This window comes from Amblyomma maculatum, chromosome 5, assembly GCF_055883805.1.
Source record: "Amblyomma maculatum isolate TAMU_Amacu chromosome 5, ASM5588380v1, whole genome shotgun sequence".
NCBI lineage: Eukaryota > Metazoa > Arthropoda > Arachnida > Ixodida > Ixodidae > Amblyomma > Amblyomma maculatum.
This window is the reverse complement of record NC_139348.1, coordinates 83,827,284-83,971,462: the sequence shown is the minus strand read 5'-3', so window position 1 is coordinate 83,971,462 and position 144,179 is coordinate 83,827,284. Positions and strand designations below refer to the sequence as shown.

General features: G+C 44.9%; 1 protein-coding gene and 1 pseudogene across 2 annotated transcripts; both read right to left on the bottom strand.

The window, feature by feature from the left end:
* Positions 1–64,471: 64,471 nt before the first annotated feature.
* LOC146188613 (uncharacterized) lies at positions 64,472–65,992 on the bottom strand (annotated as a pseudogene).
* An 11,856-nt stretch (positions 65,993–77,848) lies between these two features.
* Positions 77,849–114,966, bottom strand: LOC146188612 (uncharacterized). 2 transcript variants are annotated; one of them, XM_084603150.1, is made up of 5 exons: positions 114,859–114,966; positions 103,749–103,817; positions 99,908–99,943; positions 98,997–99,062; positions 77,849–77,974 (listed from the first exon to the last, which is right to left on the bottom strand). In XM_084603150.1, the coding sequence occupies exons 1-5, from the start codon at positions 114,952–114,954 to the stop codon at positions 77,876–77,878; spliced, it is 366 nt and encodes a 121-aa protein (XP_084459276.1). In that variant the 5' UTR covers positions 114,955–114,966; the 3' UTR covers positions 77,849–77,875. The 2 variants fall into 2 exon arrangements, with proteins under 2 accessions (XP_084459276.1, XP_084459277.1); XM_084603151.1 differs by lacking the exon at positions 114,859–114,966 and adding an exon at positions 104,423–104,598.
* Positions 114,967–144,179: the final 29,213 nt, after the last annotated feature.

Below are 144,179 nucleotides of genomic sequence, written 5' to 3'. Positions count from 1 at the left end.
CACAATTGCTTCAGATTCTTTCTCCCCCATATTCACAAACCATTATTTCTTGCGCACTTCTTCAGAATCACCAACATGGAGCTCCGTGCTTGTACATTGTATAACCAGCATGGGTAGCAATTGATCACAATTTTAAATCACTCTTTTGCAGGAGGATGTCGCTTCTGCTTTTGGGGACTGTTACATTGGTCACATAGCAATATTACAACAGCAATTCAGCAATTTTAGGCTCACTGACCCCTATACACTGCTTTGTCCTGCACGCGACCAAATAAACGTTTTCTGAGTTCCATGAGCGGAGCGCAATCACTGTGTAAAATTGTTTTCAACAAACAACCACTCGTTTTTGTTCTAAGCCCCTTTTAGCTGTGCGCAACCTGTTATGTCAGTAAGTGTATTGGGGGCCAGCCTTTCAAGCTGAAAAATATCTTAATTAGACGCTTTCTCTTCGGACTTCATAAATTAGAATAAAGAGGCATTTAAAAATAACGGTTTGTTCTTTGCCATAAGTGATCCCTTTGTATGATATTGGGAAAAGTAGCTTAGAAAAGTCTGGGAAAAGTCTGAACGTTCAAAGTGCAGAACAATCTTGACCATTTAACATCAAACCATGCTCTCAAGACTGCACAAGTATATTTCGTAAGCAGCTGCACTGAACATACTCTGGTGGCTTACAAGAGTGAATGTTCTAACTTTCCTAAATGTAGCTAAAAGTTTTTTAAAATTTGCGTTTTAATTTCACAAAGTAGTTTAGGCGGCTAAGAAAATAAAAAGGTCTGCTTCTTTCAAAAGAGGTAGTAAGCAAGCCCAAATATCTCGAGGAATGGGTGTTAGAATGCCGTCAATCGGTGTTAGAAAACACCTATTGTTGAACATCTAATAGTTGCGTTGTTCACAACTTATGCGTATAAATATTATTTTCACCACAGTACAATAGCAGATTCATATAAAATTGAGGGCATTGGGTTAACACCGCAATTCTGGCTGTCTCTATTGCATTTCAGGATGCATTACAGGATACATGCATCAATACCAGTCATAGCTCAGCGAGACGTGAACTTCGAACCCACAAAAAACTTACCCGTAAAGTTCGAAGAATGTACGGCAAACAAACACTGACATACCAAGTTCGCACTGTTCTTAACAGGCCCAATCTTAATGCTGACTTCTCCGTTAGCAGCATCACATTCAAACGTAACATTAAAGAATACCTAATGGCAAACAATATTGAATTTTCGCCAATGTAACAGCTCAAGATTTCTTTATGTTGATCTTAACAGTTTGGTTGAATTTTCTTGGTTGGAGCAAATGAATCAATCGCCTATGTTAGCAGCCTATGACGGGATGGCCAATTATGATCCTATTGTATATGCCTGTAACACGGTTTATTTTGGTTTTGTTGTGTACTTTTTTACTACTGTGGTTTCACTTCTGTTACAATCCTTTTGTGGCATCTGAGTTTAATATTTGCGTTAGGTGGTATATGCCTAGATTGATAATGTATTATTTCACTGGTCTGTCAAACTTTGCTTGGGTGCCAAGGTCTAGACAGGTTTTTCAACCTTTTGCCTCGGCTGCCCCTTTCTGTAGAAATATAAGAAATAAAAAAACTACACAAACTTTAGTTCATAGAATATTCCTTTACGCTATTTCGCTCTGAATTTTATTAATGAGATATTTAGTAATTCATGTATTGTCTGTGATTACGTTTGCACTTCGCGCTATTAATGGCTTTATTGTGTCTTAACTGAGTCAATGCCAAAGGTATATAACACTGATTGGCAGTATATTTCTAGCGAATGACACATATTTAAGACCTGTACCTAGTATATAGCTACCTGTTGCTTCGTAAAAAGACTGCCAATTGATTACTCTAAGACTGAACCTTATGTGAACGTTTTCTAGACAGAAGTGTTCTGGTTTGTAAAACATCGCAGTGCCATCCCAGTCAGTTTCCACGAAGTTTGGAGGATAGAAAAAGTAGGGAAGCGAGATGTATAAGAAGAATATTGAAATTAGAATATATTTCAATCAGAACTGGGAGTCCATAAAGTAGATTTGCTGTACTTACTCGATTGTCAAAGTCTCATATTTTATTCAGTATAACGAAAGAGATGACACACCACGTTAAGCTCTAAGCAGGTTAGTGGTGAAGAGTGCGCCAAGTTTTGCATATGTGCACAAGGGGTTTCGTTCTCGTTTTCCTGGACCTAATTATCCACACAAGCACCGCCTGACATCTTGTCAGGTCCGAAATGGTCAGCCGAACATGAATACATGTCTACGGGAGCTTTTTGTTCATGTATGCTAAATTCATAAAACAGGAATGTTTTGCAGTGTATATTGGGTTGCAGAGGCACGTATAATAAAGCGCTCATGCTCAAGCTCTGCGAACCTGCCTGGGATATCCGTAATGTGCCTCTACGGCTGCTACCATTTTGATTGCTCAGATGCATCCCATATGTACCTACCTAACAGTCGACGCCCTGAGGGCACATTTCTAACACATCCCCCGGATTCCCTGTCATTATTTGGCCAGTCGTCCTATTAATGGGCCGCGTACATCGTTTACAGAGACCGTTACATCGCGCCATTCTGCCGTCCCAGTTTTGCACCCGCATCTAAACCGTCCTCTCCACTATGGAACCTGCGTCAACCATACGTGCTTCTTTCAATACCCGACATCAGAAACAAAGTCGAGCTATCGCCCACAGAACTAAAACAAATCACTCTTGAATACATCCATGAGTACCATGCAAATCGTATGCACGTCTACACCGACGGGTCAGTTAATGCCTTGAGTTCTTCAGGCTCCATGGTCATACCCGCAATTACTACAGAAATCAAAGTTCGGACAAGTCACCGTACTTCTTCAACAGCCGCAGAACTAACCTATCTACGTGTCGCGATTAGGCATATCGGTCAGCAAAGCCCTCAACGATGGTCTATATTCAAAGATTCAAAAGCAGCTCTTCAAGCCTTAAAAGAAGCTTTTCGCCATGCAATCGATGAGCAACTCGTCGCGGGAATACGACAACTTCATCACTATGCCATAAATGGAGGACATGACATGATCTACCAATGGCTTACAGGACACAGCGGCATAGCGGGCAATCTCCGGGCGGACGAGGTCGCAGGAAGAGCCCACCAAGACAGCGACTGTATGTTGATTCCCTTTTCCAGGGCAGACACAGCGGACAGGCTTCACGAGCTCTCCTTGTGGAATTCTAACCAGTTTTCTAACTGCCGCTTAAAATCCCTGGACCCTGACGTGAACCTCCGGCTTCCACCTGGCCTAACCAGATGTGAAGAAACTTTGCTGTGCCGCCTGGTGGGTTGGTGTAGCATTTACAAACTCTTATTCTTTTGTGATAGGTATGGCAAATAGCCCTGCATGTACAAACTGCGGGTGCGACGAGACTATAGGCCACATTCTTTTTGAGTGCCCCATATACAGCAAAAAAAGACAGTGTCTATGCCATGTGCTGGAGCGTCTAGATGAACGCCCACTGACTGAAATTAAGATCCTAGGTCCCCGGCCACGGCGATCATATGCGGTGAAGGCCTCCCAAGCACTGCTCCGATTTATGAAAAGCGCAGGGCTGATCGAAAGGCTACGATTTTTTATGTTACGTGATATGACTGCAACGTGACGTGATGTGACTTTACTGACTTCACCCATCCCTCTCTCAACCACAACTTTCATACCCACCTACCCCTCTCCCCCAGTGCAGGGTAGCAAACCAGTTCCATTATCGGTTAACCTCCCTGCCTTTCCTCCTAATCTTCCTTCTCCTGCTCCTTGCTGATACACGGTTGCCTTAAAGCAGTTATTAAGTTTCTATCGTGTCTAGTAACGTTCACTTTCTTGATGTTGTAAATAAATATTTAGCGGGACATACACTCTTTGACCTGTCAAAATCAGGACCCTTCTACTTACCAATAGGTCGAGCATTGCGTTCTGAGCGACATCTGGAGCCTTTGCCACTGTGTACGCGCCATTGCTCTGTTGCAGAAGATAACGAACCATCCAGAAGTAGGAAGTATTAGGTTCTGTCTTTGAACAAGCTTTCACAGTTCATTTTAACTGGGCACGTAATGCATACCGACTAGCACATCTACATTCTGCGCTCTAAACTCTCTCATGTCGGCCTGGGGCTTCGATGACCTTTTAAATTTGTGTGACATGAACAAACATATAGCAGTAATGGCTTACGCAAATATGTCCCTCTCATAACGTTTGCGCACCAGTGAGTAATAATTGAGTGCTTCGAAGAAAACCGAGAAATAATACAACTGGATAAAAGCGTGCCACTGCAATATAACAAGCACATGAGATTTTGAACCAGTTTTTGGAAGTTTGAAAGTTCGGCAAACTACTGAGATGTCCTTCCTAATTCGAACCTTAGACCCTGTGCTACTTTTGTCTAGGACCTTTTACAAAGTGACAAAACCTCCACTTGCTTTGGAAATAGCCTGATGCGTCTGTGAAGAGTTTTTATTTGTGCTTTTAAAATTGAGACTTCCTAGTCGGTAAAATAAACACACAGGAAACGTTTGGTACACAGCGGTCGCTTTATCACTTTGAGTTGACACTCTTCAAGCCTGTAAAGGCATTTCAAACTATATCCCTGTATTACTAGAGCTCTGCCTTGAAGGTTCAATCCCCTGAGAGTTCAGATACAATAGCGAGCAAAGGCTGTTTCCTACCTACTTCAAATTCACTTTCATAACAATGCATTTCTTATTTTAAGCTTTTGATAGTGTGCTTAAACAAGTAAAGCAGCATGCTAAAGTGTCATCTATATATAGCTGATCAGCAGGGGTTATATACACCATTATCTTACCTTATTTCTAGCAGCACTGTCGAGGCAGTCCAGAAGCTGAAAAATTTTGCAAACATTTTTTGGCATTAGCTTTCGATCATTACAAATTTTTGATGCATTAGTTTAAAATGCCACTAAGTATGCTCGCCATTATATACCTTCCATGTCATCCGCAATCACTCGTTTATATGTGAGCACTGCTGGATGGAAAGGACAGGGACGTCCATTTTGAACATAGAATGCGACATTCTTGATTTTTCTGATACGTCAATAGGATGTTACCAAAAAACTATCACCTGCCAGACGCAGACTCGATAATTATTGCTCACATTGCCAACACCGAAGCCCACAAAGCCAATGCTTTAATTCTTGAAGAAGAGGGTCAATACGCAATCTCTTTCAACGAGTGTGCTAACATTTTACAAAAAGCCACTGTAGTGCCTATTTTATTAGCTGAAAAAGAACGGCTGCCATATGGGTTAGCAATAAATCGCCCGTATAGTGTGCCGCGTCAAAAAGAAACCTGGATCTTGAGCAGGTTTACATGACTTAGCGTATGTTATTAAAAGTGACGCTTTCAGGTCCTCATGTAGTGCACGTACTACACGGTAGATTTTGTATATCTCTGGCTTCTATAATAGGCCTGCAGATAAGTCTACGTAGATATCGCGTTGTTGCAAACAATATATTTTTTGGCACATTTTACCCTGCTAAATTATTTGAGCGAAGATTTTCTTTAAAATAACATGAAAATTAACCTAATATAGTTTTCTAATATTAATAAATTTCGAATATCAACATTGTACACACTGAAAAAGCAGCTCTTTTTAACATTTCAAGTGTTCGTCCTCACGTTCTCAACGGCTACCAGCCACTCAACTGCGCATTCATTTTTTCATCTGTCATTTTTCGCCAATTCCATTTTTCACCACTTCATGCTTAGGAACAAAGGAAATTCCGCTTCCGAAACATTCGCAGCTTCTGAGGCCGTTTTACACCATCAAGGCACAGAGTATGTAAACCGTAGGGCATGGACTAATTAGAAAATGTTGAATGTTCTCATCATAATCTACCAGTAGTACTGACATTGCTTAAGGTGGCTTCTCATATTTCACTAAATCCCTCTCCCGCTGCACTATTGTTCTGAGCGAAGCTTACATGTTTTATTTATTTTTGTTTCATTAGGTTCGCCCACATAAACAGTCCTCAAAAAGAGTAAAGGGGCATTACACAGAAAAAATAAAAAATTACAGTGCCTCAACTTGGTTTAACCTTACGTAGAGCAATAGGTCGTCGCGTAATAGCACAGGTTTTCGACAGTGGCACTGTGAGTTTCACAATACGACTTCGTCGGCTCCATGTCGATGACTAGCGAGAAGCTCTGCACTGTCTTTTTACAACGGAATCAATCGATCTCTGGACGTCACGCATCACGCGGACATCATTGTACGTGTTATTTATCTGTACGAAACCACTTAATCTCAATATTAAGAGAGAAGATGAAAAATAAAATCTGCTAAGCGTAGGCGCTGAATGATTCAAATCATACGAAAGATAACAGATAAAAAATTTCATCAAACAGCACCAGGACTTCACAGGTGCTTGTAACAAACTAGTCCGCGCATAAATGTTACTCAAAAACGAGGGTCAAGCGTCATAATATGCTGACAATGATTCTGCTTGTGGTTCCTCTCTTAAGTGTTAGGTTCGCTTTGGCGGAAGGTGAAAAATTTGTGTGTATATGAAAATAGGTGTTCGCGTTAAGTTGGGCTACGCACTGCAGAACGCGCTCTGCACAGTCTCTATAGCTATTGTTAAAATCCATCGAAAAAAATCATTTACATATTTTTAAATTGCCTTTCCAAGGCACGTGTTCGTGTGGCAGAACCAAGGAGGATAAATTCTATATAACCTCCTTTGGCAGAACAAGCAGTCTCCCGGATGCGTTTGCCTGCCTGTGCGTCTTGGAGCAGATTTTCACTATTTCACCCGCTCTCGCCGGGGTGGCACAGTGGTCAAGGCGCTCGACTAATGTGCCCAAAGATGCGGGATCAAATACCGGCTAGATGGCCGCTTTTCGATGCAGGCGAAATGCAAGGCGCCCATGTAGTATGCGTTGTCAGTGCACGTTAAGGAAACCCATGTGGTCAAATATCCAGGGTCCACCACTACGGCGTATTTCATACATTGAATCTCTTTGGGACATTAAGCCTCTTAAACAAAACCATCATTTATCTCCACCATTGATGGCTAAACAATGGCCGGCCAGGCTGTCAGCTATGAGATTTCTTACATATTTATTTGTCATTACAATTCGCTTAAACGTGCGATAAAGCACTGATGCAGAAGAAATATTACTTGACCTGTCCTGAGTCTAGATAGCCCGTACATTGCTGCCTTTAGGCTTTATAGAAACCTGCCTAGATCGGTACTGAAATCTGGTGGATCAAAGACCAGCGTTCCTGATAGCAAATGTCAGCTACTTCAGCTTCGTTGTCTTCGCGGAGGAGGCACTCCATGTGTTCGCTATCCCCCTAAGTGAAGATATGCCCTTCAGACTGCTTCCAAGAATGATATATTGGAAGATTTGGATATCGTTTCACGCATTCACTCTGGATAGTTTCATGTCCTTAGTGATGGTTATCATTCTCTGGAATTACGGGCTCAACAAGAATAATGAAGGGGCAGGTATGATGAAGGACGCACTGGTGGTTCTGGTATTTACTCAGAAGTTACTTCAAATAGCTTGAGCAGAAGCGGGCATCCCAAGCCACACCAACGAGTCGAGACGATAAGCAGGCGGCTAGGATGTATGAACTGTCGGTTGTTTTACCGTGGGGCTGGTCATCGGGAGAGGATGTATGAAGTACAATCCTACAGAATTGTTCTGCCTGGCAAGCTGCCTGGGAAATGGTCACAAATTCAAATAGTATATCAATTTAGTGATGTTGTGTTCTGTTCATTATACCGCGATGTCCATGTTCATACAGAAAGAAATCAGCTAAAATACAGCAGTTGCTTAGCTGTCAGCTGGCAGAGTTGTAAACGTAGGTAATAAGTAATAACACATGATTCCTGTTAGCGTGGTTAAAAATACATACATGGGCATATTATAGGCAGGGGCCTAGTTAAAGCGCGAAACTATTCCACTTCTCTGCGGACGGCGTGAAGAGGAAGTATGATAAAGAATATAACAATATTATTCCCTGAAATGAAGATAGGGCAAGCTGTATTTAAACGGCCTGTCACCTATTGCTTAAATATTCCTCAAGCCAATTAACCACTGTGCTATTAATGTTATTGTGCCTCATTTTAAGTAATAATCGTTTATGTGCTACGCGATAAAATGCTTTTTCGAAATCAATAATAATGGCATCTATCTGTTCTAAATTGTGTACACTGTAGTGCATGTGTATGGTTAGCTCAAAGAGCTGGGTTTTTCACGCGCACTTTAATTGAAACTGGCAGTCGTAGTATGTGTAAACCGGTACTTGACGACAGTGCGCTTTGCGTTGCACAAAGTTACAGTTCCTTATCTCGGGTATTTGAAAGGAAAAGGGTGCTGCGTTTGCCTACGACCGCACCTGTACACGAATGCAAAGACTAAAACAACATCAAAACTTGGTTCGGTGAAAGCAACGCCGCCTTTTTCTCCTGTGTATAGTGTGCCTGGGAGTAGTCTTGAGATTGCATCATTACTTGAAATGTTTACCTTATCCCCAAATAAAGATCAGTAGTTATCGAGAAATTTAGAGAGCCTGATAGTATTTATTTACTAAACCTAGAAAACGCGTACGAGCTGTAGGTATTCCCACGATCTTCTCCGATATGAAATAATTATTATCCTACCTTCCTTAGCAGATATCATTTCGGCGATATAAAACGATGATCCTTGATGTGCCGCTCAAATGAGCGCATAGTGGTGCGCAAGACAAGAATGAAGAAAACAAGTCGCGACTGCGGCCAACCACAAGCATTTTGCATGCGTCATTTGGGAGTGTCTCAATATTGAACGTCCCAGCAAGTCCCCATGATGTCATAAAGGAGGTTTGCGCAGAGGGCTATGTCATTTTCAGTGGTTTCGAATGGTCTCCGGCAGCATGTTTTAAACATTATTTAACACCGTATGTTGTAACTGAAGCTTCTAAATTTAAATGAAATACAATGACAAAGGTTGGGGATTCCTTGCTTTATAACATTCCCCCAACTAACCTTTCAGTAGCATTCAATGAACAACGGGTCATATTTTGGTTAATGAACTTCCTGGGTAATAAGTTTTCACATTTAAAGAGAGGTCACAAGAAATGAAAAATAGCATACTGCTTCTGTGATACGCCGCCATAATGTGATGCTTGCAATGGCGCTTTGAAGAAAAGAAACGGGCACGCCGATAGTGCACAGGAGAAGGGGGCCCTTTAATGCGATAGATAGCAAAATTATTCAAATACAAAAGCAGTGTCTGTTTTGAATTCCTCCACTTTTTTGCGTTACAACGTGTTTTTCTTCTTTTTCTTTTGTCATTGTCATCACTGTATAAAATCTCTGTCTTAGTTAGCGATCTTCGGTCTTCGTGCTTGATTTGTGCCGGAGTAAAGTGTTAACGCACATTGATTATATTAACAGAGCCCTCAATTCGCCGACTTCAAATGTATTGCGTACCGCTACAACAATAGAACAGGTATGAAATCACGTGGTAGTGTTCACAAATTTCCTGAATTCGTTATACGCATGAAATAACGACCAAGTATCACGCAGTACATTAACAGAAGAAACCGGAATAGCTGTTCCTTGGAAAGATGTGCAGCTGAATAAAGCTATACTCAACCCTTACCTAAGTATTCAAAGTTAATTATAATTCATCAGAGGTAATTGTCTCTTAGCGAAATATATATAGTACAGTCGGAAATTCTACCCCAAATCGAATAATGAATCAATAATTTCCCACCCTGGAATTCTGTGTTTAATATGTAAATTAGGTTTCGCGAGTGTCCTCAATATTTGATATTGGATGTATTTTGAACCAAGAATTGTTTCAGTGCTGCACCACGCGGATTAATCAAGGTCCACCTTCAAAAACGGGTGGAATAAACCAAGGTATTCTTAATAGTTGTGGCTTCGAGTGGTATGGTCTCGCGCCAAACTAGACGATATCACTCAAGGCCATAACTATTTCACGTTTATTCCCGCCAAAGCCAGACCATATAGCCCATAGTAACATGTCGACAGTAGCGACCTATGCGGTCCTAGGAATGCTCTTGTTAAGCATGCAATGAATCGCAATGAACGACTGGTCGCTTAGTGTAAGAAACTGGATTTCAAGGGAAGGAAAGCGTAGCAGGGGGCAGCTGAAGTTAGGCGGACGGATGAGGTTAAGAAGGTTGCAGGGGTCAAACGGATGCAGCTAGCACAGAACTGGGTTAATTGGAGAAATATGGGAGAGGCGTTCACCCTGCAGTGGTTATAGTCAGGCTGATGATAATGATGAATCGAAAGCCCGCAATCTCGACGAGCTTCTTCCGCCATGGACAGCATCTCGGCATTTTATCCAGGCTGTAGTGCAACCGGGAAGCGCACATGAGGTATAATGGTCTCCATCCGGTCGTTTCATCAGTAGCGCTATCGAAAGTGTAGGTGGCGCTGTGGTGTAGAACAGTACGGTCTCCATTTGCCATGATCAGAGTACGAATTCATGGAAAGCATATTGATCAGTGCCCTCCTTTGCTTTGCGTCCTGGGTCATTTGGTTGATGCAAATGGTGTACAGCCCGACCCTGACAAGGTTCGAGCCGTGCGCGAGTTCCCCACCCCACGTAGCTCAAGTGACGTGCGAAGCTTCCTTGGCCTTTGCTCCTACTTCCGCCGCTTCATTCGGAACTTCGCAGACATCGCTCGTCCGCGTACCTCTCTTCTGAAGAAAAACGTACCTTTCACATGGGGTTCTGACCAAGCATATGCCTTCACGACGCTTATTTCCGCCCTCACTACACCACCTGTTTTGGCGCACTTCGATCCTTCTGCACCTACCGAACTGCGCACCGACGCTAGCGGCAATGGTATTGGTGCTATCCTTGCCCAATCCCAGCATGGGTCCTCCCGCGTCATTGCTTATGCCAGCCGCCTGCTTTCGTCCTCTGAGCGCAATTATTCAATTATAGAGCGGGAATGCCTTGCACTTGTTTGGGCGCTGACCAAATTTCGCCCTTATTTGTTTGGGCGGTCCTTCTGTGTAGTCACAGACATCATGCTTTGTGTTGGCTGTCCTCACTTAAGGACCCCACTGGCCGTTTAGGTCGCTGGGCCTTGCGAATACAAGAGTACGAGTTTACTGTGGTATACAAGTCCGGCCACTTACACCAAGACGCTGACTGCTTGTCCCGCCATCCCGTAGATCCTCCCGATTTGTCCGACCATACTGCTGACGACTACATTTTGTCCATCTCGGACTTTATAAATATCGCCTCAGAACAGCGTCGGGATCCTGCCCTGCAACCAATTATAGACCAGCTGCGCAACAACCCCGACTCTTCCGCCAGCATGTTTGTGCTCCATAACGAGACATTATACAGACGCAACATGCGTCCAGATGGCGCGGACCTTTTACTGGTTGTTCCGGCTCATCTGCGCTCTACTGTCCTCGCCCAACTTCACGACGCCCCTACAGCAGGACACTTGGGAGTATCACGTACGTACGACCGTGTGCGACGACGATTTTTCTGGCCTGGTCTTTACCGCTCTGTCTGTCGCTACGTCGCCGCTTGTGAGCTATGTCAGCGCCGTAAGACACCATCGCTTCAACCTAGTGGGCCCCTGCAACCAATCTCAGTGCCGACTGAACCGTTTTCTCGTATGGGCCTCGATCTTCTTGGGCCTTTTCCGACGTCGACGTCTGGAAACAAATGGATTGCTGTGGCGACTGATTATACTACCCGATATGCTATAACCAGGGCAATCCCCACCAGCTGCGCCACCGACGTTGCTAACTTTCTTTTGGATGACGTAATCTTGATTCATGGCGCTCCGCGTCAACTGCTCACAGATCGTGGCCGCTGTTTCCTTTCTAAAGTTGTTCATGACCTTCTCCGCTCATACGCTACTCGTCACCAATTCACCACGGCCTACCATCCGCAAACGAACGGTCTTACTGAGCGCCTTAATCGCACACTGACCGACATGCTATCTATGTATGTGCCCGATTACCATCGTGACTGGGACATCTCCTTACCTTTCAGCACGTTCGCCTATAACTCCTCACGCCATGATACCGCCGGATACTCTCCCTTTTGTCTACTTTTCGGCCGCAACCCTTTACTCCCCTTCGACACCTTGCTGCCTCTTGACAACTCTTCCTGTAGTTACGCTTCGGACGCCATCGCCTGCGCTGATGCCGCCCGCCACATTGCTCGAGACCGGCTTGGCGCGTCTCAGTGCTCACAAAAGCGTCGTTATGACCTACATCACCGAGACGTCCACTACCCTCCTGGTTCGCTCGTGCTTCTTTGGCTCCCGGCCCGTCGTGTGGGGATGTGCGAAAAACTTCTGCCTCGTTACGTAGGTCCTTACTGCGTCCTGCGACAAGTCACCGATGTGACTTATGAGATCGCCCCTCTACAGCCCAAGTATCCTTCCACAACCTCTCGTCCAGAAATTGTGCACGTCGCCCGTCTGAAACCGTACAATTCAAGTTCTCCTGTGTAGGCAGCACCGGGACGGTGCTTCTCCCGCGCGGGGAATACTGTTACGGTGCGCAATATCTAGATGACGACGACGCACTGGTGTGGTGTTGTGAAGACGACGCTCAAGCTAAGCTGGGTTTGTGCTGGTGGTGTGAGCTTCTGAGAGTTATCTGGCTTTTACCGCTGTGTAAGTGTTTCCCTTAACATTATATATATATATATATATATATATATATATATATATATATATATATATATATATATATATTTATATATATATATATATATATATATATATATATATATATATATATATATATATATATATATATATATATATATATATATATATATATCTATATATAATCATCAGCCTTACTATAGCCACTGCAGGGCGAAGGCCTCTCCTATATTTCTCCAATTAACCCGGTTCTGTGCTAGCTGCATCCACTTGACCCCTGCGAACTGCTTAACCGCTTCCGCCAACTTAACGTTCTGCCGCCCCCTACTACGCTTTCCTTCCCTTGGAATCCAGCGACCATCAGTTATCCTCTCTTCGCACTACATGTCTTGCCCATGCCCATTTCTTCTTCTCAATTTCCACTAGAATGCCAGTAACTTGAGTTATTTGTTTGACCAACTCCGCACGCTTCCTATATATATATATGTATATATATATATATATATATATATATATATATATATATATATATATATATATATGTATTGTACTCCGCCGCCGTCAATGCTGCTCTGTAAGAGGAAGCCAGGACCTCTCAAGCTGTTTATACAGCTTTTTCCCTGGCTGTCCTCGCAACACCAGTTGCGGAAATAAACCTTCAACCTTCAACCTTCAACCTATATATATAGAGAGAGAGAGAGAGAGAGAGAGAGCACAGCGGTGATGACAGTATCCATAATAGTCTGCTTACCACCAATGTAGAGTTCGCTTGTATGCTTGACATGCACTTCTCACCAGTGGCGCAGATGTAGCGGAGGTACTGCGTGAAACATCATCGGAAAAAGTTTTCTTCTTGACAGCATTGTGCTTTAATAGGTTACTGTAGAGATTTGGAACAAGATCTTAACTGCATATCTGTTAAACACGAGCCATTCATGAGCAAGATGACCTTATTTCTGAAAGGAGGCAACATGGTGGTTTTTATAACTGGTGCAGAGACAACGAATGAGTGGGAGACGGATATCCCCAGATTAAAACACAGGTATTTGTAAAAAAACACACTACTGTTCGACATCTCTCCTTAGTATTCCTTAGAGGGGACAGTACGCGTATAAGTGTTGATAATTTTTTTTTTGAATTTGTTCGGTGTCAAAATTTGGAGTTCCAGTTGAGCGAAAGCTTTTAGAAGCAGTATAGATTTTGAAAACACAGTATCGCCTAAACTGAGATTTAGTTAGGCACCAATTTCAATCCAGTTCGAAAGAAGTTACGTAACATAATGCCCGCAGAGCGAACTATTACTGAGGCCCATTTAAATCTGGAAGTAATTTGACAAGAGTAAAATTAGGTTAGCATTTTTCTCAAATTTGGATGAAGTGAAATTTAGGAGATATAGTGGAGTAGAGATCTTAATATAGCCAACCTAAAGTTCTAACTCACCATCAGTTCTCCATAGTTAAATTTGATGGACCGATCTTGCTGAATAATTAGGAAACCATGTGTCAGGCCTCATGGCGGCCAAAAATTTCTGGTAACCCACATTAATTTTGATGTAACCACTGAGTTTGTGATATTCGGATTGGGGTGGATGAAAATTTAGGTCAAATACGGACGAGCACAAATTTCCAAGTTCAAGGGGAAGTAAATTTTGAATGTGACTCACCTAAATTCTGAAGCCACATTAGAATTTACAGTGAAGAGGTTACGACATAGCATAATTTCGTACAAATTCAGACGAAGGTATATATATTGCCTGTTCTGTACAGTCGAGTTCTGAATTTGCGAACCTATATTTTTTACCACAGAGTTGGGACTATTCGTATATGTAGGACAGCGATTTTCGTCACATATCTAAGAACTAAAATTTATGTCATTTAGGGGTGTCTAATATATTGATTGGCGAACCTAAAATAGGAAGGCACCTCTTAGTCGCCAGATTAGTCTAGACCCAAATGTTTGGCTAATTCTAAAGAATTCTAAGCCTAAGGGTCAGAAGGGGACATCATTCGCGAGGGGCCCACCTAAATCTTGATGTCAGCGCTGGTTTTCACTACAGTGAAATTAGGTTGGAAACTAATTGTGCTCAAACGCGAAATAAGTGATATTTCTGGGGGCCAGATGACTACATTTTCAGGACTGGATGACTGAACTCTGAAATTGCCATAGTGATATTAGGTATGACAGCAATTTTGGGCAGACTAGTATGACGCCAAGTTTTGATATTGCAAAGAAGGTGGCCCACATAAGTTCCAGAAACACACTGACTGAGCGGCGAATAGTAAGATTTTATTGAGCACAGGTTTATATCTCGTTCAAATTATGTCAAATGCTGATATTATATGCAGATCTAAATTTTATTCTGGTCTACCTGTATTTCGAAGGTATATGCTGGAGACCAGTTTTATTCAAATTCGGACGAACGATATTTCAAAGCACCCAGTGAGCCAAATTCTGAAAGTCGCCCATCAAAATTTCAGTTACCACAAATTTCCTGTTGTCAGATTTGTTGGACACCGATTTTCGTGGACTTTCTGCGAAGTTAAATTTCAAGCATCAAGGACGCAAGAATTGACAATAGACGGATTAGGTTCGGCACGAAGTCTGGTCAAATTGGAAATAATTCCAATTTCAGCACTCAGGAAGAGTTCAATTTCCTCGAAATCCAAGTATTTTTATTCACCGCTAAATTTGATATAGTATTTAGAATGAACACCACTTCTGAACAAATGAGGACGTAATTTTCGACGGTCCATGGAGTCAATTTTCGCATATTTCCCACAATACTAAGGTGACAATGAGTTGAGGATACTGAGATTAGCTTGTAGAAATTTTGGTGCAATTCTCAACAAGCTAATTTTGAGGTTGCAGGGGCAACATTTTCCGGAAAGCTTACCAAAAAATTGGGTCACTTCTCAGTTAATGATCTGGAACTAGGTTACACACCAGTTTTGGTTTTTTCTATCTTTGAGAAATTTCTAATGATTATTAGTAGCCAACAATGACCTATCAAAATTAATAATCACGCAACAAGTGCGCCCAGTCCTCCCAAATCGCACACACGTAATTTAGCGGAAGTCATAGGGAATTACTTAAAATGCAAGACCTCTTATAATTTTAGGCGTGCGTTTGCTGCAGAGTGATACGTGCAAGCGAGCGTTGCTTTGCCTCTGTGTTCTGTATGATACTTGACTGCACTGCCATTTGTTGCGAATATGGAGCCAAGTTCTTTATACATGATTTACAGAAACTGTGAAAAACGCATATGATAGACCGACATTGCGAATCACTTATTCTTTCTGCAAAACACCAGGTTTGTGGGATGATTGTTCACTTAAGTGAGTCGTATGCATTGCCCGAATAATTGATATGCTCTGCATACCATTTTATCTAGATAATTGTTGACCTTGTGCGTCCTATCGCGCATTGTTTTGAGTTGAAACGTTTTCTAAATATTTGTAGGTAATTTTTGCATATACGAGAATGTTGTAGTTGAATAAATATTATTGTTATAGAACGCTTAGCGTGGCCTACTCGGCAGCATATCTGGCTCGCTATGAAACAGTCATGCGTTCGATTGCTTGCCGATAATTGAAAATGTGTTTTCTGTTATAGACCGAAACATTTTCGGTATTACTGTATTCCCTTGAAATATGCAGCTAGTCATTACTTCGCTTCACTTACTATTTCGACCTTCGTGTATGTTTTGTTGAAACACGTTGTGATGATTGAAATATACGTACGATATCGTGAAGCGGAGAGCTTTAGCTGGCCAATCTGAATTTTTTTGACATTATAGCTGATGCCGACAGGCGATCGCTTTTTTTTTGCTTACTTGCACCCTCTAAACTTGCGGTGTAGATTATGTGACGAAGCGTTAGATATATTTAGACAACAATCTCAAAAGAAGGAGAAAGCCAAATCGTTTATTAGAAAGTTAGATTTAGTTACTTGAACAATATAGAGCTGAATGGGTCGCCACCGAGAATATATAATGCAGCTTTGGTGCGCGAAAAATCAGAAAATCAGGCATATTGAGCACGCAGTTCGTAGGTGGTCGCTGAGAAGGCCGAGCGCTAATTCTTCGATCATTTGTGTTACCTAAGGAAATTGTATCAGAAAGTTAAATAGCTGGCGATTGGGGTGGCTCATTTTAGGTGGGATGGTGGAATAAGTATCAACAACCCAATGCTTATCGATGACAAGGGATGCACACTGCTGCTACGCCAGGCGTGCAGGTAGATACTGCTTGTATAAAGTAGGGCTTTATATAGCGGGTGTAACCTAAGCAACAACTCGGTACCCTTAAACTTGGAGCTTAAGAGTACGCATAGTTCGTAAAATGTTGTTTCCGCCAAACAATACCTAAGTTTTGTGTTTTGGAGAAAGCACCATTGCCCCGCCGGGGTGGTGCAGTGGTAAGACGCCCGACTACTGTGCCGGAGTTCCCGGGTTCGAACCCGACCGTGGCGGCTGCGTTTCGATGGAGGCGAAACGAAGAGGCGTCGTGTGCTGTGCGATGTCAGCGCACGTTAATGATCCCCAGGTGGTCGAAATTACTCCGTAGCCTTCCACTACGGCTCCCTTTTCTCTCTTTTCACTTTCACTCCCACCTTCCTCCCTTCCCTTACGGCGCGGTTCGGGTGTCCACAGAGCAAGTGTGACAGTTACTGCGCCTTTCCCTTCCTGTGAACCAATTTAACTTAATTTAAAGCACCATTTTAGACATTACCAAATTATAATTTTCGCAGTTATGTATTGAAACATTTGTTGTTATGAGAACAATGTCTTCTTCCCTTCCTTTCGGGCCAAAATAACTGTGCAACCTAGTAAATAAAAAACTATCATCTGTGCGAAAGAAACGTATAATTTCTACAGTGAGTATGTGTGAAACTATACAGTTCACACCATCTCATTGGTCGAAACGAGAGAACCACGTGTTGCCATTACGGAACCGGAAGAGGTGCCTACGTCATGCGGCGTTTCCACCAATCAGACGATTTGAGGTTACGTGAGATATCGACACACCGATAACGACGCAAACTCAGAATATGGGCCTAGGTATTTCGAGTGGCAGTATAAAGCATTCAAGCACTCATTTTAATCTTTCTTTACGTAGATATTGAGAAATGATAGGAAATATAGTTTTAGCACAGATTGCCGGCGTAGCATAAACGCAAAGGCCGCGAAGCAAAGTACACGAGCAGCCTCTGCCTCTACTATCACACTTTGACGTCCACGTCGGGGATAGCAGGCAGCACCCATAAAATGGGCTTTTATGAACTTATGTTTTTATATTACCACCTTTTCAGGAACATGCTGTTTCTATTATATATTTATTATAGAGACTAGATAAGAACAAAACTACCTTTCTTACCATTCTGAACTTTTTAGGGTCCAAATTCTTCGCCATGGTAAATATTTCTTTATGGCAGTCCCTCATAACTGCACCAAATAATGCCTTAGCCCTCATTAGTCTCGAACCTTGAGCTGGAAAAGGAAAGCGTGCAGAAAGCCACTACACCATCAAATAACAGCACCTATCTTTTATATTTACACGCGTGCTACATTGCGTCCTCAACCACAGGTTTACGGGCATAGAAAGCCACTGTCAGCTGTGTTAACGGCATTTGCCTTTCAGATTTAAACACAGGGTACCTTTCCCTCTGAACAAAACGTTTTACAGGCATGCATATCCCAGGCATACATCAACCTACATATCTAACGCAAGATAATAATTCCTGCTGCTGCTCCCATTTAATTTTATTCCAATTAGGTAAGTCTACCAAGTAAACAAGCCGTCATGACAGCGTTTTCTTGCATAGCAGGAATTTGGTTGTCTTTGGGTAGTAGCGCGCCAAATGGAACAGGCTACGCATGACGCCATAGTAGAGTTTTCTGGAAATCCGAGCAGCTGGGATTATTTGACATGCGCTGATATTTCATATTAGCGGCCGGCTTAGTTTTCTCCTGCACCGAAACGCGGTTATTGCGGCTTGTATAAACCCCGCATCCTTGGGATCTTCAGACGAGTGTTTTAACGACTGCGCCACGGTTGTGGTACTTAGAAGTTTCGAGAAGTAGTAAAGAGAGAATGACATTCACCCACAGAAAAGAAAACTTGAGGTTATGGATGATATTATCTCGTGTTTGTGACCAGATGCCGAAACCATGAAAAAAAGAGACTGGCTTGGACTGAATGAACTCGAGCTGATTTGCAACCGCAATAGATCAAAGTTATTCGGCGCCGGTGATAACAGCAAGCGTGCCACTCGGTCGTCAATCTCAGAAAGACCGTTGCACTCATCAACTCTTAACTTAAAGGCGAAGAAGAAACTTCTAGATAAAGTTGGAGACAATGACTTGCTTAATTTGAAACATTATATGAACACTCAAGTGGTAGGCATCTTCTAGACACATCTCAACGCATCGCGCGTGACACAAAAAATCATCTCGCGATTATGAGCATGAACAACGAATACAGAAATAATCCGTGCGCTAGAATCGTTATGATAGGGCAGCATGCTGGCGGTTGTCGAAAAAGAACATGTAAACTATTTAAGAGTTCGTGATATGAGTGTCCGTTTGAAATGTCATCGGCTCAACGCCAATAAAACACCGAAAGGTAAACAAAAACATCTAGTACCTTTAGCGCGCGTAATAGAGTTTCAGTCACACAACATGGGCGATGTCTGGGCGCAACCAGTGCCGGTGAATAAGGTCGCTCCGTCGGAGAGGACTTCATAATGAAGTTGTTCGAAGCGCCGAATGACTTTGTATGGGCTGAGGTACCGCCGCATGAGTTTTGAAGCAAAAAGCTTCACTACGAGGGCCGGAGCCAAGCTGCGCATGAGCAGGAGCACAGACTTGCCAGTTCTGCGCATGCGCAAAACCGAGTGACGTCACAGCCAAGGCCAGCTGCGCAGCATTATCTGCAGCCACCATCAGAAGCCGCAACTCCGAAACAGCTGAAGATGTTGCGATAGCGCTCGCTTGCGTAGGAACGAAAGCAAAATTCATATTTAGTGACAACAAAACAGCCATCTACATTTACGCAAAGGGTAGGACCGGAGCTGAGGCGATGAGAATCCGGGCCGGAAAACAGCTGCATAGAAAAGTCAGCTAATATGGTCTTAATATGGACGCGCTTCTGTACTGGTAACGAGGCGGCATACGAGCTAGCTGGAGCTCTCTACTTCCGGGTAACCGTGGAGCCGCCCGATTGCCAGAACATGAACGCACGTCTATTACAGTAAACAGAAATAGTCGAAAATTACAGACAAAGTAAAAAGCTGGTGCCACCACCGGATAAGCGTCTGAACAAAAAAGAGGCGACCGCATGGCGGCGTCTACCGGCAGGAATTACATCCACCCCGTCTGGGCCTATCACGTCCAGAAAGATGAGAGACAGGACGATAAATGTAAGCAATGTTATAGCGACGGACCCTATGCCACGTAATTTGGGAATGCGCTAGCTCCACAGGGCCTGAGCCAAATATACTTAGTAGAGACGCCTGGTAAACCCTTCTGCGGAGCGAGAACCCAACTCTTCAGAAGCAAGCCATCCGCCTGGAGGAAGAGGCAGAAAGGAACCGAGACATCTTTGCCTGTCTCTAATCGCAGAGGTCCCGGCCTCTAGGCCTGCGTGCCGGGGCGGGGAGTATGGCACCTCCATTCCGGTCGAAATAAACGTTGCTCACAGACACAGCTGCGCAGCCTCTTTGTTAAGCACTGCCGGCGTTGCCTAACAACGCTTAAGAGGTGTGCGACTCCTCCTCGTTCAAAAAAAAAAAAAACGTCTCCATCTGGGAATCAGACATCCACCATTTCAATCCCCAGCCGAGTGCTTCACCGCTGTGCCCCTCCCCAGGGTTCTTTTTCAGCATGGTATTTATTACATGCCTTTAAATTCAGCATAGAGCTTTATACATGATTTACAAAGTAATCAGCCTGTAGGCGAAAAGTCCAATAGAAACATACAACACAACACCACACAACTAGAATACGACTTAACACAACTAAACTAAAACGGTGGCAAGGAAAGACAACACATCAAAATGGCAACCAGTCCGGTTTATAGTGCCTGTCGTTGTGTCTCCAAGCTGGTGCACCATCTGGCCGAAATGAGTAACGGGGGAGACGAGAGGCTCAGCATTCCGATCCAATATACGCATTTTCCACAGGCTGTGCAGTCCAAGGAGGAAAATCATGTCAAAGGGTTCGTGGCCATGTTCGGTGGCCATCAAGTGACGTGCACTGTGGAGTTTAAGATAAAGTATTTCTTCAATGCTCTCTGCAGAACGTCCCAAAGTAATATTGCATCTTTGCAGGCAATAAAACAGTGTTCGATGGTTTCAGGTGCGTCACATAACCGGCAATTAACAGAAGAAACGAAAATGTTTTTTTTTTTCTGAAGCCACACTTTAACAGGCAAAACCTCGGCAAGAAGTTTAAAGAAAAACGTTTTTGTACAAGGCGAGATCGGCATTTTGCGCACCCTTTTTAACACATCATGCCCCTACAAATAGAATAGAGTGGACGATATAAGGGAGGTGGAAAAACCATAGATATCAATTCTTGGTACAAATTTTTCCGTGAAACAGAGAATAAGTACTCATAAGAGAGGCGAACTGCCAGAAAACGCACTTATTCTCAAACTTCTTTCATAAAATCAAATAAATGGCCGATCGGTAAATTTGGAAGAGACCACTAAGTTTGGAAGAAGGCTCACAAGGTTAGTTTGCAGGGATGCTCTGGTCATTGGATGGGAGCTATCACGGAAAAAGAAGAAACGAGCAAGTAACTATCTGACATAGACATGTGTCAAACCTAGTCTGCCAGCAGAAACAGGCCTGAATAAGTAATCACGCCGCATAGACTCAAACCTGGACGACCATATGAACGTCGTAAGCGTTCTGTGAACTTTTTGGATGTAATTCCTTGTGTAATAAAGTACCTGTAAAACATAATAAATTTTTGTAGCCAGAAACATGTTACAGGCCTGTGCACGGCAAAAAATTGATAGGCGGTGGGGAGCAAAAGTCTGAGCATAGCTTTGGAGCACCGTGACCTGCTATTTCCAGGAACGCCCACTAAAGGTGAATGCATGAAGTGTAACTCCAAGGTATTTAGATGGAACACGAGACTCTTTAATTCCAGCATAATGTGTCAGCATTGCTCCCCGTGAAACGAACCACAGACCCGAACTTTTAGACATATTCATTTGAGCGCCAGATACAATGCCAAGCTGTTCAATGGTGGTTATAATTTTGTCAATTCTGTGTTTGTTAGTGCAGAAAAACGCCAAATCATCGGCGTACGCAAGCACTTTGACTTCATTACTGAAGGCGACATAATCACGGATATTATGGTTTTAGAGTACACTCAAGCAAAGTGGCTCTAGGTAGGGGGCAAAGAGTAGCGCTGACACAGGACAGCCTTGCTTCACGGATGATGGAATTGGCACAGGCTCTGAGAGGTGACCATTACCAATGAGGCGAGTGGAACAGTTGTCGTAACAAAGCGCACCTATTTAAGTACAGTTGAAGTACAGTTGAAGCCAATCCCCATAGCCACTGACCCGTTTTCGCGTGTAGGTGTTGACCTCCTTGGGCCCTTTCCAGTTTCCGCATCAGGGAACAAATGGGTCGTCGTCGCCCCCGATTATGCTACGCGGTATGCTATTACCAGAGCCATCCCGACCAGCTGCGCCACAGACGTCGCTGACTTCCTCTTAGAAAACGTGATTCTACATCATGGTGTCCCTCGTGAACTACTAACTGACCGTGGCCGCTGCTTTCTGTCGCGAGTGGTTGACGAAATTCTCCGTTCGTGCTCCGTCCGTCACAAATTCATCATAGCCTATCACCCCCAGACCAACGGCCTCACGGAATGCCTAAACCGTACCCTCACAGACAGGCTGTCCATGCATGTGTCTGACGACCACCGGGATTGGGACGTTCATCTAGCCTTTGTGACATTCGCCTACAATTCATCGGTCCATTCTACCGCTGGATACTCCCCATTTTATCTGTTATTTGGCCGACACCCGTTACTGCCCTTCGACACCTCACAACCTGCGGCAGACGCCACCAGTACTTACGCCAGTGATGGCGTAGCCCGCGCTCATGATGCCCGCCGCCAGGCCAGGCTCTCATGCCAGCCTCTCTGTATCCTAAGACTCTCAAAGGTTCCGTTACGACAATCGCCACCGCGATGTCGACTACTCTCGTGGGTAACTCGTCTTTCTGTGGCTCCCGTGCCGTCGCGTGGGCTTGTGTGAAAAACTTTTGACCCGTTACACAGGCCCTTACCGAGTTTTGCGCCCTATGACAGATGTCACATACGAAGTTGTATCTGTGCCTCCGAAATCCTCGTCCAGAGCGCCATCCTCTGAAATAGTGCATGTGTTCCGCTTAAAGCCCTATTATGCACGTTCTGTTTCACAAACGTAGAACGTACCGGGACTGTGCTTTTCTCGAGGGGGGTAGTGTTACTGAGCGGTATTCGCTGGACGTGCCGACGAAAAAGAAGTGCGACAGACCCCCAGAAGAAGACGCAGACGAGTGCTGTGCTGTGCGAGTGCTGTGCTGTGATCATTCTCAGGGTTGTGGACAACGGCCTTACTGTGAATATTTCCCGTAACAATATGCTCACTTTATATCCAGGAACAACGCCGCGGGTAAGCGCTTTAAAATTTTTTGGCGTTGTACAGATTATACAAGGTCCACCACGTTGTCAATTGAAGAGCGTCCAAGTCAAAATCCTGACATTATATCCGGATATATGCAGTAGTGCTCCAGGTACCACTCAATGAGTGTAAGCAGCATTCTCTCCAGTACTTTACCAACGCAACTAGCCAGTGAAATTGGACGGTATGATGTCAAGTCCAGAGGCGATTTGCCAGGTTTCAGGAGCGGAAATAAACGACTGCACTTCCACTCGTCTGGAACTGTTCCCTCGCTCCATGATTTGTTGTAATATTTCCAAGCGCAGTGTATATTACACCGTCGGGACCCGGCGATGATGACCCTCTTCAAGAAGCCAGCGCAGCATCAAGTTCTTCCACGGAGAAGGGAAGAAGGTCCATTCGTGAATCCCGTGAAGCTGGATCATCGTTGATATGTAGCGTTGCCATTGGAGTCGATTGGCCTGCTACCCTAGCGCGGAAACCTTCTGCTACCTCGACCTCACTACGTCTCTGATAGAGTGCGACAGATTTGAATGGGTAGAGCTGTTAGGGGATGTTCGAAAATCACGAACGACATTCCAGATGTGTGATAAAGGCTTGCGGGGATCAAGCGTTTCACAGAATGACCGCCAACGTTTTTCCTGCAGGGCTTGAACTCGGCGCTGAATTTTATTTTGCAGGCGCCTCGCATCTCTGAGGTCGAGGCGCGACTTCGTGCGCCGGTATCTACGCTCTGCCATCCGTCGCAATGCTCGCAGCCGCTGTAATTCCGTATCAAACTCTGTGTAGGTAGGCATTGGGGCGAAGAAAGACGTCGCGTTTATCATGGCCTCATTAATTTTCTCTTCAATACTGACAGAGAGGCCTGCTGTGCAAGCATCTTCCATAAGTTCTTGAAATATTGACCAATCGATGTGGCGTATTTGTGGGATAGACTTGGACGTGGAAAGGCCAATAATGATCACATATGTAGGAATGTGGTCACTTCCGTGTGTTTCTAGATGTGCGAACCCTTGGACGTTGTTGGTAAGGCATCAAGACACGAAAGCTAAATCAAGACAGCGGCTATAAGTTGCCCCTCGAATAAAGGTCGGTGTACCGTCATTAAGACATTGCAGGTCATGATCAGAGGCGAAGGACACAAGTTTTCTTCAATTGAGGTTCATTCGAACACTTCCCCACATCATGTGGTGAGTGTTAAAGTCTCCAATAATGATCCAAGGGCCATGTATAATCGCCATCAAGTCGCTCAATCGTGTGGCGTCAAAACGACTTGATGGCGACATATACGCACCCACAAGTGTAAACGTGAGATTGCGCTTCTTCACTGTCAGGCAAACATACTGGTTGTCGTTGCTGGGAGTAACCGAATATAAATGATTACCTTGCTGTTTCCTTGGTGCGTTGGAGATGCAAATGCCTCGCAGCCTGATAGTCGTAAGATCTTTGGTACATTCGGCTCACAAATAAAAAGGATGGGGATGCGATTTGCATGAACATATTGTCGAATATCTGCAATTCGGAATTGAAGCCCACGGGAATTCCATTGAAAAATAGAGGCGTCCTTGAGTTTTTTTCCAAATGATAATGCTGGGGGAGCCATTGTGTCTACTGCTGTAGAGCCGCTAGAACTGGTGTTAGCGCATCCGGAACCTGTAGCGCATTCTGTGCTGCTGATGTGAGCAGACTACATAACACAGCACGGATTGCATTCATCATGGACGTGAGAATGGCAATTACCTGTAGGTCTTGGCCATGTTCCCCATCATGACTTTTCTCTAGCTCGGCAGTAGATGCAGGAGATTCGGTTCGCGGCAAGTTTCCTGGTGCAGCGGACGTGGAAGGTTTTAGTAACGGTGGCCAGTTAACGTCTGAGGCAGCACCTCCAGATTCACCGCTTGTAGATGTCCCTTGATTTAAAACTGCAGGCCTAGGAGTAGGACAAGATGCGGGAGTGCTCGGGGCCTTGCTGAGGCCTTGGATGATCTTCGGCGACGCGAAAGACGCCGTCGCACCTTAGCAGCGGGCTCTCTGTGTGTAGATTGATCACGCAACATTTGCTTCAGCCCAGCCCGTTCTGTCTTTAAGCGGGGGCAGTCCTTTGAGGAGGAGTCATGAGGGTCGTGGCAGTTGGCGCACTTCAGAACAATCGCGCGGCAAATGTCGCCGCTATGCGACTCGGAGCATCGAGGACACACGATGGAATTTTTGCATTCTAGAGGCACACGCGAGCGGCAGGAATCTTCAAAATAAATCTGGGTGGATATTTCGCGACATCAAAGTCGTTAAAGCTGCATCCCGTTTAAACGAGGATGAACAAATGAATAAAGACTCAATGGTTGTTCTCTAATCACAATGGTAAGGCCGCATGTCGGCGGTTGTCAACAAGAATAATAACTATTTGAGTGGTTCACGGTACAATTATGGTACATGAGACGAAGCATGCCAAGTGATCGTTTGTCTTGAGATAATTAAAAGTGTGCAAAATAATTTCGCACACTTTTCGCATACTTCAGTGCAACGTGCGCAGGATTCAGCAATAAAAGCTAAACACATGCACTGAACTTTCTTCATTTACACCAATATCTTAAAGTTGCTGCGACAGCAATCGTATCAGCGCGAAACGATAACGGTTGCTTCCTATCGCGGTCTGTCAGTAGTGCAATCAGTTTGCGAAGAAAGTTGAGTAATTATGTGTGCGATGCGGATTTAAGCTTGTGGTGTTGTTTTCGATTTTTCTGATAAGTGCAAACATAATGCCATTTCGCAGGCTGCCTTGTTGCCTTCTTGTCAGCTATCAAGATTCCGAACACTTTTCTCCCTTTTCGTTATTTTGTATATATATATGTATATATATATATATATATATATATATATATATATATATATATATATATATATATATATATATATATATATATATATATATATATATATATATATATATATATATATATATATATATGCTACGCTTCTCTACTGCTTGCAAGGTATCGCGTGTGGCTTCTTCACAATGGCTGGTCGACTGAACTGATGTGGTCTGAATGGCAGCAGAAGGCATGTATTTTGCTTTTCAAGTGACAATATGGGTCTAGATGTTTTGCGGTTTGTTTCATGCGTGACACAGTCGCTGTCAATAGCAGCAGATCTCCTCAAAATCGTAATCATTCGAATCATAAGCAGCAAACACTAATGAAGCACTCCTAACCTATAATAATGAGAATCGCTTGAAGGGGAAGTCCCTCCCGACTGGCAACAATCTGAGATCATAACTGTCTGCAAGACCGGCAAACCTCCCGCAGTCTGCGTCCTGCGTGCAATGTAGCAAACTGTATTTGGGCATGCTGTAGAAGAAAATTTGCCCATTGCAAAGGTAAGTTCAGGGCAATGACTTTTCCTCCCCAATATTTGGATCTCGCTGTGGGTTTTCGGCGCAAGATGCATTTCTTTGCATTATAAAAGAAGCCCCGGTTTTATAATTCACAGTCAGTGCGAGCGTCTCCTGCTACCGTTTATTTAAAGGGGGCAATGGACTACCGCGAACGACTGTCAAATATTGTGAAAGCCATGCTAACAAACAAGGTAGCGACGATTTGCCATTGCGGACACAAGAACTGATTTCTTACGAATAACTATTTATGTGCGCCACATGGAGCTATAATTTCCGCTTTGCTCTTCAATATTATATAAAAGGGTCTGACCCGAGACCTGTCATAACACCTACAAATAACTTGCATCACGCAGAATACATCACCATTTGAAAAACCAAAAGGTCCCGTGCCCGACGGTGAATGCCCTATAAGAGGCGATCAACAGGCCAGCTGAGCGGTTCTACCAATCAAATACAAAAGACGTATTCTATCAATCCGATTCGTAGTGGTTTATCTACATTTAATAAGCCAAGCATTACAACCGGACAAGACTGAGTCTTGGGAATGTTCATCCATTCAAACAGTGAAGTGGATCAAGGCACCGAAACTAACAAATCTACCACTCCTATTGAGTGCATCCTAGTTAGGGCAGCCGGCCACGAAGCGGGCATGAGTGGGAAAGATGCTGCTTGCCTATTGAAAGTACTAGCAGCGTGTAACAATTCGGTCACGCATACATACCATAAGCTAAACATTGCATAACTGAGTCCGACAGGCATGCATAACACAACTCAACTTCTCAGTTAAGCCATATCCACCTAGATGTGCTCCTAGATGTGCTCCTAGATGTGCTCCTACCCCAATCATTGGGACAGCTTTTCGACCGAACGAGTTGCATGAGCTATCTCTTAAAAGGCTAACCAATACAAATTCTATGGCGTATGCCATGCGATCGCTGACTTTCGAGGCGCACACCGGATCCAATCGTGTATTATAGCTGTAGAGAGTCTGCTTCAGGCAGCACACGTCGTCAGGAATTATCAAGTGCGGTATCCGGAAAAGAAAAGTCCAGCATGCCGACGTTTCTGAAGCCACGCCGCTGACGGTGCAGCGCCAAAGCTCTGCACGTGCAAGGAAGGGAGTGAGAATACGGTAATGCAAGAGAAACATGACGCCGGCACAGTTCCAATTATTGAAAGTTTCTATTGTTCTGCTGTTGATCTCGCGTCCCTTTAGGAACAGCAGCGCATATGCGCGGTGCTTGGAGTAGCCTATGCCGTGTTCAGCAGCAACGCTGAATCTTTCACGCGTCTCCTGTGCAGATTCTGCAGTACTCTCCTAATTTATTTTTCAAAAACGCATTCAACCAACTGTCTTTACACGCATAAAGCAATCTATATATAGGAAATTGCTCACAACACTTTTCTTGAACATCGCAGTGGACTGCAAAGGCCTTGTATACCTCCTAGTGGCTGCGCCCGTCGCCTTTTACCAGCATCTAAAAATCACCTTCCGAACCCAATTGAACTCTTTCCTCATCGCCGGGTGCTTCCTTTGTCCCCTATCTGTACCTTTACCTCGGAAATGGGTTCATAAAGCACGTGCAGCAGCGGCGTCTCTCTCCCGCATTTCTACGTTTCTTAAGTGCTTGATTCACAGCGTTTTCTGCAAACAGCAGTTACGGCGCCATCTCGAGCTTGTCTAGACTGTTCCGCATGGTGTAATTTCTTAATCTTCCTCGCCGGTGACTAGGTACTGGTGCGTCGCCACACATGGCGATGCGGAATGCAGCTCTGAGCGCAAGCAGCGACATATATGAGGGTCACACCAAACTCCACACCAACCGGGGTCGAGGTTTCCCGGTCCCGCGTATCGACGGAGACGCAAGGCAACAAGGCGTCCATGGTTTGTGCTATACCAGCTCATGTTAAAGATCCCCAGGTCAATGACATTTTTCAGATGATTTTACTCTGTCACCTTCTTTATTCTTTCCTCTTTCACTTCCATATTCTTTATTCTTCTTACAGTGCTCTACAGGTGCCCACGGAGAGGTTTATTAGATGCTCATTCACAATAAATCCATTTACAACTATTTTACAAATTGAGAATGCGTAATGTATGTCATTTTAGGTTAGGATATTTTTTGTTCATATTTGCGGTGTCTTTTTATGCAACATTGAGCTATAGATATAAGGCCTTCATCTCAAATGTTCCGGGAATAAAAAGGTTGCGCTAATTGAGACATCGCGTCTAGATAAGTTTAAGCATAAATATTCAGCCCCGACGAGGCAACTGAGCGGAAAGAATGAAACAAACTTCTCGGGCTCCAACTCGACCTCCGATGGCACGGTTTTGATGGAGGCGAAACGACAAAAGTCTGTTTCCTCTGCGGTTTCGTGTCAGTGCACATTAAAGGTCATCAGGTGATCGAAAGTATTCCGTAACAATCCTCTACGGCACATCTCCCTCTGTTTCTTTTTAATGCTAAGCATTAAGTGGCGATATTACAGGAATTTACGCCAGAATTATATGGGATCGCTTGCGTCGAAGTGAGAGAAAAAAGTAAAACGCGAGCGGTTATTTTCCATAGAGGATGAAGCTAATGTTACCAGAGAAAACTATTACTGCATCAGGAGTGATTAGTTAAATAATTAGAAAAACTTATTTTAATCGGGCATTGAAATAGCCAACCAGACTAACGGCTTTATTTAAAGTGATTACGCGGTACCTCACTTTCGTTCAAGTAAACTGTCAGTAATCAATGAATGAATGAATAAAGCCTTTATTTGATTCAAGGGATAGTTCCCGGCCGCTGTTTGGGTAGTTAGGGAGTTAGGAGGGATTGGAGTGTAGCTTCTGGATTCTTCACGATTCTCCAAGCTCTTTGTCGTTGTTTTGCATGCTGTCAATCTGCGAGCTGTAATTCGACCTCTCTCACCTACTCGAAGCATGCCGCTCCCACTGCCATATGTAGCAATAACATGTTATATTGGGAAGCTTGATAATATCGGAATGCGAGGATGGGCATGGCGTCATGTAGAATACGCGTAATTTAGTTTTTTCCTCGTAAAAATGATGCGCATTGCCAAATAGGATGTTTTATGTCTGCAATACACTGTCCTGATAAAGGATGCATATGTTATGTTTGAGAAACCAGTTTTCAAGTGCGTGTGGTATTTAGGCTGCGTTTGTTATTACTTTGTTCAGAAATATCTTTTGTGGCCGACTGAGCCCTTTTGTATTGTGAAACACCTACTTTGGTGTTGCTTCATATAACCTAAGCCTGCTCTCGTATTTTATTTTCGTGCGTACATAGAGCATCATCGCTCTGCCAGGAGCGTTCAGTAAGCATTGTTTGGCAATGTTTGAGGCTATCGGTATCGGCCTAGAGTTGGTGAGGAACTCAGAAGAATGACGCAGTTATGTCGACGCGTGGATATGATATTATGTTCCGGGTCTGCAGCGAAGAAGTAGAAATTGTTACGACCGTGCATCATCCGCACTTGCGCGCTCTATTGTTCGCCTGTGGGCATGGATAAGTGTTGTGGATATGTGGTGATGGTCCAATGGCTCTAAGTGAGCCTGTTTCCAGGAATCCTGTTTTGTAAGCCTGTTTTGCTTTGTGGACACCCTGCAAATGCCAAATTGACCCTGTCAAGAGAACGTCTGGAAAAACACAAAGAAACGTCCCCCTGCGGGAAATGCAGGAAGTGCTTTCTTTCTTTTGTTCACCCTTCCAGTCGAGAAGCCCTATCGTCCAGTGAGGAATGCCTCCTATCCAAAGGAGACGACAGAGTGACATGTCCGCCGACGTGCAGGACAAGAAAGGAGCATGACGCATACAGCCATTAAGTGATTTCCCAGGAATGCAGGAAAGATATGCAATTGTCGAAAACGGACAATGCTGGGAGCGTATGCGGCGCCCACGTGCACTTGGGTTTCTGAGAAGTAAATCCACTTGCCGGAACCAGCTGCCTATCGATTCTTGGCTGAAGAATAGAAATGTACCTCCTCGCCGTTCCCAAGCTTTTCCCGCCAACAAGTGACCAGGCTCAACGAAACAATGCCGGGCCAGTCAGTGCTTCAGACCATCAGTGCAGTGATGTGTTCGATTGGATGCCGATATCTGAGGGGCGTGCCCTGGATTTGGTTGGTCAGCATCTTCAGAGAGGGGCTGGACATAGGGGGTTTTAAGGACGCTGCAGAGCACGAAATGGCGCTCTGAGCCCTGGGTAAACGGCCCATCCAGTCGCTTCTCGCTATGAACTCTTAACGCTTGCCATTTTGCTGATGTACCCTTCTTTTTCATGTAAATATTGTAAATAAGTTTCTCAAAGTGCCATTAAACCTGCTTGTACATATTTCACCAACTTCGAAGATTCAATCCTTCATGAACCCGAGTCTCTGCACGCTACCAAGTGAAGGCCGGGTCGACTTAGCCCCAGCGTCACGACAACTGGTGGCAGCGGTGGGATCTGGATCTACAAGCTACAACATCTGGTGATTCGAGGTGGATCAGAATCTACAAGCCACAACATCTGGTGATCGGAGGTGGCATCTCAAGCAACAAGCAGGAGCAACAATCGGCCAACAAGAGAGCAGCTCGGAACATCGATCGCATGTGTGGGTGAGTGCTTGGCTTTTCTTCTGATGTGGACCAGGTTCTAGAACAGGGTTAGATTTTAGAACTGGTAAAGAGTGTTGAAACGCCTTTAGGTTTGGTAGTTTGCACTGTTGTTTTGGAAGTAGCCGACACTCGGAGCGATCATGGACCTACAAAAGCTGCAGAAACCGGAACTGTTGCAATTGTGTGAGGAATTGGGAATTGATACAAGTGGTTTGGCACGAAAACCTTTGATTATAAAGGCAATCACAGATTTGGGAGCCGATGATGAGGAGCTCAGTGAAGCATGGAACCTCATCGCCCAAAAAAAGGAGGAGCAGCTCAGACAGCAGAAAGAGCGGGAAAAAGAGGAAAAGAGGCGTGAGCGTGAACTTGAGAGGGAAAAAGAGGAAAGGGAGCGTGAACTTGAGAGGGAAAAAGAGGAAAGGGAGCACGAACGTGAGAAGCTTGAAAGAGAAGCAAAAAAGCTGGACCAAGAAATTGAGCTCCGGAAATTAGAACTAGAGTTGAGCAAGAGGTCGGGCGATTGTCCCCAGCTAGCGGTACCTCGTCTCAACAAGGAGGCAGATTTCAAGATGTCAAAGTACATGCAGCCATATGTGATATCAGGGGATATCGGTCTGTATCTGGCTAACTTTGAGCGAACCTGCGAAAAACTGTCCTTCCAGCGAGACACTTGGTCTCAGAGATTATTGACGGTTCTGCCCAGCGAGGCAGCGGAGGTTGTCGCGCGGCTAAGCAAGGAGGACGCGGACAACTACGAGAAGGTCAAAGCTTGCCTTCTGAGAAAGTATAGGCTTAGCGCCGAGGCGTTCAGACAACGTTTTCGGAACGCTACTAAGTCCAGGGACGAGAGTTACCCTGAATTCCTGTACAATTTAAGAGTAAATTTGGGCGAGTGGCTAAAGAGCACAGATTCCTACAGTGATAGGGACGCTGTAGTCGAGCGAATTCTTTTGGAGCAGTTTTATAACTGCCTCCCAGAAAAAGAAAGAAATTGGTTACAGGACCGAGGCGAAATTAAGTCGGCAACTGAAGCTGCCGAACTTATTGAGGAGTATGCTTCGCGCCGACAATTCAGCAACCCAGCAGTGGATAGGCCCCGCAATCCCAAGTTCAGTGTGAAAAACCGTCAGGAAAGGCACTTTGCTAGAGTTGGAAACGAAGAAATGAAGGTTTCTTCAGGCAAATTCCCTAGAAAGGACGGCAGTGAGAAAAGTGAGGAAGTGACCAACGCGCAGAACACAAAGAATAAGTTTGAGGCTAGGAAGCCGCTCACATGCTTTAGGTGTAATGAGCAGGGTCACATTGCCGTCAACTGCCGGAAAGAAAAGTTTGCTTTCTCGTATGTCAGTGACTGCGATGAAAATATGCAGCTTTTGGAACCCTACCTGCATGACCTAGTAGTCAACGGGAAGCCTTGCAAGGTACTGCGCGATTCGGCCGCAACGATGGATGTTGTCCATCCGGCGTATGTGTCGCCTTCCGACTATACAGGACAGCGTGCATGGATCCGCCAGGTAGTGGAGGAACAGAGTGTGTGCTTGCCAATCGCGAACGTGGTCATCGAGGGCCCTTTCGGCAAGTTAACAACCGAGGCTGCCGTTTCAGGAAAGCTTCCTAAGTGCTATCCGTATTTGTTCTCTAACAAATCGGACATGCTACTGCGAAAGAGGGGCATCCTTTTCGGAGACAGAGTTGTGCAAGCCCTAACACGTTCAAAGGCGCGAGAACTAGCTACACTGCTCATTCCAGAAAAATCCACAGCGGAGGAAACGGCAGTTAAAACAGTGGTAGATGCGGAAGATAGCAGGTCAGAAAGCTTTGAGAGCGAGGCATCTCAGATAAGTCTACTTGAAAGTGAGCTTGATGAGACGCGGAATGAGGACGTTCTTGAGAGTAACCTCTTGCCGCCAGTGTCTAGTAATCTCACGAGACTTTTAAGTGGAACCCGAGAGGACTTAGCTATGGAGCCAGCCGTGGTAAATCTAACGTTAAACCTTCCCGAGGAGATGGGGGACAACTTGATTTGCCTCAGCGGAAAGGGAAGCAACGCTCAGGAGCTTCTCAAAAAGACGGAGCAGAGAGGAGAACTAAAGAAATCCCAGCTGTCCGATCTGGGCGAAATAATAACAGAGTTGGAGGCCTGCTTCGTGGACAGGCCAGGCAGGACTGATTTGACTGAGCACGATATTGAGCTGACTTCAGACGTGCCAGTGCGATCAAGGTGCTACCGATTTTCTCCAAGGCAAAGAGAAATTCTGGATAGGGAAGTAACTCGCATGCTGGAATTGGGAGTAATAAAACCCTCGGAAAGCGATTATGCTTCGCCTATGATCTTAGTAGAAGCTCCAGGTAAAGACCCTAGGCCTGTGGTAGACTACCGAAAGCTAAATTCTCTCACCAGGGATCAAGTGTATCCTATTCCGAATATTGAGGAGAGAGTAGAACAGGTCAGTAGAGCGGCATATGTGACTACACTGGACCTTACTCGAGGATACTGGCAAGTACCGCTCACTGAACGCGCCAGCAGATACGCGGCTTTCGTCACTCCGACGGGCAGCTACCAGCCAACAATGATGAGTTTCGGGCTCAAAAATGCTCCATTTTGTTTTTCCCGACTCATGGATAGGGTTTTAAAGGGGTGTGAAACATTCGCGGTGCCTTATTTAGACGACATTGCGGTTTTTTCCGACTCATGGGCGGACCATATGGTACATCTAAGAGCTGTACTGAGCCTTTTGCGTCAAGCTGGACTAACCGTAAAGGCCGAGAAATGTTGCCTGGCAAGGGCGACCGTGGACTACTTGGGTCACAATGTAGGTCAGGGTTTCAGGAAACCCAGCGAGATTAAGATTTCTGCGGTAGCAGACTATCCGCGGCCGAGCACGAAGACGGAAATTCGAGCATTCCTAGGTCTGACTGGGTACTACAATCACTACATCCCTAACTATTCAGCTTTGGCTAGCCCTCTGACCGACGCTCTCCGCAAGACAGAACCGACAAATGTAGTCTGGGACGAACAAAAGGAAGCCTCCTTCGTAAACCTGAAGGCTGTGCTGATTAGCCGTCCGGTATTGCGAGCTCCAGACTATGACCGAGAATTCACGGTCCAGTGTGATGCCAGTGATCGAGGGCTAGGTGCTGTTCTCTGCCAGAGAGATGACGACGGTAATGAGCACCCCGTGCTCTACTTGAGCAGAAAACTGAGTTCTAGAGAGAGGGCTTATTGCGCGTCAGAGAAAGAGTGCGCTTGCATTGTATGGGCCATTCAAAAATTGAAGTGCTATCTTGGAGGGGCCAAATTCACCGTAGAGACGGACCATTGTCCCCTGGCTTGGCTGCAAACTGCGACATCGAAGAACAGTCGCCTTCTTAGGTGGAGCTTGATTTTACAGCAGTACAATTTTGAAATAAGATACAAAAAGGGGAAGTTAAATGGGAATGCGGACGCGCTTAGCCGCTGTTTCTAAACAGTCCGAGGTGTTCCTCACCATGTATCCAAATTGATAATCAGGTTTTTATTTTTTTTTTCTCGTGCGCTTGTATATGTGTGACTATGTAAAGCAGCACGTTTGGTTTTCTAGGAATACGTGGGTCCTGAACGTCTTGAGAGTGGGCTTTTCTCGAACAACAATGGCAGTTTTCTTTTGACCTGGTCTCTTCAGACGGGAGCCGAGTGCTTCTTTAGACATGTGGTTGAGTTTCAGAGACAGCTCAAGCAATTTGGCCTACAACAATCAAGACAACGCGACAAGCAACAGCGAGCTTCAAGCGTTCACGTGCAGGCCATTAAGTCGTCTCTTCATGCAGCAGCTGCGACTGCTGCCCTCCGAGACTCTTCTGGCGGGGGAGGAGGCTGTTACGACCGTGCATCATCCGCACTTGCGCGCTCTATTGTTCGCCTGTGAGCATGGATAAGTGTTGTAGATATGTGGTGATGGTCCAATGGCTCTAAGTGAGCCTGTTTCCAGGAATCCTGTTTTGTAAGCCTGTTTTGCTTTGTGGACACCCTGCAAATGCCAAATTGACCCTGTCAAGAGAACGTCTGGAAAAACACAAAGAAACGTCCCCCTGCGGGAAATGCAGGAAGTGCTTTCTTTCTTTTGTTCACCCTTCCAGTCGAGAAGCCCTATCGTCCAGTGAGGAATGCCTCCTATCCAAAAGAGACGACAGAGTGACATGTCCGCTGACGTGCAGGACAAGAAAGGAGCATGACGCATACAGCCATTAAGTGATTTCCCAGGAATGCAGGAAAGATATGCAATTGTCGAAAACGGACAATGCTGGGAGCGTATGCGGCGCCCACGTGCACTTGGGTTTCTGAGAAGTAAATCCACTTGCCGGAACCAGCTGCCTATCGATTCTTGGCTGAAGAATAGAAATGTACCTCCTCGCCGTTCCCAAGCTTTTCCCGCCAACAAGTGACCAGGCTCAACGAAACAATGCCGGGCAAGTCAGTGCTTCAGACCATCAGTGCAGTGATGTGTTCGATTGGATGCCGATATCTGAGGGGCGTGCCCTGGATTTGGTTGGTCAGCATCTTCAGAGAGGGGCTGGACATAGGGGGTTTTAAGGACGCTGCAGAGCACGAAATGGCGCTCTGAGCCTTGGGTAAACGGCCCATCCAGTCGCTTCTCGCTATGAACTCTTAACGCTTGCCATTTTGCTGATGTACCCTTCTTTTTCATGTAAATATTGTAAATAAGTTTCTCAAAGTGCCATTAAACCTGCTTGTACATATTTCACCAACTTCGAAGATTCAATCCTTCATGAACACGAGTCTCTGCACGCTACCAAGTGAAGGCCGGGTCGACTTAGCCCCAGCGTCACGACAAAATCTTGAGCGTCGCAACTGCAATACAAGGTACAGCCTCGTCCACTTCTAGCTAGAACACGGTCACTGCTTTCAAGGTGTCATTGCATCCGACCCGGCCACGCAGTAATCTAAAGTGGCTGGTCATGTGAAGCAGCACATCCGTGTCTCTGTGTGCTTGCGTCGCTTTGCATCGATATCTGCCTGCGTCAGATACAATGTTGCTTTAAAAGCAGTGACCGTGTTCTAGCTAGAAGTGGACGACCCTGTACATCCCACGCTCCTTCTCAAACAGAACCAGCCTTCACTTGAATGCACCAAAGATAATCGGCGCTCTTGATTGATTTACAGGAAAGCTAAGGCGCAATATCGGTCCTTCGCTGAATCTCGCTAACTCACCTCGCGGAAGAACCTTGCTGCCATGATATTTTCCCTATAAGCCTAGTAAGGTATTCGCATAAAAAAAATAAAAGAACATGCGCAGCTTTCTGCACACTGGCCTTAATAATGCAGTTGCTATCATAATTTTTGCGGTGTGAAATCTACAAGGAACGAGCGATACGCCGTTTGCAGAAGCCACGTTCAGGCTTATGCAATTCTTCACTGCAGATTCTACAGTGATTCCGGAGTCACATTTAGTGCTCAGCTAAACTACATGCATACTATCAAAAACCAGATGTCTGAAGCCAATTTCAGGTGCCTGCATAAACTGTGGCCGATACTCCGGATTTACTTTCCTGGCTCGGTGACTGCACTACGGCGCAGCCATCTAAAACGCTTACTTGTGAGATGCAGATGGGCATTCTTGCGTTTGCCAGCCTGCTGCTGCCGTCCCTGATGAGCCAATTTATGGGGGCGTCATCGGCGAGCGTACTGCCACGCACTAGGTACAAATACGGATTCGGATACTAGCACCAGCCACCTATCGGTGCACTCCCACGCTGGATCTGCCGCTAGAGAAACAATCTGACCTCACCATGTATAAAAGGGTGTCATCATCCGCTGACACAACTCTGTGGGCGCGGTGACTGCCCTACGGCGCAGCCGCCTAAACCGCTTACTTTCACGATACAGATGACCATTCTTGCATTTGCCAGACTACTGCCGCCATCCCTGACGCGCCTACCTAAGGGGGCGTCATTGGCAAGCGTACTGCCACGCCTGGATACGAATACGGATACGGCTACTAGCACCAGACACCCATCGCTTCACTTCCCCGCTGGATCTGCCGCTAGAGAAACAACCGGACCTCACCAGACCATGGGTTACCGTATCATCATCGACAGAATCAGCATGTATAAAAGGGCGTCATCTGGTGACTGCACTATGGTGCAGCCGCCTAAATCGATTACTTTAGCGATGTAGATGACAATTCTTGTGCTTTCCAGCCTGCTGCTGCCGTCCCTAACGGCCGGGCCTATTTATGGGGGCGTCATCGGCAAGCGTGCGGTTACGCACTGGATACGATACTGATACGGCTACTACCATCTCACACCCGTCGGCTGCACTCCTGCGCTGGATCTGCCGCTAGAGGAACTACCGCACCTCACCATACCATGGGTTACGGCATCATCATAGACAGCATCACCATGTATAAATTTCCGTCATCCGCCGACCCGACCATGTGGGCTCGGTGACTGCACTACGGTGCAGTCGCCTAAACCGCTTACTTTTGATACGCAGATGACCATTCTTGCGTTTGCCAGCCTGCTGCTGCCGTCCCTGACGGGCCTACCTATGGGGGCAACCGTACTACTAAAGCGCCTAGAATATAATGGCTGGTGTGACGAGCGCCCGCGCTTCCCTATGGGCGAGGATGACGCTATTTGCAATGAAAGCCAATCGCTAGCGGCAGAGGGCGCTGCTTGTCGGGAGGGTGCCACCTGAGCAGACGATTCAGTTTTCTCTCTTCAGAGTACGGCAATCTGTTGGTGTTGTGCGTGCGTGTTAAACCTGCTTCTGCGCGTCTTTTGCTTTCACGAAGGTGCAGTAATTTATTTACGGTGTAGGTGTTTGCTCATGCGAGTCGTTCCGCACTTCTACCTGCTCGGCGACGATTGCATCGGTTTCTTTTTCTCGTTTTGTGCGCGCGTTCTGTGCTCGCCTGTATCCCTTCTTTTTTTACTGTGTCGCCAGTGGTGAAGCGCGGTTCCAAATTGTTGTTTCCCCAGTGCCTCTCACTAGACTGCAGAGAAAAATGCCAAAGAGAAAGCGGTGGTGCACAGAGAAGACTTTCTTTTTTGGCAAACGGGGATACCGCTAGAACAAGGAGCGTACGTATTACTGCGCTATCTGATGCTACGTAAGCACGCATTCTGTACAATGGGAACGAAGCATCGATAGAAATGACGGAAGGTAAACGGCAGCTGCTTTTGTTGGCGAGAAACATTTTTAGAGCATGCAGTTATATTCACAAGGATGCAAACCTGGGCGAGTCGGTAACGGTCTCCATGGTTATGTGTAGCACAAAGAGTGTGCACAGGCGCTAAAGACAGCACCTGTGTTGTGTACCTTTTCTCTGTCCCTCGATTGTCCTTTTGCGCTACACTTATGTCATATGGATGCAGTTATATATTAGGCGCATGTTTCACCGTAAGCGCGGCATTACCAACGAGCTTCATCGCGATTAACCGGCCGCGTCTCGTGCATATTGTGTATCTGAGAAAAAAAAAAAACTTCGTCAGCTCCTTCGTTCAAAAGATGGTGCCTTCGGCAAAACCTTGTGCAATCGCAGGCCGCGATGTACCTTAATTAGCCGCTGTAAGTAAAGGTTCCTCGTTTGTGGTCTTCTGTTTTTTTTTTTAATTATTTTTTTATTCAAATACCTCACGGGCTCCGATTTGAGTATTATGTGAGGGGGGTTACATAACTGGGGTGCGAAACAGAAGCATGTAGAAGATGGTTATTTTAACATCGTTATTTCCAAACATTAACATTATACCCTCCACACCTTGTGCCCAAGACGGCACCAAAAAGGAAGGAAAGAAACATGCGAGCAGAAACCAGCTCGTAAACGCCACAAGCGGGACGCAGGGACTGGACCCGGCGATTCGGGCTCGGAAATCAACGAAGCTCCCGTTTTCTCGAAGCTGGCTTTCAAGACTGCAACGACTCCTCCGGCTCCAGTGAAGCGGGCATTGTGGGGGAACAGAGTGGCAGCCAGGCTACACTGCAGACATCTAACCACCACGGAGGCCGTCATCCGTTTGAGGGCATTCTCATTCCGGTTACATGGATGCGGATACCTTCCGTGGATGACAGCCTAGCTTATGCTTAAGACCCAATAACTTTGAAAAGATGAAGGTTGACCTTGCATTCCAACTTTTTGGAGATGAGGTTATTAAAGGACTTTTTTTGCACCGGTGGCATCTGCAGACTGTATATACTCGGGTGCAACCAACAGAAAACTTCGTCAAGCTAATCAATCGCCTGATACGAGTAATGACCTCCAGGATAACCAAGCGTGCACTTAAGCCGGGTAGCCCAGACATGCGTTTCTTGGAAGACTTTTTAGGATATATGGACAAGTGGGAAGAACATGCCAGCATTGCCTTCCACTTGCATTGTGACATTTGATTAAACATGCTGCCTTCGTTCTATTAACCCCAATCTGTGTTTCGCGACTTGTATTCTTTGAGTTTGAATTCCTCAAAACGCGAAAGCTCTCATGTGCGTTTACCGGGTTAGCGTGTGGCTCACGTACCGATCGAGCTTTCAAGTTCGAGCAATCTGCACAAAGCAATTCGATATTAACATTAGCATGTTAAAACGTTATATGAATGCTAAGCTCCTGAAAGAGCTCTAAAACAATGTATTAAACGTGAGCCAAAGCAACGCGCAGCTCCCTTTCCAACTCTCAGCAGCGCGGCGCAATGTGCGCGAGAAACCGGCTCGCACCCTCTCGCACCACAGCGCCGCTATGCGGCCGCCGCCGGCAGGCATCAACTCTGGTGCCAACGCGCCGCCCGCGCTCAGCACACTAGTCAGTATATTCTAGGCACTATAGTACTACGCACTGGATACGAATACGGATAGGGCTACTAGCACCTGACACTCGACAGATGCACTCCCCCGCTTTATCTGCTGCTAGAGGAACTACCCGACCTCACCAGATCATGAGTTACTGCATCATCATCGACAGCATCATCTTGTCTAAAAGGGCGTCATCCGCCGACGCGACTGTGTGGGCTCGGTGACTGAACAACGGCGCAGGCACTTAAATCGCTTACTTTTACGATGCATGCGTCAGTGAACCATATGTCCTCTTCGCTAAAAAATCAAGTAATTATATGCTAGTGCAGATCTCGAGCCCCCACTGCTGTGTTGTCATTGCTAATGAGTGCGCTGGTGTAATTAATTCTTTAATAATGTTATCACGTGATGTAGAAACTAACTCTGCTCCCGAAATCATCGCTGCTGTACTGGCTGCATTCAAAAAAATTAATCGCTGGCCAGACACAACTGACTGCCGAGATACAGGGGTTGAAAACCCAGCTAAAAAAGATGAATGAAACCATTACAGACCTAGAAAAACCAATGACTGAACTAGTAACACACTATCAAACACTAAAACTGTTAAGAACATTTATGGATGTAATGCAAGCAGACGCAATAACCATGCGTAATAAGATACACGAACTGGCAGCACACCTAGACGACGCAGAAAATAGATCTCGCCAGAATAACCTTATTTTCTATGGCATCCCTGACAATAGCGCTGAATCATGGGCTGAGTCCGATAATTTAGTTACTGACATCTGTCAAATTAATCCAAGTATACGAGTGGAACCTACTGACATAGGAGAGCCCATCGTCTTAGAAATCACTCAGCTGATTGAACTTATCCTGTAATCGCGAAATTCTTGTCGTAGAAGACAAAAAACGCTCTTCTACCAAATGGCCGGAAATTGAAAAACACCAATTACAGCATTGGTGCAGACGTTTCCCGCCGCGTTCGACACGCACGGTAGCAATTGCTAACATTTGCCAAAGCAAACTTTGACATGTACTTATACGCTTCAAAACGTTGCATGTCAGATCAAAACACTACACCTTCGACGCATCGTCTGATACTAATCTGCCTCTTTTGGTGCCTTTTTTGGCGTGCAAGCGGTGCGCGATCCTCTTGTTCTGATAGACAATTATCATTGCCCGTTTAACGTGTCGTTCTTTCTGTCTTTTCGTCCAGTGCGTGAGATGGTGCCAGAAAAATTTAGATCCGCGTATGGCAATTACCTTAGGCTGAATAATAATCTTCAGGCCTACGACTGACCAAAATTCCTTAAGATTGAGAATGTAAACACAGGCGCCGAGCTACTTACATCAGGTGTTCAGGGTATAATGAAAAATGTATCCCACGCCGTAAATCGAAGTGTAGATTTCCTTGATGGTTCTCGCACGATTTGAGACATTACTTGAAGAAGCAACAGAAGTATCATAAACTACGTGAAATCAGAAATTGAATACTGGTACCAAAGTTATTAATTGTGCAGAAAAATTGCGAAAAAAATTGATTGCACGTGATGAAGCAGAGGACCACACACAACTTTAAAAAGCAACCAAACAGTTTTTGGGATTTTGTGCGCAAACAACGAAATGATAAGGTTAGTGCTGCTGTGATAAAGACGCGCGATGGTGTCCGTTATAAACATCAAGATGTGTGCCCAGCTTTTGCTGATCACTTGAGCTGTTATTTTGTGCCCCAATTATAACACAACTGCTATTATTACTTCTGAAGACAGCGCCGACTGTTCTGCTTGTGATAATGTTACCGAGCATGAGGTTCTTTTGGCGATTCAAGAAATTAAGCCAAAACTTTCAACAGGAGTTGATGAAATTTTCAGCTTCGTAATCAAAGGATGCGCTGACATTTTTGGCCCTGTTTTAGCGCATTTGTTCAACTTATTGTCGCAAACTGGTGTTTTTTTTTTTGTTCTCTTTGGAAATTGTCAGTAGTTGTTCCAGTATTGAAGTCTGGCGATGTTGTGTATTGAACAATTTTCGACCTGTGTCACTGATTTGTTCTGTTGCGAAAGTTTTTGATATGGTTACGTACGAACGCATGGGCTCATACTTTAAGCGGAAGATCTCAATTCAGCAGCACGGTTTTTTTTTTTAAGGTCGATCTGTGGAAACGAATTTATGCAGCTGTCTTGATTATACTGGCACACATGTATTTAATCGCGGTCAGGAAGATGCAGTTTACTTTGACATTACTAAAGCTTTCGATACGGTTTCCCATGAGGTATTTCTGATGAAGATGGAAAAATGCGGACTTTCCCTCATGTACTGTAGGTGGCTCAAACGCTACCTTGGCAGCCGCCATAACATGGTCCGATTTTCCGGCTGTGTGTCCAACGAATTTCTATCATCTTCGGGAGCGCCTCAAGGCTCCAACTTAGGACCGCTGTTGTTTTGAGTGTTTGTTAATGATTTGCCGTTACATGTCAAGAGCTCGAGAATCTTGCTCTTCTTCGCAGATGATTTCAAATTATTCCGTAATATTGGAGATATTGAGCACTGCCGCCAATTATAAGCTGACATTAACAATGTCGAGAAATGGTGTCTGTTGAATCGCTTAAAGTTGAATATTAAGAACTTCCATCTTGTCTTTAACTACGAAACGCGACGCAGTTGTGTTTGATTATAGACTTTTGGCGAATCATATTTCTCGTGTGGCCCATGTACCAGACCTTGGTGTTGTTGATTCAAGGCTTGATTTTAGATTGCATGTAAATTCAATTGTGTTATGCTCATTGAGACATCTTGGTGTTATCTCTAGACTAACAAAAAATTTCAACGGCACGAATGTCTGCGCACTCTATACTGTGCCCTTGTGAGACCGCGTCTTGAGTTTGCGTCAGCAGCCAGGAATAACGTATCTGCCACCTATTGCAGAAACATTGAAAATGTCCAGTGTACGTTTATATGCATATTTTATGATAGATATATTGGACGCCGTCGTTTCTACAATACGATTCTCTCTTGGCAGACATCAATATAAATACTCTTAGCGACAGGCGACTCATATGTGACATGCGGTTTTGCCAAACATTGTGCGCGGTTTCATTAAAGGGGCTCACAAACACCTCCCGAGCATTGCTCGCAAGCTATCTCAGTCGCTAGGTCATGCTGCGATACACATCTGAACGTAATAAAACACGTGTACGCGCAGCACAGGTCCCGCAACCCTATTCGAAAGTTGGCGCTCTCTTTCCTTCGACTTTTGCGGTCCCCCATCTCCTCTGTGCAACGCGTCTACGTACATGCGTTTTCAAATGACTATTGATCTGCTTCTTTGCGACGTCACGCATCCATAAAACTACCACTTATGCCAAAATAATTGTAATACGCTTAACTTTTACTGTACAGGAAAGAAAATTAGAATGTTTTGAAGACAGAAACATTTTTTGAAAGCTTTTGTCCTGGTACTTCCGGTCTTACGCGGGCACCGCGGTAACCACGGTAACCACGGCGTGGTCGCACGCGGCGACCTCGTTTCAGTTCCCTGCGGGGCGCTTTCCGCCTGTGTATGCTCTCGTTTCTTCTGTCTCCCATGTGAAATGGACTTCGAAATCGGCTTACCGGTCTCCAGCATTAGGTCGGTGTTTTAAATGCCGTGCCCCAGTGCACCGCGCCGTACGTAGTGTAGCAAAATTTCGGTGGCAACCACTTCGTTCCCGTGTCCACCAAACCAAAATATGCACCTCGGATCGAATCAAGGCGACAACATACGCTGGTAAATAATGTGTTTACTAGCCTGAATATAGCGCACAGATAAACGACGGTTTAACAGGTGCAATGAGTTAGTCATTGTTGTAATGTATCAATACTACGACGGCTCTCAAAATCCTATCGTCTGAACTGTTGACTTCATTGCATCAAACTCGTTTAGTCACGTAGTACGTTTGTAGCGTATGAACTTTTGTCTTACAGTAAATTAGCTAAGACAACTGTACCTACCTGGCTCGGCCGTGCGCGATGCATGAACCCGTGGTATCATGTGCCGGTGTAGGCAGCCTTCGGCCCCTAATACTGGTGCAGATTGCGGGTTCGCATTGTACGCAGCAGCAACGATTTAAGCACCCATACCTAACTTACTATGAGCAAATAAAAGTTACCGCGATATGAACGCTCCGTGTGCAGCTTCACCACAAACGACTGAGCGGTTGAGCCGGAGAGATACAAGACGCCGCGTTAAACACGTATAAGGATTCGCATGCTTTATCTGCCCCTTGCAAGGTTTCGCGTGACGTGCAGTGATGAGGAGGCACCAAAGAAACAAAGTAAATAACTTTATTTCGAGAGAAGGCCTACAGCATTTCTCTAGATAAGTCCTAGAGCATATTTCATCATGTCCTGAGACAGTAAACAGTTGACGTTATTAAAAACAAATTCTCTCCGCGGCGAAGCGCTTGCTTTCTTACTCGCTCAGCAGTATAAGTTACCGCTAAGAAGGCAGTATTATCTCGAGCACGTAATAATAATCAGCGCAATTGCACTGTTGTCTTTTAAACTGCTCATCTTAACGGATGGGACAGCGAGCTCGTGAAAAGAGAGATGTGACATGGTCACTTGTCAAGTCGGCTCACTTTAATTACTTCCATTTACTTCCAGCTTGGCCTCAAGAAGCTGAACAACTGTGATCGGCATAATTATTCGCAATCTAGCTTCACACACCCTTAACCCACATTTGCTCTGCCTTTCCTACTTTTTGTTTCAAGCGGCAGCTTTGATGCAATACTTGAAGGGCCTGCGAGTGCTCGCGCACCATGTGGAGTTGCCGCGATAAGCAAACAGCAACATGTTTTGTGTGCACTTTCGCTTGGACGCAGCCAGAAGCAAAACACGGAGACATGGTGTTAAGTGCGCGTTTGAAGCGCCCTGGTCGCGGGCAGAGATAACTCGAAAAGACTGCCATATGTGTGTGTATTTTCGCTGGCGTTTGTGTGTGTTTGTGGCAGACGCCTCCTCCCTCTGTACTGTCCCAACTTGTGAGGCGGCCTGCGAGCTGGCGCCGCACGGACGACCAGCAGAAGAAGAGCGTCGCTCCCGAAGACATCCGATCTGCCTGCAACCATCCCCGCCGAGCCAGCGAGTCGGCTTCTGAGAATTGGACGGGCGCTGGCGGTCAACATTTGTAACGGGGGTGGAAGGCGTCTTCACAAGCCACAGCCGCGGCGAAACGACGGGGGAAGTGAGGATTCCCCAGGAACCTGGCGAGGAGGAATTCGAGGGAAAGAACAACTTTGAAGCGTCCGAGCGACGCGGCAAAACGAGAGACTCGTTTCGGGTGCCGTGACGCGAGGCCGCACCATGATTGAAGTTGTGCTGCAATTTGTATATAGTGTAAATAAATTCTGTATTCTGCAGTTAGAGTGAATTCCGGTCCATGTAATCGGGAGATGAGAGAAATTTGAAGAAAAGAAGAAGAAGAAAAGAACCTGATATTTAACTCATGGGTACAAGACTGCACTCACTCCGACAGAAAAAGTCATATAAAACTGAGCTCCAGCTATTGTTAGTCGCAGCAAACATATTGAAACAATTGTTTTGGCTCCAGCGGCCAATGCTTTGCGGCGCTGATGCCAGTCTGTTGAGCATTTGGGTTAAGTATACTGACAGTTGTACTGTGCAATTCAATAGTCATGATGAAGCACAAATCTGTGCCTGTGTGCAACAATTACTTCTTCTTTTGACGGTCTTTCATAGGCATCAGTCATAAGGTGGCGCTCTAAAGCTATGCTTGCAGCTGCAGTGTGAAGAGCCCTGAGACCGTTTCTCCACATCCTGTAGGAGCCTCTGGACGTACGCTGCTGAAATAGTCATTGTGATTACAACAGTTCACTTAGTTTTTGTGTAATATTATAAGTAGAACAAAGCTTTAACTTACAAAAAGTATGCTCCATTTTCACTGGAGTGGCACCAAAGTGTCCTTTTCTTGATATTGCCATTTTCACTTTCTAGCGGTCCTCTCCTTTTCTTTTCTGTGCCTGGAGCTTAGAAGAATTTTCATTGAAGTGAATAACAGCCAGATGTGACCTAAAAAGAAGGTAAATATGAATGAATTTCTCATACTTTGGAAAAAATTGTATTTCTTGTTGCCTACTAGCAAAATTATGCCAAGTAGAGGCTACTACAAGGAACCATTATGCATTATATTCACACCACTGCAGCAGAGATTGCTTCTGTTTTAGCTTCTATATCCAGCGCCTTTATAACAAATTAAGAATGTGATCCAATGATCTTCAAGCAGCAAAATGAATGTATGAAATGGGCTATACAACATCACATCGTGGATCACCCGTGTTCTCCCTGCTGTTGTATTCTAGCGATCATCATTAGTCCAAGTGATCAAGTGAACCTTGAGCATTTTTTCAGTTTCAAAACAGTAGCTTCAGTACATTCGAGATGGTTCTAGAGGGGTCGGAAACTTCCGCTGATAACTTCCAGTTCTTTAAAAACTACCTTTGTCTTGGGACTGCACTAAGATGAGGAGCACAAAAGAGAGACGAGGTGTTTTTCCAGCCAGCCCTCGATGCTTGCCTTCGACTTTGTGTCATTGCAGTGTCTCAGCTCATGTCATTTCTGTCTGTATGTATTCCTTGTGCGCTGTTCTCTATCTAATCCCATCTGCCATTCTAATATAACAGCAATGACTTTAAATAAGGACCCTTGGGTGGCCTGTGCAGTACGTCTATAGCCTCCTGTCTCACTTTTTTCATGGAAGGGGATTACAGAATGGCTAGTGCTACCATCCTACCAAATATGTTTTTACCATATTATATGAAGCATCCTTCAATGTCAGAAGTGAGCACTGCAGTCTCCTCCAAATGTATGATAACCACCTTCTAAATGGCAGTGTTCCAAGTTTCAAAAAGAAAGACACAAGATAAGTTCAGCTAATTTTACAGCAGTGTATTTACTATCAGGATTGTGGCAGCTGGCTCATAAGGTGAATCGGGTGCCTAATTTATGCAGAAGTTGGGATTGAGTTACGTGGTGGGCACTTTTTTTTGGCAGATGTCAGGGTCGACTCCTGTGAATCGAAATTGTAGGATCATGTTTTATCTGGCCTGATAACATGAGAGCTCCAGATCAAGCACTGCACTAAGGAGACTGAAGTCAAGCCCAACTACCATAAGAAGAAGGCGCCAAATGCGTCCAGTAACACACAGCAGCTTCTCCTTCCTCACATTAAAAAAAAAAACAAAACAAAACACACTTGAACTCTTCTCTAAACGTCAGCACTACGCCACGAGAAATACTGTTTTGAGGTGCTTGAAATTGGTCACAAAGCAATTTTCCAGCCCACCAGGGGGCTATTCCAAAGCACGAACTAAAAGCGATCTGCTTAGTTGCAAGTTCCAGTGGGCTGCTTAGCAAGTTGGAGAATCAAAAGGAGCAAAAAGAAATGGAGCAAATGAAGCACAAGCTTTCATAAATGAACTTCTGTCTTTCTTTTTCGCATTGTGTTCTATTTCCTTTGGCCTCTGTTCCTTTTATAATGACAATACTATGTACATACATTAAAAGCTTCATGCAAGGATTTATTGTTTGCACTTGCCATGCAGAAAAGTTGGACTACAAAGTCACATTAGAGTGAAAAATAATGTCTTAGGTGCAATTCCTTTTCTTTCATTCAAATTGCCTTACTTGCATCTCACCATCCGAGTATGCAATTGATTTGGGAGCAAACCAGATGACAAAGTTGTGAAAAGGTTCAAGGGAAGATGTTTGGGCTTTGGGAGACAGTTGTCGAGTGTCAATCCAAAACCGGGAGTTCTTCAGAATAGAGTTGCACATGAATCTGTTAAAAATATATACAACATAAAAAATATAAATATTTGGCCGATGAGTTGCAGTGTTGTGGATTCTAGTCAATCACAGTGCTGAACCTGCTTACAGCTGCTGCATTGCAACTGAAAACAGTTTTAGCATCATATTCATAAAAAGACCCCAGGTCGTGTACTACTATATTACTGGGAAAATAAATCTAAGAGATTTTGTCGAACAAACATGGTGCACTTTGTCTCCTTTAAAATTGTCAGTATAGGACGGTATGGAAAATCCCATTGTGTTTGTGTTCCACACCGGCATGTATAACCATGCAAGCTGCCTCAGTATTATCTTGCAGTCCCAGCACTAGCATTTACAATATTTTGTTTCTTAACTTCATTATGGGTTTCTTTCTCGGCTATTTCATATGCGAGCTTGCTGTTATATGCGGATGTGCAGAAAGTTTTTTTCGTGAAGTTCTATTTACATGACCTATCTCTTAAATTTATCATTGGTTGACAAATGCCACAAATATGAGCCGTGCATCTTCCAAACAACATCAAAATGAAAACTTTACAAAAAAAACCTATACAAAACAGGTTACGTCTGCTCATCCATTGCCTATTTGCAGGGAGCTCATGCAGGCATTAGCTGTATGGTCTATCATGGCCATCATGCTTATCGCATATGTGGTTCAACAGGTTGCACCACATGCTGATAATCAGGTCACCATCACCTTGTCCCAGGGCAGCAACATAGTAAACATGACTTGGGATTGAATCCATGGTTCTATTCCTTCACAGCCCTTCGACCTGCTCACAGCTTTTAACTTATTAAATGCAGTATAGAGTAATGTTATTACCATGTGTTCACCCTAATTATTAAAGTAAGCAGCTGCACGCATATTTAGTAATGTGCCAGGCATAAAAGTAGTGTTGTATGGGCGATTTGCTGCTCTTGCAATATTGTCCGGATAACTGGGTGGCACTTCTTAGGTAAATGAAATTAAAAACTCGTTGAATAATAATATATGTCAGCAAATGTACCTCCTCCCCAATGGTTTGCAACGATGAAACATTTTGTAATTCAATTGTTTGTATTATATATAGATTAATTTTATTCTTTGTATGTATAGACATGCAAGCAGCACTTGCCAAGGGCACTCTTGGTGAGGAAGAAAATAATTTCTCCTAATAATATGCAGAAATTTTGCCTTTTGTTAAAGGCTGCACTGAGACTCATTAAGTTGAGGCCAGGCCCCATGCTCGCGCTATTGGGCACTGCAGCTGACTTCACACCGTTATGATTTACAGCTTGCCAACTTTCTTATCGCAGCATTGCCTTACCTCTCCTATTCATACCTGTTCGCATTGTAGAACATGGTCAGTCTGAATGACAACAACGTTCTACGTGCAGTACTTGGCGCTGTAGCCCGGGGAGTCGCAACGCCCATCTCCTGCGAGGTCCACTTCCATCCAATCCAGCTGGCTGATGATCTGCACCCGCTGTTCCTGGAAAAGCTGGGACAAAAATAAATGTGCATTTGTGAGCTACTTGTAACATTGCGCCGAAATGTGTCACTCGATCATTGCAGTACTGCATGCGCGTGGTGTTTTTTTTTTTATTACGCAAGCTTGGCATATTATAAGAACCCGTGCAAATTCTTTCCCGTTATGAACTGGAGAAAGTTCTTGCTCTTATTGTTGTCGTGAGCCATTTGGAGAAGTCTTCGTCCTATGTTGCGGTTTATCTCTCCCCCCCCCCCTTTCCGCAGGAACAATCTAGTTGTGTATAACCCCTGTCTATGCTCCTGTCAAAACCAACACTTATACTTCCGATCGGCAGCTGATCGCTTACGGATAAAGAGGCACAAATTTGAGCGACTAAGCCAGTTCACGCGAGTGATACCGTTTCATTCGCGACACCCCCCCCCTCCCCCCTCCTGCTGAAGGGTAAAGCCTCTTGGATTTTTTTTTTGTTTCCATCTCTTCGTTCCTGGCAGTGTCCCTCCTATCTCCTCTTTCTTCATTCTTTTATCAACCGCCCATCTCGGTTTTCACGTGTTTCTTTCCTGGCCGTCTCTGTTGGTGAACTAGGACGCGGCTCCATCCGCGCGATATTTCAGGGTGCGCTCTGTACAAACACCACATGGCGTAAAAAAAGAAAAGGCTACAGGGCGGGAGTCATGCTGCGATAATAATCGGGCACCGAACAGCGTTTGTTTGCTTCCTGTCAGCGCGCGCGTTCGCCGTTTCCCCGCAGTCAGCTGACAAACTACACCACAGCGCACAACTACGCAGTCCCCTTCTCCTTATCCCCCCCCCCCCCCACCTTTTTTTTCGTTGGAATCGATCGTTATCTTTCACGAAGGGGCATCGTAAAGTCAAACGCAAGAGGAACCTAAACACGAAGGTTTCAAGGTTCGAGCAAGCTGCACGAGAGAGTTTCCCTCCGCAACGCCCGGAAGGCCGCTCTCTGCGATCTCGATTCTGAATTTCTAGACATTCGCTAACATTTCATACCCTTGCTGCGGTACGGATATTATGGACCCCGAGTTCGAAAAGCGACTTCGGCGAATGAGTACCGAGATGGGACTCGACCCCCAAAGTACACGCCGTTGAAGAATCCGCTGCTGAACCCCGACGACGATAGTATACGGCCTATATAGGCATTGGTGCGTGGGGCCGACTAGCGTAAAAGTAAAAAATATCAAAATCCTATTGTAAGCTCGCCGCTGGTTTATTTTGAGCAGTGTAATTCACAGTGATCATGACAAATCTTGCTTATGCATGCCACAACGCCGAGCAAGATCGCCTGAGTTAAAAAACAATCCGCACTATACTGTGATAACGCGTCTAAAGCTGATATTATCACAATCTCTTCATTTTACACTTATCGGCAGTGTTGGAAGAAACAGCGTTGGTACCACTCCTTCACGCAGACGCAGTCTTGTTGGGATCCCCAAATCGCGAACCAAATCAGGGTAAAACAAACGTAGACAAACGCTTTCTTCACCGATGCTGGCTATCCGATCAGCTGTAGCCACTGTTTCCGGTGGTTGGCGTTTTGTGGCACTTTATGCCGAATGTTTCTCCCGCCATCACTAGCAATACCTTCGCAGCCAGGGATTGACTACTGTAACAACCTGCCGCTCATGTCCCGTCAAAACAACAATTCAGAGCTTCGATAACTGCCTTCGTGAACTCAAGAGAGTGGCCAGTCTAGCCCAGAACTGTCCTGCACCCGTCGCGCACACGACGTAACAAAAATCGAAGGTGAGGTCAACGCCAGGGATGTATAGCGTGGCAACAAAACGTTCGAGTTGTGCCGAAGGGCGATGACAATGAAGCAGACGACGGAAGTTGCGGCGTGCGGCGCTAAACAAAAAAAGTAAAAGCGCAAATGCGTCAGTTGTGGCGTGTCAGTGGGCGAGACCCGTGGAGGAGGGCCAGCCTTTGCGCGCGCTAAAATGTTGAAAGGAGGAGGAAAGCCGCGAAGGCGCATATATTCAAATTTTGATTGCAAATAACTCTGCTTCCAAATGTAGCATTTCAAAAATTCTTGCCGGAAGGTTATCTTACATCGACATTCTTTCACATAATAGGGAAACTGTATCGCTATAGCTGTTTTGAGCCCCTTTAACCGTGGGACCTTACTGATGTGACTAAATTTTCGTGTACCGCATGCAAAGGCCGCAAAATATTTTGACACATTTTATCCAGATTTCCACGCCTGCTGTCCAATGACTCGTATGCAAATCTTGTAAAACAAAAAGTTTATTGACATGGACATATTTGCCTAATTGTTGCTTTCATGCCTGGTTTTAAAGGTTTATAAGTGGTCATTCTTATGTATCTCACCTAGTGTGCGCTCTTTTAGGCCACTTACACTTGGCTGTTGAGGCACACTCAAATAAAAATTACCTACCTACCTTACCTACCTGCTAAAGCAGTCGCATAGCAGTTGCCTAGTCACTAACCATCAACAAAACATCAGCCCATCACGCCCAGCAATGTTCTTTCGTTTTCCATTATATTCACTAACATCCGGAGCTTCCTTCCTAAATGTGAACACTTATCAAACGTCATGTCGTCATTCAGGAGCAGCATACTCATATTAACAGAAACTTGGCTAAAAAGCGATCTAACGAATGCTGAAGTCCTAACTCATTTGCCTGATTTCAGTGCATATAGAAATAATAGGAAAGATTTACGGGGAATGGTGTCCTTTCTGCAATTCATAGGGATATATCATGCTGTTTTGTTGACGTCACTTCTGACATCGAATCATTATGGCTCATTTGTCGCACTCCCCCCGTAAAGTGCTACTCGGCATTTGCTACAGACCTCCGCAGACTAATCCTGGCTTCCCGCGTCATCTCGATAATACCATTCATAAACTTCATTCCACGCATTCAAATGCTTACATTGTTCTTTTTGGTGATTTTAACTACCCTAACATTGACTGCCAGAACTTAACTAACTCCGCAATAGAATGTCAGGCAGAAGGAAAAGACATTTATCGAAATGTGTCTAAATTGTAACCTCACGCATTTAGTGTTCCACCCAACCCGTGTGACAGGAGAGTCAGCAAATACACTCGATTTGATATTAACCAATACCCCCGAAAAACTAACATCTATCAGTTATCTTCCGGAAATCAGTGCTCAAAAAGTCATATATGCTCTATTTTCATTTTACTGTACTGAAAAACAGACATCTGAAAAAACAATACGTCTATACAATAAAGGTAACCATAATGCAATAACTGAAAATCTTAGCACATTCTTTCCTGAATATGAATCTGCATTTCACACTCTATCAATTCATGAAAACTGGTTGTTCTTCAATAACAAATTAAAGTTTCTGACTGATACATTTGTTTCGATGATTACTTTTCGCACTAACCGCAATAAACCACGGTTTACCCGGCCTTTAAAACGCCTAGAAAACAAAAGGAAACAATTTTTTGTTCCGCAAAACGTATCGACATGCCCACCGTATGGGAAAAATGTTACGAAATTGAAAAGTTATGCTTACAATCCGTTCGTATTGCCAAGCACTCATTTTAGAACCACCTAATAATAAGTAACCCAAAGCAGTTTTGGCAGGTCTTCAATCCTACACATCGTTCCCATATTATGTTAACTAATGACTTGTATGAACATGTTACTGATAACGACGGCGCAGATATTTTAACCTTGAATTCGCTTCTGTCTTCACCACCGAGTTTGACTCGCCTCCACATTTATCACTCTTTCTCTTGGAATCTTTCAAGCCGGCTGTCACCTTCAGCGTAGAAGGCATCTCATCCATAATTCATAATATGACCCTTTCAATCGCAGCTGGTACGGGCCTAATCAATTTTTATGAAAAATTTTGAAGAATGTGAACTCTATTTGTGCCGCCTATTTATGTCTCCTTTTTTTTCAGTCTCTCTCTTCAACAATCATTCCAGCTGAGTGGAATTAGGGAAAGGTCTTTCCAGTCTACAAATCGAGTAACAGAGAATCACCTTTGAATTACCGCCCATTTCCTTGACTGCGTACCGTGTAACATAATGGAACACGTCATTTACTCACAAATCATCAATTTCCTTGACTCAAACGAATTTCTCCATCCTTCGCAACACAAATTTCTCAAGGGTCACTCATGCGAAACCCAACTAGCATTCTTCCTTCATCACTTACATGCTAATCTCGACCGTAACATGCAGACCGATGCCATGTTTTAGATTTTGCGAAAGCCTTTTGCAAGGTTCCTCACCGCCGATTATTACTAAAACTTTGGCAGCTCTACCTACAACCTAATATTTTAAAATGAATTAAAGAATTTCTAACGAATCGTTCGCAGTCAGTCTATGTTAACAGCCACCTCTCTAAATCCGTCGCAGTAACATCCGACGACCCGCAAAGATCTGTCCTTGGTCTCCTTCTATACTTATTATTCATCAACGACTTGCCCATGCATGTTTCCTGCGTTATCAGAATGTTCGCGGATGATTGTGTCACTTACCGCACCATTAATAATCGCGATGATTAACACACTCTTCAGCAGACGTTAACAGTGTAATAAACTGGTGCAATAATTGGTTGATGTCCCTTAATCCTACTGAATGCAAGCTCACGTCTTTTTCTCGTCATCGTAACCCTTATCGCTTTTACTACTCGGTTTCTAATACACCGATTGAGCTAATATAATCGTACAAATATCTCAGAATCATCATATCTCCTGATCTGTCATAGCGCGTTCATATTAGTAACATAATTTCAACAGCAAATAAAATACTAGGTTTCCTTAAGCGTCATCTGCTTCTTGCCCCACCTCAGGTAAAGCTGCTCGCATACAAACCACTGGTAAGACCGAAATTAGAATATGCATCCGCCATCTGGAACCTACATCAATCATATCTAGTCACTGCACTGGAATCTGTTCAAAATCATGCCGTCCGGTTCATTCATTCCTCATATTCGAACGACACCAGTGTTTCAACTTTGAAAGTGAAATCCGGAATGCCACTCTCATTTCGTCACTGCATCATTAGCTTCGCTCTTGTTCACAAGTTTTTTTATTCTTCTTTGAATCAAGCGTCCTACAACACAGCCGCAGCATGCATATCTCACCGCACCAGTCACCCACTGCCAATTGCACGCCCACCATCGCACACTACTACTCTTCCGGCTTCGCTCTTTTCTTGAACAGTTCAGACTAGAACGGCCTTCCCTATGACGTCGTCGTTATCACTTCGTCATCTGTTTTTCAAGCGCGTGTAACAGATCATCTTCAATGTTAAATAACCATTGCTGTTTGCGTTTTTAAGTGTATTCCCACCCCTTATATAACACCCCCTAAAAAGGGGCCTTAAAGGAATAAAACTGAACTGAACTGAACTAAAGTGAACACAAATTATTAAGTCAGAACCGCGCCAACTCCTGCTGTGTTTCTCAAGCTCTTACAAAATGTGGAGACAGAAAGATTGGTGCCATACTGGAAGTGTCTGGGCTTAAATATTCATCACCATTTACTCTATCATCTTCATACTTCCTTTTCCTGGATCGCCTTTGCATGTTCGGACGATGTGATATTTGTGGTTCACTTCTCCGCAAAAGATGCTTTCTTCAAGGTTCAGTGCCCTTTCTTCTTGCTTTTTACGCTTGGTCCGTGTCCTTCATCTTGGAAACGGGTTATTTGCCACCTGTAATCTTATTATTACCTGGCGCTCTCTGTAGCTTACTCCTTCATGTTTTGAACGGACAGCTTTCTTCTACTTTCCCTTTGCTTGGCCATCTTAACCCTTTGAGCAGAATATTCTTCTTTCGTTATCTTGCTTGATCTAGCGAGGAATTTCCACTTGGTGGCGCAATCCACGCGCCATAGCTTCTTCACGAGCTCCGTTCTTTCAGCCCCTGCCACTTCACGATAGACCCAGTCTTCTTTGTGACTCGCATCAAGCGATGCCTAACGTTCCAAGGAACCTGGTGATACCATATTTACCAAGGTCTGGCCTTCGACCATCTAGCCAGGACGTCTAACAGGACTCTAAACGGCGCCACGCCGCGCTAAGCCTATGGGAACGAAGCCTGCCGGCATGCCTGACCGCACCTTGCATCAGCCGCAGGGGGCTGCTGGACCCGCCGAATCATCGCCGACTCTAGCACATGCATCTCAGACGCGTACCCCCGAGCACGCGTCTCAAGTGCCTCCGCCGCCGCCTCACGGCCCACCAGCTGCGTCGTCTGCTGCAGATTCACCTCCTCTCCATGAAGTGACTGCAGGCGTCCTTTCTGCTCTGCTGGATCTCACGGCTGCTGCACTGCACCCGGCCATGAAATTCACTTCATCCGAAACGGTCGGTGCCACTCTCAAGGCCGCGAAATTTGCCAGATCTCGCCTGGACGTAGCATCAGTCGGACTCGAGCTCATGCCTGGCACGCTTTCCCCAACCACTCGCCCCTAATAACGGCTCAAAACTGTATCCGATGCTGCGAGCCTCTCAGAAAGCTCCAGTAACGACCTCACCCTCGAGAACAAGCCGGTTAGGAACCTGATCTTTCTGAAAACGCACTCTGACCTGACCCCCAAATTTTTATTGCATATAACCGCATTACCCTCTCCAGTAAGCTCGTAAAAGTACGTCCCTACCCTGCCGAATCTCCCCTTTCCTGCCTCGGTGTCATTCATAGTGTCCGCGGCATCTCCACCGCCAATCTCATGAGGGATCTAGAGACCTACACAGCGGATATCATAACCGCACGCATAATAGGGTCCGAAAAAAAACAGTACTAATTGCATTTGCTGGTACTGTCATTCCCGCACTATTTACTTTCTTCGAGCAGCATTTCATGCCGCCCTCACAAACAGGGCGTTCCTGCATGTACGGGCTGCCTCGAGATGGGCCACCGCGCACATCAATGCTCTAGTGCCACTGTTAACTGCTCCAAGTGCACGTCGCCCGCTGTCCACGACGTCGTCACGCCGCCCTGGTGCCGGTACTGCCAGACAAATGAGCATGCTACTTTCACCCCTATTTGCCCCTACTATAAGCAAAGAATCAGGAGTGTATCAAGAACGCCTACCAGTAGCGTGTCAACCTTCGCCAGGCCACTCAGCCGGCTCCTCTGCAGCCCCCTATAAACAATGGCTATCCTTCTCTTGCTGAGCAAGCATTCTATTCCCCTCCCGGCTACAGCGCAGCAGTAGCACAGGTAAATTCCCGCATCAGCACAGAGTCGTGTGCTCTCTATCTCGTTGACCTCCGACGCGTCCGATTCCTAAGCCTCGTTACTCTTTTATCAATCATCTCCGTCACTCGTTCCCCACTCGCTCCGTCTTCCGTCCTTTATTAAAGAACGCTTTCATACCGTCGAGCTCCATGTGGATAGTTTGTAAATGGCCATTCGCTCCCTCAAACAAGATCTCCACAGTATAGATTGCCGCCTAGACGCTTTTAAGGCTTGCATGGATAAGCTTCTCATTACAATAGATTCCAGATTTTCAAAGGGAAAATGTCGTCGCTGACTCTCTAAAACACCAGTCTGACCTTGTGTGCCGCCTTCAACAGCATAAGGAGACTGTCACCCAAACCGACATCCAATTCAATCGCCTGAATACTCAAGCCAACATTCAGTTCGAACGCATCCCTAAATTGATCTCCCCCTTTCAGGCTGCACTCCAAATCATCATGATTCTCTTCCCCCTGCCCCGAGGAAAGGCGATGTCGTGCCACAGCAGTACTCAATTAGTTAGATGTCAACATGTGGGACTTCATAGAATTCAGTGGAACTGTCGAAATGTTAAGACTAACCGCAATCCATTACACCACTATCTTCTTACTCTCCCCTCTCGACCCCACTTCGCTCTCTTCCAGGAAACGCGCTGCTCCGCTACCGTTCCTGGCTAACAAGCATTTCACTATATAGCTAATAACCCCCTATCTTCTATGTTTCGCGTTACCTCTCGATAGCAGCCCTTGACATTCCCTCATCACTCCAATTATACCTCATGGGTAGCTTCTACTATCTTCCTCAGGCCCACCTAGCCTGGCACTGCTGTCCTACAACCTAACCACTCACGTCACACATTTCACGGCCCTAAAAAAAATTTTTCGACACAATGCCCTCTCATACAGCTGTGCTTCTTTGCGGCGATATTAATGTCCCGCACACACTAGGGGTTATCCATAAAACTTTCGTACCGGCCGCATATTTCAATTCATGGCCCGAAAAGCTCACCTCACTCTCCTCAATACCCCCGGAGTACCCACCAGGGCAAGCAAATATTCCCAGTGCCACACAACTTCTGACCTCACATCTCTAGTCCTATAACAGCTCAGTGGTCAGCCATTGCCGATACCCTTCTTAGTGATACCTACATTGTTTCAGTCTTCGGATACCCCCTTCGGTACCCACCAGCAAACACCGCTTTAGACATACTGACTGGCATGCCTTTCGCTGTCTCCTCTCCACTGCCTCCTTCACGTCCTATGAGAAGTGAACTAGTGCCCACCTCCAAGTGGCTTCGTCCTCTACTCGCACGGAGACCGCTGCATGTCCCACTTTGGATCCCGGCCCTCGTCTCATCAGGCTATTGGAGCGCCACAAAACGCTTCTCCTAACAGCCAGACTGCTGATAGGAGAAGCACATCCTCCAATTGCACACCAACTTTTCAAATATGCGAGACGATATCGTAGTATATTGTTCTACGTTGAGCAGATGAACAATATTTCAAGGGGCGAGTCAATCGTTAAATTAAAACATTGAAGGTTACGATGAATGGCTATGAGCACGCCATCGCCTCGCCTACCGATTCGATCGTGGCGGAAAATCTCGAAGTTTGGGAAAATAGTCTGCACTTCTTTGTAATCTATTTGTTCATTTAGCCAAGTTTCAGTTAGTACAACGACATTCCATCGGGTGGTGTGAATGAAACTTGTGAGGACATCGTGTTTAGGATGGCGGCTTCTTATGTTAGTATAAAGGAAAGATACAGTGTTGAAAGTTGCGCGGTGAAAGGGACTTGTGGATAGCTATGGGGAGCGGGGCTTCACCTGTTGTGAAGCTTGATCAAAAGTGTATGTAGTGTTTCCTATACTCTTGTCCCTCCTGCTATTCTTTGTGTTTTGGGTTTTATGTGCACTGTTTTAGATGGATCGCTACCAACTAGCCGAAATTTCGGCATTACTGAACTGTACTCCTAAGGACAACTTGTTATGTTGGGGGTGAATTTATCATGTTGGCATTTTGCAAACTACACTAGGGTTTTTACGAATTTGGCGAGTGTGCTGGCAATAGTCTTCGGAGATGTTAAAATTGGTTCTTTTAAATTTTTTTGTTGCATTAGTAAGAGCCTGTTTTTTATTTTAAAGTGCAAGTCTTACCACTGTAGCTCTCTGTATCATTCTCTCGAAACGCACGAGTTAGTGCGGTCGTTCTGTGTGCATAGGTTCAACTGAGACATAAAGGCTAGTATTGCAAACGTCAACAATAAACTTTTCAGACTCCGCCCGAGTTTCACGATCGGCATCCTTTACACCAACCAAAAAAAAAACAGAAGATTAGGGCGGCGAGACTGATACTCTGAGTGATCTAGTCGACGCGCAATATCATATATTTTAGTTGCATTATCCTGGGCTCGATAATGGACGCTATCAATCTTTTGTTTAAGACACATTAAAGAAGCAGTCGTTTTCAATTTCGACAAGTCTAGTTTGGATTTCTTGAAATGATTTCTCCTTGTTCGGCCAGATGAGTACGAATCGATTTCATTTCGCCTAGAATGGTTGTTTGACCAGCCTTTCTATCGTTCAGTGTTCCTAACACGTCATGTTTGCTATCGACATCTGCTCAGGTCCCGGTGCTGTCGGCTCCACTGAGGATCAAAGGTGCGGAATTTTATCTCGACATTACCGCAAAAGAATTAAACGATCAAGCAATGCACGTGTGCAATCATTTGCAGTGGAAATACAGCAATGTGGGCTAGGCAGTCCAACCAGACCTGCAAAACTAGTACGCTTAGCAAAAAGTGGATAAATATGATTACCTGCTCAACGCAAAAGTGAGGCATTTTAGGCAAGCTGGTCGACGTTGCTGTGCGGAACCCACTGAAGTGGGTACTAATTGTAGGCTGCATTATATACTGTAACGTCGTAGGCGTAGGCGGTACAGGTGATGTGATGCGCGGAGGTTGTGCGCATTCTTCGGTTTCAGGGGGTTGTGCAGGAGGGCAAGATTGACGGACAGGTTCGGGTGGCTGCAGGGCTGGTGACGGGCTGTAGTGTCGGCATTCTTAAGAGGCGATGGCCTCTTCCTGGCGCAACGGAACTTGAACGCTCGTATAAAATTCCCAAAGCAGAAGCTATTCGAGCGATATTTTGTGACGAACACAGTTCTTTATGTGAAGGCATGTTTAATGAACAATACTTTCGAGCCATATTAGTATAATCAGAAAATGATTGAAAGTGGAAAACTTCTGATGCCAATGTTCGGTCACATCATAAACGTCCAGCTGCAACAGACTGTCATTAAGTTTTTCACGATTATCGGTGAAAGGGATGGAGCGAAATGTGCTTTGTTTATGTCACCTACGAGCCGTGCCAAGCTAGTAAAAACGTTTCAAGAGTTTTGCTCGGATATCTACACAAAATGGGGCCGCACTCTGAAATGGAACGTCACAGAAAAAGACTAAAACGAGCTAACAATGAGAAGCTAGGTGCCGTGCTCAATTCATTCCAGAAACAGGTGCTGAGATGTAGTTTGATGACTACCGAACTCTCCTTAGTTCCGTGACGGACGATGTACTCTTGCTTCGCGTTGCATTTAACCAGTACTTACTGGAAGCAAGCTGCTAGTCATAAGCTGCTACCGGTAAGGTGCTAGTCGTAATCTGCGAGTGCTTGCCAACTGCGCTCTATCCCAATCCTATTCTTCTTGTTATTTCATTTTCATGGTTCGGATCTGCGGTTAGCACCTGTCCTAAGTAGACATATTCGCCTACTATTTCCATTACTTCACTACCTAACGTAAACTGCTGTTCCTTCTTTCCTTCTTAGTGTTCTGCATATTGATTTTAAGCCTAACTTTCTACTTTTCCTGTCTAGGTCATCAGTCATTATTTGCTGTTCATCCTCCGAGTTACTTAGCAAGGCAATGTTATCAGCAAATCGCAGATTAGTGATGTATTTTCCATCTACCCTTATCATTACTGCCCCAGTCTGTCTCCGAATACTTCCTCTAAGCAAGCTGTGAACAGTACTGGGGAGATGTGTAACCTTGCCTAACACCTTTTTTATGAGAATTTTGTTACTTTCTTTATGCAGAACTATGGTTGCTGTGCAACCATAGTTGAACAGCTATGCTATCACCAGCTGTCACCAGGCGCAGTGCTTGCTGACTAATTTGAAAGGCCCCTCCGGCCGCCTTGCTGGATGGAGATTACGTCCTCATAAATCTCACATCAGCGTTATCCACAAGTCTTGAATGAAGTACGCCGATGCAGTCTGCTCGTGACAAGTCCCTTTAACTCACCCAAAACAATACGACTAAGATGTATTTTTGGGACCGGCAAGCACGAGTAGCACTCGAACCCATGACTGCCGATGTTTAGACCGAGTCAAATATTTTTCCTTAACGATTTACTACTATATACAGGGGCTTCTTATATTCCCACAATTTTCTGTCGCGTGTTTGATAGTACTGATATGAGCGATAGTGCGGGACCCTTTCCAAGAACTTTCTAGATTGGTTGATTGAAGTGTAAGCTCGTCCTAATTGTTTCACTAGCCGATAGATGATTGCGTTGTAACTAAGCTTTAAGCAAGCCATTGGCATCCTCTTAAAAATTTTGATATCCTTAGCTTTCTTCCAAAACTTTGCCACCGTCGATACCACCAGGCATTGTGCATGCAGGGGTAGCCAGCAATTCTAACACGATATCCCCAGTCCTTGAAAAACCTGTCATTAACCGAGATGATATCTTTTTTATAACTCCTCAAGCTTTCTCAATCTCGTCCCTCGTTGCCGGCGGAAAGTGTGGTTGCTCTTCGCTATCACCAATCTGATTATTGTCCTCATTCTTTGGCTACAGTAGACGTCAGTGTGGAACGTCTTAGCTACTTCGTCTACCTTGTGCACATTATTAGCGACGTTGCCTGTCTTGTCGCTTAGAGCATAGAAGTGTTATTTTCTATTTGCCTAATTTCTTCTCCTCCCTTTAAAACCGCCACCCCTCATTAGAGCAGCTCGATTTCTTCATTTTAGGCTTCTTTATGAGAGACAGTTTGCATTTATTGATTACCTTTAATTGTTCTCTCAATTGTATCCTTTCGCTTGATTGGAGGCGCTCATATTTTGCCGTTTCTTAATCACAGTTTCGTCTGTTTAGGTAATTTACAAATAACCTCTTAATTATTTTATAGCCTGCTTCTACCACCAATTCAGTATTGAAATCTTTAAAGTTATCGTTGAATGCTTTTGCACTAAGGTCGCCATTCTCGTTTAATGAAATTCTAATTTGATACTGATACAATTTCTGCTACATCCCATCTCACTCTATTTCTTTGACAGAATACTTCGTTAATAAACACATTTCGTTCCCTATTCAAATATAGGCTCCATTGTGATGGTGCCTATCCGTAGTAGTTGCATACAGCCTTGCCTTTTAAATCTAATTTTTGGTAATGCTAGGGTTAGAAGAGAGCAAGAAGTCGCTTTCATTGATAGCCTTCGGCGTTAGGGCTTTTTCATGGCCACTTCGGTTCTTTGTTTTGTTGAAAAAGGGAATCGTGATTCACAGACTATTGCAATCTGTAAATACAACCAATACTCTCGCCTGCTGTTCCTAAACCCATTGTTATAGTCACCCACAGTATGGTATCCATCCTGCTTATTTCCTACTTTGGCATTGAAGTAACCTATCCATACATAATACTGCATTTTTACTTTCCCAGCTTTCTAGGGCTCGGTATTTAAGACAGTATAGGCGTGTGCAATCTATAGCTTATACTGCTTAATAATAATAATAATAATAATAATGTTGGCTTGCAACCACTCATCAAAGCCATAAATTAAGCTATGCTGCCAGTGATATGGGTACTGAGAAGGAACTGTACATTTAAATTGTGTGTCTCTGGTTAACGTCGGGAACACAATTCAAGCCCAATTTTTCTTAAAATATATGCCTAATTTGGCCTAAAAAATAAGCTGATGATATCTCATTAATTATCTGCTAATTGCCCGAAGAGTAGTGCTGAACTAGCCTCAAAAGCTACGAATCTTGTGTTGGTTGTGCCGCTGGTGAATGGGGCCTGGAGTTCATATTTGTGTTCATGGGATGCTGCGGTCAATTGTTACATCAGAAAAGGGCAGAAAAGCCAAATCCTGTTTAGGGAGGGAGTGTGTTTCGGTAATTGCTCAAAGGCTCACATCCCAATCCTGTTTAGTGCTCTTTTTAGTGCTGGAAACCCTTGTGACTGCTGCCCACATCCAGTTTTTGTTTCTTTTAGCCCTACAGCCATGCTGGAAACCCGACCTGTGAGAACCCGACCTTTGCAGGTCATTAGTTTGTTCGAAACTTTAAGCCCTCCAAGGAGCACAGCAGGGTTAGCAGAGCCTCTTCCAAACGCACACCCCTGAGAGAGCCGGGCGCCGGGCCGGGGGACGCTTGTACCTATTTTACCGGTGGGTTTCCGGCGATGAGTTTATGCATTTCCTGTTTATGCATTTCGATCGACACGGTGATATTTTTTTAATCCAGTGGAGACATGCGGTGCACCGAGATCCAATCAACAGCCCTCATTCAAGCGAGCAGAATGTTTTACCGTCACGACACGCATTCCACTAAATCATTCAAGTAAAATAGGATGTTATTTAACATGATGGTATCGACTATGTATTTTGGGAGCTGATTCAAGAATATGATGAAAGCCAGTTATCCACATCTTGATCTCTGGGGCAGTGAAGAAACTAGGGTTACTCTTGGCGGATACTACCAGAGATTAGGAGGTTAGCTAAATATAGCAGCAGCCACAGCGGACGTTTGGCACTACTCTTCGCGTCCCTGGTGAGTTCTTCGAGCCTTCGCCACCCACGCTTGTTGACGTCACAGATTACGCCTGCCGTCTACGTAGCACTATGAGCACTACCGCGCCACCACGGCAGCGCCAGTATTCTCGTCGCATCCACGCCCCCCCATCCTGACCTTCAGGGGCACACTCGCGCGTTTGTGCGCCACGATGCCGTAAATCCACCCTTACAGCCACCATATGATGCTTGATCACAAATGCTCCGGCGCGCTCCTAAGCACATCCTACTGCGCATCACCCGCGGCGAGGATAATTTATATTTATGATCTCAAAGGTGCCCACCCAGAATCAGATGGTATTGTTAACTGCACCATTGCAATCCCTCCCGATCGCTCCAGTTCTGCCGCGTACGATTCGAAACCACAACGTCCGTTTTTCGCCATTCCCCTTCGCTCATGGCTTCATCGTTTGATGGGGGTCCCGCCGCACGCAAAGACGACAGTCTCAGGGCGCCTGCCAAGCACGCGCAGTTCGTTTTACGTGGCAGCATGAGTGAATTCCGATGGTGCGCTGTCTCGTGCACGCATGGCTCAGCGGGTCCTGTCAAATATATTTGTGGAAACCCGACGAAAGCTGTGTCTCTGAATTTTTTCCGCCAACATAATAATGTCGACGACACAATCCCTTGTTTAAGCACACAATACAACAAGAACAAAAACACGGCCCAGAGATAACTAATCACGTCTCCTTTGCCAATACCCAGCATGCTACCTTGGGATTCCAACGTACGGGAATTTTTTATCTCTTTCTCTTTTTTTCTCTTTCTCTTTCTTTTCACCATATGTCTCTTTCTCTTTATCTTTCTTTGTCTTTCTTTTCACCATTTCCCCAACCTTTTCGAAGAAAGCTTTAAAGCTCGAGTCTTCTATTTGCCTCATTGCACTTTCGTGCATTGTTACGCAGACACATCATAACAGGAGTAGAGAGCGGATGCTGCGTTTATCGGGCTGTCAGCTGAGCTCTTGCCTCCACTGTCGGCGAGAAACTTACTGCCCCATCAGCCCCCTGAGATGTCGTGGACCTTTCTTCTTATGGGTGTTCCTCCGAATCTAGTATTCTCCACTTGGGATCGGGGTCCTCAACACTTCTTGTTTCCTGATGCTTCTATAGATAATATCTTAGATTGGTTGGTCTATGCATTTTGCTGCCCCCTCTCCAGTATAATATGGCGTGGACACTATACTCCCGGCTTCAGGAAGGTACCTACCTGCGCAATCTACAAGAATGACGTCCGATGCTTCCTTTTTAAGGTCCTCGTCCTTCACCAGGTTTCTCCGAAACAAAACTGTGTTGGCTCCGCAGTATCTAAGCACTAATATGGGACGGTCCCCCATTTGCCAAACCACCACCGGCATTGCTGCTTTCGACTTGGGTGTTCCACTCACCGTCTCATATTCCAGCGGCGTTTGCTCTCCTTTTATAAAAGCTGTGTAACTTCAGGGGGTGTGCCAAGTTCTACCCGAGAGTCGACAACACGTGCAGCTGGGGCTTGCGTTCTATAGCCGCATTCATTCACAGTATGTTCCCTCCTTTAACAACCTTGACATACAACCTGTGTCTTTTGGGCAACGCTACTAGTCCAGCAGTCAACTTCACAGTGTCCCACCTTACCACAGAGGAAATACCTTACTGGCATCCTAGATGCACCGCCATAGGCTCTTCTTTTTGTCGCATCTGTTTCTGGGACCTTTTGATTTTTCTCCTCTGCCTTACTCATATTTCTCAGCTAAAATTGCTCTATCACCATCTTGTCACGTAACCTTTCAATATTCTTTTTTTTGTTTTTGACATTTAAGCCACCTATCGAAATAATTGATCAACCTGCAGAAAAATTGCTTAGTGGTTTCAGCATCCTCTGGTTTCGCGGTGCGAAATCGCTTGGGAAAACCCTCTGCCGTAAACCTGAATCTTTGAAGGAGTACCATGTTTACTTTTCAGTAGTCCATGCAATTAGCAGCAGGCATCCTCTCAAAGACAGCGCCTACCCGACTAAATACATGCTCAACGCAGTGACCCATTCACTGCGCTCCCAGCATTGCCCTCAAGCTATCCGCTTGGATTCTTGCAGATATGCATCCAAATCATATCTTTTGTCATCAAAAGCAGCCATAAGCTTTCTTGGACGAACTCTGGCCGGTTTAGGAAATTCTTCACTCGCACAAGAACGCTGATCATCGTCTGTGATCTCCTCATATTCTCCCGTGACATGCGTTTGTTTGCACAAAAAGAACTCGTTCTCTCGTTCCATCCTTTTCTCCCGCTGTTCTTCCTCGCGAGCGTCTTCTTGTGCTTGCGCCCTTTCCTGTGTCAGCCTATTTGTATGCCGCTTTCCCTCTTTGTCTCCTCGTCACAGAGATCCATCGCCTCTTCCTTGCTTAGACCTAGCTTGAGAGCCAGTTCTAACGTTTTAGACCGCAGCAAATTGGCGCCCGTTCTTGGTTTTCGCGTCTTCGTCGTCATCGGCGTTGCCCTTCGTAAGCAGTTCCCCTTTCACTCCTACCTTCCTTCCTTCGATTAGGGCGCGATTCAGGTGTACACAGGAATGGTGTGACAGATACTGCGCCTTTCCATTCTTGTGAACCAATTATGAAAGGCACGCTTCAGAGCTCAAGTGTAAGACGTGACCATAAATGGTACACACTGCAAAGATAAGAATTCAGGAAAAATGCGAGCGCAAATACCAAACTGCAGGGTAACATGTGCAGTAACCGAGACTTCACACATTCAGAGAGAAAAGCCTCGTATTTTGATTTAGTTAGCGTATGTTTAGTTAGCGTGATTTAGTCAGCTAGTTAACCGCGGTAAAAAAAAATTTCTCTATTCAAAAAATGTCTAAAATGACATCGTTTTATAAATAAGCTCTCTGGTGCTCGTTCCTGGGTTCTGCGTCGTCGTCGCCGTCACCGTTGTTTCTCGTAACGAGCTCCGCAGCTGGGATAGCGCGCTTCCCCCCTCCCTCTTCCTCAGTGGCAGAGACCGCGCGTGTTCTCCGACTGCTGCGCGCGATCCTCTCACTAGAAGAAAAGTGTTGCTATGACTTTTACAAGGAAGAGAATCACTCGATAACCGCTTCTTCTGGGTGGACGGTTACTGTTCTATGTACAAAGCGATTCCTAGGTGTTATAATTGACAATTACCTCTCTCGCGCACCTCAGATTAAAAACCTCCGCGAGAGAAGCACTGCAGCATTGCAGATTTTCAGATTCTTGGCGGGAACACTATAGGGCAGCAAGTGCCGGTCGATTATTCTGCTTGAAATGGCCTACGTTGAAGGAGCGTTACGCTACTATTTACCGGTGCTTCAAATTATCTCCAACAAGCAATAGGATTCTTGCAGCCATACGGAACCGCTGCTTGCGAATATGCCTTGGACTCCCAAAGGGATCATCTGCATCAAGAACACTTGCAGAAGGAGGATATCTCCCGCTAGATGTGATTGCCGCCCAAGAAACTAGGAGCATCCATCTCCGACATGTACTCCAAGGGAAGAAGCATTTCTTACACCGCGTCCACAAAACTCTCTGCAACTGGGCTTTGGTTAAACTGTACAATTTCTGCCCTTTCTTTCTGTTAGTCAGCCACGCAATTTACTACCACTCACCTTTTCTCCATGGACACTACAGTCACTCAAGGTGGATATGTCTGTTCCTAGCATAGATTCGAAGAGCCGTATGCCACAGGCAGCACTTCTTCAAACCGCTCTCGCCTACTCTGTCAAGTAACATACGCAGTACACCCACATATTCACCGATGATTCAACTGCTCGAGACACTTTCTCCTGTGGCCTTTATCAACGAATCATGTCCTGTCTTACCGGCCGCAGCGCAAGACATCTACGAAAACTGAGCTTCGTGGCTATAAAGAAGCTCTTTCCTATATTCTGCGCCAAATTCCCGGACAATGGGTTATCTTCACTGATCCCAGAGCATCTCTGCAAATCTTGAATAACCTGCTGAGCAAAACCAATCTTCGTCCTGTTTCTCTTTACATTGGGTATATACATCATTTGTCTATTGCCGCCGACCACTGCATAACATATCAGTGGATACCAGCTCACTGTAGTAAGGTTGAAAGTTGGGCGAGTTGAAGCTGGTTCATTTTGAAGGTAGCGCGAAAAACGAGGACCAAGAGTACTGTGTCGTGTTGTGTCCTTCTACTCTTGGTCCTCGTTTTTCGCGCTACCTTCAAAATGAATCAGCTCACTGTAGTATTAAAGCCAATGAAAAACAGATGAAGCGGCATGTAAAGGCCACCAACATCAAAGATACATACGGATCTTCACAAAATCTGATGCATCCCAACTGACTATAAAATTTGCTTCCGATACATAGTATCGACTTTGGAGCTTGCCACACATCACTACTACTTTTTTTACTCAACTAATCCATTTCTAAGATCAAAACTACCTCCGAAATTTCCTCGCCAACTAGAACCTCTTTACCACCGATTTCGCCTGAATTGTAACATATACAAATGGCTTGCGCTACCGCTTCGGTGAAATGAACAGTCCTCACTGTGACAAGTGTGGCTCGATTGAAACTGTGGAACATATACTACTTGAGTGCCCTGCCTACGCTGCTGAGCGTGCGTACTATGGACATAGTATGGAGAAGCTCTCCCCAGTGCCTTTAACAATGAACAGTGTCTTCAGTTCCTTAGCCTGCCCTAGGCAACACATACTCGCAATGAACTTTTTATTCACGTATTTAAAAAGCATTAGACTCTTTGACAGAGTCTATTCACCTTCCGTATTTCCATCAGGCATTTTTCAAGCTGTGAACCCTATAAGCATATTTTTCAGATCACGCATTTTATTATTTCATTTTGTCCCATTATCCACGAAGCACCTTGACACGTATTTAATGGCCGCATTTTATCTCCCCCGTTCATTCTATTATTTCCTTCATCATTCTTTTTCAATGTTTCTCTCGCGAATTCCCCTTCCCACACTGAGTAGCATGCCAGCGAAATCTAAACGCCGACAAAATTCTCTGTTTTTCATTAATGGGTCTTTCTCTCTCTCTCAAGTGGGCACAAAATGGCCAGCATACCACCACCGCTTTGGCTTCGTTTATTGCAGTTTTGGTGCTATTAGCCTTGCTGCTGAGAGTAATCGATATGCATGATGCCTGTATTGTTTCGTGAATTTCTTTTAAAAACTGCGAGAAAGCTGTGTTGTCTGTACAGCAAAACGGACCATCTCTACAATGCGGAAATGACGCTCAGGATATAAATAACAATAATCCGGCCGTAAACTTCTTATTTCTTTCCTTACTAGATGGAATGATATTGCGAAACTGAAGCCGTCAACATCAAAGGCGATTCCATTGTTAGCACTCCAGATAGAGCACTTTTAAAAACGCTCCTGAGAGCTTTCATATATGAAATTCTCACGCCGCACATTTGTAAAATGGCTTAAGCCTATTAACAGTTGTCAGTATCATTATGCTAGTTCTATGTTATTAAATGCGCAAAAGAATGTTTACATTTGATGTATTTAAATTAAAGGCGTCTCATTTTGTAACTGCACGATGTTGAAGTGCCAAGGCCAGCAGATTCCAGATACTGTTTTGATGATTACGAATATTTCAGGCTACGTTGACCACTAAAATATTTGTATGAAAAAACCTTCAATCGCGCGTTCTGTCATTGCACGTTGATCACATACTGTATTTGTTTTTCATATAATAATTGAGAGGTGCCCATACCTAATACGCCCCTCATGGCGCAAACTACCTTCCCCTACTAAGCTAAAATATATACTACAATTTTAAACAAGAATTCTTTCTCCCTAAAAAAACTAGTCAGTGTACTTTGCCAGAAAAACACGGCAGCAATGGGAGCTAGTGACGCAGGGACAGTGCGTTTGCTTACGAAAGTGCAATACGGTTCAGTTATGTGGCAAAATGAAAGTGTTATTGTTGCAGCAAAAGGCCTTGTCGAGGTGGCGCGTTGATTTTAGTACGGCAGTGCTGTCTCTAAGGCTGCGGGATCTAATTTTGGCCCCAGCGGGGGCATTCTGACTGAGGCAACACAACTTGTACAATTTGCACCTCTCTACAACCACCTATCCACCGAACATGAGCACCGATGTTCAACAAATAATTACCGTTTTGAGGACAAAGGTCCTTTTTTGAATTCTTAACACAAGCAGGACTTTAGCTCGGAAAATAATTCTGTGCATCATAAGGTGAAAATAAGTACGACACACATAAGACCTTGTATCTCAAACGGGTGAACCACAATTTCTCAACCAATGTTTACTCTACGTGGCGACATACACACACACACACTTTCCCGAGTGGTTATGTAAGGCGGGTGGATACTATGATACTATAGTGGGTATACGGTGGTGGAAGGGGGGGGGGGGGGGGGAGTGGCTCGGTCATTACGGTTTGGGAAGAGAGGAGAAAGATGCTTTCTTTCTCACTCTATCTCATCACTAATATCACAAGTTATTTGCAATGTTGTAGCTATGATCCTGTGACTTGACCGCCATTTTGAATTTCAGAGCGACGGAGAAACGGACAAAAAACAAACACATACAAATAGGAAGAGCTAATGCTCTTCAAAGGCACTGTGCTTGCTCACAGGCGAACGTCGGAGTCCATCCTTAGCAAATCACACGCAGTTTGTCACCCAGCAAAATATACTGTGGAACGCTCCCTAACCTAGGCTCCAAGCATTCGAAGGAACCTCCTCTCCTGACAATGTTAGGTGTATATATAAAATGATTTCGTCATTTGCGATCATAGAACTCGAAGTCTACATACAGCAAAGCTGGCTGCCAGACTGGCAAACTGTTACTGTCTCCACTACAATTTTCAACCTATGTTTAAGAAACACAGCAAAGCCAATTGATATCCTACCGACTGAGAAACGAGCACATCACACATTGAATAATGAGGCTCAAGAATGTGATCTGTCTGTCGTTGATTTTCAGCTCTAGTTTCATGAACGCAACGGCGTTCAAATCATTCCTTTCAGAATATTGTCTCAATGATAATGTTCACGTCGCCAAGTACGGCTTCCAAAATTTAATGTTGCTATTCTAAACGCTTTTAATGTTGATGTTCCACTTATGAGCAGAACAATCAATTGATAGAAAAAAAAAACATGATCCGCCTGATGTGCGCCGAGTTCATCGCAAGCACCGAAGGGGTTTATGGCTCTCGCAGCTACCGTGGCGCCTTCGTCTCGAGCCTCTACTGGCAACTGCCTTTTTGCTCTACCATGGCGAACGACGCATTCCTCTTTTTCTGGCCTGACATTTGCAGTTTCGCTCTCGTATCTTTTTCTCGGGTGTAGAAATATTTGTCTTAGGCAATGTTGGCCGTTTAAACACGCTGCATCTTTCCCTTGCCTATCACGAGGGGTCAATATTATCCCGGTTTTACAACGTATATCCGGTATTATAATGAATTCTTTAGTAAAATGAGGGTGTGGGAGGCAGCGTAATTAAGCTTAATAAGCATTATAATAATGTTACGACGGGGTAAGACGTCGCAGCGCTGAACAACAAGACGATAGGGTAGGGAGCTCAGCTGGTCAACGGCAGCGCGTCCGGCACGGGAGTCTTTTTCCGTCTTTTTCCTTCACTTGTGTTAAACCTCATCTTCTTCTGTACTGTTACATTTCTGCCCTGGGCAGACGAAGCCCTCCGGGCGATATAATTATTCGTTTCCAGGAGAGTGACACGGCTTCATCCGGTCGATATGGGAAACTTCGATTCACTTCACTGACGCGCTCAAGTACAACGTAAGGGCCAGCGATAAACGATGCCTGTACAAGCGGTGAACGATACCTTCAGAGATATCATTACTGAATGTGCTGTTAACAAAGGTGGTATGGTAGTTTGAAAATATACAAGTAAATTATCTCAGCAGATAAAAATTTTGATTAGGAGACCTTAAAGTATGCAAGCCTCCAACACAACCGACAGGATACACTTCGCATAGCTATCAAAGGCGATAACGTCACCGGTAGGTTCGGATGCCACGTCTTGAAATTTGATGCGTTCCTTTGATCTAACGCTGAACGTCCCAACCGTCAAATATGTGAAGATCTTGACACGCATGGACGATGTTTTTTTCACTTTTGTATATTTCGTATTTGTGTATTTTTAATTTTTTAAACATCAATAAAAAATATTCGCTTTTCTTGGTACATATTTTCCACATTTTACTCTCTTTTTGAATTATTCACATTTCTTTTAATTCAATTCATTGATAAATTACACTGTAAATCTCTTAAGTATCATCATGAAGCATTGCATTCTCACTCTTAGCATTTGGATGCATTTGAACCACTTTTTCGAAGCAAAATTTCTTAATAAATTCAGTTTCTTATGCTCAATCCTAATATTTACCTTGCATCATCGAGCATTGACATCCTGGTATTTCTATCTGCTTCACGTACCTGTCCTTTTTGCTAACTTCATTGCTTTTCGTTCGAGAACTTGACACCTTCCAACCCTCTTCTTTAAATTTGTTTTAACTTTTAATGCTATATATCTATCAAATATCGCTAACTTTTATTAGCATCATCAAGCAATAGCTTATCCTTTTGAGCATTTCAGCACACTTAGACCCCTATTATTTTTCATATTTTTCATTTTTACCATGCAATGCGATGTCAGTTACCGTGAAGAACTTTTACACATTTCAAGTCCCTTTTTCTAATTTTGTAAATTTTTCATATATGGTATTTATTATTGGTCGATTACCAACACGCAATATTTTCAGATGGCATCATAAAGCACTGGCTTTTCATTTTGAAGATGCTGAGGCATAAACCCACTTTCTAACTTTTTCACATTTCCATTTTTTTATTCATCAATTTATCATCGAATTTCAATGGTTTCTCTAACATGTCATCGGCTATTACACACCATTCAATCATGGATCACAGTGACCATAAATTACCATCATGCAATTTTTCATACAGCCCCGATGATTTCCGGCACGAGCTGCCAACAACTGAAACGACGCCGGGGGTCTTTTGGCCGAACTAGCTGTAAAACTCGCTTAGTATCTCCACTACCTCCTCTGTAACTACTGAAACTAGGAGCAGACATATATTACCTCCTAACTCGTACCCACGTTTTCTTAACAATGTATAACATTTTTTTTTTTTAATTCTGGGGGTTTCAAGCACCTACAGTTGTTATTGAAGCGTTAGGCGTGTAACTACAGCTTTTAAACATTCCTCTTTCTCACTCTTTGAAGGAGTGAGACAAGGCTGAATACTGGCGCCCTGCCTTTTTAACCTATATGCAGAGTGCATCATGAGGAAGGGTGCCTATTTAACCTATATGCAGAGTGCATCATGAGGAAGGTCGGTCTGGACGAGTCTCCAGCTGGAGTTAAGATTGCTGGAAAACGTTTCAACAACCTTAGACATGCGGATGATACCACTTTAATGGCAGAAAGTCAAGTGAAACCCAAGAGACTTCTGATGCGCGTACAAGAAGAGAATAAGAGTTTGGGCTTAAACTGAACATTAAAAAGGCAAAGATCACGGCGTCTTGCCCTATCAAGTCCTGAAGCATCAAGGGACAAGAAGTGGAAGCTGTGACAGATTTTATCTTCTTGGGCTCCAAGATTACCCCGGAAGGAGACTGCAGCCATGAAATTAGGAGACGCCTGCTTCTGGGAAAGAGAGCCATGTTTAGCCTTGACTGCTTAGTAAAGAGCAGAGACATAAGTCTGCAAAGATCCGTATAACTCGTGCTATGGTCTTTCCAGTTGTGATGTATGGATGCGAGAGTTGGACTGTGAAGAAGGCTGACCGCCGAAGAATTGACGCGTTTGAATTGTGGTGCTGGCGGAGGCTCTTGAGAGTTCCTTGGACTGCCAGAAGATCAAATCAGTCGATATTTTCGACCATAAACCCTGACTGCTCATTGGAGGGTCAAATTCTAAAGTTAAAGCTCAGCTACGTTGGTCATCTAATGAGAAGGGAGGAGTCGCTGGAGAAAGGTTTGATGTTGGGAAAGGTTGAGGGTTGCCGGAGAAGGGGTAGGCAGCGAACGCAATGGTTAGACTGCATCCTCGAGGCGCTGCAGATGAAGATTGTGATATTAAGAAGCTAGTGAGAAACCGGAAAGCCTGGCGTGACATGGTCCATAGGGTCACGAATAGTCGGACACGACTTAACGTCTGAACTGAACTGACTTTCATTAGGCTTGAATGGTTGCGGAGATTTAAAAAGAGTGTATGTGACATAATTGATAAATGCTATAAATAGGGGTTCGGTATGTTCTCGCAATCTCGTAATCACTGAATATATAGTTGAATTGGATGGCAGGAGTTTCAGGGCCGAATTTGTTGTGTTATCCCGTGTCACGCATGACATCTTTCCAGGCATCGACGTTTGCACAAATGTGGAGCAGCACTCGACATTGGAGTAGGAGAAATGTTTGTGCGGCGACACATGGTTCCAATCCTTAGTTGCAGATCCGTTCCCGAGTTGGGACGATTTGCTTTTGCTCGCGCAAGAGGTGGCCTTGCCAGCCCAGAAAGCTGCCTTTGTGACCACGCAGTCTTTCGTAATTTGGCTCCTGCAGTGTGTTAAACCGTACTACTGCAATGTGTTGAAGAAACATGTGTTGAAGCCTCGTACTGTTGTCGACACAGAAGACAGACGCATGCACGTCTAGGCCATGAACCTCTCCCCACAGCCTATGCGTCTGCCGGCTGGCTACAAACCCGCAAGCTTGTACTCTACGTGTCCAAGGTTATGCCGGTCATTTCTGATTTCCTCCAAACTTCACTCAAGAGGACAACATAATCTGACGAGTTAAAAGCGGTGATTAGCAAGTCGCTATCCGCTAGCCATCGAACTGCGTGCCTCTGTGTTTGACTTTGCCATTACAGGATCTCTTCTGCGCCAGTCCCTCGCATGCAACATCTCGTTAACACGCGGAATGTCAATCTGATCCAGCAGAAACCGTATTGAGTATCTACAGCCGAGAGCAAAATAATTTGCGATCAATTACAAGCGATGCTGCAGAAAGGAGTGATTCTTAAGTAATCAGTCCGTCAAAACGCCAGTTTTATTTTTGAGAAAAAAGGACACTTCACGGCGATTTTGCGTCGATTATTTATTTATTTATGGCGCTGAGTTTGGCGCACTGCATACAAGTCACTGGTGGAGTCACAGAGATGGGTTTTGTTGGTTTTGTGGGGTTTAACATCCCAAAGCGACTAAGGCTATGAGAGACGCCGTAGGGGAGGACACCGGAAATTTCGACCACCTGGGGTTCTTTAACGTGCACTGACATCGCACAGCCCACGGACACCACTCCGTTTCGCCTCCATCGAAACGCGGTGACAGAAATGAGTAGAGTGCAGCCATGTGCACGAAGTCGCCTACACTGCGTACATAAATGTTGTTCGTTATCCATAAGTGGAAATTCGAGTCATTAGTAGGTGAAAGTCCAGCTTTTTGTAGATTGGAGTTGCGCATATGCGAGGTTCCTGCGCATGTTTATAGTAGAATGATAGCATATGCATAGTAGATGCCAGGGCTCCATTATTATTGCTTGAATGCGCTCACAAAAAGTGACTACCGCGCATTGACGACGGTGTCGACTAACTTCACTCGGTGTTCTCTGCTCCGGGTATAGTCCAATCCCGACGAGCTCGCGCGACAGAGAAAAGACTGCTTTCGTGACTCCTGAGGGCTTGTTGCAATTTAACGTAGTGCCGTTCGGCTTGAGTAATGCGTCTCCAACTTTCGAGCATTTCATAGATACTGTTTTTCATGGCCTTAATAGTGAGATTTGTATGTGTAATTGGGATGACGTTATTTTTTTTTGGCAAGACATTTGAAGAGCACAGTGAACGCTTTGCACTCCTCCCTGACAGTATCAGCAACACGGGACCAATCATAAATCCTTAGAATTGCTACTTTGGAGAACAAGAAAACTCTTGTTCTTGCCTTCAATTGTAAATAAGGATGAGATTCAACCTGTTCCGCTGAAGCTTGCTGCAGTCAGACACTTTGAAAAGCCGCGTACGATAAATTTTTCGGGGTTTTCTTGGGCTGTGGTTGTATTTCCACCATTTTCCCATGTTTTTGGGTACTTTACACATCTATAACTGTGACACCATGTTAAGATTGTTGACATACGCGTACAACACCACGAGGCATGAGACCGAAAATATTCCACGTTCTATTAGTTCTACGTCAGGATGCTTTGAATGGTTTTAGACACCAAGTTCCCATTTTTATCTTACGACGATCCTTTCGTCTATGAGATAGAATGTCGTGCTGAAGAAGTTCGTCGCCTGGCCCGCTTGTGGACGTGGTCCTTACAGCTTTACTCTAAAGAACGCTGCCCCACCGGGGTGGCGCAGTGGTTACGGCGCTCGACTACTGTTCCCAAGGAAGCGGGATCTAATCCCGGCCTCGGTGGCTGCGTTTCCATGGAGGCGAAACGGAGTGGCGTCCGTGTGCTGTGCGATTTCAGTGCACGTTAAAGAACCCCAGGTGGTCGAAATTTCCGGAGTCCTCCACTATGGCGTCTCTCATAGCCTGAGTCGCTTTGGGACGTTAAACCCCACAAACCAAACCTAACCATCTAAAGAACGCTATGACATGCGCCACGTTCAGGCCACATATGCTATTTGAGATTTCGTGTAGCTTTGGTTACATTTATCAAGTGAGGCTTTTACCAGAAGCATTAGTTGAAGTATACTGGCCACGTAGTTGCAGTAAGTCGGTTCAGTGAAGTGGACTCTGGGATCGCCAAAGTTACCGCCCACATCCAACGATTCCGCACAGCAGAAATAGCCCATGTCGCTCAAGTGCGGCGTGCGTCGTATGACCTGAATTGGTCGAGGACGAGCTTCGTCTACAAGGGAGAAAATTGTTCCGCGCCGCGCAGCGACTGATGTAAATCAGTGTAAATTCCTGTGTGGTTAGAAGAGGAGGCGGAAGAAGTGCGAAGGACGTTGGCCTGGCTGCCTGTTCAGCCTAGAGTTCATCCAACATCACCCGTGAATAAACATATCCCATCCGCACGAAGAACATCAATCAGTGAGGATAACGAAACCTTCTTAGTCACTTCGTATATAGAATTTCGATGATATAGTTCTTGTCAAAGATAATTTTTCGATATATTAGGTAAAAAGAAACAGCCAACTTATAAGCAAATCAGTTAATTTTTCAACAACATCCGTCTATTCTGCCGCAAAGTTACACATCTTCTACCACCACACCAAATCTGGAAATTAACAGCAAGGCTCGACATTAATTAGACAGCAAAGGCTTGCATAATAGTTTAGAAATACTATAACCGCGCTAGGCTCTAGAATTGTGTGTTTAGAACAATGCTGAGTTTTACTGCTGTGCCAATTTCTCAATATTGTGACAATTTTTATTTACATGGATCAGAGAAAATCATGCAGACGGTCCAAAGGAACAATATAACTTTGATGCCTAATAACGCTATGCGCAATGTGATGTTAGAAGTGTAGTGGCATCACCTATCATACTACCTTGTGATGATAAAAAAGTGTCATCCATACGACTTAGCGACAACGACTGTACTGTTACACACTTAGTTTAATTTAGACTTGGAAATTCGACTAAACAACAAAACTAGCACAGCTGGGCAGAGAATGCAGTCCCATTATGGTCGGGGTGAGCAGGCCATTTCTTGATATCTTCGTCTTTAGAGCGCTCTTCAAAGTGGCGTGAGGAACGCTCAGTCGAAATTGATTCGGACCCACCGGGAACACCGCACTTTATTGTATGCGTGTCAGTTTATTTTTAAACTCGCACCCAGCATAACAATCAGCACCATCCTATATCGTGCACACAATATAATTCGTTCCCTACCATTATGTCCCTAATATTCATACCACTGCAAATATTCTCAAAACTTACCAAACCGTATTATTCATTTCTGTGCTATCCGATACCTTGCAATAAATACATATATTATGCTAAGGCCTCGCAAAAGTAATAAAAAATAATATCCCAGTCGAAAAAACTACAGAACCGTGTCGAAAATACGACAAAGGATTTTTTAGTTCTGTCTTAAACGTAAAATTGTTCTGTATTTCTGTAGTTTTTGTGTAGTATGTTTTTGTTGCCTGTAGCTCTGTTGCACTTTTCTGTTCTAACCATTGAAATTTCTCATGTTACTACAGAACGTTCTGTTGTCAGTACAAGTTTCAGTCAAAAAGTGCACAGATATTCTGCCGTAACAACAGACAATTTTCTGTAGGCTTTTCCGACTGGGATGCCTCTGCTCGTGCCACTAGGTAAAGCGGGCTCGTGTAATAGACACAGTTGACCCTTTTTGTTACCTTGTACATTTTATTCAGAGATTTACACCCAACCAAATTCCTTCATCACCTTCACTGCGAAAGCCCTACTATCTGTTAGGGTTTCGATGGATGTGTTTCCATATCCTTCTCGAATGCAGGCCTGTTGCAAAAAACACAAGAAATAGGATTTAGGGACCAGTAAGAAGTGTAGCAAGTGAGAATACTGGTTTATTCTAAACAGAGAGCTGTGCTCTGGATGATTTTGTACTATACACGCGTATAGCTAAACAATATATGCACGGGAGGAAGCATTGCCGCTCAGAGAAAGTCTACAGCTTCTAAAAAAATACAGCAGTACAGAAAAAAGAAGCGTATGAACTTTTATAGGATTTAAAACTGCAGTTAAATGAAAACTTCGCGAAAAATTTAAAAATAACATATGCACTGCTTGCGGTGAAGTCTCGGACATCCTTCACAAGATATGGAACTGCAAAGATCAATTAGATAAATATAAAGCTCGAGCGCTCAGCCAAGCGGCGTGGGAGGCAGAGCTGTCCCACACGAGTCTCTGAGCAGCGCAGCCTGCTCACCAGGGCCCGAGAGACAGCCCAGGCCAATAGTATCCTGGACTGAAGAAACCACCCACTCTATTCCGTTAAACAATTAAAGTTTACTCTCTCTCTGAAATGAAAACGACTTTCTCTTAATTATGCTGAGCCTGCTTGTCAAGAGCATCACCGCGGTAAGGTTATAATAAGATCAACTTCAAATTATTTTTTTTTGGTTTGGCTATTATCTCACGCCTAAAAACAAGTGTAGGCAATGGTCTTCAAAATTACTCTTTAATGGCGTTTGTTTCTATGCTCTTATTTACTCTGGCTTCTCTATTCATATTGTTACGGGAATGCACTTAATGTAACAGCACTGCGATGGGCTGAACGCGACGCTGAGACTTCAGTAGCCGTGCAGTGTCCACTCTGACAGCGTCTTCCTCTTTCTCAACGCTTTGTCGTGCCCGTGTTCCTCGGTCGTCGTCTTCGTCAGTGAGCACATCACTTTAGTCCCGCATTTCCAGGTAACACTACCCCCCCTCGGCAAAAGGCAACGTCCCGGTGCGTATTAGGCGTGCGATGTGGAGGGGCAGTAATATGGCTTTAGGTGGGCGGCATGTACAATTTCGGAAGTGGGTGTAGCAGTCGGTGACTTTGGGTGGAGCGGTGAAATCTCATAGGCCACGTCGGTCACTTGGCGTAGTACACGGTAAGGACCTGTGTAGTGGAGCAGAAGTTTTTGACACAACCCCACACGACGGCACGGAAGCCAGAGCAACACCAGAGATCCGGGAGGATAGTGCACATCCCGGTGGTGATCGTCGTAGCGGCGTTTTTGAGCTTCTTGAGAAATGTTGAGATTGTGACGAGCAATCTGGCGAGCAGCGTCGGCTCGGGCGATGGTGTCGCGGGCATATGTTGTGACGGGGCCAGCGGCGGGAAGCAAAGTGTCGAAGGGCAGTAAGGGGTCTCTTCCAAAGAGAAGATAGAATGGAGAGTACCCAGCAGTGTCATGACGTGAAGAGTTATATTCAAAGGTGACAAATGACGGACTAATATCCCAGTCGCGATGACTGTCGGATACGTACATTGCGAGCATGTCGGTGAGCGTGCGGTTAAGACGCTCCGTAAGGCCGTTCGTCTGAGGGTGATACGCAGTGGTGAATTTGTGCCGAACGGAGCAAGAACGAAGTATTTCCTCAACAACTCGGGAAAGGGAACAGCGGCCACGGTGGGTAAGTAGTTGACGGGGAGCACCATGGTGTAGTATGACGTCGTACAAAAGGAAGTCAGCAACGTCTGTGGTGCAGCTGGTTGGAATGGCGCGAGTGATCACGTACCGCGTGGCATAATCGGTGGCCACAGCGATCCATTTGTTTCCTGACAAGGACTCGGGGAAGGGCCCTAGGAGGTCAAGGCCAACACGAGAAAATGGCTCAGTCGGGATAGCAATCGGCTGCAGGTGTCCAAGTGGTAGCACAGGGTTGTTTCTTCCGGCGTTGACAGAGGTCGCAAGTGGCTACATAACGTTGGACAGAGCGGTAGAGTCCAGGCCAGAAGAAACGCCGGCGCACGCGGTCGTATGTGCGTGAGAGGCCAAGATGACCAGCTGTAGAGGCGTCGTGCATTTGTTCGAGAACGGCAGAGCGTAGGTGTTGGGGAACGACCAGCAAGTGCTCAGCGCCATCAGGTCGCATGTTGCGGCGGTATAGCGTATTCCCATGAAGGGAGAACAGGACGAGGGAAGAGTCACGGCTGTGTGTGCGGAGGCGGTCGATAAGAGAACTGAGGGTTGGGTCCAAGCGCTGTTCGCCGGCTATGTGGGAAAAGTCCGATATAGAGAAGACACACGGGTCCGACTCATGGTCAGTAGAGGAAGAGGGATCGACGGGATAACGGGACAGACAGTCTACATCCTGGTGAAGCCGACCGGATTTGTATACAACGGAAAAGGTATACTCCTGCAAGCGCAGTGCCGAGCGGCCGAGGTGGCCAGCCGGATTCTTAAGGGAAGAGAGCCAACATAAGGCGTGGTGATCGGTAGTTACAGTGAAGGGTCGGCCAAACAAGTAGGGTCTGAATTTTCCAACGGCCCAAACGAGAGCCAGGCACTCCCGTTCCGTAATAAAATAGTTCTGTTCTGCTGATGACAGGAGACGACTGGCGTAGGCAATAACGCAATGTTGGCCGCGTTGTCGCTGTGCAAGAATGGCACCAATCCCGTGGCCACTGGCGTCGGTGCGAAGTTCCGTTGTGGCAGACGGGTTGAAATGGTCCAACACAGGAGGATTGGTGAGAATAGCGATGAGGGTGGAGAATGCGTTAGCCTGCTCTGGTCCCCATGAGAAAGGAACGCCTTTCTTCAGCAGATTGGTGAGAGGACGAGCAACAGCGGCAAAGTTTGGGACGAACCGGCGAAAATAAGAACACAGTCCTATAAAGCTGCGGACATCACGGATTGAATGGGGACATGGAAACGCACTGACTGCGCGAACTTTGTCGGGATCGGGTTGCACGCCGGTGGCATTCACCAAATGGCCAAGCACTTTAGGTTCGCGGCGACCAAAACTGCACTTCTTTGAGTTCAGTTGAAGTCCGGCACGGCGGAAAAGTGCCAAGATGGAAGAAAGGCGATGAAGATAGCTTTCGAACGAGGGCGAGAAGACAATCACGTCATCCAAGTAACATAGACAAGTCGTCCATTTGAAGCCGCGGAGTAAGGAGTCCATCATTCGTTCAAACGTAACAGGGTCGTTGCAAAGTCCAAAAGGCATAACCTTAAATTGGTAAAGTCCATCGGGTGTGACAAAAGCTGTCTTCTCGCGGTCTTGTTCGTCAACAGAGATCTGCCATTAGCCGCTACGAAGATCGATGGAGGAAAAGTAGCGGGTTCCATGTAAACAGTCCAAGGCATCGTCTATTCGCGGCAGCGGGTAAACATCTTTCCTTGTAATCTTGTTCAGATGTCGATAGTCGACACAAAAGCGCCAACTGTTGTCTTTCTTTCTAACGAGCACGACAGAAGATGCCCAGGGGCTGTTCGAAGGTTCGATGATATCGTTGCCCAACATCTTGTCGACCTCCTGCTGGATGACTTGGCGCTCAGAAAGGGACACACGATAAGGCCTCCGACGTACAGGCTTTGCATCGCCGGTGTCAATGCGGTGAGTCACAACTGATGTTTGGCCTAGAGAACCGGCAGCAAAGTCAAAAATGTCGGAGAAGGATAACAAAAGGTTGTGCAGGTCCTGGGCGTGTTAGGGGCTGAGGTCAGAGGCAATCATTGCGAAAATAAGGTCGTTAATTGTGGTGGAGAGTACGGGTTTGGAAGGACGCTTGAATGTGGGCCAGGAGTGAGTGCACAAATGGTGCAGTCTGTGAAAGGGGACAAGGTAGCAAGGAATATTCCTTCGGGGAGAACGTGGGGAGACAGACTGAAGTTCAGGGTAGGAAGGTAGGTGCTGTTCTGTGTAACGCGTACGATGAGATGAGGAAGAACGACATTGCGGTCAAAAAAGACCTCGGTGACAGGGCAAGCAAGATAGTCACCGTCAGGCACAGGCGGGAAAGGTGACAGATGTAGGTAAACAGCAGAGTCAGGGGGCAGGCGAGCGAACTCAGTGGAGCGAAGGCGGGGTGCAGATGGAGGATGTTCTGGGCAGACAGGTAGGTCCAAACGAAGAAGGACGCTGGAGCAGTCGATAAGGGCAGAGTGGGCTGTTAAAAAGTCAAGGCCGAGGATCACATTGTGAGGGCACTGGTTGAGGACGGTGAACAAAGCAGGGGTGTGATGACCGGCAAGGGTGACTCGGGCAGTGCACTGCCCAGTGGCGGCAGCAGTACTGCCATCGGCAACACGAACGGTGGGCGAAGCGGCGGGGGTCTGTAGTTTCTTGAGGCGGCGGCAAAACGATGAGCTCATGATCGAGACTTGGGCACCAGTGTCAATGAGGGCAGCGACGGGAACACCATCCACGAACAGGGAGAGGAGGTTACAGGGCGAAGAAATGGGCAGTAGACGATTTCCAGGTCGAGGTACCAATGCAGCGTCACCTCCGGGAGCTGCATTGGCTAGTTTCCCATGAAGCGGCCGGCAGAGGACGGCGAAGAACTGCGGCTAGGAAGAGGTGAACGGGAACGGCGGGCTGGCGGGGAAGGAGACCGACTGGACACAGGAGGAGGCGTAGTAGTATCGGTGCGGGGCGGCACATAACGAGGCGTGAAACGGGGGTGACCGTAATTGGAGTAGCGGTCAACGTAAGGAAAGCGTCGAGGCGGTGATGTCCAGCGGCTGCGGCAGTGGCGAGCGATGTGGCCAATACGCGAGTGCGTGAAACAGATCGGCCTGTCGTCAGGGGTGCGCCACTCATCAGGACTGCGGTATCGGTAGCGTGGTGCGTAGGTGTTCCGGGGTGTAGCAGTGGCGACCATGGGAGGGACGGGGCTCGAATTACGGTGTTCCACGGTGTGGCTATAGGGGACGTCCAAGTTGGCAACCTCCTGACGAACGACGGCTTGAATGAGGGATATCGTCGCTAGGTTGCTGTCCGATGAGGGCGGGTTGGATGCAGCAGGAGCGAGCGCTTCCTGTTCACGACGCACGATGCGTGTCACATTTTCAGTGTTGGAAGGTTGCCTTATGGTCGGCAGATCCTCGCACGTTTGGGTTAGGGGCAGTGTTGGGGAGCCGATCGAAGCGATGTGCAATGCGTCTGTGTTTGGCCTGCTCGAAATGTCGACAAACCTGCAAAACGGAGTCAACCGTAGCGCAGTCCCGACAGAGTAGAAGATTGGAGGCACCGTCGGCTATGCCTTTGAGGATGTGTACCACCTTATCAGGTTCTGGCATGTCTTTATCAACTTTGCGGCAGAGGGCCAGAACGTCTTTTATATACGTAATATAAGGTTCGGTAGATGTCTGGGCACGTTTGGCGAGGTCCCTCTTGGCGGCGAGTTGACGGCCAACCGGTTTTCAGAACAGGTCACGGAGTTTTTGTTTGCAAATATCCCAGGAGGGTATTTCTGCTTCATGCGTTTCGAATCAAACGCGTGTCGTGCCAGTAAGGTAGAAGATGACATTGGCCAGCATCAGCGTGGCGTCCCACCTGTTGTGCTGGCTAACACGCTTATAAAGCGAAAGCCAGTCCTCGACATCGACCTCATCTGCACCGCAGAATGGGCCAGGGTCACGGGGGTGGGCTACGACGACAGTTGGAGTTGCGGAGGTAGATGGAGCCGCGTCGGTTGTCATCGTGACGGTTCCGAGGTGACGGCCACTGCGGAGATCCACCGTCACATTGTTTCGAACCCGCGACCTCCACCAAGATGTTAGGGGGATGCACTAATGTAGCAGCACTGCGATGGGCTGAACGCGACGCTGAGGCTTCAGTAGCCGTACAGTGTCCACTCTGATAGCGTCGTCCTCTTTCTCAACGCTTTGTCGTGCCCGTGTTCCTCGGTCGTCGTCTTCGTCAGTGAGCACATCACTTTGGTCCCGCGTTTCCAGGTAACAATATAACAAAGAATAATGCTTTGGTTGGGCCAACTCCGATGGCTTCCTATGCACATATAGGCAATGAAGCTTGTTGTGCCGCACTGCCGATCGCGGCGCCATATATTACATATCTTAGCGAGAAGAGCAAATGCGTTTGAGGCGCTTCTGTAGGGCGTTTTCACGCCCCCTGCACGAGCTTACAGGGATCAGATTGCACGCTCTGTCGAAGCTTTGCTTGGCGTGTATCAGATAACTGGGGCGTGTCTATAATGCTGCTGAATATGCACGCGAACCAAGCAACAAGCAGCAGCATTTTTGAGGCACGCTGTGCAGCTACTCCAGCGCCACCTAGGCAGTGCTGATTGCCTATATACACTATCCGCGGAAAAACATGTGTCAGGCAGTTCAAAAAAGAACTAATAAATATGGAGTGATAAGTTATTGTTAAAAACCACGTTCTGGAAGGTAGACCGCTATGAGTCAATGAAAAGGCTGTGATAAATACATTGCACTCCACGGCAATTAACTATCTGCTCCGTGAACAAAATGTGTGGCGTTTAACGGATCAAGTCTAATAATCGAAAAACAGTACGCCACTGGGAAGCCGTTGGAGCATTGCTTAGCTCTGCTAATGAACTTTTATATCTTATTTTCGAATGCGGCAGTTGCAAACAGTACCACACCAGATCAAATAAATCTGGAATGGCAGCCCACAAGGGGTGTGTAATGTTACTGCTAATGTTTCTATGAAGTAAGAATAGACTAAGTCGGCCATATGATCCCAGAAAGAGGTTAAATTTATACGATATGAAATTACAACGAAAAAGCAGAGGCAAAGCAGAACTCATTGCTCATTAAGAGCTTTATAAATTTAAGGAAGTGGATTCGTTGAGGTGTTTACACGGCCAGCTTAGAAAACCTTTAGCAACATTTCGAACCACGCTAGTACGCCCGAAAACACATATCTCCAGTTTATTAGCCACGTAAGACTAGAAAACCTAAAACCAGTATCGAGAAAATGGGATTATTACCGGCGCCTCATAAAAGGCTGCAGCCGACGTGCAGCAAGTTGGGTGAACCTGGCAACAATAGATGCTACTTTGATGTGTGAAGTTGAGTAAACACAAGAGTCCTAAAAAACCTTCGAGCAATATATACAGACCAGTAGTTCGTACGAACTTCCACATAATTGCTAGCTTGGAGCTTCATGCTCACAAATTATTTATGTAACCACCTTGTCGTACCCTCTATCACGAATTGAAATCACCCGTTTGCAGGAAAATGTCGCGTGTGCCTTCAAGAATCATAACACTCGCAATTTACCTTGCAAGACATCATTACATTTAGGCTGATTACCCTAATGCGCTGCGCAATGTCCTGTACGCGATAACGTAAAATTTTTCTGAACGCTGTAAGCAGAGATAAATTGACATGAGAAACGTCTCCAGCAGTGAACCGCGTCCAGGTTTTCAGTTCACTTCAGTTGTGTAAACTGGACGATATAGCGAAATACTGTTATCGGACAATATATACCTGGTGTTTCACATTTATTTATTATTTTATTTTTGAACTTACTGCAGGCTAAGCGCCCAAGCAGGAGTGACATACATTTACATAAAATTCAAGAATTCATGAAAGCACAAGGTACAAAACACACCAACCCATTGAGTAGACAATTTGAAGCGGTTATTACTGCACATGCATAACATATAAGCACAAGTCAGAAAAAAGCTGACACAATCAAAACAGACACCCAAGAACTTACAGGAGGCAAGATTTCATAAGTAATTACATATTTAATTCCAGCATATCTAAAGATTAGAAGGAAGAAGCAGGCAAACTACTCCAATCTGCATTGCATTAGGGAAAAGGAGAATTTGTTTAAGTTAGTCCATGCAAAGTGAGGTGTTAAAGACAGGGCACGAGAGTGGCGTGTCTGCCTAGTTGTAAGAGGGCAGACGTAAGTGCTAGGATCAAGTGCGAGTTTGTTATTAAGTAAGAGAAATAAAATTTTAAAGCGGAGAAATTTTCTTCTTGCTTGGATAATGCCATTTTCTGCCATTAATTCAGATACCGAATCGGCGCGACCGTACTTGGAATAAATAAAACGCGCTGCCCGTCTCTAAATTTTCTCAAGAGCATCTATATTGCACATCGTATGGTGGTCCCACACTGTCCAAGCATATTCAAGCCTAGGCCGTATACGTTTTGTGTATGCGAGAAGTTTAACATGAGCGGGAGCATCCTTAAGCTTGTGTTTGAGCAGGCATAGTTTGCGAAAGGCTGAAGAGGAGATGTTAAGAATATGTGTGTTCCAGCTGAGGCGGTTATTTAGTGTAACGCCGAGATATTTATATTTCTTCACTTTAAATTAACAACGGTCCTGGATACAGTAAGTGTACTGAAGCGGGTATTTTGTCCTGGTTATGCGAAGAAGACAGATTGTTTTAGTTTAGGAGCATGCCCCACTCCTGGCACCATTCTAGTATATTAATTAGTTCGACATTAAGTGCGTACTGGTCTTCGGGTACCACAATTTTATTAAATATAACGCAGTCATCGGCGAAGAGACGAATTTTCACGGGATCGTGGATCACATTAACTATATCATTGCAAAATATCAGGAAGAGGAGTGGCCCGAGAACACTACCTTGCGGAACACTGGAAGAGACTGGAAGACAGTCAGAGTCTGAACCATTTTTATGTACGAGGACGGTTGGTTAAGTAGGCGGAGATCCAGGCAAGGAGAAAACAGCGAAGTTCAAGCTCCTCTAATTTTAAAATAAGTTTGTCATGCGGAATACGATCAAAATCTTTGCTGAAGTCCAAAAATATAGTGTCGTTTTGTCCACCTCTGTCCAGGACAGAATCGGAAAAATGAACAACTGTTTTTAACTGGGTTGTGGTTGAAAACCCCTTTCTGAAGCCATGCTGGAATGGAGATAGAATTTTGTGGCTATTTAGGAAATCAGAGATGTGAGTACTCACTATGTGTTCAAGCATTTTACAGGTCGATGATACCAAGGAAATAGTGCGGTAATCAGATACTGAGAGTGGGCTGCCTTTTGTAAACACATTCACTACGCGCGCTATTTTCCTGTAAACTGGAAGAGAGAAAGTTTGATTGAAAGCTGAAAGATTAATACAATTTACCTTGCTAATTGCTCTGTATAGCGCCAGAGAAATGCATTTGGAATACCATCTGCTCCCGAGGATGATTTTACTTTCAACCTTAACATCATATTGCTACGAAGATGACGAAGCGGGCAGTGGCGCGGGGCGGAGTGCTCGCACTAGGCCCGCTGGCCATTAAAGCATACTTCATCGCCATGTCATCACGTCGTTCTGTTTCTGTTGTGTCGCCGTGTTACATCGCTTGTCATGCCACCACGTAACATTTGGTTGGAGCTGCGGTTCATCCCCATCCTTGCCTTGCCCCGTCGAAGCCAACCGTACGCCGGGTACATCTGCCGAAAGCCCGTGGAGATCGCCGTCCAGCTCTGCCCCAGCCCTTTTTGCTCAGACCCAACCAGCCGCTGTCCCCAGCCTCGTCCCCAGCCCTGACCACAACACACGACGAGCAGGAAGAGCCCAAATCCGACCCTACCGACCCCAAGCCGAAGCGACCTCACGACCACTCGAGCGAAGACAGCAACCCCGCTCAAGCCGTTCGGCGTGCCCATGAGCCTTGGCCTTCGGCAAACGGTGAAGATTGGACCGGATGCTCCGGGGCACGAATTCATTCCATCTTCGGATTAATTGCGGTGTCCAGCGTTTCATGTCCTAATCCTGTGTCTGTGTCCATGGTCACTTCATGCATTGGATTTCTAGCAATCGATCGGGACGATCGCTCGGTGGCCCCGGGTAGTGCTACGAAGATGACGATGCGGGCAGTGGCGCGGGGCGGAGTGCTCGCGCTAGGCCCGCTGGCCATTCAAGCATATTTCATCATCATGTCATCACATAGTTCTGTTTCTGTTGTGTCGCCGTGTTGCATCGCTTGTCATGTCACCACGTAACAATATTAACAATGCCCTCTTATGAAATGTTAGTGTCAAGAGTATCGCAAGGTGTGTTTACAAGGGGTTCAGAGATAGAAAAGACACTGCGAAAGGGCGGTTTAAATGCGATGCGATAGCCTCAGCATCTGTTATTAAGGTATCTTCATGTGAGATGTGCTCAATAGGTTTCTTACACTCACTAACAAAGTTCCAAAATTTATCACGATCTGACTTGATAACATTACGAAATGTAGTGTTCAAATAAAAATGTTCGGATGACTGAATGACATTTTAAATGGCGCGACGAATTTGGATAAAGTCATGTGAAGCTGAACGGTTATTTCTTGCCCAATTCGTTTTCTTTTTTAAATGTATTATGTCCCTAGTCATCCATGAATTACGTTTAGCAGTCTTTTTCACTTTGTTAGGAATGAAGCTGTCAAGACAAAAGAAGCATACATTTTTAAAATTGTTCCATAACGCATTAATGTCTTTAACAGAGAAGTTTTCGAGGAGATAATTTAAGTAATCTATTGTGCTTACATCATCGGCATGAGCGCAATCTTTCACAGTTTTTAGCATGGACGCGTGATTAGGTCGAGTGCCATGTAAGGGAAAAGTGACTGAATCAATCTGATTATCCGAAATCCCCGATCAACTGAAACATTGTAGTATTTATCAGACGGGGAATAAGAACCAGATCAAGAACCGAGTATGCAAAAGCAGTAACATGTGTTTGTTCTTGCACAACGTGGAGTAGATTGTGGTAAAACATGATATCAAAAATTATGCCAGAATAGCCGTCAGAAACGAAGCCCGATTGTAAGCGACTCCAATCAATATCGGGAAGATTAAAATATCCGGCTACGATAAATATCTGGTTGCTGAATTTTTCCATATAAGTCTTAAGTTGAAACAAAAAAATCAGGCATCGAATCTGGAGTTTTGTACACAGCAAACAGTAAAAAACATGCCCAATAGGCTGATTCTTAGGCACAGAGTTTCAATACATGAAATTTTCTGCAAAATACTGACTTCAATGTCCGTTTTAACAATACCAGCTACGCCACCTCCCCTAGTCTCCCTATCCATGCGGTATATCTTATATTTGGATGGGATTAGAAGGTCATCATTTACAGTACTGCTAAGCCATGTCTCTAAATGACAACTAGATGCGGTTTGTAAGAAAGAAGGACAGATTCATGCTGAACAGCCTTGTTTGCGAAGCTGCGGGCGCTAGAATTAAGTAGTCTGATGCATGTTCCATGGAATAGTCATGGCGCAAGTTGGGGTAAGTTTTTGTTTTTGCTCATTTAGCTTGCGGTCGTTCTGCACGTTATCCCATACAAACAGATCATTGTCAATGCGCAGTTTGTCATCTATGAGATTAACGTTTTCTATTGTCCCTATCAAATTTTGAGCTCTCCCTATAACAGTTTTCCTGTCTTCGGCATCTTATGACTGTAATCATTCTGAACGAAAATGTCTGTTCCTTTGAGTTTGCTGACGTTTTTGAAGACTTCCATCTTTTGTAGTCCTGGAAGAAAACTATTACGGGTCTTTTGTCGCTCCCATTACCACGTCTGTGAAATCTACCAACGGGTTCACATTTCACCACTAGTTTATCGCTAAATACTTCGCCAAAGACATTGCTTTTTAGGACTTCTATTTCATCCGGTTGTTCTTTAACACCGCGGACAACTACATTAGAACGCCTGCCCCTGTAGCTGCTCCGACGTCATTTCGTGATGCATTTGTGCAGACGATCGTGGAATCAGTAGGATGAACAGCGTGTTTATTGACAGTGTGCGAACTAGATTTGTAAGCTGATAGCTAACTTTAACGGTTGTAGAAACATTGGCCTGATTAGTTGACTCATGGATATGTAGCCCAAGAATCCGGCCGGACGATATGCGAGATTTGGAGTGACCTGCCCTTATGAGATTGTTTAGATGGTTATGGTGTCGTTGATAGCAAGTTTTTGCAATCAGCAGCAATTCGGATTTTTCAGGTGCGGGAAGTAGCCCTACTTTGTTATTATATTTAGCAACTGCATCGATACCTTGCTGTCAGGTCTCCTCTACTGCTCCAGGAGACCCAGAAGTGTACCAAAGAGTGAGGTCGTCTGCATAGAATATATGCTTTAGGTTTGGGATAGACGCTAGAATACGCGATATGGGAGCCATTCCAAGGTTAAAAAGGGTGGGTGACAGAAAAGCACCCTGAGGAGTGCCAGGTGTGAGGGGAAAAGAATCAGAGACAGAATCAGAAAGACGGAACTTGGCCGTGCGGTCACGGAGAAATGCAGTAAGTAGCCGTACATATTTGAACCACAGTCAGTAGAGGACAGAAAGTTTAAAAGAGGATCATGGGCAAGGTTATCAAAAGACTTACGTAGATCAAGGGCCACTATGGCTGGGATCTGGGAAGAGGACGGAGGATCAAATTCGTGCATGAGGAGAAAAAAGAGGTCCTGAGTAGACACACCTTCTCTGAAGCCAATTTGTTGAGGGGGAAATAAATTTGTGAATTCAAGATGAGCCTCGAGCCGATTAAGCACCATCCGTTTCATGGTCTTTCCCAGGCAAGATGTTAGAGAAACTGGGCGGAGGTTTTGAAGCGCGGGTTTCTCGCCTGTTTTTGGCAGTAGGGTTATAAGTTATTGTTTCCATGATGCTGGAAGGGTGCTTTCTTCCCAGTGTAAGTTTATAATGCTTAGAAAATGTTCTTTGTCCTTGTCAGAGAGGTTTCGAATAATTGAGTACGTCATCTAGTCCTCACCCGGGACAGACTTCCGCTTTAGCTGTTCAAGCGCCCAGGCTAGATCCCAGGGGGTAAATGGCTCATCGAGTTCAGCATTGGACGCACCAGTGTACAGAGAATAAAGACTAGGTAGGGGAGGAGGATTGTAGAGATCGCGGAGTTGGGTTGCTAAGGCATCCGCTCCTAGTAGCGAATAGTACTTCTCGAGAGTGGGAACAGGAGCCGGTTGAGGCCCGAGGAGTTCGAGTAAGTGCCAGGTTCTTTTTTGATTTAGCGTGCCGTTGATGGTGGTAAGAGAATAGGTCTGCCAGTAGATCTTAAAAGCGGCGATGCGTAACACAGAATAAGGCGAGTATCAATATATTCGAGCGCCGTTATTTTGGTGGCCTGTCCCTAACCGACAATCCCTCACCAATCGGAAGGCACGCCACATCATGCTGCGGTCGTTTATGCGGGATTGTCTTCACGCGGTAGGGCAAAACCACAGTGACTTGAGATTTTTTATATCTTACAGGCTTTTATTAAATGCTGGAAAACGCGATCACATAGTAGGTGAATAAAAAAAATGTTTTTACGATTGTATTTTAACCCCATCCTCAAATTATTAAAGTGAACTTTGCCTTAAAGTGAACAATAAAGATATTGCATATTCGATTTTATTTAGCTAATTCAGCCAAATATACATATTGACACATGTCATTCATAGGAGACGAAAATTTGAACCGGCGATTCGGAGAAGACGACAAAGCAAAAACGGTGCTCCGCTTTCGTGCTGACCTGACTAGTTGTAGGTGTTCTTCGGTGCCAGAGTCTAGAGCGCCTTCTGTGTAACGTTACGTTACAAATATGGTGGAGGAATTGCCGGGTATCAATCCAGTCCTGCATAATCAACCTGTCACTACAGAGCTTACCCCCGTACATCAACGCCTCGGCCGCCGCCTACGTGGAGAGCCCCCTGAATTCGGGCCCCTTCCGGCCGCTACCGGGACGACGCACCCTCAGACGGCCGTAGAACCTGCTGCAATGACACCTGAGAGCAGGCTTCCCACCCATATCCTGTGTCATCAGCCGCGAACACCCCCCTCTTTTCATGGAGACGTGTTCGAGGACACCGAGGGCTGGCTTGAGACCTAAGAGCGAGTCGCTCGTTACAACGGGTGGACTAATGAGCGTAAACTCCACAATGTGTATTTCGCTCTCGAAGAGTGTGCACGGACATGGTTTGAAAACCATGAGGCTGCCTTCCCATCCTGGGCAGCCTTCTTTCGTGGTTTCAAAGCCACGTTTCCTAGCGCCAACCGCCGGGAACGAGCAGAAGCTGCGCTGCACTCGCGCATTCAGCGCAAGAACAAGAGCGTGCGTATGTTCTTTCAGGACATGACACGCCTTTTCAACCGTGCAGACCCCCAAATGCCAGAAGAAGCTGCGTCACCTGATGCGGGGCGTTAAACAAGAACTTTTCGCGGGACTGGTGCGCAGTCCACCACGCACTGTGGCGGAGTTTCTCAGCGAGGCAGCGACCATGGAGACAACGCTGCAACACCGAGCCCGTCAGTACAACCGTGACGTGAACATCATTAGGTCCGACGCACCCCCTGTACATGCCGGCAGTGACATGGACGCACTACGCAATCTCATCCGTTCTGTCATGCGGGATGAACTGCAAGCGCTCCGGATGCCTTGCAAAACAGCATCTTTTCCTTCATTGGCTGAAGTCGTCCGGGGCGAGGTGTGTATAGCAGCTCAGCAAGTTGCTGACGTTCTCCAGCAGCGCGTTCCCCACCAAACGTTCGACGCGAGGCCCACCTACGCGTCCGTCCTAAGTAAGGCTCCCCCGCCGGACCATAGTATCAACGCCGCAGCTCCAGCAACGGAGCCGCAGGGTCCTCGCATGGAGGACCTCGCATGGAGCCGCATGCAGCCTCGCTACTCCCCTCCGCCAATCTACCAGCCACCCCGTAAAAGCCAAGTATGGCGGCCCCGGGACCGTCGGCCCCTGTGCTATCATTGCGGGGAAGCCACTCACCTTCACCGGGCGTGCCCGTACCGCCGCGTCAACATGCGGGGTTTCGCCTCGGAGGACCTCTACCCTCGGAATACCGAACGGCCTACTGAGATTGCAAGCGACCTTGCAGCGCGACAGTATCCCGTCACGTCCGGTTACCAAGAGCGTCGGTCTACGTCCCCGACGAGCTACCGTTCGACAAGTCCCCACTCTTCCCGACGCCGCTCCTCTCCCAGCCCTAGCCGGGAAAACTAATACCGGTGGCCTTCGGAGGCAGGGTCGCTGATGTCGGGAAATGTGAAGATCCTTCGTCATCGTCAGGCCGACCCGACAAAGATTTCGCTTGTGTCATGTAGCGACAGCATCCGGCATACTACCTCCGATTTATGTGTAACGATTGATGGAGTGGATGTCACCTCGTTACTCGACACTGGTGCCGATTATTCAGTAATGAGCCGTGGTCTCGCCCGAGAATTGAAGAAAGTTTTGACACATTGGTCCGGCCCGAAAATTCGCACGGCGGGAAGTCACTTGATTGAACCTGCAGGCAAGTGCACAGCGCAGGTCGGCATCCGTGGTTTTGTGTATGTCCGAGAATTTATCGTGCTTCCTGAGTGTTCGAAAGACTTGATCCTTGGTCTAGACTTCCTGCAGACCAACGGCGCTGTCATTGACCTGAAAGAAGCGCTTGTATCCTTTTCGACGAAACGAGCCGTGGCGCGCATTGAAAACGAAGATCCGGGTCTGAACGTTTTGCGTATAGTCGACGATGACTTGAGGGTTCCGGCACGTTCTAGTGTGTTGGTTCTTGTAAAGCATGACTTATTCCACGATTACGAGGGCATCGCGGATGGGCACCTTCCGCTACTATTCGAGAAGGATTTAGCCGTTGCTCGAGGACTCGTACAACTCCAGAAAAGTTGTGCTACTGTCCTCCTGACAAATTTTGCTTAGGGGATGCGGCATCTCGCCAAGGACACGGCTGTTGCCGTCCTTCACGATGTTACTGCCTTGCCTCATTTATGCACCGCCGGAGTGAACCCTAAAGAAGAGGCCGCACCTTGTCATGCTCTGCAAACCGTTAAAATTAACCCCGACTTGAGGCCCGATCAGAGGAATCTTCTCTCGGCTCTTCTGAGCGATTTCGCAGACTGCTTCGCCACAGGCTCTAAGGTCGGTCGTACTCCTGTCGCCAAGCACCGCATCATCACCGATGAGACCACGTTACCGGTATGCCAGCGCCCGCACCGGGTTTCTCCTAAGGAACGTGACGCCATTAAAATGCAATTGGATGAAATGCTTGCAGACGACGTGATCCAGCCTTCGACGAGCCCATGGGCGTCGCCAGTGGTCCTTGTCAAAAAGAAAGATGGCACCTTGAGATTCTGTGTCGATTACCGAAAGTTAAATAGCGTGACCAAAAAGGACGTCTAACCGCTGCCCATGATTGATGATGCCCTCGACCGACTACGCGACGCCAGGTACTTCTCCTCATTAGACTTAAAACGCGGATACTGGCAAATCGAGGTGGATCAGAGAGACCGAGAGAAGACTGCATTTGTGACGCCCGACGGCTTATACGAGTTTAAGGTTCTTCCGTTTGGTCTTTGCTCTGCACCGGCCACGTTCCAACGTATGATGGACACGATTTTATCAGGTCTTAAGTGGCAGTCGTGCTTGGTGTATTTAGATGATGTTATTTTCTCGCCTACTTTCGAGCAACACTTCGACCGGTTGCGCATCGTGCTTCAAGCACTCAAAGGCGCACAATTAACGATCAAGCCTGAGAAATTCCACATTGCTTTCAAGGAACTACGCTTTCTCGGCCATGTTGTCAGTGCACAGGGCGTTCTCCCTGATCCCGAGAAGACTACCGCAGTGTCAAATTTTCCACGCCCCACCGACAAAAAGGCACTTCGACGATTTCTTGGTCTTTGTTCATACTACCGACGCTTCGTCCAAGATTTTTCTAAGATAGCTGGACCACTGACAGCACTAACCAGAGAAGACATACCCTTCCTGTGGGGAGACGATCAAGAACAAGCCTTCCAGGAGCTTAGAAGCCGCCTGCACAGACCCCTAATACTCGCCCATTTCGATGAAGACGCCGCAACCAACGTACATACTGATGCCAGCAACGTTGGCCTCGGCGCAATACTTATTCAGTGGCAAGGCGGAGTAGAACGGGTTATCGCCTACGCGAGCCGAAAACTCTCACGATCGGAGGCGAACTATTCGACAACGGAGGAGGAGTGCCTTGCGGTAATCTGGGCCATAAGCAAGTTTGGACCATACTTGTATAGACGACCCTTCCGTATTGTCAGCGACCATCATTCCTTGTGATGGCTGGCAAGCCTTAAATATTCGTCTGGACGCTTAGCTCGTTGGAGCCTGCGTCTTTAAGAGTATGACGTCACTGTTGTCTGTAAGTCGGGACATAAACACCAAGATGCGGATTGCTTGTCACGCGCGCCATTGGACTCCACTGCAGTGGAAAACGCCGACGATTTTCCCTTTATTGGGGTCATTACCCAATCCCATATGGCTAACTTTCAACGCAAGGACCCGGAGCTGGCGCCGCTCATCGATTATCTGGAAGGACGCGGTGGTAGAGTACCGATTGTTTTTCGTCGTGGGTTGCAGTCATACGCTTTACGAAGTGGAGTTCTCTACAAGCGCAATTAAAAAAGATCAAAAGAGACATTTCTACTCGTAGTACCTACCCACCTACGGCCTGACATCTTAAGCGCTTGTCACGACGAACCGTCCGGCGGCCACTTGGGAGTTAGCCGTATGCTTGCAAGAATTCGGGAGAAATACTATTGGCCGAAATTATTACCTTCAGTACGGTCTTACGTTAAAAATTGCCGTGATTGTCAACGCCGAATGACTCCTCCCGTGAAACCAGCTGCATTTCTTCAGCCGATCGCTCCACCGAAAACTCCTTTCCAACAAGTGGGGATGGATATTCTGGGTCCTTTCCCGAAGCCAATAATGGAAAGCGTTGGATTGTTGTCGCGACAGACTGTTTGACCCGATATGTTGAGACCGCGTCGCTCACCAATGGAACTGCCACCGAAGTAGCAGAGTTTTTTGCCCACGACATCGTATTGCGTCATGGCGCTCCGGCTGTTATCATTACCGATCGCGGGGCAGCTTTTACGGCCCGCCTGACTAAGGCTGTACTGAACCTTACACACACTAGCCATAGACGGGCCATGGCATACCACCCGCAAACTAATGGCTTGGTGAAACGGCTAAACAGAACTCTGGCCGACGTGCTGTCTATGTACGTGTATATAGAGCATAAGACCTGGGATCAAATCCTCCCATATGCCACGTTCGCATATAATACGGCACTTCAAGAGACGACGCGGCTCACACCCTTCGAGCTTGTCTTCGGCCGTCGAGTGACCACTCCACTGGATACGATGCTGCCTGTATACACCGACGACGAACATGAGCTTGACCTGGACATCGCTAGTTTTACCCAGCGTGCGGAAGAAGCGCGGCAGCTGGCAAGGCAGTGCATATACCTACAACAGAAACTAGACGCTGACCGTTACAACAAGGGACGGCGCTTCGCTGCCTACGAGCCTGGAGACTATGTCTGGATTTGGACGCCCATTCGTCATCGTGGGCTCTCTGAAAAATTGCTGCGCCGGTACCTCCGCCGCCTCAGCGACGTTACTTACGAAGTTGAATCCGCGATCCAAGATCCCTCAAGCCGCAGACGACGCAAGTTCACTGATGTTGTACACGTCGTCCGGATGAAACCTTACCACGATCGCCCCGCTGACTATTCTTGAGACTGATGGCACTCCGTTTTGTGTTGTGGTATACCATACCAACCTAGCATACTATCTGGCAGCTCATCGCATCAAGCAGCATTTGCAGCATCGAGGCGATGCTGCCAAGAAGGGGGGGGGGGGGGCAATGACACATGCCATTCATAGAAGACGAAGATTTGAACGGGCGATTCGGAGAAGACGACGAAGCAAAAACGGTGCTCCGCTTTCGTGCTGACCTGACTAGTTGTAGGTGTTCTTCGGTGCCAGAGTGCTAGAGCACCTTCTGTGTAACGTTACGTTACAATATAAGGCTCTGAGAAACACTACATGGCAACAAACAATGTCTCAGCTAGCTAATATTTATCTGCGCATATGAATGTTGTATCATTACCCTCAATACACACTGCCGCAGTCTATTCTGTATTTCGCAATGACCACAAATTAAAATGGAGGTTCAAGAATGCTTCAATTATTGGCGGACACATATGTGGCGCGAGCGCCGTATGTTCTTTAATGTATTTTGCTGCGCTTTGAACATTTAGACATTTCACAGCAAAATAAGCAGAAAAACTGAAAGATGGCTTAGCTCTGCTATGCGAGGATATACGTACAGAAAAGCAGTTACTGCCTCGGCATCAGGAAACGTTAATTTCTTCAGTCTTGTACTCCTTTCGCCAGCAGCTAAACTCTCCTTGGCTTCAATCTCGAGCGCATCTAAGTTCATCGGCGTTGTGTAATTCGTTTGCAGGAGAGGAAAAGCGTAGCATCTGTCATTCTCGGAAGGCAAGAAGCGCCGCCCCGCAGCGTTGGAGAGCACTCGTTCCCGCTTGGTCCTCATAGCTGACGGCAGATGGTTGACGTCACGTCCTTGACATCACCCTAATTGAGTGACTTAATTATTTTTTAGTCTATTTCTATATATGCTCTGTAAAGGCGCCCAGAAGGATGGAACGCCCGGCGGAGTCAGCTTTGTATATGAGTGAATCTCCTGGTGACGACATCCGCAGTTATGACGTCATGACCGGATGTGACTTCATTTTCACTTCCTGTTATTATACATGACTGGATTTGACGCCACGGCCGATAACATCCCCATGTGACGGCTATGGACGTCTCGAAACGTCTAACGATTACTATCGGTTAGGGATAGTTACCCATGACTAGCACTTTCTAAATACTAGTTAATGTCTGATTAGTGTTAGATAAACATCCCTTAGCTGGTAAGTGATGGTTCGTGATAGTTACGATGACCTCCAAATGCATGGGTTCCTATGGGCATCTGCAACGGTGGCGGAGCTTGGCGAGGTGGCTGGAGCAGCTGGCCTTGGCTGTGACGTCACTCGGATGCTTCATACCACATACGGCAGACGCGAAGCTCGATTCAGACCCTCATAGTGAAGCTTTTCGCTTTAAAAGATTTCCAATATCATTTATCTGCATCGTTACTAGCGGCAAAGCATGTCGTTATTTCGAAATTCCACATTAAACATATTGGTTCTCGTAGAAGAGAAACTTTAACAGTAAGATATTCTTTCGCTGAGGAAGGTTAGTCCTTACAAAGAGGTTGTTTTGCGTAACTTGAACCAAGGGGTTTAAAATGTGTAGCTTGTAGCTGGCAGGAGCTAACTCTTTTTCTCTTATTGAACCGAACAGTGCAAGCGGCTCAGAACAGAAATAGGGTAAGTGTGTCATAATCGATAACAGATATTTACCAATGTTGTGAAAATTGGTTGTTCCTATGTCGTCATTTAAGAAAAAGCTTGTTCATAAATGTTACGGCTTATTATGGGGCGCTTGTCCAGATCTTCTTAGTATAAATATTTTTCTCACCGTAATGTTCTACAAGTCTGATAAGTGCAAGTACGTTTGCATCAGCACCAAAACGCAGGCTGTCTCTTCTGCATTTGAGGTTTTACAAGGTTAGTAAAAACCGACACTTGAGAGCGAATGCCACGTGACAATATTGCTTGCGCGCTTGTACACTACATTGCACATTTCATTGTTGAGACAATCAACGATTGTCATTGTGTGTTCCACTAAATATGCATTTTACGGTAATAATATCACTGAAGAAAATTTTTTCACATTAAGCTGGGCAATGCAGAATAATGCCGTTAATCCGCGTATAGCAACTTAACAAGTGTATTTCTGCTGAATTGCAACTCTTCAAAAAAATAGGTCAAATGGACCAGTGCAGATTCTGTAAAGCCTATACTGCTTGATTGCTGCATGACTTAAATTCTATGTAAATTACTTGCGACAGCAGTGTTGTGGTTAGTAAAATGGTGCTTGTCCATATCCGATGCCACCAAGTGGGAGGACAGACGAAGTCGGGAAGCAATACAAGTAAGAATACTCACATTCTAATCCATTCGTAAAGAGAGCTGCAACTTCATTACAGTAGAGTTTCTGAACTTCTATGCATTGTAAGCATAGTGTAGCGCTCTTCGCTAATGCATTGTTGCCTAGAGTCGGCGATTAAGTTACCGTGTGGTTTATGAACTTTATGTTTAACGCCGTAAATATTTTATGGAATATGCATATTTTATATGAAAAAGTCAGGACCAATACACTCACCAATAGATCGAAAAATGCTGTTCTTGCGGCTTCTGGAGCCCCTCCCAATGTGTGCGCAGGATTACTCTGTCGAAAAACATAACGAACCAGCCAGAAGTTTTAAGAAATAGCTTGTTTGTATTGTAGCAGGATGTAGATGCTCGCTTCAGCTATAAGCGGGTAGCGTGACTGTCGGCCAGCAGCTAAGTTTTCAGCTGAGAAGCTGTTTCATTTAGACTAAAACGTTTGTAGGCTTTATTGTAGCTAGTATGCCTTGCACACTTTCAGTATACATGACTGATTTAGAAATCCGCAGCTACCAAATTTCGCCTGCCAATGCGAGATAAATTGGTGATAGAAAGGAAATGCACAAAATACAAATCTACATAACGAGGTTTAACTCCACCTTTGCATCGGAACGAAACTTTCAACCACATTAGCGAAACTTGGAACTTTGTAGAACTAGTCAGATGCCATGACCGATACGTACAAACCTTAGACTCTGTGCTACTTTCTTCTCTATGGCCCGATACATCACGGCATGCCCATTTCTGTTCAATATACCCTGATGCTGTTGAGAATAGAACTTGTTTATGCTATGATAGTTATCTCAGGATAGTTAGTAAAAGACGTATGCGGGAACCACACAGCAAACGCGAATAGTTTTCTACTATGAGTAGCTTTGAGCTGAGATTCTATAAGAAACTGTGTGGAGTCATTTCTACCCCGTCATTACTGTCTAAGCTATCATGACAGCGCAACGTTCTTAGAATGCATAGGAAACAGCGATGAAGGACGATTTTCTACCTACTTAAAATTCCCGTAATCAGCTGCTCTTTTCGTATTCAGAGGTTTTGAGAGTAACCGTAAACAAGTAAAGCCCAGCGCCACAATCCATGTAATAAGTTCGAGGTACTGGGTTTCTTCTTTACCTTGTTAGTCATAGCACTGTCAAGGCAGTCCAGAAGCTGAAAGACAGGACGCAAATCTGAATTTAGCATTGACTTTTGATTATTACAAAATGTTTTCTTGAAGTAAGGTTTAATTCAGTCAGTTAAAATGGCTTCTAAACAAGTAGTTTTCCACCCAGAACCTCCTAATCGTGTGTGAATGCCTATGTAGATGGAAAGGCAATGGCGAAAAAATTGGGCTCTCGAAGTGTTATAATATCTGAACAGGATTAAGGTCGCATAGTCAAAGGGCTAAATATATTATCTTGATGGGATTGTAGATTTTAGGGGAAATAGCATGAAGAAAATATATCAGAGCAATGTCAAAAATTCCCAACTCATGAGGTGTACAATGGGATTGAGTTATGTAACAACCATGTATCCAAAATATCGCCAATTTCTAAAAGAAGGCAGAGCCTCGTATCGAATTTAAAGAGCTTTGTGCGGTTAAGAGCAGCGATGTCTGGTGGCCATATTGTTCACATAAACAGGTGCTTATTATATAAGGGGCTGAAAGGCAAGATTCCTTAATGTTTAGTTTGAGAATAAATGCGCTGGAACAGGAAACTGTTGCTCACCAAGAAAAAGTATAGGCGCGACACTTAAGCTCCTCTTCAGAGGGTATGATGTACCAGTGCGGGAAAGGAGGACGCCATTTGCTTCCAAACGTCTTCACGCATTTTGTAAACGAAACTGGAAGCCTTCGTATGTGCCAACCGCCAGTGCCATTTCATTAGAAAAAAAAATATTTTTTCCTGTAGGCGTGGTTGTAATTCGACCGGAAAAACGTGATCCCTTTACTTCTGCCAGGAACCTGTATATGCAATTTGCTATGCGCATACCGCTAAGTACGTATTTTTTGATGCTATCTCTCACATTCTGATAAAGCAGCTAGTATACATGATACATCATTCGACATATATACCTAGCCCAGGTTTTGACAGAACATAATAACATGCCTGCGTGGCTTAGCGGCACCGTGTGGAAGTAATCGGGCTCTAAGAGTCCTTCTAGGCGCCTTTTCGATCACACTCTCTCAGCTCAGGACGAAGGCCCAGTTTGAAGCGCTTGCAGAATCGGCCATGTCATGTGTCCTGTTGTCGTCGCACAACATGATGAACAGACAGTGCACGAATATGCTACCAGCGAAGTACCGCCTGCCAGGCGCATGCTTGTGATTTATCGCCCGCACTACAAGTGCCAGAGACAATGAGGCCAACTCCAGATTTTCTCGAGAATGGCCCAGTAACGCTGCTTTAAATGTCTGTGCTAATAATTTACAACCCACTTTTGCGAGTATTTTTTGCTAGTCAAAAGAGAACGTCATCCATATGGATTATCATCTCAACAATATCTTCTGGCCATTGTAAAAAGAAACCCGCATCGGGAACAGGTTTGTGCAACTTGGCGCATGTTATTTGTATTGCTCGTCTTTATGTCCTCACGTAAAGACTACCTCGATTCTGCATCATCATCATCATCAGCAGCAGCAGCAGCGGCAGCCTTACTATACCCACTGCCGGGCAAGGGCCTCTCCCATATTCCTCAAATTAATCCGGTTCTGTGCTAACTGCATCCACTTGAATGGAAATTCTGCATATTCTTGCCTAATTCGAGTTCGCATATACGTGTCTACGTAGGTATCTCTTTGTTGCAAATAATATCTTTGTAGGCTTGTTTTTAAACTGCATTATGCCTAATCCTTTGAATGGATATTTTCTTAGAAAAAAGACCGTAATTTTCATAAATGTCCTTACTGTAGTCCTAGTTAAAACGAATTTCAAACATAAACCTCGTACAGACTGAAACAAAGCTCAACTCACTATTTTCTGTAGCTGTCCTCGCATGCCAAACGGCCACCCATCCCCTTCCCACGCCTTCATTCGTATTACCTCTCAGTTATTTCTCCGCTCCTTGTGTTTCGTCTCTTTTTTTCAGCAAGAATTTGGTAAAAATCAGAGAAACAAGTTCCGCGTCCAACACACTTGCAGTCCATACTGCCGTTTGCGATTACACGGGGCTAAGAGCCCGCTGTGTACTCGAGGAGACGGACGAATTAGACAGCGGTTTAGGCTGTGATTCATAAATTTTGGCCGCAGTGAAATTTGTTAGGGCGCTTTCTCATCATTCGCTAAGTCCCAGCCCCCATCTCCCTCCCGCTGTGTCGGTTCTCTGCGCGAAGCTCTCTCTTGGGGTTTCTCTTGGGCTGCCAATTAGGCCTGAAAAGGAGCCATGGTGCATCACGCTGATCACATCAGACATTAACATTGGCTCATCTAGGTAAACCGAAGGTCAAGCGAGAGCTCTTCTTTATTATGTAATGGGATTGCGACGGTGGCAATTTGAGTTGCACGGCATAACATTGCCGTCAACTTGTGATTGACTAGTAAAAAACCTTTTTGTACACCGGATTCTAGCTTTATGAATCATGATAAATTTGTGCACAGTGTTGGTCGAGTTAAAGCGGCTAAATATCAAGGCTAGAGAACAGGATGAAAACCCTAACCTGACAAGTACTGGTGTTGCATAATGCATCACATACACAACAGAAAACAGAGCCCACCATGCATAGCCAGAACTAGACAATCATGTAACCAACTAACCCGCACGCAAGATTGATTCCAAAATGAGGATATGTTATGATTATTATCATTTTAGCACGGTTTCGCTTTGAAGCTTCAGCTTTAGTTTGGGTGAATGTGAAGTTTCCCTACAAGCATGAAACATGCCTTTTACGTTGACTTGAGCTAACATTCTAAAATTCGCTCTGCGCAGTCCCTTGCTATTTCTTTAGCAATCAACGAAAAACTAGAGGTTCTTTAAATTGTCTCCCTGATGCATGCTACAAATTGCAAATCAAGAAGTCTTCCCGAGCCCATTCCCCCGTTGTTGAGTCCCTGTAGTAGATCCTTACTATTCATTTATCGCTACCTTTGGTAATATTGTAGTTCCGCACTCTGTCCATCATTTTTTTTTATCCTTTGGGCAGCAACACTGCGCTTTGTATGTTGACTGAGAACCAGCATTTTCTGATGAATGCCGACACACCGTCGAAGCATCAACCATATATTGTCCCTTTATCATATCTGCACTGTTTCATTATACATAGAATGGTGTGCACACGTTCGGCCTCCCCGCACCCTGATACCCTACACATTCAAGCTTATGCGCCGCAGGCCCTCTCGCGAGCTTCCTTTTCTTTTCCCGATTGGGAGTTCACTCGTGTGAGCCACGACGGTGCATGTCCGGCCATTACATGGTATCCGATGAATCGCGACGCGAAACTTTATTAGCGAGAAAGCTGCTAACGGGGTGATTTAACTCGGCTTGGACTCGGACACGCTGCCGGGAGGCGCCATTATTGTGAAGCACGTCGTAGCCTGTTGTGACGTTCGCCGAGGAAGTCCAGGGTGTTTTTTATACTGGCCCTGCAGTGGAGGTTGCACCCTTGTCAAGCCTCGAGACGAAGCCTGTTGCGGTACCCTGCGTGAGTGGCTTCTTCCACCGCAGCCTGTCTTTACGCCGAACTATGTATTGTTAGCGTGGGGCTTCTTTTCTCGGAATATTGACCTGCCTTGTAAACCTACCTAAATACATTTGTTTGAAAATTTGTTCGCTGCAATACCAGTAATGCACTCTGTGCTGATTTTGTGGTCCTAGAATACACCGGTGTTTTATCCCCAATGCTTACGGCGTTCTACTCATCGGGTAGGCTCACGAATTCAATTCAAGAGTGTTTTACATTCGATACATGGACACACACACGAACACAGATATAAAGAGTGAGCACTGCTTTAACTAACAGAATGAAAAATGTTCTTACCACCCAGGTAGTGTTAACAGGTATGCTGGTCATGCAGTTCTCAATCATTGCGCAGGCGTAGCCAACAGACTGCGTAAATATGTATTCGTAATTTTTTTCGTTGATTATATTGTCATCTCAATCAATATTACAGAGCTTTAGGGCAAAAGCTTAACCATATATTGGGAAGCATTCGTGAACTAAGTTTACGTGACAGCACAAATTTTCTTTGGAGGCGATATGATGGCTTTTTTAACCAATAAAGAAAGCATTGATAAATGGGACTCGTATGTTACATGATTATTCAGTGCACTGTGCGAAAAAGAAACTGTTGTCCCCGAAGTGAGCGCGTAAATGTGGAACAATTCTCAGGGTGTTACTACTCGCAGCTATGAAGAATATTCATTGTATGTCACGTGCCTTGTTCTGGTTCTCGAAATTCGTCGATGAGGAAAAGGTCAGCAGCTGTAATCGGTCTTTTGGGCGCTTAGTACATTTGGAGATTGTTATATCAGTGCAACAGTATAATAACGGTGCTTCGTATCATCAGACACACGAGAATAGGAACGCCTCAGCAACTAAAAACTTCTAAAGACCAGAAAGAGAAAAAAATGAATTCACAGGATGGCAACAATATTATGAGAATTTTCAATGTTTACCGCTTGACAGTGCAAACAAAACTGTAGTCTGCTTACTTTGTAACTCCTGAAAAACACCGAAGTCACCTCAAAAACCAATAGCAATTCAATAGAAGATGTTAAATCACAGCATGGCGATTCCGCAAACAAGTTTTAAATACAAATGTGTGATCAGTTTCAAAACATATGAAAGAATATTTCAAGAGCTCAGCTGTGCCGCATAAGAAGACAGCGCTGAGAAATAGACAACTGAAGCTAGGGACTCATTACAAGGCTATTTGCATAAGCCTATTATTAGCCACTGAATATGCCACCGCAATTTCTGCAGGCGGCTTCTGTTAGAATGAGCATGGAATATATCTCCCATAAAATTACTAACACTGAGAAAAAATCTGCACCCAATTAAATCGTGTCACGCGGAGTGCGGACTGTAATTTTCAAACGGGAGACAATGGCTTTTTATGATGAATAAGCGCGGGCTGCTAGATGTCCTTTATCATTACCGCTTAGAACCAAAACACTGGTTTCGGCTTCATAAAATGTCACGAATGAATATCCACCTAATAAAAAAAACACGCCTTAATTTACCAGAAATATGTAGATGGCATATCGCCCACCGTGTTGCTCAAGCAACCAAAAAGGATGTGGTAGGAATACATCACTTTTGTCGCTGGATGATGCCTGATATTTTATTGCTGTCGTGATTCCGGTTACACACTTGAATGCAGAGCAGCCAATACCGTTATTTTCCTCCAGTAAAGAATGGATGGCATAGTCCTTGCACAATTAGCAAACGTCACTTCTGGTGCCCTAACCACATATTTTGTTACGATTCCTTCTCCTGAGCGGAGGCCAATCTACCAAAGGCCACTGAATATACCACCACGATTTAGTTCAGTCTTTTCACTTAATAAAAAGTTGCCCTCAGTTTCTTCTACACTTTGCCATGGTCAAATTGATTGGACAACAGTTTTGGTGTAGCACTTCGCGACCTAAAAATGAGATATGCCTAACTAACAAAAGTGTCGCATTTGCAAAGCAACACAGCTCCTTAAAGAGCATGAATTCATAATGGAATTTTATGTTAGAAGGGAACATTTGCTTGTTTCACAGTGAAGTCATAGTTCTTCAGTGCGTGCCAGTGCAGCTCAATATGGATTTTAAACATTTCTTCCTCTAAACAATTCGGGCTTGCATAAACTGTTGTGACTTGAAAGAAGACATCGATGTGCACGACTCTCCATAAAAGACGGAATATCAACAAAACCTAACTCCTTGCAGTGTATCCAGGTAGAATGAGAGGAAGAAGATGGTTTACACGGAATGAAGGAGCACTGAACAAGGTTAAATAGGGTACGCCGTAGTTCGCAGGTTGAGCCAACGTTTCGACTAGCGGACTTGTCTTCGCCTGGGCAAAGCGATCATCACTGGCAGGGACTTAAATACGCTTTTGCTTCCAAAGAAAAAACCTGGGGAGGGGAACGTGGGTGAGAAGTATGTAGGTGAAGGAATTTGGAAGGAAGTGGGTCCATGAATTAAAAAGAAAAGGTTTCTTTAGTATGTATTTCTCAGCTTGGAACCAGGAATCCTGTGGCCAGAAAAAGAAGTAAAAGCGACAATACTGGAAAAAACTGCAATATATCTTACAAAGGGAAATGCTTTGCAGAGGGCCCTGATAAGGAATATATATATATAATAAGGGGAAAACGTCTACAAGCTTTCTGTAAAGTGTGTGTGTGTGGGGGGGGGGGGGGTCATAAAGACACAGAATAATAACCGCATAGTGAACCACAACTGACATGCAAAAGAAGAAAGGACGAAGACAAACAAAATCAAGTGGTATGGGGGGAAATCTGTTTTTGGAGAAAAATGTCTAGCTTATGCTATCACAGAGAGGAATAGAGTGTACATGAGTTGTGAATAAACTGTACCAGTAACACTGTGTGGCATTGTTTTCCCGAATAGTTATAATGCAGAGAGAATATATGTAAGGGATTGTAACGTTCCTTTAGAGGTATGTATTCCTGTAGGTTCCAATGTTCTAAATTTATGAATTAGATATGACTCTCTATATTTTCTCTCCTTGCATATTTAAAGGCTGCCTGGAGAACATATAATTAAATTTCTTCGAACTTATTCTCTTTCTGATTAAAATGCTGGGAAACTGCTTTAGGGAGGCTTTTGCCTTTGTCTGCCCAATTCTCATTAAGCCTTATGTTCATTGGTTGCCCTGTATCTCCGATGTACTGTTTATGACAGGAGAAGCATTCTAGAAGGTACACAACGTTTGAAAATATGCAGTTAAAGCCTGATTTAATGTGAAAAGTGATATCGCTTGCATTTCTTTCAACCGTGGTGTCTTTTTGTATATGACTGCACGTCTTACATCTAAGTCGAGACCAAGGGTGTGGTTGTGTTGGATGCTTGTTGTCGAATTTAGAATCTACTAGAATATCTCTGTGGTTTGCGTTACGTTTCCATATTACCCTTGGTGCCTCCGGGAATATTCTCTTCAGGCGTTCATTAAATGTTAGCGTGGAAAGCGTATTTCCGCAGAATATTGTTGATGTTTGGAAGGACATTAATGTATATAGTTACAAAAGAAGGCTGGCGTTTAGTGTTGGCCCTTGGTCGTTTCTTGAGCACATCGTTGCAGTTTAGGGGCTGGCTTGTTCGAGGGCCATATTAAGGAAGTTACCGGAATAGTTCCTCTGGATCAGTGTTGCTTTCTATGAATGTAGTCTATTCAGGTAGTCATTATCATCGCTGCATATTAATCTAAGCCGTGTCGCCTGTTCTACAAATACTCCTTGCTTACGATATCTCGCAAAATCTAGGCCTTGTTGCTTATCTGTTGGCTTTCTGTACAAGGAAGTTTACGTTTTCGATTTTACACTGACACCATGGTGTCGAGAAAGTCGACTTTTAATTGCTACGACTGACAAGTGAATTTAATGTTACTGTGATAAATATTAAGATGTGAGACGAATGACTAGAGTTATTCTGATCCATGCTGCCGTATCATGCAAATAACGTCATTATAGCGAAGGTATATAGGCGGCTTTTCCGGAAATGAGTTTAGTATATTGAATTCTAGAACTGCCATGAATATATTAGCGTAAGCTGGCGCAAGTGGATATCCAATGCTGGCTCAAAATATAAATGCAGATAATAGAATGAATCAAACCCGAAATAATTTAGAATTCAGTTCAGTTCGGTCGTTCAGTCGTGTCCGACTCTTCATGACCCTAAGGACCATGTCACGCCACGCTTTACGGTCTGCCGCTATCTTCCTAACATCACATAACTTCATCTGCAGCGCCTCGAGGATGCCATCTAATCATCGCGTTCGCTGCATACCCTTTTTCCGATGACGCTCAACCTTTCCCATCAAAGCTTTCTCCAGCTACTCCTCTCTTCTCAACAGATGACCAAAGTAGCTAAGTTTTAACTTTAGAATTTGACCCTCCAATGAGCAGTCAGGGTTTATGGTTGACAATATCGAGTGATGTGATCTTCTGGCAGTCCAAGGAACTCTCAATAGTCTACGCCAGCACCACAATTCAAACTCGTCAATTCGTCGGCGGTCAGCTTTCTTCACAGTCCAACTCTCGCATCCATACATCACAACTGAAAAGACCATAGCACGAGTTATACGGATCTTGGTTAGCAGTCTGATGTCTCCGGTCTTAACAAGGCGGTCAATGCTAGCCATGACTCTCTTTTCCAAAAGCAGTCGTCTCCTAATTTCATGGCTGCAGTCACCTTCCGGGGTAATCTTGGATCTCAAGAAGAGAAAATCTGTCACGGCTTCCATTTCTTGTCCCTTGATGCTCCAGGACTTGATAGGGCAAGACGCCATGGTCTTTGTCTTTTTTAATGTTCAGTTTAAAGCCAAACTTCTCACTCTCTTCTTGTACGCGCATCAGAAGTCTCTTGAACTCAACTTCACTTTCTGCCAATAAAGTGGTATCATCCGCATATCTAAGGTTGTTGATACGTTTTCCAGCAATCTCACTGCAATTTAAAGTTAGGACTAGTTTAAGGAGCGAGCGAGAAATAAACTTCAGAAGCATGTGGATGGCGCTTGCTTATTAATACTCCAGAGAGGGCGTCGATACCTTCATCGATAGAAATGTTATTGTAGAGTACCGCAACCTCACGTGTGGCAAGTATACAATCATCTGCAAGATCGGTGGTGTTATTAATACGCTCAATACTTCGGACAAAGTGAGACGTGTCCTGCACAAACGAAGGACGCTGGGTCTGGAGGTAGACTAGATGATGATTTAGGAATATTGAGAGGTTTTCTGTAGGCGTAATATTGTTAGAAACAATTGGTCATTCTGGTTCGGTCTGGCGTAAACAAGGCTACTGCGGAAACCTTGTGGACATTGGGCAATAGGTAAAATCGACCTGCTGGTTTGTTTGTCGGCTTAAGAAATTTATAGTCAATCTCGGTAATTAGTTCCCTGGCGAATAGATCTCCTATTTTATTCAGGATGACTTCACTGAACTGTTCTGTAGGATCGGTATTTAACTTTTCATTGTGGCAAGAGTTGTTAACCTGTCTTTATGCGTCTTTCTTGTAATTTTCAACTGGGAGGATCACTCTGCTACCACCTTTGCCAGCAGTCTTGATAACGAGGTCAGGTTTTAGATTAGTCAGTGTTCAGATTCTTGCAACGTAGAATTATATGTTTACAAAGCACCTTTTTTCGGCATGTTTAGACTACTTTCGATAATACTTAAACCAACTTCTAAATCGTTACAATATCTAGTCAAATTCAATACCGAACTACCATTCAATGTTTTCTCAAATTTCATATTTTTTGCATTCTCAGGGCATGATGGAATGCGACAAATACTTTTTTTTTTACTTTCGCGAACTCGAAAGCAAGAACAAGGCGTGAGAAATACTCGAAAATATTATGTTTTATAAAGCTTGTTTCACATGTTGTTCCTACTGTTTTCCGTTTACATTATATGTCGTTTTCACGGAAGCTTCAAATAGAGCTTGTGCATGGAAACGTTTTCTCGAGACTAAAGCTTCAACAAGCGACATTTCGCAAAATCACCCATATGCCAGATATTTTGCAGAACTTGCGATGGTCGCTTTCGGAGTACGGGAGGTTTCGCATAGAATGACCAATGTTGATTTGGAATGTAGAGTAATTTTGGACAAATTTGAATGAACGAAACATTTTGTGGTTCAGGGAGAAAATAACAGTTTTTCCCACCTATATAATAAAGTCACCAGTGCGTTGGCCGTACTCCTCTTAGTTCGAAATCAACTTTGAAGAAATTTCGCGAAGGCGAATATCTGGTGCCTACAGAATAAATATCCCGCAAGTCGATCTAATAGTCATCACTGGCTTAACAATAGAGAGAATATGTCGGACTCAAGTTTTGGTGAAATTCTATATAACGCAAGTTTGTAAGTTCTTGAGAACCTAATTTTTTAGGTGGTCCTCCTAAATTTGTCAGTCATCGCTGAAATGGAGATATTAAAAATAAAGATAGATGCTGATGTTTTCTAATATGTAGTGAAACAGCGCATGCACAGGTAGCCATATTGTGTGGGTAGCACTGCGAAATATCGAAGGTGCCATTGACCTGGTTACAGGCAAACTCGGTTGCACGTCCATTATTTTTAAATCCTAATGAAATGCTGAGAATTTAAGGAAGCGGAAACCGAAAGGTGACCCATCAAAATTTATATCTAGGAAACTTTGTAGGACATGGATTGGTGCGATTTCGGCGACGTTATATTCTACTCATGAAGGAAGGCTAAATTTTAGGACTGGCGACACAGAATTTAGAACTCACATTTGAGTCTGAGTATGTTGGGAATGAATTTAGGACAAAACTGGGCAAGTTCATATTTCGGCTGTTCGAAGAGGAGAGGTTTTGAGAGTCCACCTAAATTTGGAGGTCAGCACTAAGGTACCCATAGCGAAATCAGGTTGGACGGAAATTTTGGTCAATGTTGGAGATAGTCCGATTTCAGCGGCAATGGGACAGCCAAATTTCGAGGGGCATCGACCTGTTTTTAAAACATCGCTTAGTTGGATTAGTAATTAGGGTGGATACCGCTTTTGATGACATTCGGACCTAATGTTTAGAGGTTCGAGAAGGCCATATTTTAGAAGTTCCACACTTAATGATAAAGTTATCACTTAGTTGGCCATGCTTATGTTAGGTTATGTAATTTTTGTGATATTAAGAAGATTCCAATTCAGGGGCTGCAGATGCTATATTTACGGGAGGTGAGTTCTAAATTTGGGGTTCACTTCTGAATTCACCATCACGAATAAAGACGATAATGTCGGTTAAAACCTAAATAATCAATTTGGGCTGTTAGGGGACCAGATTAGGGGATGTTCCTGCGCAGTTTGGATGTCCTCATTGAATTCGCCAAATTATAACTTGTTTGATATTGTACTCGTTCGCACCAAATTGCGGGTGTCGTGAGGACCAGATTTAGTGCTGAGCAAAGACACGATGCACATATATGCCGACGTGTTCCGCGGATGCTTCTTTCGACCATGAACCTGAAATCCTTGCGCACGAAATTGCGGCATCCGTCTTAGTGCCATATGGTACCTGCGATAGTTGGCAAAAGAAGATTGGGGTGAGGCAAATATTCTTTTTTTATTTTATGGAGAGAAGAAGAGGAATGATGTGGCTTCTAAATGATATTCTCTAGAAGATGTTTTTTAAAGAAATGTTGGTGGGCAGCGGCATAGATAAAACAGAAATGCAGGAAATGGATTTTTTTTCACTACCCTTTCGCGATTACCAATAAAAAACTACCCTAATTTGCACTACCGTTTTGTAGCAACATAGGCGCATTAGCACATGATATAATTGTAAACATGCGCTAGCTACAGCGTCAGGCGCACAAGTGATCATTGCTGTGACACGAATTATTTAAAATACATCACTCAATAGTTATTTGTTGCTGAGCATTCAGACGTGTTATTTGTAATTTAAATAGAGCGTTTGGAAAGCGCGTGTTCTGGACGGGCATTGAGAATCACTTTTTCTAACACATATTAGACGATAAAAGAATTGCGCAATTAAAGGAATTGTATCACTGTGCAAGTTTTGCATCGTATAACATTTCAACATATCTTGAGCTTTGTTGATCTGGGTCGTCCTATCGTGGATCTTGTTGAACTGACTCTGTTTTCTTGTGCATTTTACGTAGTTAATGTATATAGAACATTCTTTCAACGTTATATATATTATGCTCATTGAAAGTGTAGTGTGGCCCAGTCGGCAGCATATCTGGCTAGCAAAAAAGAGTAACGGGCTCGAATGCTAGATGATGATTGTAAATACAAATTTTATTTAAACAAAATAGTTTCCTTTCTCAATGTAAAATATTTCATATATGTCTCGACACTTTATATGGCATTACTCACTACTTCCTACCTCGTCACAGTTCATAGCAGCATTTTGTGACCATTGAAATGTACGTCGAAGATTATGGAGCAGGAATGTCATAAATTTGGCGGCCTTAAGAGGTTTTTAGGGACACGACGGCTGATGACGAGATGAGAACGACCCGCATTTTGCTCACTGGGAGCCTTGAAGCTACGACTTCAGAATGTACATGGGCTAGGAATATTTACAGAACTCAAAAGCCGGAGAAAATCTAGATGTAAATCATTGTTATCGCCCATGGCAATTGAGATCTAGTTATTTTAAGAATACAGCGCTGAAGGGTTCAGTGCTCAGGAAATCCGGCGTCAACATTGTGCGAGGAAAGTTAGAGGGCTTCAACACTGCTGAACCGAATGTGGAGCGAGAGCTTTACATGCGGGTGTTCAAGCCGCATTAAAATTAAATTAAATTGGTTCACAGGAAGGGAAAGGCGCAGTAACTGTCACACTTGCTCTGTGGACACCCGAACCGCGCCGTAAGGGAAGGGAGGAAGGTGGAAATGAAAGTGGAAAGAGAGAAAGAGGAGCCGTAGTGGAGGGCTACGGAGTAATTTCGACCACCTGGGGATCTTTAACGTGCGCTGACATCGCACAGCACACGGACGCCTCTTCGTTTCGCCTCCATCGAAACGCAGCCGCCGCGGTCGGGTTCGAACCCGGGAACTCCGGCACAGTAGTCGGGCGTCTTACCACTGCACCACCCCGGCGGGGCATTCAAGCCGCATATTGAACATTACCAGCGCTTTGTTGAAAGCATCAAAGTTCAACGGCTTTCTATGCCGAAATCACTTTTATTCCCCGCGAATGCGATGCCGGCCGACGCTTTCCTCCTCTTGGTCTGCTCTTATCGGCGGCGCGCTCATGTGCGGTGCGGAAACTACCCTTCTGCTCATCTCCGCGCCGACGTGCACTGCTGCTGGGATGCTGCTACCCTCCTCCTCTATGATCTTCCGCTCTGTAGCAACTACAGAGGCGCAGCTGTTTGCCATGGTAACGGTGCATTCGAAGTAGTGGCCTCTGCCTGACTCCTTAAAATGCGTTTCAACTAGCCTAAATGTAGCTTTCGCAAGGAAATAGCAAACATTGCGGCAGCAGTAACTGGCAGCTCTCACGGCCGGGCACTGATTCAGCCATTGTTTCAAGAATGAGATCAGAATATTAGGGCGAGCTGCGAACTGCAATTACTCATTTCATGTAGAATATTATTGAACATTACCAGCGCTTTGTTGAAAGCATCAAAGTTCAACGGCTTTCTATGCCGAAATCACTTTTATTCCCCGCGAATGCGATGCCGGCCGACGCTTTCCTCCTCTTGGTCTGCTCTTATCGGCGGCGCGCTCATGTGCGGTGCGGAAACTACCCTTCTGCTCATCTCCGCGCCGACGTGCACTGCTGCTGGGATGCTGCTACCCTCCTCCTCTATGATCTTCCGCTCTGTAGCAACTACAGAGGCGCAGCTGTTTGCCATGGTAACGGTGCATTCGAAGTAGTGGCCTCTGCCTGACTCCTTAAAATGCGTTTCAACTAGCCTAAATGTAGCTTTCGCAAGGAAATAGCAAACATTGCGGCAGCAGTAACTGGCAGCTCTCACGGCCGGGCACTGATTCAGCCATTGTTTCAAGAATGAGATCAGAATATTAGGGCGAGCTGCGAACTGCAATTACTCATTTCATGTAGAATATGCAAAAAAAACATGCAGTAATTCTGCATGTCATGTCAATCACGCTACTCGTAGATTACTTATGCTCGTACGCATAGCTTCGTTGAAGCGAGACATAATGGCGCTCGTTAACCTGCGCTGATGCGTCATACCCTTAAATGTCGTGCTCCAGTGTCCCCTATAGCATTTATACTTTCTTTTTTCTTTTTTTCCAAACAACCCAGACTTTGCTTTGTAGAGAGCACACTATTAGGTGGCAGAAAAAGCAGGCGTTTAAGATATATGAATGCAGTATTTGTTGCTATAACAGTATATGCGTTTTCTTTTGTTCAGGGCACCAATAAATTTGATAATATAAAAACTGTTCTGTCCAAGCAAGAAACAGATGAGTACCATAGACATAATATATATATATATATATATATATATATATATATATATATATATATATCTTTTTGGTAGACTAATCGCTGAGTATTTCCTGCCTATAAACGTCGACTTGTTCGATATGTGTCTTAAGACGCAACATAGCGGACCACGATCAGTTTCAGAAGCGCTACAAGCGATTGCACACGTAGTAAAAGGGCCATTTTTTGGACTTTATTTTTTCGCAACAATACTTTCACTTTCCTAATATTTATCGTTCGTCCTAACCTAAAAATAATGCTAATTTTAATTCACTCTAGCGCTCGCAGCAAGCATAATATTTCTAATCAATCTACCGGTAGCTGATTCTGTGTCAATTGCATAGACACATACACACCTTGCTAACGCTATTAATATATTTTCTTCTATCAAACCTCAAGGTTGTATGAAACGCCAAACGTCGAAAATGAAAACTATACACCTATTCGCTAAGTGTTCATGTTCACATGTTCCTTATTCTATCTTAAATCGAATATTACGGCATGGTGTGGTCAAGATTTGCGTGAGGTTAAAGGATGAAGCGAAAGGTTTTGTTTCGTATTATAAAAGCGCCTGTATATAATTGGGCGCAATGCTGATTGTTTTGGATAGGTATTCCGAGCACTATTTATATGCCTTAAATGACTATTTTATTGGGGAAATGAAAGTTGTTTTAGAAAATGCTTAAGCATTAAATTCAAAAGATCTTATGTCAGTGCTGTATTCACACAAATATCGTCCAACACAGCACATCAGTCTCCTCAGTTGCTACTACCATAACTTGCAAGTCAAGTTGGGGTTAGGATGTTGCATTCATAGAAAGGGATTTTATGAAGTTGTTATTGTTGTCATTATAGTAACAATTTTAAGGAATATGTCGGTGCTATGTTACATGCAGTATGAAACAAACATATTTGAAGCTTTTTTGTAATATATTGTCATATATGTTTGGAAACATCAACCACGAAATTCCTTACCGTTTTAAACTTTTTAGGATCGATGTTCTTCATGATGACGAAGATTGCCTGGTGACAGTCCTTCATGATTGCTCCAAACAATGCCTTAGCCCTCATAAGTCTCGGACCAAGAGCTGTACGAAGCAAAAGAAGTGTATAGAAAAACAATGGGACCCTAACATGCCAGAACATTTCGGCTTCTGCTTTTCAAATTTGAAGGCATGCTGAATTTTGCTCTCACTCAAATGCCCATACGCATATCTCAAGCAATCGATGACAAACATTACATTTTGTTGGTTACAATTTTCTGCATTTTCTTTCATTATTTCAGTGTCAAAGGAGAGTTTAAGCAAAAACAAGATTAGAAACTTTCGAAGTCTTGCAGAAAGTTGGTTATGTTTGCTCAGTAACATGCCAAATAGCACAAATTATGGGGACGCAATAGTAATGATTTCTGGAAATTTCAAGCACAGTGATTGTTTTGACGTGCGGGCAGCGCCGCTTGTATTCAACCAAACGCCTTGGGATCATCCGTCGAGTGTTCTAACCGCTGGCGCAACTGGTCCTAAGGAAACGTAGAAACTTTGAGCAATATATGATGCGGAAAACTCTTTAACCTAAAAACCCAAAGCTCGAGTTTAAAGAGCGTACTTTGTACACGATAGGAGGCATGTAGACTGCTCCGTTACTCATGGTATAATTTAGCTAGGGAAATGTTCAGGGAATGAATATATTTCGCACTTTGGCATATGCTGCAGCAATGAAACCTGAACAGAGACATACAGCATAGTTTACGTGACACCAATCATGACAGCGCAGCCCTAAAACTATTGCTTGAGTCAATCCTATCAGCGGAGTTACCCGTTAGAAAAGAACGAGTGATAATGGTGTTGTGCAAATTCAATTGAAGAGGTGGGTATTTTTTAGGTATTAGATATCTTCACAAAGCTTGAAATACATCATGTGCCTCGATATATTTTTGTTCATTTCAGGGTTTGGCACACATTTTTCACCCCACCGCGTAATTGCTTTCCCTTCTTGCCGACAGATTTGGTATCACTGGACGGTTGCCTACTGCGATCAATGAACCTGGCGTGGTTTCTCTACGATAGTGGGTCGACTCAGGTGATGTGATCATACATGCAACATATAGCTTGTTTCCTTATTGGCAATAGTGATCTGGCTTTTATGTTTTGGTTTGGGATTAATAGAGCCGCTGTGTGTTGAATTGAGTTCAAACCAGGAGCGAATAGTCTGAACAACGCAGTCGTCTGAAAGATAAGAAACAAACAGGTTTCATGTTTTTTTCACTTCTGTCAAAGAGAGCTCTGGGAGGAAGGGCCAGTCCCTCCAAAAATGCAAGCCTGTGAGTTAGCAACTGTCCCAAAAAAGTAGCTGACCTCCTGCAATGGTGGCCCTTCGATCCTTGTCGCTGAAATTGCGCTTAGAAAGGCTATAAGATAGAGCCATCCAAACCTGATTGGAAAGGTACGTGGAGGATAATGACGTCTTCCTCTAGGCAATATTGGGACTTCGCAGTAGGTCGTGCGTAAACGAAACGGTCATAAAATTCAGGAATGAAGATCTGTCAAGCGTTTACAATATATGCTAACCATCGACTTGAAGGGACTGTTTGAGAATGTGCTGCATGAGAGAATGCTACAAAGCTGAATGAACACAAATGGATAAAATTCCTTTCTGAGAAACTGGGCAGGGAGGATCGGTACCGCTGACATGCAGCTAACTCTTACAAACACCCAACATAGGCACGCCAGAGGGAACTGGAATGTCCATTCTACTGGAGTGGGCACGGAGACAGCACAGCGATGCGGATGGCTAATGTCTACCGTTACTTCGTTGTGCAGATTTTCGCATCCCTAGTCTCTACTGGGTTCATCGCCGACGCAAGAAACGTTTTTTACATGCCTCGTCACCAACCTTAAGTTCATCAAGGAACATTCTACAGCGCGGAACAAGAGGGTGTATGGAGCTTCTTTAAAATTACAACTAAATGCCTTCACATCACCGTCGACAGTGACGTCATCAATACGAGTCGATATAAACCAGGCTTCGCTACCTGAACTCTTCAGTGGGCACGGAGACAGTACAACACTGCGGATGACTAATATCTACCATTTACGTAATTCTGCATATTTTGCATCCCTGGTTTCTGCTGGATGCACCGACAATGAAAGCAACGTTTTCTACGCGCCTTGACACCAACATTAAGTTCATCAAGGAACGTGTCTCAGCGCGGAACAAGATAGTGTAATCAACAAAGGGGTGTCTTTCAAGGTACCACCAAACGCTTTCACATCACCGTCGACGGTAACGTGGTCTGTATAAGCAGATATAAACGAAGTCTTGCCTCTTGAACCATTCAGTGGGTACCAAGAAAGCACAGCGATGCGGATAACTATTGTCTAGTGTTACTTCATTGTGCCGGTTAGTTGCTACCCAACTATGTATAGCAAGAAGGCTGGAGACCGTTGCCTATTGCTGTTTCTGCGCCCAGAAGAGCTCTTTCTCATAATATCTGAGTGCATTAAGGTCGTTAAAAGTTTGTGTGCACGAGGAACATTCCAGGCAGTGGCATCACGACCGCTGCGCGTGCTGGACCTGACTCTTCGCTGTCGCTGTGTTCGCCGCTGATCTGCCCAGTCCTGCTGATCGAGTCCTGCTGATCTGCTCAATAAACCCCCATTTTAACTTTGGTGGAACTGTCGGTTAAAATCTATCCTCTTGTCCTGGAACTCCGCAGCCGTACATTACCACGTCCAGCAATGCCTGAGGACGTTAACCGCCAAGCCGTACAAGTTGGATCGGCCATCATCTGTCCCGGCTCCCTCCGCCAGCGAGACCCTGCCATCTTCAGCGGCGCTGACGACCATAACGTCGAGGACTCGCTCACATCCTATGATCGAGTGAGCACACACAACAAATAGGACGCGGAAACGAAGTTAAGCGATGTGATTTTCTATTTCACGGGCGTACAAAATCTGTGGTTTCGAAACCACGAAGCGGATATTCCATCATTATCCGTGTTCAAAGCCAGCTTCTCTGAAGTTTTCGACAGTCTGGCTGTGACGAAATTCCGCGCTGAACAGCGCTTGCGTGCGCGGTCTCAGGAGGTTGCCGAGAAATTCACGGTTATATCGAGGACGTCGTCGACTTGTGCAAGCGCGTGAACGCACATATGTCAGAGGCCGACATAATCAAACACATTCTGCAAGGCCTCGATGACGACGGTTTTCCGATGCTGACTGCTCGAGGTATCCGCACCGTCGCGGAGGTGGTGACACTGTGTCAAAGTTATGATAAACTGCGCAAAGGGCCATAAATCGCGGGAACACCATGCACTCTGACTCGCTTGCTGGCTTGACAGATGCAGCTGAACATTCTGCGCTCCTGCCACAAATCAAGAGCTTCATTAGGAAAGAAGTTGCTTGACAGCTCTCCCTTATGTCCTTTCATGAAGAGCCTTCCTCACACCTAGCTCCCAGTTTGCGCCAGATTATTCAAGAACAGGTAGCTGAATCACTTCCTCCAGCCCCTCAATCCATGCCGGTCGCAGCCCCGTTGAGATATACGGCTGTTGCTGCCCCCTCAACCACCTACATATGCTCCGCCGCAACCTGCCTACGTTCAGCCGCCTCCTGGTCCTGCTCGAGAACCTGCGCAGTTTATTCGACCGGCTCCAAGACCATGCAATCCCTGGCGCACGACAGATAACCGGCCAAATTGTTACACTTGCAGGCTGGCTGGACACATTCCTCGTTATTGCCTAAACCGTCTCCCACTGTCGGCACCACCCACTCATGGCCCTGGGTACTGGTCTTCGAGGCATCAGTATTCCGCGCCTACTGAGCCCCCAGCTGCCATCATTTCTCCGTAGACCGCTCAGAGATGTTCTACCGCTGTTCACCGTCGCCGCGACGCTGCTCTATCTCTCCGATGCGACGTCAACAGAACGCGTCACGTGAGGAAAACTAGAGGTAGCAGTTCCTGAGGCGAGAACTGCGACCCCGTTGACCTTCCCAGGTCCTCATCTATAGCCGCTTAACCTTATTGAAGGTTTCGTAGAGGGTGTTACTGTCATGGCTCTAATTGAGACTTGTTCTGCGATTTCGGTTATGGGCGCAAAACTATGTAGCTTTTTAAAGAAAGTGAAGACGCAAATTGCGAGACTTCCGTTGCCAACGGCCAGCGCTCAGCATATCAAGCCTTTAGCAGCGTGCACCGCTCGAGTAGTTATCCAGAATTGCCTTGATACGATTGATTTCTTCGTGCTGCCAAGTTGCTCACACGCTGTAATTTTAGGCTAGGATTTCCTGTCGCGTCACGCTGCTTTAATCGATTGTGCTCGAGCTAAAGGGGGGTTCGAGAGTTTGCCCGATGCCTTACCAGATGCTGATCCATCAAATTCCTATGCTAAATCCCTCGTCGCCAAAGATATCGTTCTCTTCACACCAGGCCATACATTCCGGCACCACAAGTGCCTTCCATTGGCCTAAGCTGTGCTCGCTATTTCCGCTAGCTTTTCTATGTTATGGGTATCTAACCAATTTAACCCCCCTGCTGCTTTGCACCATGGTGAATTCCTCGGCAGTATCCAACCAATCGCATCTCTTCTGATCTCTGAGAAACCTGACTACGCGCCGCACACTGCCGTGACTGCGCTGAGTCCCACTTCACCTGCGCCCGCTACCCCCTCTACAGAGTGGTTCCTAAGTTCCATCGACGCCGATCTTCCTCAGCGCAGCGCACTCAGCTTTTGAACCTAATACATCACTTTCGCTCCTCCTTCGACTCTCATCAAAGTTCTTTGGGTCGAACTTCTACAGTCACTCATCGCATCGACACCGACACCCACGCACCACTGCGACAGCGCCCCTATCGTGTTGCTGCAACCGAACGCCAGACTATTGAAGAGCAAGTCCACCTAATGATTCAGAATAGCGTGATTCAACCCTCAAGCATCCCTTGGGCGTCATCTGTTGTCCTTGTAAACACTAAAGACGGTTCTATCCGCTTCTGTGTCGATTATCGCCGCCCTAATAAAACTACGCGAGATGACGACTACCCTCTCCCACGCATCGACGACCCTTTCGATTGTTTGCAAGGCGCCGAACCCTTTTCTTCATTAGATTTACGTTCCGGGTACTGGCAAGTTCCCCTGGAAGCGGCTGATCACCCCAAAACTGCTTTTTTAACACCCGATGGCTTGTACGCATTTACAGTTGTGCCGTTTGGCCTTTGTAATGCCCCGGCAAGATTTGAGCGGATGATGGACACCATTTTGCGTCGCCTAAAGTGGTAGACGTGCCTCTGCTACCTCGACGACATTGTCGTCTTTTGTGCTGACTTTGATACACACCTCTACCGTCTGAAGCACGTTTTGACCTGCCTATCTGATGCCGGACTTCAGCTCAATTTGAAAAAAATATGGCGTTCTGCCGCCCACCAGCTCACCATTCTCAGCCACGTTGTCTCCTAAGAAGGTGTATCTCCAGATCCTGCCAACCTTCGTGCCGTAGCAGCCATTCCCAAACCGACTTCTATCAAAAGTATACGTAGCTCCCTCGGGCTGTGCTCTTACTTTCGCCGCTTTATTGGAAATTTTGCTTCCATTGCTGCTCCCTTGACAGACCTTGTGTCGAGCACTCCTGACCTTTCGTCGTGGTCGCCCAACGATGCCTTCAATGCTTTATGCCGCACCCTCACGGCACCGCCTGTCCTACGTCACTTCGACCCCATAGCGCCTACTGAGGTCCACACGGACGCCCGTGGTATTGGTCTCGGCGCTATGCTCGCTCAGCGCAAATCCGGTTATACTGAATACGTGGTCGCCTATGCTAGCCGTACACTCACGAAGGGTGAGCCCAATTACTCTGTCACTGAAAAAGAGTGCTTAGCAATTACTTGGGCTCTTACAAATTTCCGCCCCTACCTCTATGGCCGCTCTTTTGACGTAGTGACGGACCACCATGCGCTTTGCTGGCTTTGCTCACTGAAAAACCCGTCCGGCAGACTGGTAAGATGGGCTCTTCGCCTTCAGGAATATGATGGCCGTATTGTTCACCACTCCGACCGCAAGCATCACGACGCCGAGGCACTTTCCCGCTGCCCCCTTAGAGTTGAGGTCGCGAGCCTTTCTTCTTCCGACGATTCCCCGCCATCGCTTCACATCAATGACATGCCGTCAGCGCAGCGGCAAGATCCTTGGATAAATTCTCTCCTAGATTTTATCTCCAGTCCTACAGCTGCTTCTCCATCGCGTGCTCTCCACCGCCAATTTTCGCACTTCTCCATTCGTGATAACCTCCTCTACCACCGCAACTATTGCGTAGATGGCAGCAAGTGATTGCTAGTTATTCTCCGGCAGCTACGTTTGCTAATCTGTGACTACTTCTATGCTGACCCACAATCCGGTCACGCGGGCGTCTTCAAGACGTACACTCGCCTCTTGCTGTGTTACTACTGGCGGGGCATGTACACCTGCGTACTCAAGTACGTTCGCTCATGCCTCACCTGTCAACGTCGCAAGCCATCCCCTCAACGTTCTGCTGGAGAGTTTCTCCATTACCCAGGCCACCACGCCCTTTCGATCGCGTCGGCATTGATTTGTACGGGCCGCTTCCCTACACAGCAGCCGCCAACCGCTGGGCAATCGTAGCCGTTTATCATCTGACGACGTATGCAGAAACCGCCGCACTTCCATCTGCCACAGCATCAGAAGTAGCTTGCTTCATTTTGCAGCGATTTGTTCTTCGCCACGGCGCACCTCGAGAGCTGCTCAGCAACAGATTACGTGTGGTCTTGAGGGACGTTGTGAACGCCCTTCTCACCAAGTGAAACATTATTCATAGAACCACCTCCGCCTATCATCCCCAGACTAATGGCCTCACTGAGCGTTTCAATCGTACCCTTGGCGACATGCTCTCTATGTACGTCTCCTCCAACCACTCAAACTGGGACCTCGTCCTTCCGTATGTCACATACGCATACAATACCGCAAAGCAGTCTACTACTGGCTTCTCTCTTTTTTTCTCCCCTACGGCCGTCACCCCTCTGCTACAATCGACACCATACTCCCGTATCAGCCAGGCATATCAGAGTGTATTCCTGCGTCTCAAGCAGCCCAGCTTGCGGAAGACTGTCAACAAATTGCCCGCGCATTCACGGCTAACTCCCAGTACCGCAATAAATGCACCCATAACAACTGACACACGACACGAGACTTCTCGTCTGGAGCTCTTTTGTGACTGTGGATACCTTCCAATGCTCCTGGGATGTCTTCAAAATTTTTTTGTAACTATCATGGCCCATACTGAGTTCTGGAGCGCACCTCTCCGGTTAATTATGTGTTGGAACCTCTTAAGCCGTCTCATAATCTACGCTGGCGCGGACGCGAGATTGTTCACGTCCAGCGCCTCAAGCCCTATTACGACCCTGCCGTCTCGCTCATGCCGTAAGTCACCAGGATGTCTCCTCTTCGTGCCGCGGGTAATTGTGAAGAGGACGAAGTGCACGAGGAACATTCAGGCCGTTGTATCGTGAACGCTGCGCGTGTTCGACCTGACTCTGTTCGCTGTCGCTGTGTTCGCCGCTGATCTGGCAACTCCTGCTGATCGAGTCCTGCTGATCTGCTCAATAAACCCCCATCCTACAGGTTGCTCTTAATTGCAGGCGACGTTGAGGAAAATCCCGGCCCTGATACGAGAGCTAGTACACAAGCTATAGATCTAGGCGAAATATCAAAACTTTTTCGCTACTTACACTATAGAAGATTCACTCTTCAAATCAGCCAATAATTACTTCAATCATCTGTTGACACAATAGGCAAAAAGCACGAAAACGTAGCCCATAGATTCACAGAATTTGTGAACCGATTGACAGGTTTTATGAAATGGTGTCTGCTATTAACTCAATACGATCAGATTTGCTAGCGGCACAAATGAGCATTGAAATCCTGCAATAGGAGTGCACTAGCTTACATGCGCGCCTAGATGACACTAAAGATAGATCGAGGCGCAACAGCAGAATCTTTTACGATATACCTGAATCAACGCAAGAAGTGCAAACTGATTTCGAGCAAAAACTAATCTCCTTGCTATCTGAGCTACCTATTTTTTCTTCCCTAAGCTCTGATGTAATTGATCGCGCGACCCATCTTATTACAGCCACTGAGAATTCGTACGGGCCAGTTATCACTATATTTGCTTCCTCCGAAACAAAATATTTAATTATTGCCATTAGAGCCAGAGAAGATATCTGCCCCGCTAAAAGAGTTGCCATGAAAGCTCTCCTTAACTTTGCTTAACATCGTGGTTCATCATATCAGCTTAAATACAAGCAGCTACACATGAATGGCAAGTGTTACTTCTACGACCTTGCTTCTTATAGAGTTACTAAATAATCTGTAAACAAGCCTCAATTCAATATAAAGCCTGTTACTGATCGTATGTTATCGGCCAGAGAGGCTCCCAGTAATATCGAGCAGCCATCTGCCTCCTCACTTTAGTGGTCACAGGGGGTCGCGGAACTTGCAATGAGCCTTCTGTTCTGTACCCCAACATACGCAGTATCCTGAAGAAGCGCGAACAGTTGAGAATTTTTCTTGATTCATGTACTGCCCATATGCTAGTACTAACAGAATCGTGGCCTTCGAGTAAAATACGAGACCATGAAATTTTGAAATGTAACAAACGCTACATATTTTACCGGAACGATTGATGTTGCAGATCAGGTGGTGAGTATTAATTGCTGTTGACTACAAACTAAGCCCGTGCTTAATCCCCGTGACAAGCAATCTAGATATTGTACGGGTTTAATAAACTATGAACGGTAGAAAGCTCATAATTGGTGCATGTTGTCGACCACCAACGAGAGATCCAGATTTTGGAAATAATCGCTATGACGTAGTTAATGTTATATATGTATGGTTTCCTGGTTCTTTCATTATTTTACTAAGTGCTTTTAATTATCCTATTATTTTAGGATGTGGAATTTCCCCGCAATAATCCTACCGACTCAGAATCTAAACCCTTTGTAGACCTACGCTGAGTTTTCAATTTCCCGCAACTAATCACATAGCCTACAAGATGAACCAGCCATTCTCAAAACATATTTGACCTTGTAATATTAACGTGTCCCGAATCAGTATCAAATATAAGCATTTTTTCTTTATTTAGCGACAATTATCTACTTGAAATTACACTGATTTTTTCAACCCCACGCGTTCGCAAAAAAGAGCATCAGAATTTATGGCCGGGGAAATCACGAAACAATTATTTATGAATTGTCATAATTGTGTGATGTGTTTTTGCGCACTTTTGAGAAGTGTAGTCTACAGGTAAACTGACATACGATCAAAACAAAATAGCCGAAGTTGTAAAAATACATTACCATCACGGTAATTAGAACCACTAAATAACAATGGATTAACAAGGCTCTCGCTAGACTTGCCAATAAAAAGAAGGGTTTGCACCACAGAGCTAAAACATCTAACTTTTCAGAACTTTGGCTGGTCTATCGTCTCGCAAATATTACTTATACTCACGCCTTACGTGAATCAAAACGCTTATTCTTCAAACACACCCTCCCCAATCTACTAAACTTTAATCCTAGACAGTTCTGGCGAACTGCAAAGGGCCCTGCCAGCGATGGTGCGATTATAAACTCTAGCGATTGTGTACCGTTGAATAATGAAGTGTGTGTCTTTGCACTGAATGATTTTTTCGAAGCGTCGTTCTACAGTCATACAGATGTTCCAAAGCCCTATCGGGACGCTTATTTGTATTCAGCGATGCTTCCTGTTGGTGTCAATACATGTGGTGTGGAAGAACTTATTGATAACATGAAACGCTTTGCTGCCTCTGGTTCTGATCAGATCAACTGAAAATTTTATAAAAAACGCTAAATGTTACTCTTCCATTATTTTACCAAAACGTTTCTAGCAGTCCTTATCCACGGGCTTGGTTGCTGACGACTGGAGTATGTGGGGGGTGGTTCCCATACATATAAAAAGTGACAAACATGTTAATAACTATCGCCCCATTTCATTAACCAGCATCTCTTGCAAAATTCTTGAACATATATCGTCCCAAATTGCTGCCCACCTCAATTATGACTGTTTCTTCCACAATTCCCAGAACAGCCTCAGCAAGCACTACTCGTGTGAAACACAGCTGTCATTATTCGCCCATTTTCTTCATAGTGTCCTCGACCGAGCTGGTAACGTTGACAGTATTTTTTTAGATTACTCTAAGGCTTTTGATAAGGTATCTCACAATCTACTGCATTACAAATTAAATAAACTAAACCTACATACCAATGTTATTCAACTGTTGAGAAGCTTTCTTTCTAATCGCTGCCAATATGTAATGGGTAAGAAAACCTACTCATAATCGCATCCCAGGGTATTGTGGTGTGCCACAAGGCTCCGTTAGGCGCTCCTTTATTTTTTCTAATGTATATCAATGACTTTCCCAACAGACATCAATCACGCATTAGCCGTTTTGCAAACGACTGTGCAGTTTATCCGGAAATAACCAATTCTAAAAATAAAAAAAAATCATTCAATCCGACCCTAACGTAATAACTGCGTGGTGTCAAAAATAGTTAATGAATCAACTCTGAAAAATGTAGGTAATGCACGGGTCATGCACTAATTCTCAGGTTTCATCTTCTCATATACGGATATGCTGCCCACTGGATCAGGTCAGAGCCTGCATAACACCCTTGTCAGAATTGGTGCACACCAAAACAGGTGGCACTTCCACTCCCACTCTGTTCTTCGTCCAACTACCCCCCCCCCCCCTGAGGTTCTCATCTTCATTATTCATATAGACTGTAACATTTGTCCCCCTGTCGTAAACGAAGCCCTCCGGGTGAGTCAGGTGTTGTCACGACAGTGGCACTTCTTCAAACTGGCGACATGCGTAACCTCAGTTTTTGCCGAACGTCGTCCACTGGCCGTAAGGCGTGTAATCCAGTAGTTACGTTCGCCGAGTCGTTCTAAGATCACGTATGGTCCAGTGGCGTGATTCCGTTCCCTCAACGGTAGGGTCCTCTGAGCAGCGTCACCTGGCGACAGATAGCGGAAATATTGTAAAAATGAATAATAGCGGGCTTAAGCTTGCCGTACTCGTTGCCTCACTGACGCAATGGATTGACACTACTTACCTCAGCAGTAAGGGAATCAATTACCTTCATCGTAATCATTTTCTGCCTTCAGTAGGTGTATGTTACCTTCAGGGTGCGTTCAGAGACACCTTTAGATAATTATCGCCGTTTAACCCGCTCAGAGGCAACCAGTGAGGAGAAAGAAGTGGCGGGACCCTACCGTTGAGGAGACAGAATTACGCGGTCCAGTGTAGCGTACAATCATTTTCTGATGTAAGCCGCGCTTTCTCAATGGTTTGCAAAGCCAGACTAGGTCGCAGGGGAAGTAGATGATCTGGTGATGGGGGTCGTCATAGCGAGCTTTCGATCGCTCTTGTTTTTCCATAGTCCTCAGTCGTGCTATTCGCCGCGCTTCTTCGGCCAAGCAAAGAATTTCGGCTAAGCATGGGTCGTCTTCAGTGGAAATTGGGAGGATGGTGACGAGGGTGGGTAGAGGGGAGCTGGCCTAAAGGAGGAAGAATGGACTGTATCCTGGGGTCTCATGCCTGCAGTGTTGACGGAGTATACGATGAACGGAAGAACACAGTCCCAGGTTTTATTGTCCGATGCGACATACATTGAAAGCATATCAGTGAGAGTTCTGTTAGTGCGATCAGTTAAACCATTCGTCTGAGGGTGGTAAGGGGTCGAATGTCTGAAATCAGGTGCACATAAACGGAGAAGTTCTTCAATTATATCGACAGTAACCTGGCGACCTCTGTCACTTACTACAACTCTCGTGGGACTATGTCGCAAGATGACTGAATGCAGCATAAACAAGGAAACTTGGTATGCTGTGGCGGCGGGAAGAGCGGCTGCCTCACAGTAGCGAGTAGGATGGTCTACACAAACAACACTTCAACGATTGCCCCCGTGCGACTTTGGAAAGGGAGCCAAATGGTCGACTCCAACTTTCTCAAAAGGAGCCTTGGGCGGCGCTACAGGGTGAAGCATTTTGGGTGTGACATCGATAGGACCTTTGTGACTCTGGCCCATATAATTGTATATACGATAAAAGAAACTTTATCGTGAAACTTATATTAGTTTGATATTTCAAACGGATGTAGAGTAGACTTGAAGGCATAAATATGTATTCATTGTTTAATGTTAGTTCATAAGAAACACCGGGGTCTGCTACCGGAGATTCCGATTGATTGTTTTCGGTAATTGGTCTTGATCCAGGCCATCAGGTTTTATTCTCTTTGTGAAACATGTATCCTTGCATTGCGGTGTTTGCCAATTGGTGATAAGTCAATATACAGCATTTCTTCAACTAATTTATACAATATAATACATACACTGTAGTCGGTGATTTTGGACACGGAAAGAATACAGTTTGATGAAGCCATCCTGGGTGGTGCAGTGGTTACGGCGCTCGACTACTTTGCCCAAGGACGCGTGATAGAATCCAGGCCTCGGCGGACGCTTCTCGATGGAGTCGAAAAGCAAGGTGCCCGTGCGGCGCGATGTCAGTGCACGCTAAAGAACCCCAGGTGGCCGAAATTTTCGGAGTGCTGCATTACGGCGTCTCTCATAGCCTGAGTCCCTTTGGGACGTTAAACCCCACAAACCAACGAACAGTGTGATGGAGGAGACGAATGTTATTTTGTGTCCGGGGACTAAACATGCGTGTAGCTTGAATGAAGATAACGTACAGAGAAGCTAATAGGAGTGTATCTATTTACCCAAAATGAGAGGTCGTACTGCATGTGCGTGTGTATGAAGGAGTAATGGCGAAAAAGTAATGCAAAAAGTTAATCTTAAAAAAGAATTTTACGAGCACACATGAAATAAGCTATTTCGCAAGAAATAGGTGTGATAAGAGCAAAATTTAGGTTGATGGACCAATTCCTCACCTAGAAAGAACATGTGATCATAAGGAGTGATTGAGATTTAGCCAATGGTACAAAACAGGATTTCAGCAATAATGATATCACATGAGCTCTAAATTATAAAATCATATTGTTACAGGGTGGCAAGCCGATCAACAGAGGAGAAGAGAGATAAGATGGCGATGACTGAGGGATGATTTATAACATCTCGGAGGGCCTATCGTGAGAGCTCCTACCCATGCCTCTGCCCTCTTCTTCCCTGATTATAACAGTAAGCATAAAAGATTGTAATTAATCAATATTGTCTGCATCAGCATTCAGTTTTTCAAGAACCTTGTTTATGTGTGAGATCGAGGTTAAGATGGTTATATGGTTATTGAAAAAAAACAAGAACAATTAGAAATATTAGGACACTTAAGAAAGTGATTGTGGTAACATGAAAACAAGACGAGGCCAAGAAGTGAAACGTTCGGAATTTGAATGCTAGTGGTCTTATGTGTTGAAAACCTTTAAGATATGAAGTCAGCTTGTTTTCTATCGCATCAATACATTTTGATTTCAGCAATTGCAGATCAAGTAGTGCCCACAGAATTATGCTTTTTGTATAGAATAACACGGTTTATGAATTCGTATGCCTAGCCGAGGCCAATGAAATATGCACGAGAAATCTTACCCACATCAATGAAGGATTTAATTTAGTCAGTGAGAGCGATTCTACTACAGTTCAGACAATAATTATATTCTAATATGAACCTGGTTAAGTGGTAGAATGTTACGTTTTGAAAATGAATTTACAGTCTGAACACAATAGCTGGTTCGATATGATTGCTGATGAACGATGGAATGGCTGCTGGACGGTGATTAGAAATTACCATACGTGTAGGTTCCATACAGCAAAATTCCTGCACATACAGAAGTCTCGTGGGAGGAAAGCGCGGCTGCATGCGGAGTAAATTGGATGATTGGTCGACTATCTTTTGACAATATTGGGACACTGAGCAATCGAACGAAGGGTGGCCATCCGCGGCGGAAACTTAACAGAAGCCGCAGCGACCGTTCTGGTGATTAAACGTTCGGCACCATAACGGGCGCACCTCGCTTGTGAAGTTAATGTATATATTGGCTTCGAGAGCATATTCTAAGAGTGCCTCAAGTTAACGGAAAGTTGCAAAATGACGCTGACTTTAGTTAAATTCATAAGGCTCTGGTAGATGTCGGAGAGGCCTGGGGCTGCTTCATTATCACACCGCTAGCACCAGTTAGTTAGATGGGGGAGGGAGGGGTCTCACCTCATATCTAACTGATGGCGGTGGTGCGATAATGATGCAGCTCGAGCCTCCCGACCTGTAACAGTTCATAGAAAGCCACATCATTCACGAAACCAATGCATGAAAAAACAAGTTTCTTAAGAGTCTTGTACCCTATCGCATTTGATCCACGGCATGTAAATAAGCTTATTCAACATTTTTAAATCCTGCTTTCTATCCGCTGCCCCTGAGAATAATTTTTGCTTAATAAATTACGGCGAATAACACGCAGCTATCTAAACGTTCTAAGTAACATGGTTATATTTTTATGCAAAAGTGACTCTGGAGGCACTCTTGTTTTGAATGTACAGTAATTAGAAGCCTGGTGCTTCCTGCCACTGCAAGAAAGCAAGCGAGGGGCAAAATAGCGCACGCGGAAACAAAGGCCGCAACAAAAACAATCTCCTCCAAAGAAAGCCAGAAATCTGGAACGAATTATCATAGCAAATTTTATTCTGGTACTACGCATATTTTCCTACACAATTTTAATAGTAGTGTTATCATTTATTTAAAAATTATCCAAAATTTTAAGCAGCATAGAAGACCTCCTACTATTAAAACGAATAAATGGTCAGGCTCTATATGAGCTAAATATATTCTACCTAGTCTAGTTTTAGAATATATGGAACGAAAGTGCTACGATAAGGTAATAGAAAATGTAGAACAAGACATCAGTTGTATGCAAAGCTACACCAGTCATTAAGTTTGCTCTGCTTTTTATCTACATTGAAACTTTAACCATGGTAACAATAAAAATTTACCTTTCCAAACAAACCACGCGAAGAAGGCGTTTTCTCTGCTAAGTTGCACAATGCGTCCAAGGAAACAACAATAATGAACAAGATAAAGTAGCAAATAAAATGAGAGTACCCGATGCTGGCAAGCGAAGCCTTGACAATCAACATCATCACACCAATTCCTTCAGCATGAGGGATCTGCATATTTATTTCGAAACATCGCTCCCTAAGTTTTAAGAATAACGTCCTATGATATGGTTCCTGCAAATACAGTCGATGATCTGGTCACACACTTTTGGCCTGTCGCAATACTTTTATTCAGCTAAAATGTTCATTTTTAATTTTTCATTATGCCGATTTAGGCAAGCTGGAGGTGTTTTCTTGACGACTGTTGTCCAAAGAACGTATCGCACAGCATTCTACCCAAAGAGCAGTGTAACTCAGGAATATAGTACACTTTTGCTCTTTGATAATTCTTTTGTGCACCATAAAAATCTTAAGCATTAAAAGAGCAGAGCCTGAATATTTCGCTTACTAGAATACCTGAAATTAAAATATTAAATGAAAAGAATACAAATGAGGGAAATGCAATATCTTTTTTGGCGCGAGCCTCCAATATGGACAGTCTAGGATATGCAAATCCGTACGTGACAGATTATATTTGCCTTAAATCATCTTTCTAATTAAGCTTAATTGAATGCATTGCAAATAATTGATTATGACCTAAATACCTTTCGCGATGTTTTATCAAATCGCATCACACTGTAATTAGTTTAGGTTTATTAGCAACTTTTCCTAATTTGCTCATCCGCGGTGGTGTAGGGGTTAGGCCGCTCGACTACTGACCCAAGAATTTGGTGTTGCATCTCGGGCGCTGCCCCAGATTTTTGATGGAGACGAAAAGCAAGGCATTTGTGTGCTGTGCGATAGCAGTGCAAGTCAACGAAACTCCCGTTTTCAAAATTTCCGGAGCCCTCCACTATGGGACCTCCTATTTCTTTAGTCAGTTTAGCACGTCAAAGCATATAAACTAAAAGGAACTCTTTTCCCTTTTTTTTTATGTGATGTAATGCTAAATTTATCGATGTTTCAATGGTGTCGGCCCCAGGTTGTGTGATTAATCCATCCTTCTATCCTGGCAATCAGAAGGGGGCAGAGCTTGATAATAATAAAATTCTATAATATCAGCACAAAATATAAAAAATATTTTTTACATTTACTATATGGCGATGGAGTCTGTTAGTATTGCTGCCATTTTTTATTAAACCACCAAAAGGGATCCTGTTTCTCATCGAGGAGTGCTTTCAGTCTACTTAAGCTGCTGATAGCACTATGAGGTTCAGACATGATCACAGTTATTTACGTCCTGCCTAGGAGTTTTCTCATATTAACAGTAAAAACAGCCAATGCGACATTCCAGGATATTAGCTTCACTGCAAGCTATCAGATTTGTAATTGTGGAATTGTCGCATTTTTTAAGCAGTGTAATGCGGCAGTCATCGACAATGCTGAATATATCTTGAAAACAGCAAATCGTTATAAGCTGAACATAGTGGCGCAGAAACGCCTTTGTCTCATGTTGGATGTAACAGACTGTCACAACAAAAATTGTAACGCAAAAAGGCACGCTCCCTGCTCTCCTTCGACTTCTCGTGCAGCAGTTGGCCGTACGTTTTCCCGGCGTGCTAGGACAATCCGACATGATGGCTTGAAGCTATAGAGATATTTTATGTTTTGAGTTATCCTCGTAACGTTTTGCTACGCAGCCTATAACAAAAGGGTTATTCTACTGGTGCTCACAGCCGCATAATTGTTTCTAGATATGCATATAAATCACGCAAATGAAATTCTCAAGTGTGCACTAAGCACACTTGAGAGTGTGTGAAAGCGAAAGCGTACTGAGCGCTTACGTGGTATTGGGGTGTTGCAGCCAAAGCAATTATGCGTCACGAGTGCCACCACTGTGCAGATCAAAGCAGCCTTTACGGTCAGAAAAAAAGATCTCCGGGAATACTTTTCACTTCCCCTCATGATGGTGCAGTTTGTCCTGATGAGTAAAGAAATATGCAGTGCAAAATGGTGAGGCACCTCCTTTCTGTAACATATGTTTATACAGAAACTTCTTTTAAAATGCGATTGGTATGAAAAAGTTGCCAACAATTACTTTAATTTTTAACGCAAAATTTGAGCGCAACTGTTCACCTATTTGAGCTTGGGATGCACGCACCGTGATCCGCTGATGCCCAGCCGGCGCTTCGGCAACCGGAGAACACCGTCGCCACCACGCAGGAAGAGGGGGGTACTCCCAGAGGCGAATGGTGGCGGAAAGGGCGGGCGCAGCAATCGGAGAACACGTGCTGTCACAGTAACCGGAGAACAAGAGGTGGGGGTAAGCTGCGCGCAACGATGAACAGTGGCGACAGAGGCGGCAGGAGTGCGCGCTGCCCCGGCTTCGGAGCTGGTGGCGAGGGACAACGGCGACGGCGACCACGACGCTAAACGCAGGAATGGATGCCAAAGAGCTGCGATCTAAAATGCATTTTGTGTGCTGTTCAAACATGTTTGTTTATTACTTTTAGTGCCAATAATGCTGTAGTTTTGCGGGCAATTGCATGACGTTATGAATGTTCAACTGTGGCTTCACACGCGCCTGTCTCAGTGCGAAGAAATATCTAAAAACATTGGCATTTTAAACGGCAGCCGAAATGTAAGGTTGGTTCAACCTTATATGAATAGATAAGTATAGATGATAAACATCATTTTTGGTTGAAAAATACAATCCGTTGACTGCTGTTTGTTTACTGTGATACCCTTTTCCTAAAAGAGGAAGCACCGTTTTTAATTCTACAAACGGCTTTCGGTTAAGCCCATTTATCTGCAAGAAAGATGCCTCACTGCTGCTTGCTTTTACATCACTTGAGTAGAGCTTGAATTCTTTTATACCACACTACCATGGTGGCGCACGTCAACGCACGATTTTGAATGACGTTGCGCGCTCGCAATTACAAGGAGCAGCTGGGAACTACAAATACATATTACACATTTACTGGCACGGTAAAAATGCTTATCTTACAACTGCGATGCTCTGGGATACGAAGTTACTGCTCATAATATGGCCTAACAGTAACTAATATGCATTATAACCACATAAAAAACGTATGCCTATCCTTCGGACAGCAGAATTGAAATTTTTACCACCGGCAACATAAAAATGGACAGTCCACTGTTCCAAAATGGAAGGCTAATTCAGGCTACTCGATTGTAGGACAGCAACAAAATGAAACACTTTTTATGCACACTAGCGTCCCCTAAGCCGTTGCTGGCAACAGTAAACCCTCTAACACCTAGCAAAGGTATGAAACTACACATCAAAGTTTACGTTTAAAACACGGAGTTAAGTGCCCGCGGGAATCGGATACCTCCATGGTTTTGAGTTGCCATCTTGTCCTCTCATCCCTTCCGTCAACGGTGCTCTTAGAAAGAAAGAAATGCCCAGCCGAAATTCAATTTTCAATTATCTCACACGTTTAGAATATCATTGTAATGTGATTAACTGTGGCATTATTCTGATGCCTTGCCGTTCCCTACTTGCGATTCCCTATTCCTTTCTTAGGAAGGCGTCCAAGCAACCCTTTCAGCTCCTAATTTTTTACTATCCGCCCTTCAGTGAAACCAAATATTATGTGAGTTTGAGCTTCGTTACACATCAGTGCGCATTGCTTCTCGGCCGCTATGTCGCCTTTAATAGAAGCAGAATGAGGGAAAGTGCCAGACGTCCTACTGCAAACAGCGCGCTACGCTACAGTACACTAATAAAACATGTCAGCGCTTTCTACCCCCTGGTGCTGCCAACTGCGGAACATTAGTCATTAACATATGCACCAAAAAATAGCATTTTTTATGTCTCTCCCAAAACTTATTTCATGTAGCCGCGTACTGTTTACAGATCACGAATACCAAAGTAGGCCAAAAATTCAAGCACTTTGCACTGGAACATCTGTAAAGAGCCCTAAAAGAAACATAGAGTAAGCAACTGCTAAATTCATACGGCATTTAGCATCAATGGGTTATTGTGAACGAAACACGCACAGTTTTAACCAGAACTCGTCTTTAAATGAAAACGGTTAAGCAAAAACTTGCGCAAGAATAATACACGAAACTATAATAAAATAATATGCACGATAACAAACAAACAACACATTGTGAAAATTACATTAGGCAAATAGTGAAAAATGGTAGATAGCGGATTTGAAGGTATAAATATATAATAATTCCTTATTAGTAGCACTAATAATATTTATTAGTGCTACTTTATTAGGCGGTAAGAATTTATGATTTTTACGAAACATGACTCTTTGGAATGCGGTTTTTCGCCTTAGTGATAACAGAATATAGAGTCTCTCTCTAGCTCAAGGGTATCTATTTTTATAAGATGAGATGCTTTACTGCATTTGGGTGTATATGTGCGATTAAGAGAAATCGAAACACTTTTTCTATGTTATGATGCGATTGTAGCTTATGCCCATTGATCCGCCACTTACTGCTGCTTGTTTTTTATATATACAGAGTAGAGCTTGCAATGCATTAACGCACATGAGGAACGTTATCGCAGACATTCGAATGATATAGTGCACTCGCAATCTCGAATGACACCGTGGAACTCCTAATCAATGTTCCACATCCTGTGGCGCGGTAGGAAATGCTTCTATTCCGCTGTAGCCCCTACAATACTAGTTACGTCTGAGGATATTGCTTAGTAAAACATTAATATACGTTGCAACTTTATTAATGCTAATGCAGACCCCTCCACAAGCATAACTGAAATTTTACCTCCGGCAACTTAGAAATTAGCAGTCCGCCGCCCCAAACTGAGTGGTTCTTCAATCGTGCAAACATCTGCCTTCCCACCACCATTTCAATCGCTGCGCCACTAAAACCTGCGTTATTTTGCCAGCCGCAATCGTATTTTGTCAGTAGTGTTCACTTGATTTCACCTCTTTCGTTTGTGTCGTAGAGCTTTCTTAGAAAAAGAGCCATCCCGAACTTTTCTACAGGTTAACATCAGTCTATAACAGAGGAATCGGTGGTGGGGCTGCTGTTGTCGACTGAGGGGGAAGGGGAAAACCTTTCAAAGTTCTTTCCTGGTATACGTTTGCTCCTCTGATAGCCTTTTCGGGGAAAATAAATTTGTAATATATCACTCAAAACCTAGCGCGGCACCTGTTCTCGAGTAGAGTTGTTACAGATCTCCTTCGCGACTCAGCCGAGTGGTATTGCAGTCAGTGTAAAGTGCATACGCGTCCCCTCCCACTGTGACAATTTTCAGGCTATTAGGGGTTGTAATTGAAACTAAATAGTTTTTTTTATCACACTGGCGTTACGAAACCTTTTGGTGACAATAGTAACTGCTAGAACCGCTGGCCAAAGTATGAAATCATGCACCAAACAAGGTTTATTTTCAAAACAGCGTGTAAACTGCGCATTGGCATCGAACCCTGTATGGTTTACATTCGCCATGGTACTTTCTCGAGTCTACGTTCAGTGAACCTATTATAATAAAGAATGACCTGCCGCAAATCAATTTTTGCTATTGTGATTACCCCCCGGCATTATTTTGATATTTTGCCTTTTTCTGACTACAATACCTCACACTTACCTGCTAGAGAATAGCGCTTCCTTATTTCTATCTGTACGAAGAAGCCCAAGCAACACGTCTTGTTTCTACTTACGGCGCACCTAATGCTTGAAAAAAAAATCTCTGTTGCAGCTTTTTATTCAAATCGGTGCGTATCGCTTTTTAGCCGCTCAGTTTTCTTTAATAGAGGCAGAATATGATGAAGCTCCAGATGCTGCTATTGCAAACATTAAGCTACGTCACAGTACAGTAATAAAGCACCTGAGCGCTGCCTGCGCCCTGCTACAGCCAACTGCTGATCATTTCTCAATACATTCTGAGCCAGAAATATCGTTTTTCACACCTCTCCAAAAGCTGACAGCTCAAGGAGGGAAATGAAATATACCATTTTGCTTCCCTTAAAGCTTTTCGCGATGTATCAAGTAGGCATGGCTGTACAACCACTCAATGTTAGTTTTGTTTCTCTTTTAATAGGGCAATATTTTCCGTCGCTAGAAGAAAATTCACTGAGAACATATAGACTAAGCTTACCAAAAGGTTAGCGGAGTGCATATTTAAGTATACGCGTTCCTAGTTCCCAGAAGAAAACCCTTACTACGCACAAAAAGAAACGTAAAGCTGCAGCACAGTATCACGGTAACGTACTGCAGCACAATTGGGCTCTCGGTATTTACATTTAAAAATTTACCAGTGCAAAATTAGTACCACAACTAACGGACGACAGAATCGGTAAAATACAGTAACACCCGCAATCAGAATAAAAAATGCGAGAACTGAAACATCGCGTTGAAATGCTCGAACACACAACGGAGAGAAAAGTGAGAACGGCAGGCAAGGCGTTCCAGTCTGATTTCGCTACATTTCAGTCCCACGTTACTGCTACAGTCGCGCCAGCAATACGGTGTCAACGTAGATACTCAAATGATGCACATAATAGGTATTGTGCTCAAATACAGCTTCGCGAATGGAATTGTTCAATGCGAGAGCGCACAGAACAACTTTAAACAACTTGAAACACTCTTTGCAGTTCTAAAATGACACCGTATTGGAGCACAAAGTGATTTCAAACAAGAGGAACGCCTACAATATAAAATAAGCTTTTCTAAAACGCGCACTTTGTGGTCATAGAATAGTTCTTCAATGACCCCATTTTGTACCGAATTCCATGTCGTCATGTCGCTTGTGAGCCGGTGAAACGTACTGTCGACGCAGTGGTGCCCGCAGTCACATATACGCAGGCCCACTACCTGTGTGTACTCTGACACGTTTATGTTTTCTGCTTATAATTATTTCTCCTTTTTGTAAATGGGGAATTTAAATATGAATATGAATAGCGGCAGCAGCCGTATACTGTTAGTGCGCGGCGCGGAATTCATGCCTTGGTTGTTGAATTTCCCACTGCCCATTACCCATATACTATTCAGTTTATCTTTGTGATTAGATGTAGTATTATATTATTCTTCTTATATTCTTCACACATTTTCGAACAATACAAACGTTACATTTGAAACCTATCTGACAAGTGTAAAATGTTTTTGCACCTGTAGTTTGTTGTTACTGTTCTCGATAAAAGCACCTTTAACAGTAATATACTTTTTAAATTTTAGTGAGTCAGTACCAATTTCTCTCTTTCAGAGATTGCAGTTGCGCTTCTATGTGTCTACAATGGAAGACATTTATTGGCTACGACGGCAAACATCCCTGGAGAAGGCATCAATTACGAGAAGCAGGCTGAGAATTGGCCACACATGCATAACCCATACATATCTTTTGACCAACTCTCCTGCACCACACTGCTCGAGATGTGGTGATCGACTCACTGTCATTCATGTTTTAATCATATGTGCACAACTGGAACCAGAAAGAAGACGTCATTTTCCCTCCTTGTTTACTCATCAAATACCTGCACACCCATCCATTTTTATTGGCGACAACCCAATGTTTCCTTTAAAACAGGTGCTTAAATTTTTATCACAAGTAGGCTTTTTACATGAAATTTCTTATCGACGCGGGTCTCAGCCCGCTCCTCCTTGAGAGGATGGATGAGATCTTTTAATACATCAACTTATACATTGCGCATCCATTATATATCGCAAATGAATTTTAGGCCCTATACACCATTGTTTTTAGCGATATTACAGAGCGAATACATTTTTAGGCCCTATACACCACTGTTTTTTATCCCTTCATGAAAAATCACTATTCCATTATATAAACTTGAATACACCGTTAACCTTGAGTTTGGCGCTCTTTGGCCTGAGTCGCCCTTGCGCCATTAAAATCCATCATCATCATCATCAATTACGAGAAGGCGAGGACAGAGACACCACATTCAAGAATACAAAACGCGATATAAGTTGATAAGACGCAATAAAAATGAATATCAGCAACAATTTCATAGTTCCTATATACGAAGCCGCTGCCACGAAGATAACCAAAGCTCGGCGCCGGTCTAAATGTGCGCACTGCAATTATTGTTAGCACCTCGTTGCAATGCGCGTTGCCTTCCATAGAAATTATTTATAAACCCTTCAGGGAAAAGACTTTCTTGAATCCTGGGTGGTATCGGAAGACACAAGAAAAGCTTGTAGGAAATATGGGCATGAGGAGCCATGAATACATTTATTTTATGATATGTATAGAAAGCTTGCTTCAGGAAACTTGTGAAGAAATAGCTCGTCTTGATCTCGTTGAGAATGTGAGGCTGGGATGCCTGTGAAAGAAGTGATAGTCTCAGTGTTGTGTATTACATTCATTAACTTTGTTTCGACACGAAAACAGTAACCATTACCGATATTTATCGTGTTTTTCGTTTTTTTTATGTGGCCATTGCGCGTCATTACTTCTCGGTCGTTTGCTGTCTCTCAGAGCTTCTTTAAACTATCAGCACCGTATTCAAAATTAATTGCACATATATTATTGCGATAGCAATACTACGCCAGGTTTCGAGCCATCGCGTGGTCCCGGCGGAGGCCATGCTTGACCTTGAATAGCCGAGGAGGAGGAGCAGAAGAAGAAGAAGAAGAAAGAAGGAGAAGAAGAGGCAAAAGACTGACAACTTACGCTCTCGTGTCATACTCTTAAATGATGAGCTTATGTGTCCCCAATGACGTATAGCACCTTACATTGATGGGGGGTAGTAGGCGAATAATATAGCAAGCAAAAGAAGCTTCCGCGCGCCATTGCTATCGCAATTCACCTAGGGTTAACCAGAGGTAAAGCACCCCTATTGTTTTTCATCTGGTTGACTGGGTCCGATAAAGAACTCGGTACCATACCTTCTTCCCGTTCAGCTAACGTTGTTGCGTTTCTTAGAGTTTCTGCCAGCATACTGGACCGATTCTCATCAAGATTTGGCGAACACACCTGCACTTTCGAACAAGAAGGTTGCGCAAAGAACATTATTATAATGATTTGATAGTACAGAGCGGTGCTTGTGTAGCATCAATACCGTGAATACGAGAACAGGTCTGGCTGTTCTGTCTCTCATTCAGCTCTCTTTATGAACTTGGCTTTCTCCTCATAACCACTCCAGCCTACAGTTTCGCTCATAGCACGTACTTTCTGAGCTCTCTAATGAACGTTCCACTACCGCTGTTCCAAACAGGCACTTTCACGCGACCATATTCTCACGTGGTGGTGTTCACAAATGAACAGACAAGGGCTAGGAGAGGAATGAAAATTTTATTGAGATGACTTGCACTCGCAAGAGAGCTGAGAGTCATGGCGGCTTCGATAGCAGCAATCAGGCTCGGTTGCCGTTGGGCTGCGAATGTCCGTTGCATCGGCTGTGCTTAATTTAAGACTGGCGCAGAAACATCCTATGGATGTTGGAAAAGTACCGAATAGTACCGAAACAGTTATGCTTTCCTGCGCGAATTCCAAACTAATCTCGGCGAATGACGCGCCACAATGAAAGCGATAAAGGCACATTTCACGATACCAAGCGTGAACAAACAAGTAACACGTATCGATCCGGCGCCACGATAGGGAGGATAACTTATAAAAATGTTTTGAAACTAAAATATCTAGATCCTTTAGAGCGGGTAATAGGGCTTCAGGCGCACAACTTGCACGATTTCTCAGCGTGCCCTGCGCCGCTGAGACGTGTTCGCGCCGTCGTGTATGACTTCGGTGTCAAGTTGCCTGGTACATTGAAGTACGTGGTACAGGTCGAACTAACGGCGCAAACTATTTTCACTCAGTCCGCAACTGCGTGTCGGCCTTCTAACCTTCACATGGTCTCCTTGCTTGCACTAGCCGTCGCGTCCTCGCAACTTGCAGCGTTCGTCTTTAACGCGTTGCTGTTCTTTATTGGGAAGCCGGCCGAGATGTGGCGCTCCTCTTCACACTGCAGGTAAGTGCAACGTCAGGGTTACCTTCGTCTGTCACGTTTGGCAGGTTTGCTTCGAGCTTTCGTCGGGGGCTCCGTGCAATACACAAGCTTAACCGGGTCGCTCTGGGTGTCTCCTAGACGGCGTGTTATACGCGAAGATCACGTAAGACAGGATGACTTCCCAGTTGTTTTGTTCGGCTTCGACGTACATAGCAATCATGCCCACAATCGTTTAGTTTAAGCGCTTCGTAAGTTACCTTGTTTGGGAATAGCACGCTGCTTTACGTTTGCATCTTGTATGAGACAAGGTCAGGATTTCTTCTATATTAAACAGCGCACATAAGACAGGAAAACACAAAAAAAGAACAGGAGGGACAAGAGCGCCAAAGATGAAAGCACAGAGAAGAGCCGGGCGGTGCGCGCTTGTCTGTCCTGCTCTTCTATGTGTTTTTGTATTTGATGTGTGCTGTTTTAGATGGATCGCTACCAACTAGCCCAAATTTCGACATCACTAATCAGGATTTCTTGCATAAACTCCACCGTAACTGCTATTCCCCTGTGTGTCATAAGCACATAGTGGTTTCCGTGCCGCAGGAAAATGCGTTTGACGAAGAACTTGGAGACTCTAGCTGCGGCACTAGGCAGGACTTTCGTTTCGGTGCAGTGGGTCTTGTAATCGGCTACTATGATGATTAACTTTTTACCCCTTGATGAATTCAGAAAAAAGCCAAAGAGGCCCGTCCCAATTTTTTGAAATGGCATGGTCGAGTGCGGTATGAGGTTTAGCCAAGCCAAGTTGCTCTGATCGGGGGCGTCTTGATTGCTGACCTTCAAGGTATGTTTTCATGTCACGTGCAAATCTGTTGGTTAATCGCGACCAATAATACTTCTGTTGACATCGGCACAATGTGCGCGAACTCGAGATGCCCTTTACATAGTTTTATTGTAGAACGCTTTCATACTTTCTTCTCTCCAGTGTTCACGGAACACCAAGATGTGTGGTCCAGATGGGTGCGATGTTCTTCTTGAGGAGGATGCCGTTTTATAGTGCGACGTACAAGCCAAGCCTGAAGATTTCAGAAGCGGAAGCGGTAGTGCCTTGTAGGTAATCTCATAGATTTTGCAAGTCAGGTTCCGCGGCTGCTGTTGTGAGAAATGTCTGGCGCTTACCCGTCTCAAGAAGGCGTCGTCATTGTTATTATTCAGGGAAGGGTCGACAGGGGCTCGGGATAAGACTGACTTCTATTGTTCGAATGCTTGAACCCAGACTCGTAAACCAAAGTAACGTCAAATTCTTAAAGACATAGTTTCTATCGACGAAGGCGGCTGAACGGCTATTTCAAATTAGAGAGCCATCAGAGCTCGTGGTGATCGTCACAACCTTGATTGGTCGGCCTTATAAGTATGGACGGAATTTTTCAGTTGTTCAGAAGATCTCGATGCACTATTTCTCTATCATCGAGTACTTCGCTTCAGCTTTTTAGTTCGAACGGCTGGGAATGGCTGGGGTACGCGATAAGACGTTCCTGACCATCACCTCTCTGAAGAACTGCGACTTGGCCAACACTTCTTGTATCGGTATGTATTTGTGTCTGTAGGTAGTGACTAAGTTCGTAGGAAGTGTCCGCTTGTGAGGTTTCCCATTTATATTCCTCATCAGCCATTTTAAATTGCGTCAACATTTTGGGAATGCGTGAAAATGTGCTAAGAAATAGCCGGTAGTAAGCGCACAACGCAATGAATCTGCACACAGCTTCCTTGTCGGCAGACTACGAAAGCTGGGCAGTCACGCCAGTATGCTGTGGTTCTGGTCAAACTTCGTACTTCTTCATGTTACGGCCGAGGAATAGAGGCTTCTCGTAGGCTAAAGAGCACTTTTCTGATTTACCGTTGCTCCCAATGACTTCATGTCATCCAGCACTGTCCGATATATTTTTAGGTAGTTTTCAAAGTATGAGGTCAAAGAAACGACGTAATCCGCGTATACCAAATCAATCTGCCACTACAAGCCAGGCTGGGCTTTTAAATACTCGCCAGAAGTTAGTTTGTGCAGAACAAAGGTGAAATGGCATCACTTTGAACTCTAGGAGTCCGTCCTGTGTGATTATGGTGACTTTCTCGGGACGTCTGTCGTCTTCTTCTCTTTGGCAGCAGTGCTCTTAAGATTCATCGACGACAACTTTCTTGCGTACATTACCCGGTTAAGTGTGTCGTCGATGCGGATAAGGGGTAGACGTCGTTGTTCGTTATCTGGTTCAAGCATCGGCAATCGATGCAGAAACGAAGTGTCCTGTCTTTCTTGTTCAACGGAACGGCTTGTGCCCACTAAGGGCTCCTTGATGCTGGATAACGTTGTCGGGAAGAATTTTATAAACTTCCTCGCGCATGGCGTGGTGTTCTCGCGGCGATACGCGGTGGGGCTTTAGTGCAGGTGTCGGGAGGGGAGAAGTAGGAAAAAGAACAACAAGGAAGTTAACCGGAAGAAGAAACCTGGTTTGATATCTTTAACTAGATGAAGGGTTGAAAGAAAGCAGTTTGAAGGGAGGAAGAGGTTGAGTCGATATAACGATAGAGCGCGTTCATCTGTTATAATGCGGTGCTTGCCAAGTGGTGTTTTTTGCACGTGAAAATAAGCACTCGCTGTAGTTTTCAAAAAGTGTGCCTATCTTCTCTTTTCTACTTTGGGTTAGCGCTTGGTTCCTGCCGAACCTGGGCCGGCTACCTTGGTTAGCTCCATCATCTGCGGGTTGGTCGGTGAGGGTGAGGACGTCTATGAGTTCTACTAGGTGGTCCCGTAAAGCGATCATAGTGCCCATATTTAGATGCTGGTATTCGTTTGTGAAGCTCGTGAAAGAGAAAAAAATTCGTTCATGCATCGCAATCTCAGTTACAAGGCCGCATAATTTCAGCTTTTGAAAAACAACAATTATTTCAGTAGTTCGCGGCAATATCGCTTCCCATCAAATGTGATATGGCATCCTGTGTAACAGAGGTATCCTATAGTGAAGAATGAATCGCCGCAATCTTAGCATATTTGTTGTACCCTCATGCCACCGGGTCGGGTTTCGAGCCATTCTGTTGTCTGCCTGAAATCTTTAGCATTTTGTTGCAGAGTGTTGGACAAAAATGACTCAAAACTATTCTTGCCTTCACATTCCTGATGCATGGAGCAATTTGAGCTATGTTGTGCTTGAATCAATAACATTACTCCTCATAGTGACATTTCGGACCATATCGGTTTAAACGTTTTATTTCCCATGTATACATGAGAGGATCGAGTGAAAAAAAGCCGCGCAGTAACCCGTCCTGCGTCTTGGCACCTGCATTGCAGATGCACTCAATCCTACGCAACATAACGAATATATGGTAAAAGGAAATATATGAAGGCTAGAAAACATGCAATAATGAGAAAGAAAAACTAAAAGAAATTGAAAATGCCCGCAAAAAAATGCACTTATTGCACAAACAACCCCTTTGATGCATGGATTAATCTAAACTGTAGCGCATACGTGCTGTCCTTTTTTGCAGCGTCCTTATGACACATTAATATTTTGTGCATAATACCTATTTAAAACAGGAAGTAACGTATTTGCTAGTCAATGCGTGCCATGCATTGTGTGTTGTTTTTAACTTTCCAGATTTTGCTGTAGCTGTGAGGGTATGTTTGGACATTTACTGAAATGTGTGCTTTTCGCGCATGCAATTTATATTTTACTTTGTTTCTGTAACAATCAGCAAGCCGTGTATTGTGCGATATCAGATATTTCGGCATCATCAACTGGCGAAATAAATCGCATGGGTTGACGTCATAACCTACCTAGGCTGAAGCACTATAGCAGACAGTCCAGTATGGTATTGTTCAGCAGTACAGTATTGGCTTGTGCTTCAGAGAGTGTATGCTATATTTATAGGCATCTGTCGCAATTTTTTACAAGATTCTTCACGTAAATGTTGAGAAAACTGTAGATTTTTTTTTTTCACCTATTTTGAAGTGGCGCTATGTCAAAAGCACCCTACATAGCTGTAAATCCCCTCTTCAGCAAAGCCCAACCAAAAATGCATCGTGTGCATAGGGGAATCATGTCTAAAACCTGATGGAATGTTCCTAGAGGGCTGATTTTCAATCTCAGCACAGCATCACAAAGAGGAAGCCAGAGGTGACAGCGCCTACGAACTGGATCATGTCGCCTTCATAGCGACGTAACACAGCCCGTCGACCACTCCGTGCGCAGGAGTGCCATCTCCGATATACCATCCGCCAGAGCAGACCCCATCCAATTCGCCAAAAACCAGTTGCTTCCGCAATGGTGACGCACCACATTTTTGAAG

Excerpts from the sequence above, each read along its gene's own strand:
- LOC146188612 (XM_084603150.1), bottom strand. The coding sequence starts at position 114,954 with ATGAGGGCTAAGGCATTGTTTGGAGCAATCATGAAGGACTGTCACCAG. Across the intron at positions 99,944-103,748 it reads CTGTTAACACTACCTGGGTG|CTTCTGGACTGCCTTGACAG; the intron begins GTAAGAACATTT and ends CCTGTCTTTCAG. Across the intron at positions 77,975-98,996 it reads CAGCATTTTTCGATCTATTG|GCCTGCATTCGAGAAGGATA; the intron begins GTGAGTGTATTG and ends TTTTTGCAACAG.